Source organism: Salmo salar, chromosome ssa18 (assembly GCF_905237065.1).
Source record: "Salmo salar chromosome ssa18, Ssal_v3.1, whole genome shotgun sequence".
Classification (NCBI taxonomy): domain Eukaryota; kingdom Metazoa; phylum Chordata; class Actinopteri; order Salmoniformes; family Salmonidae; genus Salmo; species Salmo salar.
The window spans coordinates 31,015,925-31,122,189 of record NC_059459.1 but is presented as its reverse complement, the minus strand read 5'-3'; the positions used below and the strand labels follow the sequence as shown (position 1 = coordinate 31,122,189).

Below are 106,265 nucleotides of genomic sequence, written 5' to 3'. Positions count from 1 at the left end.
TCACACAGGGGCTGGGATTGAAGAGAATTGAAGTAGTTGCCTTAATTGAATACGAGTCTGACCATCCACCGATCCAACCACCATACATCATAAAGCACTATGAGTGCTTTAAAAATATTATCTGAAACCCCTGTCCTTTCCTAGTCTGGCATGTGACGTCATCACACCTGAGCCTTCAGAGTAGTTTGGTCAAGGTCAGCTCGTCACATATAGGTGCCAAAGCAAACAAATAAGCCACAAAATGCCACAGCCAAAATCCAAGTGTGTCTGTGTGGAGTCTCCTCGATGTATGGGGGAAAGATGTATTTATCCCCGAGACACACCCGAGCCCAGGTGTGTCCTGGGGATAAATACACCTTTCCCCCATATATTGAGGAGACTCCACGCAGACACACTGTTGGATTTTGGCTGTGGCATTTTGTGGCTTGTTTGTTTGCTTTGGCACCTTTACACACCCTTCATTATCACCATCTATGCACGCAACCGAGCCCAGGAAAACAAGAGCAGAGAAAAAGAATTTGGCAGGCAGAGTGGGAGGGTCGTCACATGTGGCATATTCAGGGGGAAGTAGCCCCAACCAGGACATGAACACAGGACCCTGAGACTGTCAATCCAACACTTAACCTTTACGCCAGGTTTCAACCAGATAGACCAAACAAGGCCCTACATCAGAGGAACTACCAGTGTAATATGCAGTGTAATTATGCTGTTGTTTCCTTATAGTTGCCTACAGGAATAATGACTGTAATACAAGTTCCAGTTGCAGTTTTCTCTTATTTTGACACATGATTAATTGTCAATGTTCGTTTAATCATAAATGTTCTGTGTTTTTCCACCACTTTGAGGAGCAACACCTTCATGTGTTCATATTTTTTTATTGTACCATTATTTTACCAGGTAAATTGACTGAGAACACATTCTCATTTACAGCAACGACCTGGGGAATAGTTACAGGGGAGAGGAGGGAGATGAATGAGCCAATTGAAAGCTGTGGAGGATTAGGTGGCCATGATGCTATGAGGGCCAGATTGGGAATTTAGCCAGGACACCAGAGTTAATACTCCTACTCTTATGATAAGTGCCATGGGATCTTTAGTGACCACAGAGATTCAGGCCCCCTGTTTAACATCCCATCCGAAAGACGCCACCCTACACAGGGCAATGTCCCCAATGGAGCATTGGGATATCTTTTCAGACCTGAGGAAAAAGTGCCTCCTACTGGCACTCCAACACCACTTCCAGCAGCATCTGGTCTCCCATCCAGGGACCAACACTGCTTAGCTTTTCAGAGGCAGATTATTTAGTAATGTAGTTTACGAAAGTTCATTCAGGAAGGCTTGTTTAACTTCATCCAGTAAGTATAATTCACTTTGATTCCTATTGGGAATGAATACAAACTTATCATCATATTCTCTTCTTATTAGCCATATGCAGAATGTCATTCACCTATTCACCCTCTACATAGGGAAGTCAAACTTTTAGCCTGCTGCACAGATCCAGTGGACACTCTACATTTTAGACATTTAGCAGACGCTTTTATCCTGAGCGATTTACAGTAGTGAGTGCATACGTCTTCATACTGGCCCCCCGTGGGAATCGAATCCACATACCTGGCATCGCAAGCACCATGCTCTACCAACTGAGCCACACGGGCTCTAAACTAGGTCCTGGTTAAATTGTGTTTAGGAGCATTTAAAATGTCTCTCCATGGTTAAAATAGGAAGAAATATATGTAATTGTTGTGAAAATGTGTGTGTGTTACATTTATTATAATTTAGAAAATATTGAATTACTACGTTATATTACGGTAACTTCCTTATCGTGGACAGAACGTGTTACTACATTACACAGATTAACGTTTTCACCACACGTGAATTACAGCAAATACACATCGTTTTTACCTCAGATAGGTGATGTTAGTATTAATGTTTATAGTCATCACGCTCTCCCAAAATCAATTGTTTAAAACAGATCATTATCTTTCGTTTAGTACAAGTGTTTTTGTCATACATTTTTACCCCATACATTTATCCTGACACCCAAAGGTACTCGTTACATTTCGAATGCTTAGCAGGACAGGAAAATTGTCCAATTCATGCACTTATCAAGAGAACATCCCTGGTCATCCCTACTGCCTATGATCTGGCATTTGTAAATAATGTATGAGTGTTAGAGTTTGCCCCTGGCTATCTGTTAAAACATTTTTTTAAATTATTTATTATTTTACTTTTGGTACTTACTGTACGTGCTTTCAGTTCGTCCCATTTATTTTCCAGCGATTGAACGTTAGCTAGCAGAATGGAAGGCAAGGGCAGATTAGTCACATCCCAGTTCTGATGTCCAGAAGCTCTTTTCGGTCATAAGAGACGATATCAGCAACATTATGTACAAAACAAGTTACGAACAACGCGAAAAAATAAACAAAATAATATGATTGGTTGAGAGCCGATAAGACCGCAGCCCTAACCTCCGGCGCCATCATCATGCATCTGCATTACTGCTGCGTTTTGCTGAGGGGCTACAAGATCTCCCGCCAGCAGGATTGCCTTTACGATGCCTTTGTATCTACTCCAGCAAGGACAAGGCCTGGGTGATGGAGGAACTGGTGGAGAAACTTGAGAAAGGAGTCCCTCCCATTCAGCTGTGCCTCCATGAGCGGGACTATGAAGTGGGCAAGTCGTTCTCCTCCAACATCATTGACGAGGGCATCATCGGTAGATAGTAATGCCCACATCGTGGTGGTGTCGCACCACTTTATCGAAAGCGCGTGGTGTTGCTTTGAGTTTGAGGTGGCTCAGTCCTGGCTGGTGATGGAGGGCAACCCCAACATCATCATCATCATACTGGAGGACGTGGAGGAGGAGAGGACCAAGAAAGTGCTTGGTCTCCACAAGTACCTAAAGATGAACACTTACCTAAAATGGAGGGACAACCCCATCAGCAGCAAGAGGTTCTGGAATCACCTCAGAAAGGCTGTTATCTCAAAAACACAACGATAAACTGGTTCTGGATGTCATCACTTTGTGTGCTCAGGTTTTTAGAAGTGAGTATTTTATGTTTTTAACCCTTTACTTAGGTTATACATTTAAAATCTTTGCATTTCATAATAACCTTTTTGATCCAAGAGATTATTCCAGGTATACTGCATATCATACTGCAGTACTGCACATGTTTTATTTTATTTATTTCACCTTTATTTATTTATGTGTACCTTAATGTTGTCGTTTGTTGACTTAAATTTGCAGTGCAGTTAAAAATGTGATGTTCTTGTTTTTTTAATGATATTTCCAAATTATAAGGTCGAAATAACACTCTGAAAGTGTGAACATTATAATAATGCTCTGGAATTTGAGCCTGTTCAGATTGGATGGAGTTTTTGGCACAGATCATGACATCACAATCTGATCTGACTATAATAGACCAATGACCATTTATCTGGGTAAGGGAGTGAGCTCTAGACTATTCTATCGCCAACCAGGGTTGTATGTACATATCTTTACATTTGTTTCCTAATGCCCAAGTTACGAACAACGCGTGCCTTAGACTGCTACACCACTCGGGACGCCTTATTTTTTTGTGATTTTCATGAAATAAACACACACAGTAATTTGTTAGACATACAGTGATGATTTAAAAGTAACATTAAAACGCTTCATGGGGGCTTTAAGACAATGATTGTAAAAAGACATGACTGCAGTTTCTTCTCTAAATTACAATCAAACATATTTATGTTGTCCATTTGCCTTATTTCTAATAAACTCATGGGAATTTACACTTTCCCTTTTACACAATCACCTACATAATGGTGTTTTAATTCTCAGAGACTCCCAGAGAAACATGGCATAAATAATATTGGCCAAGTAAAAGAATGTGAGAATAGTGGACCTCATGCGTCTTTCTAGTTCTGTAAATGGCCTGATTGTCCTGGCACTGTAATACAAATTATTTCATTTACAAGACAATGCTTGCTGTGAATGGTTGCAAATACAGGGATGCCCAGGCCATTAACACACTAAGCCTATAGCTATCGAATTTTGTCTCTCAGATTGGTTGTTGCAAGAATTTGGGATGGTCTGAATAGTGAATACTTACATTTCAAAAGTCCATGAACATGATGTCATATTACATATCAGGCATACACAAAATCTGCTTTATTGTTTTGATGTGACCTGCCGACAGACAGCTCGAGCTGCTGATTTAGCCTAACATAGACACACACATCAAGTGTTCGAAAACGAATGTGTGTGTGTGTGTGTGCGTGCGTGCGTGCGTGTGTGTGTGTGTGTGTGTGTGTGTGTGTGTGTGTGTGTGTGTGTGTGTGTGTGTGTGTGTGTGTGTGTGTGTGTGTGTGTGTGTGTGTGTGTGTGTGTATGTGTGTGACACCCTAACTAACAAACAAACCAAAACAAAGGCAAAGTCTTTGACTCAATTTGGCATGAGGGTCTGCTATACAAATTTTCTTGACATGGGATCCTGGGGTGAGACAGGGATGGAGCTTGAGCCCCACCCTCAAAGTGCATTCGGAAAGTATTCAGACACTTTCCCTTTTTCCACATTTTGTTAAGTAACAGCCTTATTCTAAAATTGATTTATAAAAATGTCCCTTATCAATCTACACACAATACCCCATAATGACAAAGAGAAAACTGTTTTTTATAAACGTTTGCAAATGTATTACAAATAAAAAACAAAAATACCTTATTTACATAAGTATTCAGACCCTTTGCTACGAGACTCGAAATTGAGCTCAGGTGCATCCTGTTTCCATTGATCATCATTGAGATGTTTCTACAACTTAATTGGAATCCATCTGTGGTCAAATCAAATGATTGGACATGATTTGGAAAGGCAAACACCTGTCTATATAAGGTCCTACAGTTGACAGTGCATGTCAGAGCAAAAACTAAGCCATGAGGTCGAAGGAATTGTCCTTAGAGCTCTGAGACAAGATTGTGTCTAAGCACAGATCTGGGGTAGGGTACCAAAACATTTCTGCAGCATTGAAGGTCCCCTGGAAGTTTGGAACCACCAAGACTCCTCCTAGAGCTGGCCGCCCACCCAAACAAAGCAATTGGGGGAGATGGGCCTTGGTCAGGGAGGTGACCAAGAACCCGATGGTCACTATGACAGAGCTCCAGAGTTCCTCTGTGAAGATGGGAGAACCTTCCAGAAGGATAACCATCTCTGCAGCACTCCACCAATCAGGCCTTTATGGCAGAGTGGCCAGATGGAAGCCACTGCTCAGTTAAAGGCACATGACAACCCACAAGGAGTTTGCCAAAAGGCACCGAAAGTACTCTCAGACCATGAGAAACAAGATGTTCTAGTCTGATGAAACCAAGATTGAACTTTTTGGCCTGAATGCCAAGTGTCACATCTGGAGGAAACCTGTCAGGATTGAGGGAAAGATGAACGTAGCAAAGCTCAGAGAACTCCTTTATGAAAACCTCCCCCAGAGCCCTCAGGACCTCAGACTTGGGCGACGGTTCACCTTCCAACAGGACAACCACCCTAAGCACACAGCCAAGACAATGCAGGAGTGCCTTTGGGACAAGTTTCTGAATGTCCTTGAGTGGCCCAGCCAGAGCCCGGATTTGAACCAAATCGAACATCTCTGGAGAGACCTGAAATAGCTGTAGAGCAACGTTCCCCATCCAACCTGACTGCTTGAGAGGATCTGCAGAGAAAAATGGGAGAAACTCCCCAAATACAGGTGTGCTAAGCTTGTAGCGTTATAACCAAGAAGACTTGAGTGTGTAATCACTGCCAAAGATGCTTCAACAAAGTATTGAATATTTATGTAGATGTGATACTTCCATTTTGTATTTTTAATAAATGTGCTAAAATGTCTAAAAACTTCCTCCCGAGTGGCGCAGTGGTCTACAGCACTTCATTGCAGTGCTAGAGGCGTCACTACAGACCCGGGTTTGATCCCAGGCTGTGTCACAGCCCGACGCATGAGGCGACGCACAATTGGCCCAGCGTCGTCCGGGTTAGGGGAGGGTTTGGCAGGCCGGGATGTCCTTGTCCTATCGCACTCTAGCGACTCCTTGTGGCGGGCCGGGCGCATGCATGCTGACTTCGGTTGACAGCTGTACGGGTTAAGCGAGCAGTGTGTCAAGAAGCAGTGTGGCTTGGCAGGTTTGTGTTTCGAAGGATGCATGGCTCTCGACCTTCGCCTCTCCCGAGTCCATATGGGAGTTGCAGCGATGGGACAAGACTGTAACTACCAAATGGATATCACAAAATTGGAGCGAAAAAGGGGGTAAAAAGTACCAAAAAATCTCAATTCTATGGGGTATTGTGTGTAGATTGATGAAGGGGAAAAAAATATTTAATCAATTTTAGAATAAGACTGTAACGTAACAAAATGTGGGAAAAGTGAAGGGGTCTGAATACTTTCCGAATGCACTGTATATATCAACAAATTGGTGAGGGCACTAGAACGGTCTGCAGCACCCGGCCTCACCCTACTAGAATCTGAAGTCAAATGTCTACTGTTTGCTGATAAGCTGGTGCTTCTGTCCCCAACCACGGAGGGCCTACAGCAGCACCTAGATCTTCTGCACAAATTCTGGCAGACCTGGGCCCTGTAAAGACAGTAAAGACAAAAATAATGGTGTTCCAAAAAAGGTCCAGTTGCCAGGACCACAAATTCCATCTAGACATCGTTGGCCTAGAGCACACAAAAAACTATACCTACCTCGGCCTAAACATCAGCACCACAGGTAACTTCCACAAAGCTGTGAACGATCTGAGAGACAAGGCAAGAAGGGCCTTCTATGCCATCAAAAGGAACATAAAATTTTACATCCCAGTTAGGATCTGACTAAAAATACTTGAATAAGTTATAGACTGCACTTTGTGGTTGTGCGGTCTGGGGTTAGCTCACCAACTTAGAATTCACAAAATGGGACAAATACCAAATTGAGACTCTGCATGCAGAATTCTGCAAAAATATCCTCCGTGTACAATGTAAAAAACACAAAATAATGAATGCAGAGCAGAATTAGGATGATACCCACTAATTCTCAAAATCCAGAAAAGAGACATTAAATTCTACAACCACCTAAAAGGAAGCGACACAAGATAATTACTTGACACATTGAATAGAATTAACCAAAAAACAGAGCAAACTGGAAAGCTATTTGGCCCTAAACAGAGAGGACACAGTGGCAGAATACATGACTACAGTGACTGACCCAAAATGAAGGAAAGCTTTGACTATGTACAGACTCAGTGAGCATAGCCTTGCTATTGACAGAGGCCACAGTAGGCAGACTTGGCTTTCAAGAGAATACATGCTATGTGCACACTGCCCACAAAATGAAGTGGAAACTGAGCTGCACTTCCTAACCTCCTGCCAAATGTATGACCATATTAGAGATACATATTTGCCTCAGATTACACAGATCCACAAAAATGTGAAAACAAATCCAATTGTGATAAACTTCCATATCTATTGGGTGAAATACCACAGTTTGCCATCACAGCAGCAAGATTTGTGACCTGATGCCGCAATAAACCAGTAAGGAACAAACACCATTGTAAATACAACCCATATTTATGTGTATTTATTTTCCCTTTTGTACTTTAACTACACTGAACAAAACTATTACCACAACATGTTCATTTTTGGTCCCATGTTTCATGAGACGAAATAAAACGGGGCAAAATTTTTCCATATGCACAAAAATATTGTTTCTCTCATATTTTTTGCACAAATTTCTTTACATCCTTGTTAACGAGCATTTCTCCTTTGCCAAGATAATCCATCCACCTGACAGGCAATGTTCCCTCTAAACTGTTCGTGTCACGCCCTGGCCATAGAGAGGGTTTTATTCTCTATTTTGGTTAGGCCAGGGTGTGACTAGGGTGGGCATTCTATGTCCTTTTTTCTATGTTTTGTATTTCTTTGTTTTGTTTTGGTATGGTTCTCAATCAGGGACAGCTGTATATCGTTGTCTCTGATTGGAAGCCATACTTAGGCAGCCTGTTTTCCTTTGGGTTTTGTGGGTGGTTAATTTCTGTTTAGTGTTGCTAACCTGACAGAACTGTTTGGCTGTCGGTTCTTTGTTTATGTGTTCTCAGTACAATAAATACATGATGAGCACTCAACATGCTGCACCTTGGTCTACTCCCTGCAACAGCCGTTACAGTTCGCTTATAAAACCCTCTTAGTCCTTACTCCCCCCTATCTGCAGCCCTCATCCTCCACATACAACACCCATTCTGACAGTCACATTCTGTTAAAGATCCCCAAATCACACATAGGTCTGGGTCACTCCTCTTTTTCATTCGCTGCAGCTAGCGACTGAAACGAGCTGCAAAAAACACTCAAACTGGACAGTTTTATCTTCATCTCTTCATTCAAAGACTCAATCAAATTCAAAGACTCTTACTGACAAATGTGGCTTCTTCATGTGATGTATTGTTGTCTCTACCTTCTTGCCCTTTGTGCTGTTGTCTGTGCCCAATAATGTTTGTACCATGTTGTGCTGCTGCCATGTTGTGTTGCTACCATGCTGTGTTGTCATGTGTTGCTGCCATGCTATGTTGTTGTCTTAGGTCTCTCTTTATGTAGTGTTATAGTGTCTCTTTTGTCTTGATGTGTGTTCTGTCCTATATTTAAATGTTTTATCCCAGCCCCCATACCTGTAGGAGGCCTTTTGCCTTTTGGTAGGCCGTCATTGTAAATAAGAATTTGTTCTTAACTGACTTGCCTAGTTAAATAAAGGTTAAATATATATTTTTTAATAAAATAGCCCGCAGGACTGCCTTGCAGAAGACATTTCAGCCCACAGAGAGATGCACCAGATTAAACTTCACTCAACTTTCTAGACTTTTCCCTGTTAGTTAACAATATGACATTTCCCTGTACTGTGACAATTGTGATCGAATCAAAGCAACATTAGCCACTTTTAATGCAACATACCAAAACAAAACTAACTATGCCAGACTTAGTATCCAAGACGAACTATGCAAGATATTTTGCTGTAGGCAGAACACATCGGAGTAGGATTCTATTGCATTGACACACACAACTCAACCTGCACTCCACACAGACCAGACCATGCGGCATAACCAATCAGAGCTGCAGTTGGCCACCGACATTTTCAACCTCTCCCTGACTGAGTCTGTAATACCAACATGTTTCAAGCAGACCACCATAGTCCCTGTGCCCAAGGAAGCGAAGGTAACCTGTCTAAATGATTACCGCCCCGTGGCACTCACGTCGATAGTCATTGAGTGCTTTGAAAAGCTGGTCATGGCTCACATCAACAGCATCCTCCCGGACCCCCTAGACCCCCCCAATTTGCATACCACCCCAACAGATCCACATATGACGCAATCTCAATCGCACTCCACACCGCCCTTTCTCACCTGGACAAAAGGAACACAATCAACAGCCTGATCAACTCTATGTGAAGAAGATGAGTCACATTGCATGAGGTAAATGGTGGGCACAATAGATATAGACTGGTATTGTGATCCAGGCCCCTACCTTTTTTTTAAGGTATCTGTGACCAACAGATGCATATCTGTATTTCCAGTCATGTGAAATCCATAGATTAGGGCCTAATGAATGTATTTCAATTTACTGATTTCCTTATATGAACTGTAACTCAGTAAAATCTTTGAAATGTTTGCATGTTGCATTTATATTTTTGTTCAGTATATTTGCACATCATTACAACACTGTACATAGCCATAATATGACATGTGAAATGTCTATATTATTTTAAACCTTTTGTGAGTGTAATGTTCAATGTTCACTGTTTACTGATTGTTTATTTCACTTTGTTTATTATGTATTTCACTTGCTTTGGCAATGTACACATTCAGAGAGGGACTTTCACTTGCTTTGGCAATGTAAACATATGTTTCCCATGCCAATAAAACCCTTTGAATTGAATTGAGAGAGAGAGTTAAAGAATAGGGAGGGATAGAAGAGAGGAGGGTAGTGAAGGCGACTTTGTACAGTAGAGACAGTCGGCCTAAACCTCGGTGGCCTGAATCGATGTATTACTCCGGGGCTATAGAGGGCAGTCTTGATTGCATGTGCCAGTGACAAGCTACAATGCGTTGTTGGCGCCAGAAGATCAGTGGCGCAAGCTCTACAGAAAGCGAGAGAGGAAGACCTTGCAGACAGTCGCAAGCAAGCATCCAGGAGAAATCGGTTGTGCAGAGCCCTTAAACTTTTTGTTTCATCATAACCCGAATACAAAGAGGTGGGTACCCTGCGGACCTACACTAATTAATATCCCAATCAGCTGTCTATTTTGATTGTTTTGTCTGTTTAGGTTGCCTATTAACAGGTTATAGGATTAGTTGATAATTGTGTACACGTTTTTTAAAATCAGATATCTAGTTAAGTTATATATTCCTAAATATTGCACAAATTGAAAATATTTCACTATCAAATGTTATTTTACTTCTGTGACTCATTTTCACCTAGTGACGGTCCCAAGAAAATGGACCTCGGGCCCCGTATGTGCTTGCTGGCTAGGAATATAGCCAGCTAGTTAGCTTGATATCTAGGCTAGGTAGCCTGCTAGCAAAGTACGCTAGCGCAGTAGCTCGCGAGGCTAGGCCATATTGAATGTGGGCTGAAAATATGGTCACGGAATGCTGTCGCATCTCAAGGATATTTGGGTAGCTTGGTGCTCGAACGTTCTCAATCTTGCAATACATTGGTACATTTCATTAACTAATATTATAAGTCATTCGTCTTGTGTGTATTGTATGATTTCGAAGGCATTTGAGCCGTGCTTTGTTATGCATTGTTATATAAGATGGGGTCGCCTTTCCCGGGCTTTTTAGCGAGGCGAAAACTCCTCGCCCGGATAATGTTAGCCATCTTTGTTTCAGGCTGATTTATCGGATTATGGCGAAAAACTACCCGCCTGCACCTCGGTGTTGTATATTTGGGTTGTATACAAATGTATTTTCTGCCTTTGTGGCTCAACCTACCGTTACTTAAATATGGATTTTGTAATACATTGGAAACTCCCTCGTAGATCTGAAATGCGTTATGAAGGGCGGAAGCTAGCGTAGCGGCAGCCATCTTATGTTTCCTGGCTAGCTGGAAAGTGGTGGTGTGGCATAGACAAGATGGCCTGTTAAAACTGCGCACAAGCTGTGTCAGAGTTTCCGCATTCGTTATTGTATTCGTAACCGTGGAAAAATGAGTTTGGTGAATGTGAGGTTTGTTGTACATATGAGGGGGGAACTCTTGATTAGTTGATCAGCCATGCGGCTAACTAACTAGCCAGCTAGTTATCAGCTACAAAGCTAGTTAGCGCGCTAACTTGATAAACATTAGCCGCTAACAATGCTGTATCGTCGTTAAGTTGTTTTCCCCTCCCCTAGCCAGCTAACTAGCGGGCTAATGTTGGCTATGTAGCCAAGGTGGTTAATGTTATCTGTTGGTCTACCTAGTTAAAGAGTGTGTTTAGACTATTTTCATGCCATTTCAAATGTTTAGTCAACTTAAGGCGTCTGTGAAACCCTCGTCCATCTTTTATATCGGTTAGTCAGTAATTGCATGTTATCCATTCTGCATCTGCCTAGATGGCCAGGTAGCCTCAGCTCTTGCTCATAACTTTGGTGCTAAATAACATTTAGCCCGCTAGATAGCAATTTATAGCCAGCTAACAAAGTATTAATATGTATTTCAACTGTTTCAAATCATTTCTAAATTCGTGAAATGTTTGCCCTTTGTTAGATTACGGAAAACACCCTTTTGTCTCTGCAGAATTAATACAAGTATTTGGTAATTTTACTTTGTTCTGTGTATTGTTGGCACTGGTACTCCTGTCACTTGGCTAGTTAGCCTTAAATTATTGCTAGCTGGGGGTCTTGGCTGGCTAGTTATCTGGCTAATAACAAGTGTGTCAGTGCAGAAGCTATGGCTCCTTATTACTGGCTAGTTATCTGGCTAATAACAAGTGTGTCAGTGCAGAAGCTATGGCTCCTTATTAAGTTTCAGATGTTTTCTTGATTTGTATTGCACAAACTGAACAGTATTCTGCCTACTTTTTTCACCCCCTTTTCTGCCAGGATAAATACCTATATTTGAATCTATTACTGTTACACCAGCAGCTCTGGGCTTTAGTATCAGTAGCATTCTACAGTACTACTGTTCACTTCATTAGCATGGAAACACTTTGTTGAGATGTATATGATAGCTCAATGTCACATCACTTAATCTGTATCTTATATTTCTTTCACCTGACAGGTCTCTGACTGAGAATCTAAGCACTACTACCAACCCTGTTGTGCTAGCCATACTAAGTGGATCTCTTTCTACCCCAAGTCCCTCGAAGCTTCCCGTCCGGCTCTAAAACGGAGGTCGTCGGGCTGGAGTGTGTTCTCATGGCCGAGTCAGAGACTGAGTGTGACACACCCGGCCTTGACACGCTGGGGTCGGAGTGTGTCATTGCCCACAGCCAGGTTGACCTGCATTATGCGGCCGAGACAGAGATCATGACGGAGGAGAAACGTGGCCTGGAGCTGGAGATCCACGGGGCCGACCTGGCCAAGATCCAAGGGCTCACTGCCGTAGCCTGTGTGGACGCCATCGTCACAGAGACTGACCATGACTACGTGACCAAGCCGGACCACCACGGGGAGATCCAGTGCTTCACCATGGGGGGCGAGGGCAAGGGGGAGGCGCTGCTGGGAGAGGTGCTGCTAAAAACCGAGACTGAACATGTGGTTAAGGTGGAGTCGGACCACGTGGGCGGCGAGCTGACGGTGGAGTCCGAGAATGGCGTGGTTATCCACGAGGCCCACGGCCTGCAGTGCAACGAGTGCGGCGAGATCTTCGGCAGCATGGCCGACCTGCACCAGCACTTCGAGATCCACAAGGCCACCAACCCTTACATCTGCGTGCACTGTGGCGATAGCTTCGCTGTGGAGTCAAGCCTCAAGCAGCACATGAAGATCCACATGAAAGAGAAAGCGTACGCCACCACAGGCGTGGAGATGGTGGGAAAGGGGGTGATCGACGCTTTCAACCTCAAGTCTCACCAGATGATCCACAGCCCGGAGAAGCCCCACCGTTGCTCGGAATGCGGCAAGAGCTTCGCGGCGGCCATCACCCTGCGGGAGCACATGAAGATGCACTCGGAGGATAAGCCATACAAGTGTACCCAGTGCAGGAAGAGTTTCATCCGCCGGCGCCACCTCAAGAAGCACCAGGAGCTCCACGCCAGGGAGAAGCCCTTCACCTGTTCCCAGTGCGGAAAGGGCTTCACCACGGCCTCTAGCCTGAAGCAGCACCAGAAAACCCACGCAGGGGACAAGCCTCACCGCTGCACACAGTGTGGGAAGTGCTTCGCCGCAGCCGCAACCCTGCGGGAGCACCAACGCATCCACTCTGGGGAGAAGCCCTACAAGTGCAACCAGTGCAGGAAGAGCTTTGTCCGCAAGCGCCACCTTAAGAAGCACCAACTGGTCCACTCTGGTGGGAAACCCTACTCCTGCGCCCAGTGCGACAAGAGCTTCAACCACTCCTCCTCGCTCTCCCGGCACCACAAGGTCCACCTGGAGGCACGCATCTACTCCTCCCCTCCCCAGGGCAAGGCCTTCTCCTACGGGTCCACTATGAAGCAGCAGTCAAGGATGCACCAGGGGGGAGGCGCAGGAGACAAACCGTACACCTGCAACCACTGCGACAAGAGCTTCAATCATTCCTCTTCCCTGTCCCGCCACCAAAGAGTCCACTCGGAGGGGAAGAGCTACACCTGCGGCCACTGTGGGAAGAGGTTCAACCACTCCTCTTCCCTGTCCAGGCACCAGCGTGTTCACCAGGAGGAGAAGCAGCAGCAGCAACAGGTAGTGGTGCAGCAACAGTACAGTGCCGTTCCCTCGACGAAGGGATTCCCCCACACCACCATCCTCAAACAGCGCATCCTGGCCAGCGAGAAGCCATACAGGTGCTCCCAGTGTGGAAAAGGCTTCAACCATTCATCCTCTCTCTCCAGGCATCATAGAATCCACATTGACCAGTGAGATCCCGACACACACCTACTCTGTCTCTCACTCACACACAGCCCTGACAGACACCCACCCCTGTGATGTTTCTGTTCTACCAATCGGTCCCGAGCTCCAGACGACAAGGACTACAGCCAATAAAACCCGGCCTGCTCTCCCAGTAACAGTGTAGTGGTCAGGGGCAGAGTTTAATTTGTCTCTGTGTGGAGCAGTCGATACAAATGGACAATGACACAACCAAAATATCCTTTTCAAAAGGAGAAAAAGAAAAATACAAGTTCTAGCCTGAACTTATAATAACCCTTTACAGATGAGCTGTTGAAGTTGGGTTGCTTGACAAGTTCCTAGGACTTTCAGATCAGTTAGTTTTGAATAAATTGTGTGATAGACATTTTGAATGAGCCTGTATTTCTCCTTTGTGATTGTGATTTTCGCTCCAGAACCCCCTCTTTTTGATTGCTTTTAAAGAAAAGATTTGATAATCTAGATAAATGTTACCTGACTAACGGAGAGAAATACTTGTGCATAATTCTCCCCCTACTATATGGAGTGCTTTTCCGATCTAACCCTCGTTGAGGTCAATCTCCCACTCTTGGCTACTGATGCAACTTGCGATCAAGTCATACTGTCTTGATGGCATAAATTAGCAATCTTTCAAATGTGCATTTTTTTTTAACCCATCTTACCAATGTAAACTCATGGGGGGAGACAAATCCTATGTAAATAATTGTTGATTTATCCTTTTTTATATCAGTATAGGTGACTACTGTGCAGTTTTGTTCCAGAAATTAGATGTATTTTTTTTTTTATAGTAACATCCATGTAATCTCTTACCTCCCTTCTCCAGTTTCCTTTTCATTAATTGTTTTTGTTACAGAGCTACCAGGAAATGTTGCTACTGCTCTCGTATGTACATACTGTCATATCTGGGTTTCCATCCAGTGAGATGCAGCGCCATGTGGATGGGTCTGTACCCAGTGATGTGGTCTGTACTGTGCAGGTAAAGTGTGTAGAGCAATAGTGCCTCAAGCCTCTGTATTTTGGGATGCAATTAACAGTTATGAAAAGGAGAAATGGACAAAATGCATCGTTAAAAAAATAAATAAACGATCTGGTAGCATTATCTGAAGTTGACTTGCGTCTGTTTTTAATTGATGATTCCCTATCCAGTTCTGTTTTAGCACCAAATGTAACATTATTAGCTAGACGATGGACTCGGCTGTTCAAGAGTTATTTCTTGCTATTTCTTTACTCATTCAATTAGTGTATAGAATTATAGTTGATTTCACTGAATGGTTTTGGGAGTAGAAGTGATCAAATTTGACAGTGTAATAATAGATTGTGTTTACTACCTATCTAGATGACTATAGGTTGCTTTTAGTGACACCACCCTTGATTTTGAACTTCCAGGTTTTCCAAATTCCATGGGATTACGCTTTTTATTTACTGTTCTGTGTATATATAAAAAAAAAAACTTTTTAATATGGTTTGGGTCATCTTGAAAGGGAAGAATAGCTATTATACTGGGTTTTCTTATTTTATGGGAAGGACTTTTTATTTTGAGCAGCCTTTATTCTTTTACCCCTTTTTGAATAACAATTGTGCTTCAAACGGTAGCATAGGCTTATTTCTTGTGTTAGATAGGTGCCTTACTGCATGCTGTAGAAATGTATGCCGAACTGTCATAAAACAAAAACAAAACAAAAAAACTTGTATGGTTTTGGCAACTCCTTTATTCTTAACTTACACCCAGCATTTTAAGTTGTCATGACTTTATTATTTTTGGGCTTCTATGTACATTGTTTGCACACTGTTACATCTTCATTGTCATTTAATTTTCTCTCCTGTCTTTGTTGATTGGCCTCCAATGTAGATTTTCTTCAAGGTTGAATTAAGGAAATGAGTTAGAATGTTTTGATCCCTATATGGCTCTGCTTACTGTAGAGGTCCCACCCAGCTCCACCTCTCTCCCCACATTTCTGACTGCTACATATGGATAAATAAAAGTTGACTGTCAACATTGCATCAATGATTTCTTTTTGTCTGATTTGTTATTTTGATCTAAGTCTGGTAATGACACCCACATGCTTCTTGTTACATGTTGACTCAGTTTGGGATGCCCTAAAAATACAATAGTGTGCAGGGCCAATGTAGAAGTTTAATGTTCATTAATCCATGTGATTTGAAAACTTCTTTCCACTTAAATGTTTGAGAATTTCTGAATTATGTAAGTGACCATGCTTTTACCTCCCCCACAGACTACTGTAACCATCAGCCCATTGGCTCATTTTAGTTTTCAAACATACCTCCATTTCTTCTTTTACTGTGTCCAATTGGGGGCAGCCTTGTCTAAGGTTTGCTTACCTCATTCCCAACAAAAATTATAGCCCTCCCTTCTAGTTGTAAAAGTCCCACTGTTTAACTTCATATTTTATTTTTAAATCAGGTCATTGCTAAACAACCTGACATTCCTAACCCGAGCTCCCCCAGAGCCATGTTGATGTGGCTGGGATTTCTCTCCATGTACACCTTGTCCCTGGAGCCTCTACCTACACCCAGGACTTAGCTTATCTCCTCTGTCTGCCAGTTTCTGGTTTGTATCGGCCGTTACTGAGCGACGTCAATGAACTTGTTTACTTACAACAGGAATTTCTGTGAAAGGGTAGGTAGGAACTACTATTAAATACAAATGCGCCTGGCAGATGTAGCTGAAAAGCTAAGCCCTAGGTGCTGGAAGAGTGACATGGAGAAGCGAAAGGTACTAATTTTCTTATGAGTGTACGGTATAAGTGTCAACAAAACATTCAGTGAGGTGGTGGCTTGTGTGGTACATAAATATTTATGTGTTACACATGGCTACAAGGAAAGGTATGAAAATTCAATTTCGGGCCTAGTAGAAGGACCATGCAAACTCATAGTACTACCTCCTACATCCACACCACCTATCGATTGATCATGCATTCATTGCAGCAGATTCACTAGTCGTTAGCCGAATACTTCTCAGGATATTCCTGTTAAATGTTATATACAGAAAGGGGAGGAATAAAATATACAAGGACTTCCTCTGGGACAGGTCTGGGTTGAGCACCCACAAGTTGCTCCTATACGCTATCCGTGGAGGACTGGATAACTGACCGGCATAGACAATGAGGAAAAGCTAGGTGTTCACAGCAGGTTTATGACAGCAGTGAAACAAACAGATAGGCTGTGAACCCCATATCTGATTGCACATTCTTCTTAACTTCCCACGCTTTCTGATGGCGGAACAGACGGAGCTGCATTAGAGGACTCATGGGCCCTCACACGGAGCTGCGTCAGGGAGCTCATTGTCCCTCCCTCGGAGGTGCATCTGGGGGCCTATGGTTTCTATACGTTCATGACTGGTGTGAGCTGTAGCAACGAGCTCTGTGGTCTCATGGCGGAGCTCTTGGAGTGCAGTTTCTCCAGGTTCTGTAGGAAACCTCTCCTCTTTAGACCCTCCAGAATCACTGTGTTGTTGGTCGCCAGAGTCACACGGGTGCTGTAGGGAAAAACAGAAGAACCGGTGTAAATGCATAGTATAAATTATAAAACACACACAAAAAACTCCTGTGGGGAGATGAACCATATCAGTAGGAAAGAAATACAATATGCAATACACTGATCGACACACACTCACATTCAGGGGAAGGGGATACCTAGTCAGTTGTACACTAACTATACTGTGAAATTCAGGGTGAAAAAAACTACTCTTCACCACAAAAGGAAAAAAGCCAAGTTCTTATAAAGTTCATGCAAAACTTTTCCCCTCTTCAATGTTAAACGTGAGGGTTTACCCATTCATTATTCACAGTAATCATCCCCCTCTGTATAAATACTGCCTGGTCTAATTGGCTACGGGGTGTTTGTTCAGCTTTATATCCATTTACATGAAAAGGGAAGAGAGGGAAGGCACACCTCCGACCAGGGCCATGGGTCATCTAACTACCTCCAGCCTCAGCTTATTTTCACTGCAGCTCCACATTCCTCCACCCTCCCTGGGCCAGCGCTATAGGCAGCTGGCTCTGTAGGCCCTGTTGCCTCTACCTCAGCCACAGAGAGAGGCTAGGTTTACAGCTGGAGAAAGGGGTCTAGGTCGCAGGTGAGAAGACAAATAAACGGGATTTAAGGGCCAAATTCCTCTATGTGTTTCTGGCAGACTGGGACTTTAAGGACAGGACAGGAGAGGAGAGTATGGGAGGAGGATAGGTCCTGCTGCCTGGAACAGTTCCATTTCTGGGGCATATTCATTAAGGGAGAAGAGAAGATATAAGAGTATTTTGTCTTTCATAAAAAAAGACTAATACTGGTGAATATCATGGTCATTTAATAATACCTAGCTAGTGCAAATTGTCACAATCATTTCACAAAATATAATGAGACCTTTTGTTAAAAATGTTATAACTGCAGTCCATTAATGTTCGATGATGATTAATACAAAGAAACTCACCGTGGCGAGTCTATCCCGCTGTCTCCCGTGTTGCTCTGACTCTCCCCTGCCCCCCCCCATCATCTTTCCCCCTCCGGCTCCACTGGACATGCCCAGACTGATACTTGAGCTCTGAAGGCCTCCTCTCTCCCTCAGGGTCTCAAAGCCCCCCTTTTGCTCCCCGTCTTCCTCTACTCCGCAACCCCAGTGAGCCGACTCCCCGTCCCCCTCGTCTGCTGACTTATGGAGGGTCTCAGCGTCAGACTCCACCTCGCTGGTCTGGCAGTAGTCAAATATGCTGCTGTCTGCCTCCCCAGCATGCTCCAAACCCTCCAGAGAGGGTTTGGAGCTCCTCGCCTGGGGCTGGATCGGGGCTCCTCGCCTGGGGCTGGGATCGCAGTGGGTCCCTGGTGACGGCTGGCTGAGGTGGCTATGGGTAGAGCGGCTCACCCTGACGCACCTCTCCTCCTCCTGTCCATGGGGGCTGTGAGGGGACAGAGAGGGGTATTGGTGGATGGTAGAAGAGTGCTCCTCTGCATAAGTGCTATCCCAGTCTCCTTGGAGAGAATGGGGGTCGGGGAAGTGGGGTTGGGGCTCGTGGTAAGAGGAGTGAGGTCGGTCGTGGTAGTGGGTAGGGTCTTGGTGGTCGAAGTGAGTGTCTTGGTATATGGTCTGAGGATCATGGTAGAGGGACTGAGAATCATGATAGTGAGACATTCGTGTTTGATAGATCTCTCTGTTGTCAATGACTCCCTCCTCACTCAGATACAGAGAACTACAGGCATCCTCATCTTCTTCCTCTGCTCTCTGGTAAAGCCTGTGATCATTTTCTATAAACTCATCACTCTCTATCATAAAGCCATTACTCTCCACCATTAACCCATCAATGTCCCCATGCTCATGACCTGGACTCCTGTGCTCTCTACTGTCACCACTGCTGTGTACCAGACCATGCTGGTTGGGTGTGGTACTGCAGGCCTGTTGGTGAGAGGAGAGCAGGTCAGGCCTGTGGGTTAGGTCTCCCTGTGTGTCTGTGTGTTTGAAGGAGTGCCTGCGATGCACAGCAGGCTTTGACCAGGGCACGGCCGGGTCGCACGGATGGGCAGGGACTGGGTCATAGAGGTGGGTACTAGGGAGGTTGGCATCAGAGTCTAGGGTTTGGCTTGTTACTGCTGCGTGTCTATGGTCCTTTGCACTGCCATATTCTGCTTGCTGTGTCGTTCTATGCTTTCCCTCCTTCTCCTTCCCTCCCTCCCTGCTGTCCCTTCCTCTGTTCTTTCTCTCCCTCTGATATCTAACCTTGTCGTCTATCCTTAGGGTGCTGCTCTGGGGGTATGCCGAGCTGTAGTCTGACGGTAACTCTCTGGGGGGTTTGGTGTCAGAGGGGTGCAGGAGGAGGGGGTCGCTGGTGAACCCCCTCTCGTGGAGACGGTCACATGACCTGTCCTCGGTTGTACGAGACTTTCCAACATGTTCTGTGTCATCGGTGGTCGCTTTGGCTTTGTGCGGGTCCCAGGATTTGGAACGGTGTCCCACTCGTTCTCTCCTGCCTCCTCCTGAAGTCTTCCTCTCTTTCCCCTCCTTCGCTTCCTTTCCCTCTCTCCTCCTCTGTTCTTTGTGGGTCATGCTAGGGGCCACAGTCTGGGTTGTGGTTGTATCTTTCCCCGGTGGTTGACCCTCAAAGGGGTTGTCAATGCGTTTCTTATAGAGGCTTTTCCCCTCCACCGCTCCTGGATCCTCTCTATGGTTTGGTTCATGGATAGGGAGCTCAGGTCTGAGGCGAGAGGGGACCAGGTCATCCCTGTCTGGGTCCACATCCACACACACTGGGGCCTTAGTCTTCAACCTGTCTTTCTGTTTCTCCCCAGAGGAATGCGTTCTCTTGCTGCGAGAGGCCTTGGAAGTAGATCTCCTGCCCCCAGCCCCTGCTCCGAGTACGGGCCGGGAGGAGTGTTGATGTCTGGGCTTGGAGCTGGTCAGGATCTCAGTGGACATGCCCTTGTCCACCACCTTGTCCCCTCTGTCTACTCTGTCTCCCTTGTCTAACCCTTTATCCCTTTCCACCCCTCTTTCCCCTCGTCCTTCTGTTTCCGTCCCTCTCTCCCCTCCTCTCTCCCCCAGTTTCTTCATTAGTACAGTGTGGCGTGTCAGGTTGTCCACAGTGAGCTCAGGGTTGATGCGTCTGATGATGGCGTGCTCCAGGTCTCTGGGCAGATTGTTCAGATCCTCCTCATCCCTCACCGGCCACTCCTCCGGAGGGAACTGACCCGAGAACGAGGCATATTCTTTCTTCACTTTCTCCTTCTTCCCTCCATTCCTCCTGAAGAGGCTGAGGCCAAACCTCCTCCCCGGTTTGTCCTTGCGGCTGGCGGCGGTAGCCGTAGTGGTCTTGCTGACCTCGCTAGCCTGGTAGTCTGCGGCTGTCGAGGTCGACTGGTGCTGGACTTGAGGCTTGTGGTCCCGGGACCACTTCAGACTCTTCCCTGTGCACTCGCTAATAGAAACAGAAACCGAGTGCTGGTCTGGGAGGGATGGAGGAACCGTGGTGGCTGTAGTGGCAGTAGTATCAGGATTGGTCACGTTCTGGGCAGGGGCAAAGCAGCTGCAGGACTTGCAGTGGGCCACCAGAGGGGGCTGTGAGTGGCTCTCCAGGGTGTCATTACTGAGCAGGTAGGTGATGGGGGGAGGGGATGGCAGCTCGTTGTCTCCAGACCCTGAGGTCCACCAGCTCTTCTCTCTCACCAGGCTGTTGGTGATAAAGTAGGTCTGAGGAGTGACAATGAAATAGCCCTCTCCTGTGTGGTAGATCTTCCTCTCTTTGATCAACGAGCCCAGAGCGTTGTACAGGATGTCCTGAGTAGGGATGGTCATACCTGGCAGGAAGAGAGAGAGAAGATCAGCCTCATTAGTTAATACAGTTTATCTCCTATAAATCTCATAAAAGTTACTGTATATTGGCAGATGGACTCAACTAGTTTGCAGTCAGACTTAAAACTGCACGTTAAGCATTAGTACACTAGATATAATTCTCCCCTTTTTGACACCTAGAATTACTCTATTGCAAGAGCACCTGTGGTTGAATGTATGTAGGGATATGAAGCTCTCCCTATACATCTGTATAAGTTACCTGGGTGAGCCTTGGTCATGTGACTGATGAGGGCTTCCTGGTTGACGGTGATATTGGAGGAGTTCATGTCAGAGATGACACAGCAGAGGACCTCGGCTAGAGGGAGGAACTGAGACTGGGCCACTGGAGACATCTGCACTGGGGACAGGTCACCTGGAACACACACGCACACGCGCACACATTGTTAGACTGATGTAAAACACACACCTTAATTAGGCAGATCACCAGCAACACACACCTGGTTACACCAACATCTTTTTGCAACTTTTACTTTGTGGTCTATATCCTTTTTCCAGTAAAAATATTAATGTCATGCCCACGATGAATTAGTTGATAATGCGGGTGTTCCAGTGAATAATGTAGACCTGACTTCCATTGGAATTCCATTAATACTGGGATGGACCACAGCATTCCATTAATACTGGGATAGACTACAGCATTCCATTAATACTGGGATGGACCACAGCATTCCATTAATACTGGGATGGACCACAGCATTCCATTAATACTGAGATGTACTACAGTATTCCATTAATACTGGGATGGACTACAGTATTCCATTAATACTGGGATGGACTATAGCATTCCATTAATACTGGGATGGACTACAGCATTCCATTAATACTGGGATGGACTACAGCATTCCATTAATACTGGGATGGACCACAGCATTCCATTAATACTGGGATGGACCACAGCATTCCATTAATACTGGGATGGACTACAGTATTCCATTAATACTGGGATGGACTACAGCATTCCATTAATACTGGGATGGACTACAGTATTCCATTAATACTGGGATGGACCACAGCATTCCATTAATACTGGGATGGACTATAGCATTCCATTAATACTGGGATGGACTACAGCATTCCATTAATACTGGGATGGACTACAGTATTCCATTAATACTGGGATGGACTATAGCATTCCATTAATACTGGGATGGACTACAGCATTCCATTAATACTGGGATAGACTACAGCATTCCATTAATACTGGGATGGACCACAGCATTCCATTAATACTGGGATGGACCACAGCATTCCATTAATACTGGGATGGACTACAGTATTCCATTAATACTGGGATGGACTACAGTATTCCATTAATACTGGGATGGACTACAGTATTCCATTAATACTGGGATGGACTACAGTATTCCATTAATACTGAGATGTACTACAGTATTCCATTAATACTGACATGTACTACAGTATTCCATTAATACTGGGATGGACTACAGTATTCCATTAATACTGGGATGGACCACAGCATTCCATTAATACTGGGATGGACTACAGTATTCCATTAATACTGGGATGGACCACAGCATTCCATTAATACTGGGATGGACTACAGCATTCCATTAATACTGGGATGGACCACAGCATTCCATTAATACTGGGATGGACTATAGCATTCCATTAATACTGGGATGGACCATAGCATTCCATTAATACTGGGATGGACCACAGCATTCCATTAATACTGGGATGGACCACAGCATTCCATTAATACTGAGATGTACTACAGTATTCCATTAATACTGGGATGGACCACAGCATTCCATTAATACTGGGATGGACTATAGCATTCCATTAATACTGGGATGGACTATAGCATTCCATTAATACTGGGATGGACTATAGCATTCTATTAATACTGGGATGGACTACAGCATTCCATTAATACTGGGATGGACCACAGCATTCCATTAATACTGGGATGGACCACAGCATTCCATTAATACTGGGATGGACCACAGCATTCCATTAATACTGGGATGGACCACAGCATTCCATTAATACTGGGATGGACCACAGCATTCCATTAATACTGGGATGGACCACAGCATTCCATTAATACTGGGATGGACCACAGCATTCCATTAATACTGGGATGGACCACAGCATTCCATTAATACTGGGATGGACCACAGCATTCCATTAATACTGGGATGGACCACAGCATTCCATTAATACTGGGATGGACCACAGCATTCCATTAATACTGGGATGGACTACAGCATTCCATTAATACTGGGATGGACCACAGCATTCCATTAATACTGGGATGGACTACAGCATTCCATTAATACTGGGATGGACTACAGCATTCCAGTAATACTGAGATATACTACAGCATTCCATTAATACTGGGATGGACCACAGCATTCCATTAATACTGGGATGGACCACAGCATTCCATTAATACTGGGATGGACTACAGCATTCCATTAATACTGGGATGGACCACAGCATTCCATTAATACTGGGATGGACCACAGCATTCCATTAATACTGGGATGGACTACAGCATTCCATTAATACTGGGATGGACTACAGCATTCCATTAATACTGGGATGGACCACAGTATTCCATTAATACTGGGATGGACTACAGCATTCCATTAATACTGGGATGGACTATAGCATTCCATTAATACTGGGATGGACTACAGCATTCCATTAATACTGGGATGGACCACAGTATTCCATTAATACTGGGATGGACTACAGCATTCCATTAATACTGGGATGGACTACAGCATTCCATTAATACTGGGATGGACTACAGCATTCCATTAATACTGGGATGGACCACAGTATTCCATTAATACTGGGATGGACCACAGCATTCCATTAATACTGGGATGGACCACAGCATTCCATTAATACTGGGAAGGAACACAGTATTTCATATATATCATTAGTCCCACAGAAGCGACCACAGGTTCTGCCTGTCAGGCTATCACATATCACCTCTACTGTGTCTTCAGCTAAGAGAGAGGCGCGAGGGGAGGGGGGGGGGGGGGGTACACCTTGGGTACACCTTGATTCAAGTCCACAGTTAATAGTTATTTTTTCTGTTGATCTTGAATGGTTTAATGTACCCACTACACTGCCTGGTGGAAACTACCACAGTTCTTAATATTTAACCTATTATAATGTAACCTAGAGTTAAGTACTCACAATCTTGGATGGCCACTTTAGTGCTCTCCCACCCTAAGATGTTAAATGATTAGCCTAACCACAAGCCTGGTAGGCCTAGTCTACTCTCCGTACTATCCAACCCCAGACACAGAACCAGTCGCTACCAGACATGACCATGACCTCAATAAGACCTGGGATATTGGTTTTCATTCACAACAACACATGCTGTTTCAACAAATTCTTGGTGTTAAACCATATGGTGTGTTTGTGTGATTCTCCCACTGCTCCTTGGGCCAAAAAACAGTGTCTGGCAAACACATCTCTCCCTGCAGAGTAAACATTCACCTCCTTCACACACTGAAACCACTCTTGTCAGGGAAAATAAACCACTAATCAGATGGTTGGATGAGACACACACACCTGAGGCAGTCTGCAGAGGAGCTAAACCGCAAATAAAATGCACTCAATGCATTCTATACATCCTGTAAGAAACACAACGTGAAATGTGAAAACAATGACTTCTTCACACTGATATCCCATGCAAAAATGCCATTCATTTTGCCAAGCTTTAAATACCAAGAAGACCTCAGTCTGAGAAGCTTTGGCTTTGTGCAGGTCTTTGTGCGAGAAGATTTATTAAATGACAACAACAAGGCTATTTTGGCCTCACCACAGACAACAGACCGTTAAAACTCAGTCTGATCCCAACCCCCCTACACCATCACCACAGACAACAGACTGTTAAAACTCAGTCTGATCCCAACCCCCCTACACCATCACCACAGACAACAGACCGTTAAAACTCAGTCTGATCCCAACCCCCCTACACCATCACCACAGACAACAGACCGTTAAAACTCAGTCTGATCCCAACCCCCCTACACCATCACCACAGACAACAGACCGTTAAAACTCAGTCTGATCCCAACCCCCCTACACCATCACCACAGACAACAGACCGTTAAAACTCAGTCTGATCCCAACCCCCCTACACCATCACCACAGACAACAGACCGTTAAAACTCAGTCTAATCCCAACCCCCTACACCATCACCACAGACAACAGACCGTTAAAACTCAGTCTGATCCCAACCCCCCTACACCATCACCACAGACAACAGACCGTTAAAACTCAGTCTGATCCCAACCCCCCTACACCATCACCACAGACAACAGACCGTTAAAACTCAGTCTAATCCCAACCCCCCTACACCATCACCACAGACAACAGACCGTTAAAACTCAGTCTGATCCCAACCCCCCTACACCATCACCACAGACAACAGACCGTTAAAACTCAGTCTAATCCCAACCCCCCTACACCATCACCACAGACAACAGGCCGTTAAAACTCAGTCTGATCCCAACCCCCCTACACCATCACCACAGACAACAGACCGTTAAAACTCAGTCTAATCCCAACCCCCCTACACCATCACCACAGACAACAGACTGCTAAAACTCAGTCTAATCCCAACCCCCCTACACCATCACCACAGACAACAGACCGTTAAAACTCAGTCTAATCCCAACCCCCCTACACCATCACCACAGACAACAGACTGCTAAAACTCAGTCTAATCCTCAGAGCTGGTGTTTCACTGAGTATTCCTTCCCTTTGGTTTTAGCTCTCTATTGTGTTCACTTCCTACGGCAATGGCTGCCAGGCTGGATGCATAGCATCAGGTAATGGCTAGGACTGACAGTCTTGTGGGGGGAGATGGAGGAAACATTCATGATGAGGAAGGTGTTAGTGTGGCATCTTGAGCAGGGCTGGGTGCACTATCTTCTGCGCCACAAAGGTCCAGACCTCCTGGCAGGCGTTGTAATGTAGCCTACTTAGAAAGGGAGCCTCCATTAGCCTCACTGTTCCTGATAGATTAGGATATCCTGTCTGAGACGGTCTCATGGTCGGTCTTCTATAGAGACATCAACAGAGAAAAGGAAGGATCGCCATAGGCTGCAGAAATTAGGTCCCCTAGCAACACAACCCCTTCCCTGGGGAGAGGGAGAGAGAAGAGAGTGAGAGAGAGACAGAGAGAGAGAGATAGAAATAGAGAGAGAGAGACAGAGACCGAGAAAGAGAGACAGATAGAGAGAGATACACACACAGAGAGAGAGTGACAGACAGAGAGAGAGGGACAGAGAGAGAGAAACAGGGGTTAAGGCAGAAGACAAAGGATGAATAGAAGAGTGTCCTAATGCTTCAGGGATATCTTCCTCCTTTATCTCCCTCACTTTCTATTCATTTCTCCCACTCTCCATTTCCTTTCTTCTCTCAGTCTTGAGGCCTATAAACACTGTTGTCTAGAAGATCACACCCTACCTAAAAAGTCTATTACTGAGTTGAACATCAACAGGTTGGGGAAAAAAAGGATGTCTATAGTACAGTAACAGACTGGACCAGGATGTCTATAGTACAGTAACAGACTGGACCAGGATGTCTATAGTACGGTATCAGACTGGACCTGGATGTCTGTAGCACAGCAACAGACTGGACCAGGATGTCTATAGTACAGTAACAGACTGGACCAGGATGTCTATAGAACAGTAACAGACTGGACCAGGATGTCTATAGTACAGTAACAGACTGGACCTGGATGTTTGTAGCACAGCAACAGACTGGACCAGGATGTCTATAGTACAGTAACAGACTAGACCAGGATGTCTATAGTACGGTATCAGACTGGACCTGGATGTCTGTAGCACAGCAACAGACTGGACCAGGATGTCTATAGTACAGTAACAGACTGGACCAGGATGTCTATAGTACAGTAACAGACTGGACCTGGATGTCGATAGAACAGTAACAGACTGGACCAGGATGTCTATAGTACAGTAACAGACTGGACCAGGATGTCTATAGTCCAGTAACAGACTGGACCAGGATGTCTATAGTCCAGTAACAGACTGGACCAGGATGTCTATAGTCCAGTAACAGACTGGACCAGGATGTCTATAGTCCAGTAACAAACTGGACCAGGATGTCTATAGTACAGTAACAGACTGGACCAGGATGTCTATAGTACAGTAACAGACTGGACCAGGATGTCTATAGTACAGTAACAGACTGGACCAGGATGTCTATAGTACAGAATCAAAATGGACCAAGATGTCTATAGTACAGTAACAGACTGGACCAGGATGTCTATAGTACAGTATCAGACTGGACCTGGATGTCTATAGTACAGTAACAGACTGGACCAGGATGTCTATAGTACAGTAACAGACTGGACCAGGATATCTATAGAACAGTATCAGACTGGACCAGGATGTCTATAGTACAGTATCAGACTGGACCTGGATGTCTATAGTACAGTAACAGACTGGACCAGGATGTCTATAGTACAGTAACAGACTGGACCAGGATGTCTATAGTACAGTATCAGACTGGACCAGGATGTCTATAGTTACAGTATCAGACTGGACCAGGATGTCTATAGTACAGTAACAGACTGGACCAAGATGTCTATAGTACAGTATCAGACTGGACCGGGATGTCTATAGTTACAGTATCAGACTGGACCAGGATGTCTGTAGCACAGCAACAGACTGGACCGGGATGTCTATAGTACAGTAAAAGACTGGACCAGGATGTCTATTGTACAGTATCAGACTGGACCAGGATGTCTATAGTACAGTAACAGACTGGACCAGGATGTCTATAGTCCAGTAACAGACTGGACCAGGATGTCTATAGTCCAGTAACAGACTGGACCAGGATGTCTATAGAACAGTAACAGACTGGACCAGGATGTCTATAGTACAGTAACAGACTGGACCTGGATGTCTGTAGCACAGCAACAGACTGGACCAGGATGTCTATAGTACAGTAACAGACTGGACCAGGATGTCTATAGTACGGTATCAGACTGGACCTGGATGTCTGTAGCACAGCAACAGACTGGACCAGGATGTCTATAGTACAGTAACAGACTGGACCAGGATGTCTATAGTACAGTAACAGACTGGACCAGGATGTCTATAGAACAGTAACAGACTGGACCAGGATGTCTATAGTACAGTAACAGACTGGACCAGGATGTCTATAGTACAGTAACAGACTGGACCAGGATGTCTATAGTACAGTAACAGACTGGACCGGGATGTCTATAGTACAGTACCAGACTGGACCAGGATGTCTATAGTACAGTAACAGACTGGACCAGGATGTCTATAGTACAGTAACAGACTGGACCAGGATGTCTATAGTCCAGTAACAGACTGGACCAGGATGTCTATAGTCCAGTAACAGACTGGACCAGGATGTCTATAGTCCAGTAACAAACTGGACCAGGATGTCTATAGTACAGTAACAGACTGGACCAGGATGTCTATAGTACAGTAACAGACTGGACCAGGATGTCTATAGTACAGTAACAGACTGGACCAGGATGTCTATAGTACAGAATCAAAATGGACCAAGATGTCTACAGTACAGTAACAGACTGGACCAGGATGTCTATAGTACAGTATCAGACTGGACCTGGATGTCTATAGTACAGTAACAGACTGGACCAGGATATCTATAGAACAGTATCAGACTGGACCAGGATGTCTATAGTACAGTATCAGACTGGACCGGGATGTCTATAGAACAGTAACAGACTGGACCGGGATGTCTATAGTTACAGTATCAGACTGGACCAGGATGTCTATAGTACAGTAACAGACTGGACCAAGATGTCTATAGTACAGTATCAGACTGGACCGGGATGTCTATAGTTACAGTATCAGACTGGACCAGGATGTCTGTAGCACAGCAACAGACTGGACCAGGATGTCTACAGTACAGTAAAAGACTGGACCAGGATGTCTATTGTACAGTATCAGACTGGACCAGGATGTCTATAGTCCAGTAAAAGACTGGACCAGGATGTCTATAGTCCAGTAACAGACTGGACCGGGATGTCTATAGAACAGTAACAGACTGGACCGGGATGTCTATAGTTACAGTATCAGACTGGACCAGGATGTCTATAGTACAGTAACAGACTGGACCAAGATGTCTATAGTACAGTATCAGACTGGACCGGGATGTCTATAGTTACAGTATCAGACTGGACCAGGATGTCTGTAGCACAGCAACAGACTGGACCAGGATGTCTACAGTACAGTAAAAGACTGGACCAGGATGTCTATTGTACAGTATCAGACTGGACCAGGATGTCTATAGTCCAGTAAAAGACTGGACCAGGATGTCTATAGTCCAGTAACAGACTGGACCAGGATGTCTATAGAACAGTAACAGACTGGACCAGGATGTCTATAGTACAGTAACAGACTGGACCTGGATGTCTGTAGCACAGCAACAGACTGGACCAGGATGTCTATAGTACAGTAACAGACTGGACCAGGATGTCTATAGTACGGTATCAGACTGGACCTGGATGTCTGTAGCACAGCAACAGACTGGACCAGGATGTCTATAGTACAGTAACAGACTGGACCAGGATGTCTATAGTACAGTAACAGACTGGACCAGGATGTCTATAGTACAGTATCAGACTGGACCGGGATGTCTATAGTACAGAATCAAAATGGACCAAGATGTCTATAGTACAGTAACAGACTGGACCAGGATGTCTATAGTACAGTATCAGACTGGACCTGGATGTCTATAGTACAGTAACAGACTGGACCAGGATGTCTATAGTACAGTAACAGACTGGACCAGGATATCTATAGAACAGTATCAGACTGGACCAGGATGTCTATAGTAAAGTATCAGACTGGACCTGGATGTCTATAGAACAGTAACAGACTGGACCGGGATGTCTATAGTTACAGTATCAGACTGGACCAGGATGTCTATAGTACAGTAACAGACTGGACCAAGATGTCTATAGTACAGTATCAGACTGGACCGGGATGTCTATAGTTACAGTATCAGACTGGACCAGGATGTCTGTAGCACAGCAACAGACTGGACCTGGATGTCTGTAGCACAGCAACAGACTGGACCAGGATGTCTATAGTACAGTAACAGACTGGACCAGGATGTCTATAGTACAGTAACAGACTGGACCAGGATGTCTAGAGTACAGAATCAGACTGGACCGGGATGTCTAAAGTACAGAATCAAAATGGACCAAGATGTCTATAGTACAGTAACAGACTGGACCAGGATGTCTATAGTACAGTATCAGACTGGACCTGGATGTCTATAGTACAGTAACAGACTGGACCAGGATGTCTATAGTACAGTAACAGACTGGACCAGGATATCTATAGAACAGTATCAGACTGGACCAGGATGTCTATAGTACAGTATCAGACTGGACCGGGATGTCTATAGAACAGTAACAGACTGGACCGGGATGTCTATAGTTACAGTATCAGACTGGACCAGGATGTCTGTAGCACATCAACAGACTGGACCTGGATGTCTGTAGCACAGCAACAGACTGGACCAGGATGTCTATAGTACAGTAACAGACTGGACCAGGATGTCTATAGTACAGTAACAGACTGGACCAGGATGTCTATAGTACAGTATCAGACTGGACCGGGATGTCTATAGTACAGAATCAAAATGGACCAAGATGTCTATAGTACAGTAACAGACTGGACCAGGATGTCTATAGTACAGTATCAGACTGGACCTGGATGTCTATAGTACAGTAACAGACTGGACCAGGATGTCTATAGTACAGTAACAGACTGGACCAGGATATCTATAGAACAGTATCAGACTGGACCAGGATGTCTATAGTACAGTATCAGACTGGACCGGGATGTCTATAGAACAGTAACAGACTGGACCGGGATGTCTATAGTTACAGTATCAGACTGGACCAGGATGTCTATAGTACAGTAACAGACTGGACCAAGATGTCTATAGTACAGTATCAGACTGGACCGGGATGTCTATAGTTACAGTATCAGACTAGACCAGGATGTCTGTAGCACAGCAACAGACTGGACCAGGATGTCTATAATACAGTATCAGACTGGACCGGGATGTCTATAGAACAGTAACAGACTGGACCGGGATGTCTATAGTACAGTAACAGACTGGACCAGGATGTCTATAGTACAGTAACAGACTGGACCAGGATGTCTATAGTACAGTAACAGACTGGACCGAGATGTCTATAGTACAGTAACAGACAGGACTGAGATGTCTATAGTACAGTATCAGACTGGACCAGGATGTCTATAGTACAGTAACAGACTGGACCAGGATGTCTATAGTACAGTATCAGACTGGACCGGGATGTCTATAGAACAGTAACAGACTGGACCGGGATGTCTATAGTACAGTAACAGACTGGACTGAGATGTCTATAGTACAGTATCAGACTGGACCAGGATGTCTATAGTACAGTAACAGACTGGACCAGGATGTCTATAGTACAGTATCAGACTGGACCGGGATGTCTATAGAACAGTAACAGACTGGACCGGGATGTCTATAGTACAGTAACAGACTGGACCGGGATGTCTATAGTACAGTAACAGACTGGACCAGGATGTCTATAGTACAGTATCAGACTGGACCAGGATGTCTATAGTACAGTTACAAACTGGACCAGGATGTCTATAGTACAGTAACAGACTGGACCTGGATGTCTATAGTACAGTATCAGACTGGACCTGGATGTCTATAGTACAGTAACAGACTGGACCTGGATGTCTATAGTACAGTAACAGACTGGACCAGGATGTCTATAGTACAGTAACAAACTGGACCGGGATGTCTATAGTACAGTAACAGACTGGACCAGGATGTCTATAGTACAGTATCAGACTGGACCAGGATGTCTATAGTACAGTAACAAACTGGACCGGGATGTCTATAGTACAGTAATAAACTGGACCGGGATGTCTATAGTACAGTAACAGACTGGACCGGGATGTCTATAGTACAGTAACAGACTGGACCGGGATGTCTATAGTACAGTAACAGACTGGACCGGGATGTCTATAGTACAGTAACAGACTGGACCGGGATGTCTATAGTTACAGTATCAGACTGGACCAGGATGTCTGTAGCACAGCAACAGACTGGACCAGGATGTCTATAGTCCAGTAACAGACTGGACCAGGATGTCTATAGTACAGTAACAGACTGGACCAGGATGTCTATAGTACAGTATCAGACTGGACCTGGATGTCTATAGTACAGTATCAGACTGGACCGGGATATCTATAGAACAGTATCAGACTGGACCGGAATGTCTATAGTACAGTACCAAAATTGACTGGGATGTCTATAAAAGAGAAACAGACTGGACCAAGATGTCTATAGTACAGTATCAGACTGGACCGGGATGTCTATAGTTATAGTATCAGACTGGACCAGGATGTCTGTAGCACAGCAACAGACTGGACCAGGATGTCTATAGTACAGTAAAAGACTGGACCGGGATGTCTATTGTACAGTATCAGACTTGACCGGGATGTCCATAGTACAGTATCAGACTGGACCTGGATGTCTATAGTACAGTAACAGACTTGACCGGGATTTCCATAGTACAGTATCAGACTGGACCGGGATGTCTATAGTACAGTATCAGACTGGACCTGGATGTCTATAGTACAGTAACAGACTGGACCTGGATGTCTATAGTACAGTATCAGACTGGACCGGGATGTCTATAGTACAGTAATAGACTGGACCAGGATGTCTATAGTACAGTATCAGACTGGACCGGGATGTCTATAGTACAGTAATAGACTGGACCAGGATGTCTATAGTACAGTATCAGACTGGACCAGGATGTCTGTAGTAGAGTATCAGACTGGACAAGGATGTCTATAGTACAGTATCAGACTGGATCAGGATGTCTATAGTACAGTACCAGACTGGACCGGGATGTCTATAGTACAGTACCAGACTGGACCGGGATGTCTATAGTACAGTAACAGACTGGACCGGGATGTCTATAGTACAATAACAGACTGGACCGGAATGTCTATAGTACAGTACCAGACTGGACCGGGATGTCTATAGTACAGTACCAGACTGGACCAGGATGTTTATAGTACAGTATCAGACTGGACCGGGATGTCTATAGTACAGTAACAGACAGGACCGGGATGTCTATAGTACAGTAACAGACTGGACCAGGATGTCTATAATACAGTATCAGACTGGACCGGGATGTCTATAGAACAGTAACAGACTGGACCGGGATGTCTATAGTACAGTAACAGACTGGAACGGGATGTCTATAGTACAGTAACAGACTGGACCAGGATGTCTATAGTACAGTAACAGACTGGACCAGGATGTCTATAGTACAGTAACAGACTGGACCGAGATGTCTATAGTACAGTAACAGACTGGACTGAGATGTCTATAGTACAGTATCAGACTGGACCAGGATGTCTATAGTACAGTAACAGACTGGACCAGGATGTCTATAGTACAGTATCAGACTGGACCGGGATGTCTATAGAACAGTAACAGACTGGACCGGGATGTCTATAGTACAGTAACAGACTGGACCGGGATGTCTATAGTACAGTAACAGACTGGACCAGGATGTCTATAGTACAGTATCAGACTGGACCAGGATGTCTATAGTACAGTTACAAACTGGACCGGGATGTCTATAGTACAGTAACAGACTGGACCTGGATGTCTATAGTACAGTATCAGACTGGACCTGGATGTCTATAGTACAGTAACAGACTGGACCTGGATGTCTATAGTACAGTAACAGACTGGACCAGGATGTCTATAGTACAGTAACAAACTGCACCGGGATGTCTATAGTACAGTAACAGACTGGACCAGGATGTCTATAGTACAGTATCAGACTGGACCAGGATGTCTATAGTACAGTAACAAACTGGACCGGGATGTCTATAGTACAGTAACAAACTGGACCGGGATGTCTATAGTACAGTAACAGACTGGACCGGGATGTCTATAGTACAGTAACAGACTGGACCGGGATGTCTATAGTACAGTAACAGACTGGACCGGGATGTCTATAGTACAGTAACAGACTGGACCGGGATGTCTATAGTACAGTAACAGACTGGACCAGGATGTCTATAGTACAGTAACAGACTGGACCAGGATGTCTATATTACAGTAACAGACTGGACGCGGCTCTCTTCTTCTCTATGCCTTTTCCATTATCTCTCTCTCTCTGGATTGTCCCTTTCTCCACAGCATTTCTCTATGTACATTTATTGTGGAACACCAACAGGTGTGAAACCACCAAGCTGCCTGTACAGTACAGCAGCAGATGGACCTGGTTGTTATTATTTAGTCTAACATTAGAAAGTGTGACCAGCCCTCTAATAGAGCTCAGTGCTCCAGCTCTCTTTTCTTCAGGGGAAAGGAAGGGACTCTATGTTCCTGGAACATTACACCGGGACACGGACATTAAACCCTTTGTCAAACGCCACATCAATACCCCTCTGGGTACCATGGCAACAGCACCCCGTACCACGAGGAGGGGAGACAGTATTCTAGTGAGTAGAACAGGAGATGGAAGAAACAGGAATATTAACATTCTAGACTACCTTAGAATGTTCATTGGTGTTAGTTTTGAACTAGGCCTATGTCAGGTGTACTTGTAATGGTATTAATGTAATTACTGTACAAAATCACTTATCAAAACAAGCAATGTACTGTATGAAATCACTTATCAAGACAAGCAATGTACTGTATGAAATCACTTATCAAAACAAGCAATGCACTGTAAGAAATCACTTATCAAAACAAGCAATGTACTGTATGAAATCGCTTATCAAAACAAGCAATGTCTACAATCTTCTGATCTAGGATATATTTCTTCTCATACATTAAATAGTTTCTCATAGAATAAACATGGACAGAAAAATCTAATCTCACACATAACAAGCTATAAATAAAGTTTATTTAAATCATACAGTACTCCTGTGCTTTTGAAAGAGATTGACAGACGGACAGATACTCTAGCCAAGGGGTTCTTAAACTGGGGTCTGAGGATGTACTGAGGAGGTACTGAGAATCCCTGGTGAGGAGGGACTGCAGGGGGTTCACGGTCAGATCTTATTATTATATATTTTTTTAATTAATATTACTAACAACAGATTTAACGAATTTGGGCCAAGGGATCAGTGGAATAAGTTTAGAGGGTGTAATACAATAGAATCTAATATTATTCATCTACAATGTATGTTCTTAACCTTGGGCAACATGGGCCTGGGAGGCTCGTAATACTTCTTGTATTCCCCCAAAAAGTTTGTATTTACATTTTTTATAAATGCACTGTACATTAAGCTTTAAAACGGCAAACTGTTCTCTCTGTCTTATGGCAAAATGTGTAGAATTGCAGGATATTACCTTTAAAGCTGCAAAATTCGGTCAGATGCCAAGAGGTGGGCCTTTAAAATGTTCCTTCCCAGGGCGCAAGACTTGGTTCGTCCGGCCATACACTGAAGTCATAGTAAAACTCCTTGTATGCTATTTTTATCTCACTCGAGTTGTGATCTGATTACGCGGGGGTCCCTGATGAATTTGCTATCACAAAGGGGATATAGGGGAAACACTGTTCTCTCCTATCTCTTTTCTGCCTGAAAATGAGGTTGATAAATGCCACATGTATTCTATTCACATGGCTGTGCTTCTGCTACTTTAGCCCCGTCGGTTCAGTCACATGAGTCCCACTAGACTAGACATGTGATTACATTACAGCCTAAAGGCCTAAAAACATATCTTACAGCCAGGCCCCTTCTGACTGCCTATACAACATGAGATAACACGGGTATAGTCAGTAGTAACTACTACACTACAACAACACCACTAAGGAATGTATACTGGATTAGAGACATCTATTCAAAATGAAGATGTCTGGAGTCAAATCAAATCAAATTATATTTGTCACATTCTCCGAATACAACAGGTGTAGACCTTACAGTGAAATGCTTACTTACAAGCCCTTAACCAACAATGAAGTAAAAAATAAATAAATTACTAAATAATAAACATTTAAAAAAAGTTATATACAGGGGTACCGGTACCGAGTCAATGTGCCGGGGTACAGGTTAGTCGAGGTAATTGAGGTAATATGTAAATGTAGGTACTGTAGGGGTAAAGTGACTAGCCCTGTTGCCTGTGTGGGCTTCATACTCAAACCACTGGAGCCATTATCTTCCATACGCTCTATTGGTTTCACTCTCTCTTACATACACAGACACCAGACACGTACGCACACACAAACATGCGCAGTCGTGCACACACATGCATGCACGCACACAGTCCCCCCCTTCTAATCTCCAGATCCTAATGATGTGGTCCTCATTCCACATTCTCACCAGCTACTGAGGCAGGAGACTCTTCTGCAGACACCGTTCCCTCTGGTTCGGCATTGATCGTCCTCTACATAGACCAACGGTTCCCAAACTTCGGGTCGCAATCCCTTGTAGGGTCGACTGATATAAAGATGGGGTCGTGGGAGAATTTGCAAACTCCTGAAAAAAACTAATTTTGTTAGGTTACAGCCTCATTCTAATATTGATTTTTAAAAATTCCAGCAATCTACACACAATACCCCATAAAGACAAAGCGAAAACAGGTTTTTAGACATGCACATTTATTAAAAATAAAAAACAGAAATACCTTACATAAGTATTCAGACCATTTGCTATGAAACTCAAAATTGAGCTCAGGTGCATCCTGTTTCCATTGATCATCCTTGAGATGTTTCTACAACTTGATTGGAGTGGTAAATTCAATTGAAAACCAAGCCATGAGGTTGAAGGAAGAGGCACAGATCTAAGGAAGGGTACCAACAAATGTATGCAGCATTGAAGGTCCCCAAGAACACAGTGGCCTCCATCATTCTAAAATGGAAGAAGTTTGGAGCCACCAAGACTCTTCCTAGAGCTGGCCCCCCGGTCAAATTGAGCAATCGGGGGAGAAGGGCTTTGGTCAGGGAGGTGACCAAGAACCCAATGGTCACTCTGACAGAGCTCCAGAGTTCATCTGTGGAGATTCCAGAAGGACAATCATCTCTGCAGCACTCCACCAATCAGGCCTTTATGGTAAAGTGGCCAGACGGAAGCCACTCCTCAGTTAAAGGCACATGACAGCCCGCTTGGAGTTTTCCAAAAGGCCCCTAAAGACTCTCAGACCATGAGAAACAAGATTCTCTGGTCTGATGAAACCAAGATTAAAATCTTTGGCCTGAATGCCAAACCACACATCTGGAGGAAACCTGGCACCATTCCTACGGTGAAGCATGGTGGTGGCAGCATCATGCTGTGAGGATGTTTTTCAGCGGCAGGAACTGGGAGACTATTCAGGAATGAGGCAAAGATGAACGGAGCAAAGTACAGAGAGATTCTTGATGAAATCCTGCTCAGAGCTCTCAGGAACTTAGACTGTGGAAATGGTTCAGCCAGAGCGCGGACTTAAAACCGATCGAACATCTCTGGAGAGACCTGAAAATATCTGTACAGCAACACTCCCCATCCAACCAGACAGAGCTTGCAAGGATCTGCAGAGAAGAATGGGAGAAACTCCCCAAATACCAGTGTGCCAAGCTTGTAGTGTCATACCGAAGAAGACTCAATGCTGTAATCCCTGCCAAAGGTGCTTGAACAAAGTACTGAGTAAAGAGTCTGAATACTTCTGTAAATGTTATATTTCAGTTTTTATTTTTGATAACTTAGCAAAAATTTCTACAAACCTGTTTTTGCTTTGCCGTTATGGGGTATTGTGTGTAGATTTAATCAATTTTAAAATAAGACTGTAACGTAACTAAATGTGGAAAAAGTCAAGGGGTCTGAATACTTTCCGAAGGCACTGTATACATATATGATATTGTCTTTGTATCTCAAAATCATTATAATGTGGTTAACCTTAAAAAAATTTAATGAAAATTGTTCAAATCTAAAAGATAATATTCAACAAGAGAGCACCCTTAGATCATGGGAAAAGGCTGCACTTGACCGTTGCACTTGAATCATTCCCACGGTGAATGGGTAAGCCTGCTACACTATGAAACCACACACTATTGCAGAGACTTTGACATTACCAGCTGCAATTGATATGGTGAAAACAATGTGTGGGGAGGCAGAGGCAAAGAAATTCACATCAATACCTTTGTCAGATAACACTGTTAAAGAATTTATGCTCTTACTGAACGACTCAAAAAGTCCCCAGCTTATGCTCTCCAATTGGATGTTAGCTGTGAGGGCCGACATGACCATGCATTGACTTACATGTCAGGGGATGCTATTCACGAGAACATATTGTTCTGTCTCACGATTCCCGAGCATGAAACGGCATATTGTGCCGCGTGGCTATATTGACGAAAAACAGATTCCATATGGGATTGAATGGTGGGATTTTGCACAGATGGGGCTCCATCTATGGTGGGACGGCAGGCAGGCCTCTGCACTTTAGTTATGAATGTGTCTCCCTCTGCCATATGGACGCGGCAAAATAGCGGAGCACAGAACTCATAGATATACTGCAGCAGGTATCTTAAAGTAGGTAAACTAACCACATCCACTGCGCGCACGCCTGTTCGCGAAACTATGTGGAGATATGGGATCAGAGCATGACAATGTTCTATTTCACACCGAGGCTTGGTGGTTATCGAGGGGGATTGTTGGAAAGAGTTTTGCAATTGAGAGAGTAACTGTTGTCATTCACAATGGATGTAAAGAAAAACAGTCTTGGATGACTTTCTGTGTAATGACTCCATATCGGTTTCTTTATTTTAACACAACATTAGAAAACGGACACTCACCGGACAGTTTATTAGGTACACCACCCCGTTCACAAAAATTGATCGCTCCTACAGACAGTGAGTCACGTGGAGAAAATAATCTCGGAACGCACATCTCATCGACCATTGTCACGGACGGGCTATTGCAGCAGACGACCACACCGGGTTCCACTCTTATCAGCTAAAAACAAGAAGAAGCGTCTCCAGTGGGCACACGATCACCAACACTGGACAATTGAGGAGAGGAAAAACATCGCCTGGAACATGACAGCTAGTTCAGTTTACTTGAGTGGCCTGCTCAGTCCCCAGCCCTCAACCCTACAGAGCATCTTTGGGATGAGACGGAACGGGTTGTTCAGAGCATGAACATACAACTGTCCAATCTGCAGCAACTGTGTGATGCCATCGCGTCAGCATGGACCAACATCCCTGTGGAATGTTTTCCCGACACCTTGCAGAATGCCCAAAGAATTCAGTAACTACTACTGTTATTACTACTGCTGCTACTACTACTACTACTACAACCACTACCACTACTACTATTATTACCGTAATTTCCGGACTATTAAATGCACCTTTCCGGACTATTATAAGCCGCACCTACTGAATTTAAAAATATATATTATTTTGAACATAAATAAGTCGCACATGTCTATAAGCCGCAGGTGCCTACCCGTACATTGAAACAAATGAACTTTACACAGGCTTTAACGAAACACGGCTTGTAACAAAAATAAATAGGCTTTAACGAAACACGGCTTGTAACAAAAATAAATAGGCTTTAACGAAACACGGCTTGTAACAAAAAATAAAAAATTAGCAGTAAGCTTTAGTTGTCTTTTTGCACTGAGTCAATTCCTCACACTGCTGTTTCCAAGGTCTTATCATCAACTCATTAAGACCAAGCTCCCGTGCTGCAGCTCTATTTCCTTTTCCAACAGCCAAATCAATCGCCTTCAACCTGAAAGCTGCATTATATGCATTTCTCCGTGTCTTTGCCATGATGAGGGTGACAAAATGACTACCGTAATCAGAATGATGGGAGGTTTGAGAGCGCTCGATTTAATCTAAACAGTAAACAAAAAAGTTGTTTGACCTTAACCCGTTCGGCAATTTCATTGGTCTAATGAAAGCTTCATGCCGCCAAAAAACTGAGCACGTCACAGAATGTGTTTTTTTTTTGAGAAAAAAAAATGAAAGCGGGAAAAATCCAAATATTAGCCGCGTCATTGTTTAAGCCGCGGGGTTCAAAGCGTGGGAAAAAAGTTGCGGCTTATAGTCCGGAATTTACGGTACTACTACTACCACCACTACTATTACTAATACAACTATTACCACTACTACTACTACTATTACAACTACCACTACTACCACTACTACCACCACTACTACTACTACCATTACTACTACTATTACTACTACTACCACTAATACCACCATTACTATTATACCACTACTATTGCTACTACTACTGCTACTACTAATACTACTATTACCACTACTACTACTATTACTACTATTATGACTACTACTAATACTATCACCAGTACCAATATTACTACTACTGCCACTACTACTACTACTAATGCTACAACTACTATTACCACTACTACCACCACTACCACTACTACTATTTAAACACTTATCTCCCTCACTAGCTTTAAGAACCAGCTATCAGAGCAGCTCCCAGATCACTGCACCTGTACATAGCCCATCTATAATTTAGCCCAAACTACTACCTCTTCCCCTACTGTATTTATTTATTTTTGCTCCTTTGCACCATATTATTTAGATTTTAACTTTGAACTTTCTTCAAACTACAAATCTACCATTCCAGTGTTTTACTTGCTATACTTTATTTACTTTGCCACCATGGCCTTTTTTGCCTTTACCTCCCTTATCTCACATCATTTGCTCACATTGTATATAGTCTTATTTTTTTCTACTGCATCATTGATTGTATGTTGTTTTACTCCATGTGTAACTCTGTGTTTTTGTATGTTGTCGAACTGCTTTGCTTTATCTTGGCCAGGTCGCAATTGTAAATGAGAACTTGTTCTCAACTTGCCTACCTGGTTAAATAAAGGTGAAATAAATAAATAAATAAATAAAAAATTGCTACTACTACTACTGCTACTACGAATACTACTATTAAAACAACTACTACTACTACCACTACTACTACTACTACTACTGCTACTCTACTACTACTACTATCACCACTACCACTATTACTACTACTGCCACTACTACTACTACTGCTACTACTACTACTATAACTACTAATACTACCATTACCACTACTACTACTATTACTATTACTATTGCTACTACCACTACTACTGCTACTACTACTAATACAACCACTTCTACTACTACTACTACCTTTACCACTACTACTACTATTACCACTAATACTATTACTACTATTACCACGACTACTACTATTACAACTATTACCACTACTACTACAATTACTACTACTATTACTACTACTGCTACTACTAATACTACTATTACCACTACTACTACGACTACTACTATCACCACAACCACTAATACTACTACTGCCACTATTACTACTACTGCTACTACTATTACAACTACTCCTACTATTGCTACTACTACTACTGCTACTACTACTGTTACTACTACTGCTACTACTACTATTACTACCATTACCACTACTACTAATATTACTACAATTACCACTACTACTACTACTACTACTACTACTACTACTACTGCTACTACTATTACCACTACTACTACTATTACTACCATTACCACTACTACTAATATTACTACAATTACCACTACTACTACTACTACTACTACTACTACCACTACTATTACGACTACTACCACTACTACTACTACTATTACCGCTACTACTACTACTACTACTACTACTACTACTACTATTATGACTACTGCTATTACTACTACTACTATTACTACTACTACTACTACTACTACTACTACTATTACTGCTATTACCACTACTACTACTTTTACCATTACTACTACTACTACTATTACATTACTACTACTACTACCACCACTACTACTATTACCACTACTACTACAATTACTACTACTACTGCTACTATTACTACTACTGCTACTACTACCACTACTACTACTACTACCACCACTACTACTACTATTATGACTACTACTATCACCACTACCACTATTACTACTACTGCTACTACTACTACTGCTACTACTACTACTATTACCACTACTACTACCACTACTACTACAGCTACTACTACAGCTACTACTATTACTACTATTACCACTACTACTACTACTATTACCACTACTACTATTACTACTATTACCACTACTACTATTACTACTACTGCAACTACTATTACCACTACTACTACTATTGCTACTACTACTACTGCTACTACTATTACCACTACTACTACTATTACTACCATTACCACTACTACTAATATTACTACAATTACCGCTACTACTACTATTACCACTACTACTACTACTATTACTACTATTACCACTACTACTACTATTATGCCTACTGCTACTACTACTAATATTACCACTACTACTACTATTATTACTACTACTACTACTACTACTACTGCTACTACTACTACTGCTACTACTACTACTATTACCACTACTACTACTATTACTACTACTACTACTACTACCTCCACTACTACTACCACTACTACTACAGCTACTACTATTACTACTATTACCACTACTACTACTACTATTACCACTACTACTATTACTAATATTACCACTACTACTATTACTACTACTGCAACTACTATTACCACTACTACTACTATTACCACTACTACTACTATTGCTACTACTACTACTGCTACTACTATTACCACTACTACTACTATTACTACCATTACCACTACTACTAATATTACTACAATTACCACTACTACTACTACTACTACTACTACTATTACTACCACTACTACTACTATTACTACTACTACCACTACTACTACTACTACCACTACTACTACTATTACTACAATTACCGCTACTACTACTATTACCACTACTACTACTATTACTACTATTACCACTACTACTACTATTATGCCTACTGCTACTACTACTACTACTACTACTATTACCACTACTATTACTACTACTACTACTACTACCACCACTACTACTATTACCACTACTACTACTATTACTACTACTATTACTACAATTAACGCTACTACTACTATTACCACTACTACTACTACTACTACTACTACTACTATTACCACTACCACTACTACTACTATTACCACTACTACTACTACTAATATTACTACTATTACCACTACTACTACTATTATTACTACTGCTATTACCACTACTACTACTATTACTATTGCTACTACTACTGCTACTACCACTACTATTATTACTACTGCTATTACTATTACTACTATTACCACTACCACTATTACTACTACTGCTACTACAAGTATGACCACTACTACCACCACTACTACTACTATAACCACTACTACTTTTACTACTACTACTACTACTATTACTACTGCTACTACTACTACCACTGTTCCAGTTGGAAACGCTTCAAAACCAAGGCAATGACTGAACACCACTCCCTATAACAAAAACAGTAGGTAACTGTGATACAGTTCCCCAGCATGGTTGACAAGACCCTGTTTATGTTCCCCCTGCATACCTCCATACTATCACATTCTAGATCTAATGGAAACTTAGGCTAAATCCCCCATGATCCTTCACTCTGTGGACTTTGTGATACACACCGAACACACTGAGTACATGCATTGCATTCACGCACGCACGCACATATGCATGCACACACACATGCATGCATACACACGCACTGAACTCACACACATTTCAACCCCCTCCATGTTTGTAAGTGTAGACTCTTTCCTTATCTCGTCTCTAATCTTTTCTGTTCCAATAACCAAACAGGCTAATCTGTTCCTCGGCTAATTTAGGACAGACAGAGGCGGAGTCACAAATTACACCCTATTTCATATAGTGCACTACTGTTGACCAGAGTACTATGGGCCCTCGTCCAACGTAGTGCTTTACATAGGAAATAGGGTGCCATTTAAGAAAACTGATCTTCCGACCAGACCCTCCCTCCTTTTTTGAGAGACCCAGTCAGACAGACCCTCCCTCCCTCTCACAGAGATCCTGACATTCCCTCCCTCTCACAGACACCCTGACATACCCTCCCTCTCACAGACACCCTGACAGACAGACTCTCCCTCCCTCCCTCCCTCTCACAGACACCCTGACATACCCTCCCTCTCACAGACACCCTGACAGACAGACTCTCCCTCCCTCCCCCCTCCCTCTCACAGACACCCTGACATACCCTCCCTCTCACAGACACCCTGACAGACAGACTCTCCCTCCCTCTCACAGACACCCTGACATACCCTCCCTCTCACAGACACCCTGACAGACAGACTCTCCCTCCCTCCCTCTCACAGACACCCTGACATACCCTCCCTCTCACAGACACCCTGACAGGCAGACTCTCCCTCCCTCCCTCTCACAGACACCCTGACAGACAGACTCTCCCTCCCTCCCTCTCACAGACACCCTGACAGACAGACTCACTCTCCCTCCCTCCCTCCCTCCCCTCTCACAGACATCCTGACAGATCCTCCCTCTCACTGACACCCTGACAGACAGACAAGACCCTCCCTCCCTCTCACAGACACCCTGACATACCCTCCCTCCCTCTCACAGACACACCCTCCCTCCCTTTCACAGACACCCAGACATACCCTCCCACCCTTTCACAGACACCCTGACATACCCTCCCTCCCTCTCACAGAGACCCAGACATACCCTCCCTCCCTTTCACAGACACCCTGACATACCCTCCCTCCCTTTCACAGACACCCTGACATACCCTCCCTCCCTCTCACAGACACCCTGACATACCCTCCCTCCCTCTCACAGACACCCAGACATACCCTCCCTCCCTTTCACAGACACCCTGACATACCCTCCCTCCCTCTCACAGAGACCCAGACAGACCCTCCCTCCCTCTCACAGAGACCCAGACAGATCCTCCCTCCCGCTGTCTCACAGAGACCCAGACAGACCCTCCCTCCCTCTCACAGAGACCCAGACAGATCCTCCCTCCCGCCGTCTCACAGAGACACAGACAGACTCTCCCTCCCTCCGTCTCACAGACACCCAGACAGAGGGACCATCACCCTCTCACAGAGACCCACTGCCTTCAGTGAATCAACAGATTAACCTGTTGACTGAATACAAATCTACATATAAATCTCTCCAATGTCTCTCCAATGTAACCCCTCTTGCTCTCTCTCAATTCAATTCAATTCAGTTCAATTCAAAGAGCTTTATTGTCTTGGGAAACATATGTTTACATTGCCAAAGCAAATAGAATAGACAATAAACAAAAGGGAAGTAAACAAGGGAAATAAACAATCAGTAAACCTTACACTCACCTTACAAAAGTTTTAAAAGAATATAGACATTTCAAATGTTATATTATTGGCTATGTACAGTGTTGTAACACACACACACACACACACACACACACACACACACACACACACACACACACACACACACACACACACACACACACACACACACACACACACACACACACACACACACACACACAGTTGTAAATGGTGAAGGAAGTCTGTTGTGATTTATATTACCACACCCTCCCAGGGCCTCTTCTTCTTTGCCTTTGTGTCGTTGCTGGGCTTACAGGGCTCCCTGCCACACCCTTTTGTGTGTGTGTGTGTGTGTGTGTGTGTGTGTGTGTGTGTGTGTGTGTGTGTGTGTGTGTGTGTGTGTGTGTGTGTGTGTTTACGAGCAGAGTGTCTGTGTCTGCCATGGAGAACACAGATGTGGAGCCAGCAACAGTAGAAACAGACCCATAAAAACACTGAAAAGAGTCCTTCTACCAGCCCAGAACACACCAATGTCACCCCATCTCAGCCTGGCTCTCTGTGGGGTAGGCCCTTGGGTTCTTCTTATCTCAAAGACTAAAGGCATCTCAAAAATCTGAGTGACTTCCTTTCCTTTACTTCTTTACTGATGTGAAAGAGCTGGATAGCTGAAAGCAAAATGGCAGTAGACATCATCCACCATACTGTTTTCACTAACCCTGTGTTTGCAGATCACATTGATACAGTATTTCTTATTAAGAGGTTTTAAGTGCCATTTTTTTTTTTACATTTTCTTAAGGACTGTGAAACAGTAGGAACCATTGCTGGAATGTCCATCTACAACAGGGATGGGCAACTGGCACCTTTTGAAGGCCCGCAGATCAATATATATAATTGATCTGTTGACAGGTAGAATAATAGAATACACAAGGTGACATTTCTAAATTTGGTTGTGCATCAGCGGTTTTTCTCTTGTTACAGTATGTCAGTCACTGACAGTCACTTAATTAGCCCATGGAGAGCTTGGGACTATAAGGTTCCATCTGGATTTTTGTCCATTTGTTACTGACATAGTCTTGTTCTGTTCAATGTTCACTACCTTCAGAAAGTATTCAGACACCTTGACTTTTTCCACATTTTGTTACTTTACAACTTTATTCTAAAATTTTTTTTTTTTAATCCTCAGCAATCTACACACAATACCCCATAACGACAAAGCGAAAATAGGTTTGTAGATTTTTTTTGCACATTTATTTAAAATAAAAAACAGAAATACCTTATTTACATAAGTATTCAGTATTTGCTATGAGACTCGAAATTGAGCTCAGGTGAATCCTGTTTCCATTGATCGTCCTTGAGGTGTTTCTATAACTTGATTGGAGTCCACCTGTGGTAAATTCAATTGATTGGACATGATTTGGAAAGGCACACACCTATCTATATAAGGTCCCACAGTTGACAGTGCATGTCAGTGCAAAAACCAAGCCATGAGGTCGAAGGAATTGTCCATAGAGCGCCGAGTCAGGACTGTGTCGAGGCACAGATCTGGAGAAGGGTACCAAAACATTTCTTCAGCATTGAAGGTCTCCAAGAACACAGTGGCCTCCATCATTCTTGGAAGCCAGCTCACCAGCTCACCACCTCTCACCAGCTCACCACCTCTCACCAGCTCACCACCTCTCACCAGCTCACCACCTCTCACCAGCTCACTACCTCTCACCAGCTCACTACCTCTCACCAACTCACTACCTCTCACCAGCTCACTACCTCTGTTAAATAAGACACAGACTACACAGTGGCCTCCATCATTCTTGGAAGCCAGCTCCCCAGCTCACTACCTCTCACCAGCTCACCACCTCTCACCAGCTCACCACCTCTCACCAGCTCACCACCTCTCACCAGCTCACTACCTCTCACCAGCTCACCACCTCTCACCAGCTCACCACCTCTCATCAGCTCACTACCTCTCACTAGCTCACTACCTCTCACCAGCTCACTACCTCTCATCAGCTCACCACCTCTCACCAGCTCACCACCTCTCACCAGCTCACTACCTCTCACCAGCTCACTACCTCTCACCACCTCTCACCAGCTCACTACCTCTCACCACCTCACCACCTCTCACCACCTCTCACCTCTCACCAGCTCACTACCTCTCACCACCTCTCACCAGCTCACCAGCTCACCACCTCTCACCAGCTCACCAGCGCACTACCTCTCACCAGCTCACCAGCTCACCACCTCTCACCAGCTCACCACCTCTCACCAGCTCACCAGCTCACCACCTCTCACCAGCTCACCACCTCTCACCAGCTCACCACCTCTCACCAGCTCACCAGCTCACTACCTCTCACCAGCTCACCAGCTCACCACCTCTCACCACCTCTCACCAGCTCACCACCTCTCACCAGCTCACCACCTCTCACCAGCTCACTACCTCTCACCAGCTCACTACCTCTCACAAGCTCACCACCTCTCACAAGCTCACCACCTCTCACCAGCTCACTACCTCTCACCAGCTCACCACCTCTCACCAGCTCACCACCTCTCACCAGCTCACTACCTCTCACCAGCTCACCACCTCTCACCAGCTCACCACCTCTCACCAGCTCACTACCTCTCACCAGCTCACTACCTCTCACCAGCTCACTACGTCTCACCAGTTCACCACCTCTCACCAGCTCACCACCTCTCACCAGCTCACTACCTCTCACCAGCTCACTACCTCTCACCACCTCTCACCAGCTCACTACCTCTCACCACCTCACCACCTCTCACCACCTCTCACCTCTCACCAGCTCACTACCTCTCACCAGCTCACCACCTCTCACCAGCTCACCAGCTCACCACCTCTCACCAGCTCACCACCTCTCACCAGCTCACCAGCGCACTACCTCTCACCAGCTCACCAGCTCACCACCTCTCACCAGCTCACCACCTCTCACCAGCTCACCAGCGCACTACCTCTCACCAGCTCACCAGCTCACCACCTCTCACCAGCTCACCACCTCCCACCAGCTCACCACCTCTCACCAGCTCACCAGCTCACTACCTCTCACCAGCTCACCAGCTCACCACCTCTCACCACCTCTCACCAGCTCACCACCTCTCACCAGCTCACTACCTCTCACCAGCTCACCACCTCTCACCAGCTCACCACCTCTCACCAGCTCACCACCTCTCACCAGCTCACTACCTCTCACCAGCTCACTACCTCTCACCAGCTCACCACCTCTCACCAGCTCACCACCTCTCACCAGCTCACCACCTCTCACCAGCTCACTACCTCTCACCAGCTCACCACCTCTCACCAGCTCACTACCTCTCACCAGCTCACCACCTCTCACCAGCTCACTACCTCTCACCAGCTCACTACCTCTCACCAGCTCACTACCTCTGTTAAAAAAGACACAGACTACATAGTGAGATCAGATGAACCTTCACCACAGGAGGGAAAGGAGAAAGGTCATTAAAACAGCATACAGGGGCACTGGGGAGGGTGAGAGCCACCCAGATTGAATCCTAAGAAGGCCTTGCTGTCATGGAGAACACCAACAGACAGACAATGGGAGCTTGGGCATAGCCTATCTGTCAAACTGACAGAGACACCCACGGACAGCTTTGGCTATCTGAGAAAATAGTGAATAAACCAGACTAAAAGATTAGAAACCAGACTAAAAGATTAGAAACCTGACTATTTCTATGGACGCCTGACTCATACTCTACATCCCTTTCAGATTCAAAACATCACTGAATCAAAGGAACATTTTAACTTTTGCCAAAAGTTAGGTAATTTTCTTTAGCAGCAGCTATTGGCTAGTGGCTAGTGGGAGAGAGCTAAAAAGAAAAATTAGAATTACATTTCCTGGGGAAACCACCATCACTATTTTTCTGAATGTGCCACTCTTGGCTGCAATGACATCACAGAAGTTGGTACATTTCACACAAGAGTTCTGAGTCGGAACAGAGGCACGCTTTGTTAGGAGTTCCATCACCATAGAAACACATATAGAACTACGCCACACACTCTGACTTCAGGTCAGATATCAGAAAAAAAATAAAATACAAACTACAAAGTCCCAAAACCAATACATTACTTTCATGTTTTGAAGTTTAAAAGAAAGGAGTTATGAGTCTGTGAAGTGAAGTGAACATCTAACCACGTTTGATGACCAAAGACCCAGACAAACAGACCCACTGTTGTATTGGGATGCCAAGGTTGCTTTACGGAATAAATAAAAACATTGTAAGAGAACAGAAAACAAAATGCATAATCATGACATGGACACTCCCACACCTTCATGATAAGAGCTGTGAAGATGCTGACCTTCTAGTTAGACACCAACACGCTGAGGGATAAGAGCTGTGAAGATGCTGACCTTCTAGTTAGACACCAACACGCTGAGGGATAAGAGCTGTGAAGATGCTGACCTTCTAGTTAGACACCAACACGCTGAGGGATAAGAGCTGTGAAGATGCTGACCTTCTAGTTAGACACCAACACGCTGAGGGATAAGAGCTGTGAAGATGCTGACCTTCTAGTTAGACACCAACACGCTGAGGGATAAGAGCTGTGAAGATGCTGACCTTCTAGTTAGACACCAACACGCTGAGGGATAAGAGCTGTGAAGATGCTGACCTTCTAGTTAGACACCAACACGCTGAGGGATGGTTCCCTGGACCTGGATTAAGTTACTGGCCATTCGTTTACTCCAATTAGGTGACAGGTAATAGGGTTAGGGGAAAATAATAAAGAAAAATATATTAAAATATATACAGTAACAGTCAAAAGTTTGGACACACCTACTCATTCAAAATCAACTGTTCAGAGGCGACTGTGTGAATCAGGCCTTCATGGTCGAATTGCTGCAAAGAAACTAATACTAAAGGACACCAATAAGAAGAAGAGACTTGCTTGAGCCAAAAAACACGAGCAATAGACATTAGACCGGTGGAAATCTGTCCTGATTTTTGGTTCCAACCGCCGTATCTTTGTGCGACGCAGAGTAGGTGAACGGATGATCTCCGCATGTGTGGTTCCCACCGTGAAGCATGGATGAGGTGGTGTGATGGTGTGGGTGTGCTTTGCTGCTGACACCGTCTGTGATCTATTTAGAATTCAAGGCACACTTAAACAGCATGACTACCACAGCATTCTGCAGTGATACGCCATCCCATCTGGTTTGGGCTTAGTGGGACCATCATTTGTTTTTCAACAGGACAATGACCCAACACACCTCCAGGCTGTGTAAGGGCTATTTGACCAAGAAGGAGAGTGATGGAGTGCTGCATCAGATGACCTGGCCTCCACAATCAACCAACCTCAACCCAAATGAGATAATTTTAGATTAGTTAGACTACAGAGTGAAGGAAAAGCAGCCAACAAGTGCTCAGCATATGTGGGAACTCCTTCAAGACTGTTGGAAAAGCATTCCAAGTGAAGCTGGTTGAGAGAATGCCAAGAGTGTGCAAAGCTGTTATCAAGCCAAAGAGTGGCTACTTTGAAGAATATAAAATAAATTTAGATTTGTTTAACACTTTTTTGGTTAGTACATGATTCCATACGTGCTATTTCATAGTTTTGATGTCTTCACTATTATTATACAATGTAGAAAATAGTAAAAATGAAGGAAAACCCTTGTATGAGTAGTGTGTCCAAACTTTTGACTGGTACTGTATATATTTACAAAAAATGTATATGGGGGATTGGAAATGACACAGACATTGATGGAAGCCACAATCTATCTGCAATATTAAAGCTGATCTACCCACAAAAAAAAAGATAAACAGTATATTAAAAAAATATATATATATATATAAAATGTTTAGGCCTTCTCCTGCACTAGAACGTATCCTCATTCCTCACTGCATGGAGAGTTTCAGAAAATGGGCCAATAGTGACCAAAATCCTGACACTTCATTCCCCAAGCAATGAACCCTGTTATGTTCCTAGGAAGATGGAACCAGACACAGTAACCAGGTGTTAGACTGAAAACTGTTAGTAATGTAACAAAGATTAAAACCCCATTTTGTCCCAGTTCCCAAAGCGCTCACTATAACCCGATACTCAGACAACGTTTAGATACCTCATCACTCTGATCCACTGACCATGGAGGCAGGTAGCAAATAAAAACATTTTGACTACATTCTGACGTTTTCGGAATTAAATAGTGGGAGGAAGGTTGGCATTTGTTTACAAGCTATTATGCGATATGATAAGGGGTGGAGCATGGGTTAGGCCTAGTTGTTAAAATGGCATGTTATGGTTCTAAAGCACAGTGCCTCTGTCCTCTCTAGCATGGCCTCCTAGTGACCACCAAGCACTGAGGAATGCACAAGTCTTCCCTTCCCTGGGAAATGTCGAAGTTCCATGTGTTTCCAGCACGCTCCACCCAAAGAGCCTTAACCCCACTGAGAATGAGTGATGGTTCACACGCACACACAGGCACCCAGACGTGCGTGCATGCGCACACACACAAACGCATGCAATCACTCACACCACACATGCTTGCACACACATACACGATCATGCTCGCACAAACAGGCACGCAGACACACACACAAACATAAACGCATGTACGCATGCACACACACACACAGTCCTAACCTTACCCCTGGGAGAGATGGATGGTTTACAGTACTCCCACCCCCTCTAATCAAGAGTGAGCTAGGTTGGCGGGTGGGTCATTGAGCCCAGATGAAACCCATTTCCTCTCTAGTCTAACCCAACGTGAGCTACGGCAGATTCCTGGTCTTGTTACTGTGTGTATATGTAGGCTAGCAGACAGCCCTCTAATGCTCCAACCAACTGAGCCATTTTTTTTTGCTCCAACCAACCAAGCTGTGTTTTTATCTCTGTGATCAGTGTTTTATGAAGCTAAGACAACCTCCCATCAGGAAGTTGACGCTTCAATAATACCAGAAATACTGCAATATTACATCACCTGAGGACCTGTCTTTAGTGCTCAGTGATTCGTGCTTTTTGAGGTCAGTTCGGTTTCGGTTTGATTATTAAAAAATAATAACGGTTTCTATTTTGATGATTTTTTTTTACATTAAACGCACAATGCATTATGTGCATCTGCTTATCATTTATCAATACAGATGCACCAATATGACATTTTTGTCCGATACCGAGATCCAATATTTTCCTTGCCAAAAAACCTGATACCGATAACCAATATTTAACATTTGTACCTAGCATCGAGTCCTTGTACCTAGCATCGAGCATGGTGGTGACACAGTAAAGATGCTCAGGGAGAATGCCACCGAATCGCTTGTTCACAGCCTCTAGTAGAGTACTTTTGCAAGTTTTAACCCCACGGTCTGTCTGCAGTTTTGTAGAGCAGGTGTTTCAATGCCATGACAGAGGGTATCACATCTGCTGCAGACGCAGTTGATGAGCTTATTTCTCCAGTCAGTTGTTTGAATGGAGCTAGGAGTGTGTTCATATTTCCAAGTTTAAAACATGTTCTCAAATGCCATTGAAATGGCAGCAGCGGTATGAGAACCAGCACATTCTTGAGCATGCAATATGGCTTTCTTCAGTACGAAATCCTCGTCGACCCACTGTGCTGTCAGACTCAGCATGCTCATTGGGCTGACATCGCTGGTCCAAATGTCAGTCATGAAGCTAATAGCAGTGACGCCCATAGCAAGTAGCTCATGGATGTGCGTTTCAACAATACTGTGTAACTCTGGTAGCACAACATCTGAAAAAGAGTGCCTACTTGGTAGTGTGTACCGGGGCTCGAGGTGCTCGACCAGTCGGCGAAAGCCAACATCATCCACGACAGAGAACGGTTGATTGTCAAGGGCAATGAATTCCATTATCTTGGCGTTAATGGATTTCGCCTTTGATTGTCTCGCTGAAATTTTCTTACTCTTTCAAATGACTGCTCGACTTAAACTTGTTTAGTTGTTGGAAGTATGCGCTTAGTTTTTTTCTAGTCGCTGAACGTCTGGGGGTGATGCACTTTCAAATGAGTAATTAGGTTTGTGGTATTGAAAGATTTCACTTTCTCCCCTCCTCGGGAAATAATAGCAACACAAACATTGCATTTGGCCATTTTGTTATCTTCCTTTGAAACTTCCAAATAGATTCACACAGCAGACATTGTGGGCTAGGTTAGGAATGCTGTGTTGCACGTGTAGCGCAATATTTTTCGTGAGGTCATTACGTCATCTACCTACGTTATATAGGTATGCACGTCAGCTTTGACATCGGTTTTGTACATTGTGGTTAAACTAGACATCAGGCCGATGCCGGCATTTTTAGCTAATATTGGTCCGATTCCGATATGCTTACCGATATATTGTGCATCCCTACTTATTAACCATCATTTATTCACATTACTTTACTTAATAAAATATTTCATTTGTTGTGTACATTTAATTTGTTTTTTGACTTTATTATTATTATTTCATTCCAAGTCATCATCTCATCTCTATAGAGCTGCTGCCTGACAAAATCAATATTTTAGTAGTTCTTCAAAGTAAATAAGACATACATTTATAACTGCTGAATACCAACTATCAATCACTTAGATCATGTATTTTCAGGTAGAGATACCTCGCGAAGCAACTGCCCTCTACATCTATTTTCTGTCTCTTCTGTCCCACACTAACCCAACATAGCAGGCGTAATAGAAACACACAGACCGGACAAGTAGGCACGCAATGGATTATGGTCATTGTAGTTAATTACCGTATGACACTAAACTATGTAGAGTATCTGCCTGTTGGAAACAACTCCCTACTACACCGCATAGTTCGGGCTTGATCTGATTTATCTCTAGAGAAACTGCACATTGAGCTCACAGAAAATAACAAAATGGAATTCAAATAATTGAACCGACGTTGGTCAATTAGTTGTTTAAAAAATGAAAAATAAGCAGAATATCGGTTGATAGCAGTACCTGTCCTCTATCTCTGACCAGCAGTGAGAGAATAATGTTAAAATCGAATAAAAGCATTCGACACACACATGCATTAACACAGGTATGCACACGCACGCACACACACTCTTATGCACACATGCACACACCCGCCAGTGTGAATAAGCTGAGGGATGCAAGGTTGATGTGTTAGGGTTGGCTGTGATCCAGTGCTGTGGGTAAATTCTACAGGTCAATAAATGGGCCAGTCTGTGTGATTCCCACCTAGGGAGAGTTTCCTGTTGAATGGGAAGAGGATATAGCTAACAAACGATCAGGGACAAAGACAGAAGCATGCACACACAGCTAGAGAGTCTCACAGCGAGGGGTCATGTTAGAGAATGGAGGGCGAGGTTGTCTCCTCCTCTCTGGACTAATAATAAGCAACTGAGGAAATAGCAATCAAGACACCACACACACTGTCACGCACACACCCTGTTTCCTTTCTCCAAGTCAGAGAGAGAGAGAGAGAGAGAGAGAGAGAGAGAGAGAGAGCGAGAGAGACAGACTGACATGTTTACAGACATTTTCAATCAATCCCTATCCTAGTCTGCTGTCCCCACATGCTTCAAGATGGCCACCATTGTTCCTGTTCCCAAGAAAGCTAAGGTAACTGAGCTAAATGACTATCGCCCCGTAGCACTCACTTCTGTCATCATGAAGTGCTTTGAGAGACTAGTCAAGGATCATATCACCTCCACCCTACCTGTCACCCTAGACCCACTTTAATTTGCTTACCGCCCCAATAGGTCCACAGACGAGGCAATCGCCATCACACTGCACACTGCCCTATCCCATCTGGACAAGAGGAATACCTATGTAAGAATGCTGTTCATTGACTACAGCTCAGCATTTAACACCGTAGTACCCTCCAAACTCATCAATAAGCTTGAGACCCCGGGTCTCGACCCCGCCCTGTGCAACTGGGTCCTGGACTTTCTGACGGGCCGCCCCCAGGTGGTGAGGGTAGGAAACAACATCTCCACTCCGCTGATCCTCAACACTGAGGCCCCACAAGGGAGCGTTCTCAGCCCCCTCCTGTACTCCCTATTTACCCACAACTGCGTGGCCATGCACGCCTCCAACTCAATCATCAAGTTTGCAGATGACACTACAGTGGTAGGCCTGATTACCAACAACAACGAGACGGCCTACAGGGAGGAGGTGAGGGCCCTTGGAGTGTGGTGTCAGGAAAATAACCTCACACTCAATGTCAGCAAAACAAAGGAGATGATCGTGGACTTCAGGAAACAGCAGAGGGAGCACCCCCCTATCCACATCGACTGGACTGTAGTGAGGAAGGTGGAAAGTTTTAAATTCCTCTGTGTACATGTCACCGACAAACTGAAATGGTCCACGCACACAGACAGTGTGGTGAAGAAGGCAAAACAGCGCCTCTTCAACCTCAGGTGGCTGAATAAATCTGGCTTGTCACCGAAAACCCTCACTAACTTTTACAGGTGCACAATTGAGAGCATCCTGTCGGGCTGTATCACCGCCTGGTACGGCAACTGCAACTGCACCACCCACAACAGCAAGGCTTTCCAGAGGGTGGTGCGGTCTGCACAGCGCATCACCGGGGGCAAACTACCCGCCCTCCAGAACACCTACAACACATGATGTCACAGGAACGCAAAAAAGATCATCAAGAACAACAACAAACCAAGCCACTGCCTGTTCACACCGCTATCATCCAGATGGCAAGGTCAGTACAGGTGCATCAAAGCTGGGACAGAGAGATTGAAAAACAGCTTCTATCTCAAGGCTATCAGAATGTTAAACAGCCACCACCAGCACAGAGAGGCGGCTGCCTACCTACAGACTTGATATCATTGGCCACTTAAATAAATGGAACACTAGTCACTTTAATAATGCCACTTTAAAAATGTTTACATAACTCACATTACTCATCTCATATGTATATAATGTATACTGTATCCTTCACTATCTATTCTTTACTATCTATTGCATCTTAGCCGCTCTGTCACTGCTCATCCATATATTTTATACTTACAGTTGAAGTCGGAAGTTGACATACACTTAGGTTGGAGTCATTAAAACTCGTTTTTCAACCACTCCACAAATTTCTTGTTAACAAACTATAGTTTTGGCAAGTCGGTTAGGACATCTACTTTGTGCATGACAGTAATTTTTCCAACAATTGTTTACAGACATATTATTTCACTTATAATTCATTCTAACACAATTCCAGTGGGTCAGAAGTTTACATTCACTAAGTTGACTGTGCCTTTAAACAGCTTGGAGAATTTCAGAAAATTATGTCATGGCTTTAGAAGCTTCTGATAGGCTAATTGACATCATTTGAGTCAATTGGAGGTGTACCTGTGGATGTATTTCAAGGCCTACCTTCAAACTCAGTGCCTCTTTGCTTGACATCACGGGAAAATCAAAAGAAATCAGCCAAAAACAATTGTAGACCTCCACAAGTCTGGTTCAGACTTGGGAGCAATTTCCAAACGCCTGAAGGTACCACGTTCATCTGTACAAACAATAGTACGCAAGTATAAACACCATGGGACCACACAGCCGTCATACCGCTGAGGAAGGAGACGCGTTCTGTCCTCTAGAGATGAATGTACTTTGGTGAGAAAAGTGCAAATCAATCCCAGAACAACAATAAAGGACCTTGTGAAGGAAACAGGTACAAAAGTATCTATATTCACAGTAAAACCAGTCCTATATCGACATAACCTGAAAGGCCGCTCAGTAAGGAAGAAGCCACTGCTCCAAAAGACTACGGTTTGCAACTGCACATGGGGACAAAGATCATACTTTTTTGAGAAATGTCGTCTGGTCTGATGAAACAAAAATAGAACTGTTTGGCCATAATGACCATCGTTATGTGTGGAGGAAAAAGGGGGAGGCTTGCAAGCTGAAGAACACCGTGAAGCACGGGGGTGGCAGCATCATGTTGTGGGGGTGCTTTGCTGCAGGAGGGACTGGTGCACTTCACAAAATAGATGGCATCATGAGGAAAGAAAATTATGTGGATATATTGAAGCAACATCTCAAGACATCAGTCAGGAAGTTAAAGCTTGGTCGCAAATGGGTCTTCCAAATGGACAATGACCCGAAGCATACTTCCAAAGTTGTGGCAAAATGGTCTAAGGACAACAAAGTCAAGGTATTGGAGTGGCCATCACATAGCCCTGACCTCAATCCCATACAAAATCTGTGGGCAGAACTGAAAAAGCATGAGCGAACAAGGAGGTCAGGAGGAATAGGCCAAAATTCACCCAATTTATTGTGGAAAGCTTGTGGAAGGCTACCCAAAATGTTTGACCCAAGTTAAACAATTTAAAGGCAATGCTACCAAATACTAATTGAGTGTATGTAAACTTCTGACCCACTGGGAATGTGATGAAAGAAATAAAAGCTGAAATAAATCATTCTCTCTACTATTATTCTGACATTTCACATTTTTTAAATAAAGTGGTGATCCTAACTGACCAGGGGTGAAAATCTGATATCAACTTTGGAGGGGACAATTACATGAAATTTTCTCAAGAGCAATTCCTGAGGGGGACACCAAAAGTAGTGCTGTAAAACATAGCCTACATTGTAATATGGTAAATGTATATTGAGGAACCAAAAAAATAAGGTGTTTGCCGTACTCCTAACTACCGGTACCCAAAACTACACAACTAATCACAACAGCAATACCATTGCCTTTAACAAATCTTAGTTCAGTCACCAGTTTAAGTTGAGAGTGGGGGTATCCATGGCATTTTCCAATTATGTTCCTATTTTACAAGTAAAAAAAATGGAGAACCTTTCATAATGTTGCCAAACAAAGACTCAACAAACTTACCCGAGACTCCCTGTCTCTGCCAGTCTGTCCCTGCATATCTGTCCCCAACTCTGCTGTCTGTGTGCCATCTGTTGCCTGCTCTGCCTAATGACATCATTGTGAAACATTTCCATTAGAATTTCATTTCTTTCTTATGAACATTTTATCAACTAGTCTTTGAGATATTAGGCTACTAGGGTTCTTACTTTGCGTTTTGGTGTACTGAAAAATACTCTGATGTCCGTCTTTTATTTTTCTGCCATTTTTCTACCTGGCTGGCTGGCTACACACACACACACAGTGTGTAGGTTATTTACAGTAGGAGATGGGCTTCTATCATCTTATCTTTTATCATTCTATTTGGGCTTCGATCTAAAAGGTAGCTAGCAAATGTGAAACGGATTAAAATGACAAGAGTTGACAGCTGTATGAGTTCACCATTTACACAACATATGCTGCAACCTTTTGTAATTTTAACCTGTTTAGGATAGGGGGCAGTATTGACACGGCTGGATAAAAAACATACCCGATTTAATCTGGTTACCACTCCTACCCAGTAACTAGAATATGCATATACTTATTACATATGGATAGAAAACACCCTAAATTTTCTAAAACTGTTTGAATGGTGTCTGTGAGTATAACAGAACTCAAATGGCAGGTCAAAACCTGAGAGATTCCTTTACAGGAAGTGGCCTGTCTGACCATTTCTTGAACTTCTTTTCCATCTCTATCATTTACTAAGGATCTCTGCTCTAACGTGACACTTCCCACGTCGTCCATAGGCGCTCAGAGCCCGGGAAAAAACAGAATGTCGTCATTCCAGCCCCAGGCTGAAACACATTATCGCCTTTCTCAAGTGGCCGATCAAGGGACACTGGGTTTATGCGCGTGACCCCGACCGCCCCCGCCTTTGGGATTTTTTCCTCTGTTTGCCGAAAAGGAGATTCCCTGTCGGAATATTATCGCTTTTCTACGAGAAAAATGTCGTAAAAATTGATTTTAAACAGCGGTTGACATGCTTCGAAGTACGGTAATGGAATACTTAGAATTTTATTGTCACGAATTGCGCCATGCGCGCGACACTTCTTTACTATTTCGGATAGTGTCTGGAACGCACAAACAAAACGCCGCTATTCGGATATAACGATGGATTATTTTGGACCAAACCAACATTTGTTATTGAAGTAGCAGTCCTGGGTGTGCATTCTGACGAAGACAACAAAAGGTAATCAAACTTTTATAATAGTAAATATGATTATGGTGAGTGCTAAACTTGCCGGGTGTCTAAATAGCGAGCCCGTGATGCCTGGGCTATGTACTTAGAATATTGCAAAATGTGCTTTCACCAAAAGCTATTTTAAAATCGGACATATCGAGTGCATAGAGGAGGTCTGTATCTATAATTCTTAAAATAATTGTTATGCTTTTTGTGAACGTTTATCGTGAGTAATTTAGTAAAATGTTAGCGAATTCCCCGGAAGTTTGCGGGGGGTATGCTAGTTCTGAACGTCACATGCTAATGTAAAAGCTGGTTTTTGATATAAATATGAACTTGATTGAACAAAACATGCATGTATTGTATAACATAATGTCCTAGGGTTGTCATCTGATGAAGATCATCAAAGGTGAGTGCTGCATTTAGCTGTCTTCTGGGTTTTGGTGACATTATATGCTGGCTTGAAAAATGGGTGTCTGATTATTTCTGGCTTGGTACTCTGCTGACATAATCTAATGTTTTGCTTTCGTTGTAAAGCCTTTTTGAAATCGGACAGTGTGGTTAGATTAACGAGAGTCTTGTCTTTAAATGGCTGTAAAATAGTCATATGTTTGAGAAATTGAAGTAATAGGATTTTTAAGGTTTTGAAAATCGCGCCACAGGCTGGCAGTGGCTGTTACGTAGGTGGGACGAATTCGTCCCGCCTAGCCTAGAGAGGTTAATAGTTTGTTTCATATTGGCTGGCTTCCAACAATAGCTGAATTTGCAAAGCTAGCGAGCACCAATTCCATTTCAGTGGTGTTTGCTATAATCTTTGCTACCCGGGTTAAATAAAGGTGAAATAAAATAAATAAATAAAAGTTCCCTTGCGACAATTTAGCTTTTGTACCGAGACCATTAAATATATTTAAGACAATGGTAGAAGAGAGTGTAGTTCTGTTCAGTTTGGACTTCAGTTTATCGCTAACCTTATCACAGGGACTTTGAAGCACTAATTTACATCATCTGCATGCTGATCTTGGAATAAATTGACGATAGCAAAGATTCCATCTTTGACGAGGCCACATAAATGGAATAGGTACTAGCTAGCTTAATAGTTAATATTTGCGCGCTAGCTCTGCATATTCAGCTAGTGTGTGTGCGCGATTGACTGGATTAACCTCACGTCAGTTACGTTCATTGAGTGCCTTTCAGACAGTAGACACGACCCCTCTGTTACCTTGCCAACTAAGGAACTGGCAGTGGATCAAACCATTGTGAGGCAAATTGTGGGGGGGGTCGCAATCTTTTGAAACTTAAAAACGCGCTATTAAGTGTCTATAATCAGCACAATTGCTTTCATTGCGTATTATTAATATTATTTAAATTACATAGTTATGTTTCAGTGATATATTTGGGGGGACAAATCATATTTTTCCCAGGATGGGGGGGTCGTGTCCCCCCCGCCCCCCCCGGGATTTCCGCCCCTGTAACTGACCTAAGACAGGGAATTTTTACAAGGATTAAATGTCAGAAATTTTGAAAAACTTAATTTAAATGTATTTGGCTAAGGTGTATGTAAACTTCCGACTTCAACTGTATATATTTTCATCCCATTCCTTTACTAGATTGTGTATATTAGGTTTTGTTGTGGAATTTGTTAGATATTAGGGTTTGTTGTGAAATTGTTAGATACTACCTGTTAGATACTGATGCACTGTCGGATCTAGAAGCATAAGCATTTCACTACACTCACAATAACATCTGCTAACCATGTGTATGTGACCAATAAAATTTGATTTGATTTGACACAGACAGACAGACAGACAGACAGACAGACAGACAGACAGACAGACAGACAGACAGACAGACAGACAGACAGTGTGTTTGGTTACCTCTAAAAAACATTCCTCTGGTGTTATTGGTGGGAATCAGATCCAGGTCTACTCCATGAGAGACATAGATCCAGCCATACAAACCTCAGGGTGCCTCTGGGTTCAAATGTCAAACAGCATCCATATACTGTCACACTGGACCGGTTGCATGAAAGATGAAGCTTCATAACAAGGCCTATATTCATTGTCAGAACTCCACTGACCCAGCCAGTCTGGCTGAATCTGTATGGAACAACAGGGAATAGCTAGGTTAGTTCTGACAACTCCTGGAGGAAAATGGTATGTGCTACTTCATTCACATTTCAACATTAAAAATCGTCCTCAGGGTGCTTGAACGTTAGAGAAGCCAAGCCAAGCTAAGCCCGACTGGCCTTGTGTTGCATGATGTGTTGAATGCACAGCCCCGGCCACTTGAAATAACATGTAGTTTGAAGCTCATCAACCCTCATCTCCAGTCAGGAACACTCCCTCTGCACTGTACTAATGAGAGAGAGAGTGCTCTGCTACAGGCATTTATGGTGGCTGAAATGGGCCTCCTCTGTGTGCAAAAAAACCCCTAGAAACAAAGCTTGTGCAGAGACACAGAGCGCTTCCTCGGTATATGAGGAAACCCTAGAAACAAAGCTTGTGCAGAGACACAGAGCGCTTCCTCGGTATATGAGGAAACCCTAGAAACAAAGCTTGTGCAGAGACACAGAGCGCTTCCTCGGTATATGAGGAAACCCTAGAAACAAAGCTTGTGCAGAGACACAGAGCGCTTCCTCGGTATATGAGGAAACCCTAGAAACAAAGCTTGTGCAGAGACACAGAGCGCTTCCTCGGTATATGAGGAAACCCTAGAAACAAAGCTTGTGCAGAGACACAGAGCGCTTCCTCGGTATATGAGGAAACCCTAGAAACAAAGCTTGTGCAGAGACACAGAGCGCTTCCTCGGTATATGAGGAAACCCTAGAAACAAAGCTTGTGCAGAGACACAGAGCGCTTCCTCGGTATATGAGGAAACCCTAGAAACAAAGCTTGTGCAGAGACACAGAGCGCTTCCTCGGTATATGAGGAAACCCTAGAAACAAAGCTTGTGCAGAGACACAGAGCGCTTCCTCGGTATATGAGGAAACCCTAGAAACAAAGCTTGTGCAGAGACACAGAGCGCTTCCTCGGTATATGAGGAAACCCTAGAAACAAAGCTTGTGCAGAGACACAGAGCGCTTCCTCGGTATATGAGGAAACCCTAGAAACAAAGCTTGTGCAGAGACACAGAGCGCTTCCTCGGTATATGAGGAAACCCTAGAAACAAAGCTTGTGCAGAGACACAGAGCGCTTCCTCGGTATATGAGGAAACCCTAGAAACAAAGCTTGTGCAGAGACACAGAGCGCTTCCTCGGTATATGAGGAAACCCTAGAAACAAAGCTTGTGCAGAGACACAGAGCGCTTCCTCGGTATATGAGGAAACCCTAGAAACAAAGCTTGTGCAGAGACACAGAGCGCTTCCTCGGTATATGAGGAAACCCTAGAAACAAAGCTTGTGCAGAGACACAGAGCGCTTCCTCGGTATATGAGGAAACCTAGAAACAAAGCTTGTGCAGAGACACAGAGCGCTTCCTCGGTATATGAGGAAACCCTAGAAACAAAGCTTGTGCAGAGACACAGAGCGCTTCCTCGGTATATGAGGAAACCCTAGAAATAAAGCACACACACACACACACACACACACACACACACACACAGAAGTGTAAGGATGGAACACCTGGAGACGCTGAGATTATGTGAGCCGGTTGCCTTAACAACGACCCCTGTGAAGCCCGGTGATCCCGCGGGGGCTAGTTAGCCCAGAGGTCACAACCTTTGACCTTAGCCAGTTGATCATGACAAGCTGGCTGTTTAACACCCCACCGCACACACACTTTCTCTCTCTCTCACACACACACACACACCAGAACAACAGGGTGGACCGTTTAACCCCAGTAAGTCCCAGCGAGGGGATGTCATGGCTAATAAGCTAACATCTGGGAGAGTTACGACCATTAGTTGAGCTCTGAGTCTCAGACCAAACAACCCAATGAAATCAGACTCCCTATGTCTTAAAGTATACAAACACTTTCATCTCCAAGATGTGAAGGAGGAAAACACGTTGTCTGTGTTGAGATCAGGGTTCAAGAGGGAAGCATTTGAGAAATGAGCTGGAAGCAATGCATACAGCTGTGTTGCACGAATACCCTCTCACCATATCAAGATATAGGTCTAACACAATATTTCTCCAACTACATTTTCTTGATTTATTTTTATTTTAAGAAGGTATCATTTCTAATTTGTTGAGAAGAGATTCATTAAAACAAATGCTTCAATTGAAAGCTCCACATTTAAAATCAATACCACATCACTGACAGTGACAACATCCAGTCTCTTGTTGCCCATGATCGTGGAAGAGGAGGGTTCAATTGTGTAGGAGGGCACAGGATACCTCATTACACCACAGGGCGGCTCAGCATAAATGTTTTACCCTGCGTATCCCTCCGCCTGGCTTAGCCTCATACCAGGAACTATATCCAGAGCGAGTGTGCATCCCAAATGGCACCCTATTCCCTACATAGTGCCCTACTTTTGACAAGAGACCTATGAGCCCTGAACAAAAGTACCGCACTATAGGGAATAGAGTGCCATTTAGGATGAATGTTAGCCTTCTCAATTATGCAAAGGCCGCTAACAGACATTTTGATGGTTGTGTGAAGCCTCCTATTTCACCTGTGGAGAAGAGTGGAACAACAACTATATCTTTCCACAGTGGTGACCCATCATTCAGACAGAGCCCCACCTGTTTTGAGCCCCACATTTTTTGGGTGGGAGGATTTCCTGTTTTGCATGTTATTTTGGCATTAATAATACGTGTCACATATCAGTTTGCAAACAATGTAAAACAAATATATCATTGAATTAATAAAGCCGCATACAAACATGGTCTCTTTTTTGTTTTCTTGAGTAAGTCAGCTCCAAAATGCAGGTGTTTCAGCCTATCTCAGTTCTTTCTGTGGTGGTGGGGCAAGCCGGCAGAAAATATGGAGCATTGCGCCGTGATTGGCTCAGTGTTCTGTCACTCATGGGGACACTACATCACCGCCAAGGGTAGAGCTAGAAATTTCAAGCCCCTTGGGTGCTGCCATAGAGTTACATTAGAAGTGCGCATCCAAGAAGGCTCAAGGTCATTGGCCACAGATAAAATTATGTCAAATCATGTTATATGTACAGTAGCTTGGACATCATACTTTCAAAATCTTAGCTATCAGTCATCATCATGAATGAAGTCGACAATCTACTGGCAAATCCTTTTAAATCCTTGTCATATGAAGAGAAATAATGAAGAGAAATTGGAAGATAGATAAAAACGTATTGGTGCTCATCGGCCATTGGACAAACATTGCACAACAACTTGGAAATCGTAAATTCAACAATGAGTGGTTTGAAAGGAATCAGTGGCTAACTGCAAGCATTGAAAAGCAATCATTAGCCTGCTATTCAGTGGACTGTCTGTATGGTCGCAAGTCCAAGATTAAGGGTCTCTTTTCCTAGTTAATAATTATAAACATTCAACATTGGCCATGCTGTCAATGAAGCATGACTTGTGTTGCGCTCAAAACAACTGTTAACTCGGAACTGAAAAACCTGACTTTAGTGAGTTCAAGACAACTGGGAACTCGGGGAAAACGAGCTACGACTGAGAAAATACGTTTTGAACTTTCATCCAACTCGGAATTGTAAATCTGGAACTCTGGCCTCTTTCTAGAACTACGGCCTGAAGATCACTGACGTCATCATGATTCAGCCTTGTTTTTTTCAGAGTGCCCAAATCCAGAGAATGCCACTTTGATGACAAAGTTTAATGACACAATTTGCTCACGAAGGACCGCCGCGCCCCCTTCCTGTTCAAGTGAACACAGTACAACAAGGTGAGTGCAAAATGTATTGTATGCTGCTACATAAATTATGTAATATGCTAGGGAGATATGTATACTGTAGCTAAGAAAGTAATACTAAGGGTATGTTGTGTAGTAAGCTGTTTGTATCACATGTGCCTCACCCTAATAATTTGGTCTATTTTCACCTCTTAATTTCGTCTACTGTTCTGACTTGGTGGGGCACATGTGGCCTATAACCTGTTTTTGAGAAATGTAATCATCGAATATTGTAAGAGCTTTCATTGTCTGCTTATATGCCCCCTTTATTTATCCTAAAGTTCTGACTTGGTGTAGAGGGAGAACATTGTAAGAATGGCCCATGTTCTGAATTCTGTCACTGTACACTTCAAAAGTGCTTAACAAATAGTTATATTGACTACGTCCGTCCTAGCTCGCTCATTAATGTCTTAATTGAAATTACGGATTGCCTCTTATCTGCTTGTCGTCCCCTTATGCCATAGGTTTGTACATCTCAATTGTCAGTAGAAACCACATTTGTTTAAGCCAGTCAGCCATATCAGCTATGTTTTTTTAAAAGCAGTAACTGAGGCTGAATGAACTGTTTCTCTGCCAGACAAGGCTCCGCTAATAGCCAAGTGTAGCAGTGGTAAGATGTTGAGACTGCTGTTGGGACAGCTTTATGTAGGCCCTAACAATTTGTCACCGTTATAGTGCAATTAATGTATTGTTTAGTGTTGTGTTGTGGAATGGCTTTGCTGGCATGCATCCCATATATTTTTCTGCCCCACCAAGATGTACATGCTAAAATCGCCCCTGTCCTTCCATGACAAGGCTATTACGACATAAGACTCTGATTAACAGTATAGTTACACCATATTCTATTTATATGGTGTACTGACACCATTCTCTCAAAATACCTTCTTCCATACAACTTCATATATTAACTTTAATACAGTTTAGGATCCCTGAGGTCTAGCTAACACCAGTTCTAGCCACTCTTCAGCACGCTCAGAAAGTTCTGTTCTGATGAATATAGATGTCCATTACATCAATCATTCACCAGAATGATCTAGACTAGTGTTGTTCTTTAACGCATCAAACACTGCAGACTAGCCTATATCTCATCCTCATCCAATTTCAAATGTTTTAACAATCTTTCTTCAACAACTCTATTAAAACCTTCTACAGATTTTGTACCCCTTGGAAAGGAAAACCTCCTCATGATTTCATACGCCTCTAGCCTGAAACTATGAAAGAGAGAAAGACAGAGAGAGACAGAGAGGCAGAAAGAGAGAGAGAGAGCGAGAGGGAGAGAAAGGGAGAGGGGTAGAGACAAACAGACAGACAGAGAAAGAGATATGACATTTGAAATGTCTTTCTTCTTTTGGAACTTTTGTGAGTGTAATGTTTACTGTACATTTTTTATTGTTTATTTCACTTTTGTTAATTATCTATTTCACTTGCTTTGGCAATGTAAACATATGTTTCACATGCCAATAAAGCCCCATAAATTGAATTGGGTGGGAGAGAGAGAGATTCCAGTGTGAGAGGTCAACTCCAGTACCAGGGGGGCCCATTCCCAGAAAGGCATAACAACAGAGCCTGTTCATCCTCCTAGTCTCACAATCCACCCCTTCTCCTCATCATTCCTTCACCCAGTGTCTCCCTCACCTCATCCCCTCTAAACCCCCCACCTCCTCAATTCCGCTCCGCTCCACTGCAACCAGCCACCCCAAGCCCCTTATCTCCTCACCCATTCCCGTTCATCGTCCTCCTCTCCCCTCACTCTCTTCCTCTCCTCCTCTCTCCCCTCATCCAAAGAGTGTCGGCCCCATGAACCATCAGTCTTCTCCCTCCATTAGCACTGACACCGTGATAATCAGACAGACAGAATGAGGAAACTAACGCAGTCTTATAAATGACTGTGCTCATAGTCTCTATCTCTCAATTCAAAAGGCTTTATTGGCATGGGAAACATATGTTTACATTGCCAAAGCAACTGAAATTAACAATAAACAAAAGGAAAATGAACAGTAAATGAACAGTAAACATTACACTCATAAAAGTTTTAAAAGACATTTCAAATGTTATATTATTGGCTATGTAACAGTGTTGTAACAGGGTGAAAGTAGTTGAAGTATGAAAGGGAAATAATAAAGAGATGGTGTTTGTGCTCCCTGTTTGGGTTGTCTCTCTCTCTGACAGTTCGGCATATCAATTTCTACCTCTCCCTCCTTCCCTCTCCACCTCCCCCCTCCCTCCCCACGACCTCCGTCCTTCCCTCTCACCTTCACCTCTCTCCACCTCCGTCCTTTCCTCTCCACCTCTCCTTCACTCCTCCCTACCCTTCCCTCTTCCCTTCCCTCTCCCTACCCTTCCCTCCTTCCTTCTCACCTTTCCCTCCCCTCTCCACTTCTCCCTCCTTCCCTTCCCCTCCCTTCTTCCCTCTCTACCTCTCCCTCCATCTCCCCTTGTGTGGTTTTCTCTCCCTTTTCCTAATTCCTGTCCTCTACCTCTCTCCACACAGTGCACCTTGACATACAGACTGAAATGGGGAACAGCTCTGAAGCACACACACACTGCTGACCTGTGACCTGCCACCTGACCATGTGTCCAAGGCCAACAAAGCAGGCTGTATTGAAAGTGACTATACTTTTGTGTGTGGGTGTGTATTTTGGACCTGCATGCTGCATAAACCTTGTTTCAAATCTCTCAATTCAATTCAAGGGCTTTATTGGCATGGGAAACATATGTTTTCTCTCTCTCTCTCTCTCTCTCTAGTATCTTCTGAGCTTAACGTAATTAGGTGTAAAACCCACACAGAGCTGTCATTTACACCTACTCGAACCAGTCTTCTCTGACATTGTACAAGCCATGAGATCATGTTGTCATAGATACGGTATGGATGTTCAACACCATGCACAATATAGCTGCCTAAAAAGGATCAAATGATAGCTTTCTGAAACGTATATAAGGGCTTTTTGAATATTGACAAATTGCAAATAAGTACAAAATTAGATTTCAACACCTGTTGTTCATTTAATTTGGCTACCTAGTTAGTTTTTACACCAATGTGCACACTGTCCACAAAATGAGGTGGAGACTGAGCTGCACTTCCTGACCTCCTGCGAAATGTATGACCATATTAGAGACACATTTTTCCCTCAGATCACACAGTCTCACGAAGAATTCGAAAACAAGTCCAATTTTGATAAACTCCCATATCTATTAGGTGAAATACCACAGTGTGCCATCACAGCAGCAATATTTGTGACCTGTTGCCACAAGAAAAGGTCAACCAGTGAAGCACAAACACCATTGTAAATACAACCCATATTTATGTATTTTCTCTTTTGTACTTATTATTACAACACTGTATATAGCCATAACATGACATTTGAAATGTCTCTATTCTTTTGAAACTTTTGTGAGTGTAATGTTTACTGTTAATTTCTGAATGTTTATTTCACTTTTGTTTATTATCTATTTCCCTTGCTTTGGCAATGTAAACATGTGTTTTCCATGCCAATAAAGCCCCTTTGAATTGAGCAGAAGAAGAAGAGAGAGAGGTCTAATTGTGGTTGTACAGAGGTTTGTAAACAGGCTTTGCCAAACAGACAGAACATGTCAACATGAAAGACAACACTGACTGGTCAGTCAAAAATATGTGTGAGACCACCAGGCAAATGTTTGAGCAAGCCGATGTTTATTGCACATCGCCTCTGAAGCTTTGTGACAGAGCCAATAGATAGTTTACCAAGGCCTGCATTTCAAAGCTTTGACTTCTACACAAATCACCACATGAATGAAACAGGCAGGGTATAGTAGGCCTAGACTTGAACATCCTCTAGCACTGAAGACAACGTTCTCTTTTTGTTGGATAATGTTATATCACAACAACAAAATGGTATGGTAGGCCAGGCCTATTTCTTATCATGTTAATAGACCTACTGAGTAATATACCTCTAAATACAGTATTGAGGACCAATAGCCTAACTGCATCATATAATATAGAATATAATAAAATAACCTTAGGCTATCTTTTCTACAGGGACTATGAGCAATACATGCTCAATCTCAATGTTGCTCTTCAAGTGTCCAATGCAATAAGCCTTAAAAAAAGTATAAATTCTTCAGGAACATCGCAACAAAAAAAAGCTGACCCGAAGACAGGATCAGATCACATGTCATTGACATATTCTCAGGCTTTTATTTTCATTATCTTCCACATTTTCTCTCTCGAGGCTGCTAAGTGCTGTGTAAACAAAGCATTTCCCAAAGAGTCCCTAGAATTCTGGTGAATGGGGACTCAAGTCCATACTTAACAATACTTAAACCCATTATGGGGTTTGATCATTTCTCATGAAATAAAATCCTAATTTATTGTGCGCCAAGATGGCAATGGGCATTCCATTTTTTATTGTTGCACGGGTAGCATGTTTTCTCAGACATGTCAATAAAAATAAACACATTAAAACAACTATAAATGGTGACGTTAGAATAATAATTCGTGTACATACCGACCGCTTTGATGACAAACCCTTTGGGTGACCTCAGCGCTCGGCGCATCCAAGCTTCCCTCAGCACCTCTAGGTTGTTGGCATTCCCATGGACGAACAACACCAAATTCTCCATCCATCCTTGAAAGTAAACTTCAGCTATAGCTTTCACAAGTCTTTTATTCCAAAAACTGCGCAGATTTTGCGCTTTAAAATCGGCAAAAATCTCCTGCCCGCGTGCAGCCTTGTATTTCTCTCCACCCGTGGCTCTCGAGCTCTCCTCGTCCTTGCCGAAGACCAGCGCGAGCGAGGCTGTCGACAGTTGGACTACCCGTTGTTGTGACATTTTCGTTATGTCGGATTTGCGCGATTCCAGGTGAGAAATATCATGCTACAGACACTATCAAAGATTGAAGCTCTTCTTCCAACTCGTAAAGTGATGCTATTCCCCCATACTCTCATTGGAACGCTAGAATCTGTAAAACATTCCGACAGTGGCTGTGAGCTGTGCCTGTAATTTAGCGGAGCGCAGACTGGGGTAGTTTCTCCTGCTTCCAAGGTAACCAGTGGCGACATTGGCAGAGGAGGCGGAGGGATGCTGATAATCAGCTAGTTGTGACAGGGCCAGTGGCGACCCGTCATTCAAGGCATTAATATTTTGGCATTAATAGGTGTCGCATATCAGTTTGCTAACAATGTTAAAAATAATATATAGCACTGAATTAATAAAGCCGCATACAAACATTGTCTCTTTTTTGTTTTCTTGAGAAAGGCAGCTCCAAAATGCAGGTGTTTCAGCTTAGCTCAGTGCTTTCTGTGGCGGTGGGGCAAGCCAGCAGAAAAAAACGGAGCGTTGCGCTGTGATTGGCTCAGTGTTCTGTCACTCACGGGGACACTACGTCACCGCCAAGTCTAAGGGTAGAGGTAGAAAATTCTAGACCCTTGGTTACTGCTATAGAGTTACATTAGAAGTGCCCATCCAAGAAGGCTCAAGGTCACTGTCCACAGATAAAATGACTTCAAAACACATATCTACAGTAGCTTTGATTGGACATCATACTTTCAAAATCTTAGCTAGCAGTCATCATCATGAATCAAGTGGACAATATACTGGCAAATCCTTTTTAATCCTTGTCATATGAATAGAAATGATAGATAAAACATATCGGTGCTCATCGGCCATTGGACATAAACATTGCACAACAACTTGGAAATCGCAAATTCAACAATGAGTGGTTTGGAAGGAATCAGTGACAGTGGCTAACTGCAAGCATTGCAAAGCAATCACTAGCCTGCTATTCAGTGGAGTGGCTGTGTGGTCCCAACTCTGGGATTAAGGGGCTCCTTTCCAAGTTTAAAATGATAAACATTCAACATTAGCCATGCTGTCAATGAAGCATGATTTGTGCCGCGCTCAAAACATCTTAACTCGGAACTGCAAAATCTGACTTCAGTGAGTTCAAGACAACTGGGACGTTTTGAACGGTCATCCAACTCGGAATTGTAAATCCGGCCTCTTTCTAGAGCTACAACCTGAAGATCAATGACGTCATCATGATTCAACTTTGTTTTTTTTCTGAGTTCCCAGTTGTTTTGAAAGCACCATAAATCCAAAGAATGCCAGACTTTGATGACAAAATGTGCCCACGAAGTACCGCCGCACCAACTTCCTGTTCAAGTGAGCACAACAAGGTGAGTCTTGTATGTAATATGCCAGGGAGATATGTATACTGTGGCTAAGAAAGTAATACTAACTGTATGTTGTGTAGTAAGCTGTTAGTAGCCCATGTGCATCACCCTAATAATATTGTCTATTACCCCTCTTCATTTCACCTACTGTTCTGACTTGGTGGTGCACATGAAGCCTAGAGAAATGTAATCATCGAATATTGTAAGAGCTTTCATTGTCTGCTTATATGCCCCCTTTATTTATCCTAAAGATCTGACTTGATGTACAGGGAGAACACTGTAAGAACGGTCCATGTTCTGAATTCTGTCGCTGTACACTTCAAAAGTGCTGAACAAATAGTTATATTGACTACGTCCGTCCTAGCTCGCTCATTAATGTCTTAATCGAATTTACGGATTATTATCTGCTTGTCGTCCCCTTATGCCATAGTTTGTACATCTCAATTGTCATTAGAAACCACATTTGTTTAAGCAAGTCAGCCATATCAGCTATGTTTTTTTAAAAGCAGTAACTGAGGCTGAATGAACTGTTTCTCTGCCAGACAAGGCTCCGCTAATAGCCAAGTGTAGCATTGGTAAGATGTTGGGACTGCTGTTGGGACAGCTTTATGTAGGCCCTAACAATTTGTTGGCACAGTTTGTCACCGTTATAGTGCAATTAATGTATTGTTTAGTGTTGTGGCATGCATCCCACTTTTTCTTTTGCCCCACCAAGATGTACATGCTAAAATCGCCAATGGACAGGGCCAATAAAATGACTCTCAGATTGCATAGGCCCTTGCTATCCAGGATCCTTGGGAGTTGGGACGTCCCTACCTCATTGAAGTTAAAATGGTTAAAGTAAGGGTTAGGGTAGGGTTTAGGGGCAAGGACGTCCCAAGGATCGACTATATCACTATCCACTATCCTTACTTTAACCATTTTAACTTCAATGAGGTAGGGACGTCCCAACTCCCAGGTTCAACTGGAACCTGACAGACAGGTGCGAATCTCAACTGTTACCTATAGGCCTAATACGGTCACATTGCCATTCAAGCATAATAATGTGCGTATAATGCGTGGCTATTCTTATATGCCAACAGCACTCAAACCCAATTAAACTTGCCATGTTGTATATAATAAATAAACCATTTAATTATTTAACACGTATTACATAATAACACATGTAGACTATGTCTATTTAAATAGGGCTGGAATCAACATGATATTCTGGGTGACATTGAAATACACATGGGCCAACCAAGGGGCTTTTCTGAAGTCAATAATATCCAACAGTTCTTAGTTGGTATGTAGAAATTAGACAGGCCCAGCCATTTCATTCTGCAGACTCCATAATTATATCATGAATGTAAGACTTTATGCAAGAAAAAATATGTGCAAATGCCCTTGCTCACAGAAAACACAAGACAGATATTGTTTGTTCAGTATACATCAGTAGTAGCAGGTTAGGGTTTGGAATCAGACCAGCTCCAAGGTTCCTGTTCAAGGTTTCTCTTATAAATGCTTCCTACGTCAGAAAAGCACACGGGATAGCTCATAGAGCCAGGTTTGAATGCAACTTTTGTTGAGGGCTAGGTCTTTTAAATGAGGGCACCTCTTTCCTCTCTCACTAGACTGTGTTGCTCTGGGTTACTTCTTCGAAACAGCCAAATAACTTGATGCCAATAAGAACATTTTAGCAAAAGGGTGCCATAGGTCTCTAGTTGTGGTACATGGAATTGACATACAATGCCACAGGGCACAGGAAAACATACACTCGCTCACTGGCTCTAAAGGTTTGGTAACCAGTAACCACTGCCCTTTATAGATAGATAGCTACAACGAGAACCATTCCCTCCCATATGCTTTTACTACAGACATCTCATTACACCAGGCTTTTTCTCCAGCCTTAACAGTCAGAGCCACAGACAGACAGACAGACAGACAGACAGCTCATATATCATCGTCTCAGAGAGCCCTTCAGGTCTATAGTTTGAGGGGCACTCAGAGCCCTGTACAAGTCGAGGGGCCACCCTGACTCCTTGTGGTATTAAGCCCAGTGCTTGAACAGGATATTGCGTTTCCTCTGTACATGAAAATAATACATCACCCAGACTCCATCATGAATTATGTGCTGTGTTTAACCGGTGGTGGAGGAAGGGGAGGGGAGAGGGGAGAGAGGAGGGGAAGTCTGTTATTCACTTGGTATTGACATGGTTAGATGTAATTACAAAGTAATTACCTAATGAGAAGTGGAGGGGTCTGTTATTCATTTGGTATTGACATGGTTAGATGTAATTACAAAGTAATTACCTAATGAGAAGTGGAGGGGTCTGTTATTCATTTGGTATTGACATGGTTAGATGTAATTACAAAGTAATTACCTAATGAGAAGTGGAGGGGTCTGTTATTCATTTGGTATTGACATGGTTAGATGTAATTACAAAGTAATTACCTAATGATTACCCTTTTTATTTCTATTGGGACTTGATTTTCTTAGTTTTTTACAAAAATACCACCAATGTCCATCCAATTCAATAGAATCCCTGATGGACAATTATTGTGTAGTGTGAAAAATATGTTGACGTTGAATTCCCTGATAAAGATAGTTGGCAGACTGTGGGTAACTTTGTAGGAAGGTAACAATGGTAGTTGGAAGCCCCTCCTGGTTCTTATTTACAAGTACCGGTGGAACTGATTATCAACGCATACTTCAAGTTACTATAATTATATGAAATACTACGTGGGTGCGTGCGTCATTGAGTGTGCGCATGTGCGTGCGTCATTGAGTGTGCGCATGTGCGTGCGTCAGTGTGTGTGCGCGCGCCAGTGTGTGTGTGTGTGTGTGAGAATCTGAAACAATTTCGCCTGAGGCAGTGCCAGTTGTCTCTCCAGGTTTGTGCATGTCAGATATCCCAGATTATATTATAGCCTACTGTATGTTTTCAACCAGATATGTCAATGAAGTGAATGTTTAACCACAATGTCTGAATTTCCCCCTGCATGCCAATACATCGGTTACCACTACAGCTGCTCTGGCTTTGGGAAAGATTCGGACTAAACCCCAGACAGGCTTTCCCGAATCCCCTATCCCTCCCTGACCCGATTCATTCCAAAACCACAGCAGGACTCAACACATATGGAACTACCTCCCACATAACCATAGCAATATGGAGACACTCAATTGCGAGTTAAGCTGAAATGGTACCCAGAGCATTCATTTTGGCCAGAGTTACTTGAGTCCATAGAAAAATAGAGCACTACATAGGAAATAGGGAGCCATTTGGCACACTGTCAACCTATTTATTGTTAATTGGACTCCTTCATTCCAAATCTCTTCATTGCTGGTTGGGTTGTCTCAATATGAATCTGGATTGACCAAGCCCTTGTCGTGGGCAGTGACCTGGATGGAAGGGAGCTGTCAGAATCGGAATGTTGGAGTTAATTGGAAGGGGCCATAGAAGAGAGGGGTCAGGCCAGAAGAGGTCAGGGTGAGGATTAGAATGTCTGGTGTGAGCAATCCATTCTCCTGCCTGCCGGAGACCACGATAGACAGCAGGATATGTCTGTCTGTGGGGCTGGAGTTTTTCCTGGTCAGGACACATGGTCAGTGTCCCTTGACTCCGTCTTTCCCTTCACAACCAGTCAGAATAGAAATTCCAAATGCATTTAATACACCTAGATATTTACAGAACATTATTGACATGAGACCACAGGCATATACCTTTGTAATAGTGACCAGATAATAACACCCTATAGTGGCCTATATCCTTCCAGATGGGTTCTATACATGTGTTGATGGACTCTCTGTGGAGAAAATGACCTGGAATTCATGGTCTTTAGAGGCTGGACACAACACTGCAAGGCTGGTGGGGGATCAGTAATGTATACAGTTTGTTTTAATGAAAGAAACGTTGTTAGTCATCACCACATCAGACAGGGTTGACTGGATTATTACGTAGAATCGTCCCTCAATTAGTATAGAAAAGTCTTTCACATTCACGTCATACTAAAGTCATTTCATTACGCCTTTGCATTTCCAGTCTTCTTCATATAGAATATTGGATTCCATATTTCAGTGTTTAGACTGTTGTCTGATGTATCAGCATGAGGAGAGGTGGTCTCCCAACCCCCAGGCATTCTCTATTCTTATTACTGTTCTATTCTAATTACTGTTCTATTCTTATTTCTTATGAAAGGTTACTCCTCCAGCCCACTCCCTCTGCTACCAAGATCAAAGCAGCCTGGACCTGGTTCCTATTCAATCCTAATGGTGTGTATTGATGTTCATAAGACAGAAACAAGAGCATGCCCGAGTGATTTAGCAGGGAAAAAATCTATGCACTTCCAAATTCAATATATCAAGTCTGGATGAGGCTTTGTTTCATTTTATCACACACACACAAGGTGCAGACAGCCACAGACAGGTCGTAAAACTTGATTGCTGAAGTCAGAACCTAAATTGGGTCTTGTTTTAATAACTTGTGGATAGGTTTCCAAAACAGCACTTAACTTTCAGAGCATTATGTTCTCCCTGCTTTTAGATTCTCCAGGGTGGTTTTTACACATCAAAGAAAATACATGGGGATATATGGCCCATTGAGGAAATCAATCCCACAGAAAAATCTATTTCAGTCAAAACTCATTAAGAAAAGGAATGTGATGGTCGTGTCGATGCATAGATCTATGATGTGTGTTGAGGGATTTGTGTGTGTGTGTGTGTGCGTGAGAAAGGAAGATTTAGGAAGGTCCATACTGAGCAGAAGGCAAGAAGCCAGGAATTCTCTTAGAACTGTTGAGTTGTCAACATTCCCTGAGGAAAGCTACAAACTTCCAGTCAGATTCCCGTCAGTATTCCCATCAGATTCCTGTCATTATTCCCATCAGATTCCCAACGATCTGTACTTTCACTCACCTAAAGGGCCATACCATCTCCGACTCCTATACACACAGCTCACACACAGCTCAGAGCCTAGAGCGAGGTTTCCACAGCTCAGAGCCTAGTGCGAGGTGTCCAGAGCTCAGAGCCTAGTGCGAGGTGTCCAGAGCTCAGAGCCTAGTGCGAGGTGTCCACATCTCAGAGCCTAGTGCGAGGTGTCCACAGCTCAGAGCCTAGTGCGAGGTGTCCACAGCTCAGAGCCTAGTGCGAGGTGTCCACAGCTCAGAGCCTAGTGCGAGGTGTCCACAGTTCAGAGCCTAGTGCGAGGTGTCCACAGGTGAGTGGATCTCCTTTCTCTCATTGCCATGGGCAGCAGTGTGCACTGAAACCATCAACGTGGACAGAAACCACCACTATGGAGCTCACAGCACAGGTCCACTGTCAGGTGGTGCAGTGCAGACAATAACATGTGATTTCACAATGTCTAGTTACTCAGCGTTATCAAGTTGTCCTCTGGTAGTCAGTACTGTGCTACAGTACTCAAATTTATTTCATAACGCACTTTTTACAAGCTGTTTATACGAAAACCCAGCCTAAAACCCCAAACAGCAAGCAATGCAGATAAAGAAACACAGGGGGTAGGAAAAACTCCCTAGAAAGGCAGGAACCTAGGAAGAAACCTAGAGAGGAACCAGGCTCCGAGGAGCCTGGGTTTGAACGATACACTGATTCTTTGGATTAGTGACATAAAGCAGAACAGGAGGATTCAATATGTGGAATCAGTGATATGGCAACATTCACATTTGGTCCTTCTGACAATGTGTACTGGGAAAGAAAACGTTTTATACATTTTTTTATAAATATACATCCATCTCAGTATGACTGAAACCTGAAGACATCTGAGTGATTGGCTAACGACACAAACATGAGCTGGGAATCAGCCCTGATTAGATCTGTTCTCCATTACCTGCCATCTGCATCACCTGTCACCATGTTTACACAGGGCTGACTGCAGAGCCTTAACTACATTACAGCCCAGGTCTAAATGACTGTTACAGGCTTTTGGTTTTTCCATTTATATTTCAAGGTTGGACTTTTAGCACGTTAGCAGAGTAGGGTGCACCGACTGGTGTCACCTCATTAGTCAGTATGTGTTACACCTCTGCTGGCTTGTCCATCTCGTTAGTCGGAAGGTGTTTTACCTGTGCTGGCCCAGGTGATATTTAAGAGTGGCTGGCCCAGTGCTTCAATTGTCTTGAGAGATGTGGAGGGCCAACAGTTTTAGTTGGCTCTTCCTATTTGATTTCTAGAAAAACGTCCATCTCATCTTCCCGTTTTGCTCTGCCTTTTTGGTTTGCTTCCTGTCTAAGTTTGGTGTGGGTTTTTCTTTTGTCTGCGCTCATGGCGGGTGTCTTTCAGGGTACAGTTATTGTTTTTAGTCAACTTTCAGTAGACACCCACATGAGTGTCTTTCAGAACCCCTCCTAAAACCCCACCTGTTTCACTTTAGTTGTTGTCAGTGACACTTTGTTAGTTCCCCTTTCTGTTTGAGCGACATTTTTCTTGCTGGGGAACGTAACAATGACCAAGGCTTTGTACAACCGGAGCCTGAAAACTGCTGTGGCAGAGCGACATCAAACATCAGCCACATGACGTTCATTAAGGGACAAACACACACACACGTCCTGACACACACCATAATCGGCAGAGAAGAGAACCTTCCCACTTTTCCCAGTGACCCCTGCACCAAGGTGAACTGAAGCATACAGGAAATACCTCGCTGCGGCTTTCTGGTTTGGGTTTAGAGCCTTACACTTCAATGTCGGAGACAGGGAGGAACAGGGGGCGAGAAGGCGAGAGACAGGAGAGAGAGAGAGCTGTATTTGCATTATTATACCAGCTGATAGAATGATAGAAGACAAGTGAAATCTGAAAAGATGACTGAGCTTCGGGTTGTTTTTAATCTGTAGAGGCTAGTGGCAAGATGATGCGGTTTTAAGATTTGTGAATGACTAACAACTGGCGTGAACGGAAATGTGTTTTCCTGCGTTCTCGTAAATGTTGCTTGCTGTATGTTTTGACCCGTTTGCATGCAAACCACAACTAAGACAAAGCCAGCTATGTAGTTTCACATTGCAGGCTAGTACTGGCTCACTGTATGATTATGTTATTGACTGAAACGCTTTCCTTCAGGCCAGCTTACTGCAGCGCAATTAAACCATCTGCTTTTGCCCCAAAGTGTCAAACACAGATGAATGCTAAGCTTTATGTGCATATTGTCTGTGAAATCTGAAACACACTATTAAATCCACTACTAGTGCTTTATGTCAGGTTTGACTTGGAGTTCTTTTTGAAGATTATAACATTTGAATTGTGGATAAGAAATGTTTTGCCACCTCACTGTCTATGTTTAGTAAATGGTCAATATCTATAGCAATGCAGGCACACAGAGAATGAAGTCACTCCTGTGTAGACTGCTTGTTATTTATGGAGAGGTCGCCCAGACGACAACTCAGGGGTGTTCCCGACATTCCCAGTGGGATTCTACGCCCCCAGAGGGAATGTTGTCAAAAGCAGCCGTGAAACGTTCTCACACTGTAACCCAGTATTGCCAGGTCCTCCAGGCCAGGAAAGAGCATCATTTCCTCAACAACCACACCACTCTACCCCGCTCAGGAGAAACCAGGGGTGCCAGATCGGCTACGGAGGCCCTGAACATAAAGCCCTTATACATAAGGGTGCGTGCATGTGTGCAGGGGGCCGTGGGTGTCGATAGGACAGGGAGAGGCCAGGGAGGACTAAATCAATGGGACCACTCATGTATCAATTACCTAAAGTATCAAACAGCACTGAAGTGGACGGTTCACCTGTTTGACAGGCATCTTCAGGTGTGTGTGTGTGTGTGTGTGTGAGAGAGAGTGAGTGAGAGTGAGAGGGGTAGAGGGAGAGATAGAGAACAAGAGAGAGAACCTAGAACCAAGAGAATCCCTCCAGTTCCACCATAGGAAATATGCTCCAACAAAATTCTGTGCGAATATGGTTTCGATTTCCTAAAGCAGGCAATTTAAGGTGCGAATTTGAACTATACAGGGCTGTTACAAGTGTTCTGAGGAACAAACATCCCTCCTAATCTTGCATGCCAGCTTTAACATGAAATATTCACACACTCGTTTGGTTCAGCAAGATGACTTCCCCAACACTGTCATGCCATAACTACTGGCAAGAAATCAAGATGACAACCCAAAGTAAACAGACAGGAAGTTGGGGCGAGTTATGAAAAGCAGACATCAGGCCACTAACAGCTGTGAGCGAAGCTGAGGGGGATGGGGGGGGGCAGACTTTGTCATGATAATCACCACACTGAACCTTTGACAGACAGAATGAGATGCTTTGGGAGTCAGTGGGAGAAATCAAGAGTTGAGAGGGAAACCTCCTACAACTGTTGCATTATGTGTCTGCGCGCACATCAATACTCTCCCTGAGATGGGGGATGTGTTTGACTCCCAGACTGACACAGAGGGGACAATGGACCCCCATCAGGCCATACAACTCTACACAGCATAGCTGGAGGACGGCCATCAAGCCCAATAGACAACCAGCTAGTTACCATACACATCAATAAGAACTCTGACTGAGCTGAACACAGGAGACAAAAGAAAGGGTAATGATAGGCAGATCAGATGTCAATACCAGCAAAGTGAGATGTCAAACTTTATAAACGCATGTTCTGACTATATCCAACCATCAATGGAACCAGTGTAGCACCATACCGAGATCAACATGTTTATCCCCTAGAACTCTAAAGTCCTCCATATTCACAACAAACATCAAGGGAGAAGAAAATGCAACTTGTTCTGTAAAAAAGGCCTGCTCCCCTATCCCAATTTACCCTCACAACTTGATCTGTAAAAAAGGCCTGCTCCCCTCTCCCAATTTACCCTCACAACTTGTTCTGTAAAAAAGGCCTGCTCCCCTCTCCCAATTTACCCTCACAACTTGATCTGTAAAAAAGGCCTGCTCCCCTCTCCCAATTTACCCTCACAACTTGTTCTGTAAAAAAGGCCTGCTCCCCTCTCCCAATTTACCCTCACAACTTGATCTTAAAAAGGCCTGCTCCCCTCTCCCAATTTACCCTCACAATTGTTCTGTAAAAAGGCCTGCTCCCCTCTCCCAATTTACCCTCACAACTTGTTCTGTAAAAAAGGCCTGCTCCCCTCTCCCAATTTACCCTCACAACTTGATCTGTAAAAAGGCCTGCTCCCCTCCTCTCCCAATTTACCCTCACAACTTGATCTGTAAAAAAGGCCTGCTCCCCTCCTCTCCCAATTTACCCTCACAGTCCACTTAGTTCCTCCACAGGTAAAGCCTACGGGGGAGGCAGAGAATTTTAAACTTGACCCTACCAGAAAGGAGGGGAACTCTGACCCTACCGGAAGGAAGGGAACTCTGACCCTGCAGGCAGGGAAGAGAACTCTACCCTACCGCAATGCAAGTTAGGCTTTGTATTGTTGGGGATTTATTATGCTGGTAAGTGAACTAATTACATTGCTACTGGTTGCTATTTTGCTACATTTGTAACGTATTGGTAATGCCATTAGCTTGTAGCCTTGTTGACCTGTTAAATTCAGACATGTCATCTCCTAATTACTGGATTGCCAACCACTGTAACATGTTGTAGCTATAAACTCTCCCTTTATAAACGCAACCTGGCTCCACCCGAAAAACACCAAACCCCGCATTGAAATGGACTGATTGTCCACAGACTAGCTTGTGTGTGTGGCCCTTTGATACAGGGGGTTAAAGAGGGGAGAGGGGCAGAGGCCACAAAAGGTACTCTGTCTGAGTCCGGGAGTGTGGTTACCTGCATCACTCTGTGGCAGGGGTCTGATTTCACAACACGCACACATACATGCACGCACAGAAGCTGGATGTGATGGGGGTGTCCCTAGGGGGAATGGGGTTTGTGTGCTACCCATTCAGACCAGGACAGAAGGGACAAAAGCCCTGACAGGCAGTCACATAATATACTGATGGATTTAGGATAGTCATTGTTCCTCTGACTGTTCCCTAGGAAATTACATAGAGCTGTCGAATAAATGGCAACACAATGTAGAGACATTTCCTGCTAAGTCATAAGTTCACACAAACAGATCTATCTTCTTGTTAAAATAAATAAAAATGTCTATCTTCTTGTGACCCACCATGTAAGAAATACAACTGTTCTAGCCAGGATCCAGTCTGTGACTAAAAAGGAATCAGCTGCAACCCACCACCAGTGGTCTCTCCCCACCATTTGGATGAAATCCTTCATACAATATGAGCTTATGCAGTAGAGAATTTTCTGAAATCCTGAGCATCTGAAAAGTTTTCTATGCTTAAATATCTGCGAGACGAAACAAAAGGTCATAGTTTCAGTTAACAGTGGACCCCTGAAATGTTAAATACCTGTTAGGTTTGAGGTGACCTTCGTGAATGGCGGACAGAGAGAAGTTCAGAAATGTCTCACTGGCTTCCCAGAGAGCTGACCGCTGGCCACAACAACAGGAAGACAGGAAACAATCCTACACGTGCCACTGTATTGTCTATTCCCAGAGGTAGACGTTACCATAGACCAGGGTTTCCCAAACTTGACCCTGGAGCCCCTCTCCCTGGGTGCCCATTCTGGTTTTTGCCCTAGCACTACACAGCTGATTCAAATAATCAACCTTATTATTTGAATCAACAGTGTATTTTTATTTATTTAACTAGGCAACAGTGTAGTGCCTGGGCAAAAACTAAGAAAGTGCACCCCTGAAGTTTGGGGTTACTCTGCCATAAACAATGAAGCTGAAACCAATGTCTTGTTATGTGTTCTCGGTTACACCTGGAGTCCTGACCTCGAACCTCCAGGACACCATTTCTGATTGATTCGTCTAAGGACATGCCTGACACGCAAACCGATATTTCATTTCAGAATGTATTAAAATGAGGTTAAGGTAACGGTTGGTTTAAACGTCAGCTGTGTCCTTGTAGTCTTTCCTTTCTAAAGCAGTGCTATAGGATGGGTCAGGGTGAGCCACTGCAAACTTGCTCACAGGGATCAAAAGGGGAAAAACATTATGATTATCTACTGTTGCCTCCTGGTGGTTTATTCAGTCTATTACATCTTTCGAAATTCTAAATCTCTAACACAGACATCGCATGCAGAATTATACACGTATATAATAGTTTAAATACACTTCTAGCCAATTAGCATTTTCCATACGTTTCTACCTTTCATTGCAATATTAATAAGCATTTGTAAACGCAACCTGGCCCAATGTTAATCAAAATATCTAGTACACGTTTTTGATTTTACACACAAAAAGGCTCTAAAGATACAGGACAAAAAGGCAATAAAATCAACCAGTTTAATTCTGCACAGGACAACCATAGTCAATTTTCAATAGAAAAATGAAATGCACTAGGCTGCTTTGGGCTCATTTCTCAAGTTTTGCTCTCATCTAGGAATTCATCACCATCATCATCATCCCTGTTGCACAACCTTCATCTGAGAAGAGGGACAGAATCATAGCTCCTCACAGTTCTACAACAACCCAATAACAGAAAACAGCACTTCTAGAACATCCAGAATTTTACAACAGAACTCCAGCAGTATTCTCATATGGATTTAGTCTAGAATCACAACCATTATATCTGTGGTCAAAGGGCAGGACCAGACCTGAGGCTGCATTTCTTTATGTTAGTGGAGACAGTCAGTTTATGATTTGGCTATGCATTTACTTCCCTTTACAATAAACAAAAACACTAAACAATCCCAACATGGACATAACACTTACTACCATGGTCTCACAACTCCTGGGATAAAACAAGCTTGTTACTGGAATAGGCCTCAGAGACTGAGGTTTCACATAAAGAGCTGCATGCAAAACTATGGTCGTATTTATTGGGCACCAAACGGAAGCAACCGGGCCGAAACGGAGAGATACTATCTGAACATGTACAATAAGAAACTCATTCTCGTGTTCCGTTTCAAAACGCTTAGCTACGTTGTTCCCTAATGAATACGACTCATGTCTTAGAACAATGGCAGCCAGTCAGTTACAAAGAATAACAGTAGAAAATACAGAATAAGTAATGAGTTTTATGATCAGCCGTCAGTAGAACAGAGTTAAGAGAGAAGAGGAACATGTGATAAAGCAATTCTGTTGACTCATCAAAAACAGTTTCTTCAAGGTCATAATCCCTGATTCCTCCCCTTCAAATATCATTGTATATTTTTATGAATCCACTTGAACATAAATAACACCATTATTGCTAATTAGAAGTACGTACAACCAGGGTTCTCCCCTAAGAATGTAAGAGGGGTGATGTGCCACCTTGTGGACTGGTTGCGCCATTATGTAAACGATCTTTATTTGTTATAATTTAAGCCAATTTTTTCTCTCTTGATTACAGAAAATGGCAGTTCGAAGGTGTTAAGAAAAAGCAACAATCTGCCCCTCGCCGCCATACTCAGCAGTACAACCTTGTTAAAAAATCCTGGAGAGAACCCTGGGATCAACGTTGTGGTACTATTTGGGCAAGGCAATGAACGGGCAATACAGAATAAAACAAAACATTCAAATGATCATCATCAATTGAGGAAGCTACTGAAATCTAAAACTAATACCGTAAACAAAGAAGCACTTCACAATGCCATGCACACAATTCCTAACAAAAATCATTTTTTAAATATCACTTTTAGAATGCATTATAATTACAGAGAATCAAACTGTAATTGATATCAAACCAATTAAACATATTTCTTCTTTTCAGGTGAAAGCAGTGAGGTTACATGAAAACATTAGAACCAATTAAGTGAATGCCTGTCCCAAATGGAACTATATTCCCTATATAGTACACTACTTTGACTAGAGCCCTATAGGTTCCAATCAAAAGCAATGAAATACATAGGGAATAGAGTGCCATTTAGAATTCAAACAATGAGAATCTATACATGGTCCTGGTGGGGGAAAACAACAACCATGGGTCCAAATGAAACTCAATCAAATGATGCTTGTATTTAGCGCATATTTACAAGGTTGGTAAGAAACGTGTCCGATTAGATGACTCACTCACTGTCCAACTCCTTCATTAATTCGTCTGAACCATTGGTTGTTTGGGATATTTGGTCAGGGGTGGCTGCTGTGGGAACCTCCTGGAATGAGAGAAACAAGAATTCCTCAGTTCATTTCAAAACAGAACAACCTTTGGCGGTATTGGACAAGCTAATGATTTCTTTATGAAAAGTCCACATTATAGCTGTACTGCTTATCAATGCATTATGTAACAGTGAAGCTTCGAACTTGTATGACGAGTACTTTTGTCTCATCACACAGCTGATTATATCGCAAATCCTTTATCACAAAAACTTTACCATAGAGGACCACTTTGGAAACAAGTGTTTTAATTAATATGTTTAAGTGCCATTCTCTGGATATACAAACTACACTGAACAAAAATATTAATGCAACATGTAGTGCTGGTCCCATGTTTCATGAGCTGAAATAAAAGATCCCAGACATTTTCCACACATAAAAAGGCTTATTTCGCTCAAATTATGTGCACAAATTTGTTTACATCCCTGTTAGTAAGCATTTCTCCTTTGCCAAAATGATCCATCCACCTGACAGGTGTGGCATATCAAGAAGCTGATTAAACAGCATGATCATTACACAGCTGCACCTTGTGCTAGGGACAATAAATGGCCACTAAAATGTGCTATTTTGTCACAACACAATGCCACAGATGTCTCAAGTTGATGGAACGTGCAATTAGAATGCTGACTGCAGGAATGTCCACCAGAGCTGTTGCCAGAGAATTGAATGTCCATTTCTCTACTATAAGCCACCTCCAACATTGTTTTAGAGTATTTGGCAAAATGTTCAGGCCTCACAACCGTAGACCACATGTATGGTGTCGTGTGGGCAAGCGGTTTGCTGATGTCAATGTTGTGAACAGAGTGCCCCATGGTAGCGGTGGGGTTATGGTATGGGCAGGCATAAGCTACAGAACAACGAACACAAATGCATTTTATTGATGGCAATTTGAATGCACAGAGATACCGTGATGAGATCCTGAGGCCCATTTTTTTTTTTTTAAGGTTTCTGTTACCAACAGATGCATATCTGTATTCCCAGTCAGGGCCTTATGAATTCATTTCAATTGACTGATTTCCTTATATGAACTGTAACTCTGTAAAAGCTTTGCTCTGGATAAGAGCGTCTGCTAAATGACGTAAATGTAAATTTTTGTATGTTGCGTTTATATTTTTGTTCAGTATACATCTTGCTGTATATGTTTTTACCCAAATAAATGTAATTCAAGATCCGCAAACGTAACTCGAAATGTAATGCAAATCTCCCATTAACAACTAACCAAATGCAGCAACTGTAAGGTTCTTTCTTTCTTTTATGTAACGAATAATTACCATTTAAAACCAAATCAAACTTTATTTGCCACATGCGCCGAATACAACAAGTGTAGACTTTACTGTGAAATGCTTACTTACAAACCCTTAACCAACAGTGCAGTTCAAGAAGAAGAAAATATTTAGCAAGTAAGCTAAAATGAAAAGAAATAATAAAAAGTCAGAAATAAGAATAACAAGGCTATATACAGGGGGAACCTGTACCGAGTAAGTGTGCAGGGGTACAGGCTAGTTGAGGTAATCTGTACATGTAGGTGGGGGCGAAGTGACTATGCATAGGTAACAAACAGCGAGTTTGAACAGGCAATACAGAATAACAGCGAGTAGCAGCAGTGTACAAGAGGGGGGGGTCAGTGTAAATTGTCCGGTGGCGATTTTTATGAATTGTTCAGCAGTCTAATAGCTTGGGGGTAGAAGCTGTTGAGGAGCCTTTTGGTCCTAAATATAAGTTGGGTGACTGGAGTCTCAGCCAATTTTATGGGCTTTCCTCTGACACCACCTATTATATAGGTCCTGGATGGCAGGAAGCTTGGCCCCAGTGATGTACTGGGTCGTTCGCACAACTCTCTGTAACACCTTACGGTCAGATGCCGAGCAGTTGCCATACCAGGCGGTGATGCAACTGGTCAGGATGCTCTCAATGGTGCAGCTGTAGAACCTTTTGAGGATCTGGGGACCCATGCCAAATCTTTTCAGTCTCCTGATGGGGAAAAGGTTTTGTCGTGCCCTCTTCACGACTGTCTTGGTATGTTTGGACCATGATAGTTGGTGATGCGGACTCCAAGGAACTTGAAACTCTCGACCCTGCTCCACTACAGCCCCGTCGATGTTAATGGGGGCCTGTTCGGCCTGCATTTTCCTGTAGTCCATAATCAGCTCCTTTGTCTTGCACACATTGAGGGAGAGGTTGTTGTCCTGGCACCACCCTGCCAGTTCTCTGACCTCCTCCCTATAGGCCATATCATCGTTGTCAGTGATCAGGCCTAACACTGTTGTCGTCAGCAAACTTGATGGCGTTGGAGTCTATTTGTCACCCAGTCGTGACTGAACAGGGAATACAGGAGGGGACTAAGTACACACCCCAGTGTTAAGGATCAGCGTGGCAGACGTGTTGTTGCCTACCCTTACCACCTGATGGCTGGATCCAGTTGCAGAGGGAGGTGTTTAGTCCCAGAGTCCTTAGCTTAGTGATGAGCTTCATGGGCAATATGGTGTTGAACGCTGAGCTGTAGTCGATGAACAGCATTCTCACATAGGTGTTCCTTTTGTCCAGGTGAGAAAGGGTGGTGTGGAGTGGGATTGAGATTGTGTCATCTGTGGATCTGTTGGGGCAGTATGCGAATTGGAGTGGGTCTAGGGTGTCCGGGAGAATGCTGTTGTGAGCCATCGCCAGCCTTTCAAAGCACTTCACGGCTACCGACGTGAGTGCCACAGGGCGGTAATCATTTAGGCAGGTTACCTTTGGGCACAGGGACTATGGTGGTCTGCTTGAAACATGTAAGTATTACAGATTCAGTCAGGGAGAGGTTGAAAATATCAGTCTAGACACTTGACAGTTGGTCCGCGCATGCTTTGAGTACACGTCCTGGTAATCCGTCTGGACCAGCGGCTTTGTGAATGTTGACCTGTTTAAAGGTTTTGTTCACATCGGCTATCGAGAGCGTTATCACACAGTTATCCAGAACAGCTTGTGCTCTCGTGCATGCTTCAGTGTTGCTTGCCTCGAAGCGAGCATAAAAAGGCATTTCACTCGTCTGGTAGGCCCGCGTCACTGGGCAGCTCGCATCTGGGTTTCCCTTTGTAGTCAGTAATAGTTTTCAAGCCCTGTCACATCTGACGAGCGTCAGAGCCGGTGTAGTAGGATACAATCTTAATCCTGTATTGACGCTTTGCTTGTTTGATGGTTCGTCTGAGGGCATAGAGGGATTTCTTATAAGCGTCCGGATTAGTCTCCCGCTCCTTGAAAGTGGCAGCTCTAGCCTTTAGCTCGATGCGGATGTTGCCTGTAATCCATGGCTTCTGGTTATGTACGTACAGTTACTGGGGGGGGGGGGCGTCATCGATGCACTTATTAATGAAGCAAAACAGTCCTGTAGTGTAGCATCCGCGTCATCTGACCACTTCCGTATTGAGCAAGTCACTGGTACTTCCTGCTTTAGTTTTTACTTGTAAGAATTGTGGTCAGATTTGCCAAATGAAGGGCGAGGGAGAGCTTTGTATGCATCTCTGTGTGTGGAGTAAAAGTGGTCTAGGATTTATTTTTCCCAGGTTGTACATGTGACATGCTGGTAAAAATTAGCTAAAACTGATTTAAGTTTGCCTCCATTAAAGTCCCTGGCCACTAGAAGCGCCGCTCATGTCTACGAATAAATCAGTAAACCAGTCAATCAATCGTACCTTCTTGAGGACTCCCTGAAGTTCATTCATGGCATTGCCCAGGTTGTTAAGTGTCTTGCTAAGCTGGTTGTGGTAGACCGTGTTCTGTTCCTCTGTGGTCCTGAGGTTGTTCTCTGTCTGGCCCAGGGTTCCCTTCACCTCCTCCAGATCTTTAGACAGGACTCTATTAGCAGATACCAGTTGGAGGATCTGCTTGGTGTCCTCGACTAGAACACACACACACACACACACACACACACACACACACACACACACACACACACACACACAGACACAAATGAATGAGAAAATGTATTTAAAATCTCAACGTCTAGGCTTACTTCAAATTCAAGAACCTTATGCATTGTCAATGTTGATTTAAATTTCAAGACATTTCTACAATAAGTTTTTTTCCGAGAGCGAGTGAGCAAGCGAGAGAAAGGACTAGTATTGCCACCACCTTGAATAAAGGAACAAAATGCTGTACTTCTAGTTGAACTACTACAAATATCAGGTCTGAATCCTAACTTGAGACACACTATTGACGTCAATAGGGGAGTTGATTAAAGTTTGAATTTGGTGTTTTTAAGTTAAGATTGTGTTGGCGATAAGTGGATTGTCCTACCCATTTTGGAGTCCTGCACCATTAGTTTCTGCTCAATCTCCTCCCTGGCCTTCTCACTCTTGTCCAGTTTCTGCATCATGCTGCCAACATCCACCATGGCTCCATTATACACTATCAGACTACTGCCTCCTCCTGACTCACTAGCCTCCGCTAGCGCTGTCTGGCCACGAGACACAAACATGGGCAGCAACGCACGGTTACCTGAGGGGGGGAGAAATAGGGAAAACAAGGGGAGAGGTAGAAAGGAAGAGAGGTGGAGGGAAAGAGTCGAAAGTGTAGGACTCAAAATAAACCACACTACGTCAGTTCTTACTATGTTAGATATTCACCTAAATCACTGGTGAAGGAATAGATTCTGTTCAACATTAGTGAAGCTTTAAAATGCTTTGAGATGCGTCATAAAGAGAACTATTAACCCACTCCAGAATCTCCTTCACTCACCTAGCAGGTTGTCCAGCAGGCCTTCACTGAAGGAAGGAGCAGCCTCGTCTTTAGCTGCGTCCGTCAGTTTACGGTAGTAACATGACTCTCTTACCACCGGCTTGTTCAACAACTTCTTTACCTGAAAATTAATTAACATTATAAGAAGGGCTAACTAATTATCACTCACATATATTGTGACCAAAAAATTTTTTCAAGGGTAAGACTGGCGTGTGTAACCTTCAGCTCTAGACAGGTATAAGCCCCTGTGTGTGTGTATATACATGGGCTCTGGACAGATGTAACCCCAGTGTGTGTGTGTGTGTGTGTGTGTGTGTGTGTGTGTGTGTGTGTGTGTGTATACATGGGCTCTGGACAGATGTAACCCCAGTGTGTGTGTGTGTGTGTGTGTGTGTGTGTGTGTGTGTGTGTGTGTGTGTGTGTGTGTGTGTGTGTGTGTGTGTGTGTGTGTGATATACACCTGGGCTCTGGACAGATGTAACCCCAGTGTGTGTATATACCTGGGCTGTGGACAGATGTAACCCCAGTGTGTGTATATACCTGGGCTCTGGACAGATGTAACCCCAGTGTGTGTGTGTGTGTGTGTGTGTGTGTGTGTGTGTGTGTGTGTGTGTGTGTGTGTGTATATACACCTGGGCTGTGGACAGATGTAACCCCAGTGTGTGTATATACCTGAGCTGTGGACAGATGTAACCCCAGTGTGTGTATATACCTGGGCTGTGGACAGATGTAACCCCAGTGTGTGTATATACCTGGGCTGTGGACAGATGTAACCCCAGTGTGTGTATATACCTGGGCTCTGGACAGATGTAACCCCAGTGTGTGTATATACCTGGGCTGTGGACAGATGTAACCCCAGTGTGTGTATATACCTGGGCTCTGGACAGATGTAACCCCAGTGTGTGTATATACCTGGGCTGTGGACAGATGTAACCCCAGTGTGTGTATATACCTGGGCTGTGGACAGATGTAACCCCAGTGTGTGTATATACCTGGGCTGTGGACAGATGTAACCCCAGTGTGTGTATATACCTGGGCTGTGGACAGATGTAACCCCAGTGTGTGTATATACCTGGGCTCTGGACAGATGTAACCCCAGTGTGTGTATATACCTGGGCTGTGGACAGATGTAACCCCAGTGTGTGTATATACCTGGGCTCTGGACAGATGTAACCCCAGTGTGTGTATATACCTGGGCTGTGGACAGATGTAACCCCAGTGTGTGTATATACCTGGGCTGTGGACAGATGTAACCCCAGTGTGTGTATATACCTGGGCTGTGGACAGATGTAACCCCAGTGTGTGTATATACCTGGGCTGTGGACAGATGTAACCCCAGTGTGTGTATATACCTGGGCTCTGGACAGATGTAACCCCAGTGTGTGTATATACCTGGGCTCTGGACAGATGTAACCCCAGTGTGTGTATATACCTGGGCTGTGGACAGATGTAACCCCAGTGTGTGTATATACCTGGGCTCTGGACAGATGTAACCCCAGTGTGTGTATATACCTGGGCTGTGGACAGATGTAACCCCAGTGTGTGTATATACCTGGGCTGTGGACAGATGTAACCCCAGTGTGTGTATATACCTGAGCTGTGGACAGATGTAACCCCAGTGTGTGTATATACCTGGGCTCTGGACAGATGTAACCCCAGTGTGTGTATATACCTGGGCTCTGGACAGATGTAACCCCAGTGTGTGTATATACCTGAGCTGTGGACAGATGTAACCCCAGTGTGTGTATATACCTGGGCTGTGGACAGATGTAACCCCAGTGTGTGTATATACCTGGGCTGTGGACAGATGTAACCCCAGTGTGTGTATATACCTGAGCTGTGGACAGATGTAACCCCAGTGTGTGTATATACCTGGGCTGTGGACAGATGTAACCCCAGTGTGTGTATATACCTGGGCTGTGGACAGATGTAACCCCAGTGTGTGTATATACCTGGGCTCTGGACAGATGTAACCCCAGTGTGTGTATATATACCTGGGCTCTGGACAGATGTAACCCCAGTGTGTGTATATACCTGGGCTGTGGACAGATGTAACCCCAGTGTGTGTATATACCTGAGCTGTGGACAGATGTAACCCCCAGTGTGTGTATATACCTGGGCTGTGGACAGATGTAACCCCAGTGTGTGTATATACCTGGGCTGTGGACAGATGTAACCCCAGTGTGTGTATATACCTGGGCTCTGGACAGATGTAACCCCAGTGTGTGTATATACCTGGGCTCTGGACAGATGTAACCCCAGTGTGTGTATATACCTGGGCTGTGGACAGATGTAACCCCAGTGTGTGTATATACCTGGGCTCTGGACAGATGTAACCCCAGTGTGTGTATATACCTGGGCTCTGGACAGATGTAACCCCAGTGTGTGTATATACCTGGGCTGTGGACAGATGTAACCCCAGTGTGTGTATATACCTGGGCTCTGGACAGATGTAACCCCAGTGTGTGTATATACCTGAGCTGTGGACAGATGTAACCCCAGTGTGTGTATATACCTGAGCTGTGGACAGATGTAACCCCAGTGTGTGTATATACCTGGGCTGTGGACAGATGTAACCCCAGTGTGTGTATATACCTGGGCTCTGGACAGATGTAACCCCAGTGTGTGTATATACCTGGGCTGTGGACAGATGTAACCCCAGTGTGTGTATATACCTGGGCTGTGGACAGATGTAACCCCAGTGTGTGTATATACCTGGGCTGTGGACAGATGTAACCCCAGTGTGTGTATATACCTGGGCTGTGGACAGATGTAACCCCAGTGTGTGTATATACCTGGGCTCTGGACAGATGTAACCCCAGTGTGTGTATATACCTGGGCTGTGGACAGATGTAACCCCAGTGTGTGTATATACCTGGGCTCTGGACAGATGTAACCCCAGTGTGTGTATATACCTGGGCTCTGGACAGATGTAACCCCAGTGTGTGTATATACCTGAGCTGTGGACAGATGTAACCCCAGTGTGTGTATATACCTGGGCTCTGGACAGATGTAACCCCAGTGTGTGTATATACCTGGGCTCTGGACAGATGTAACCCCAGTGTGTGTATATACCTGGGCTCTGGACAGATGTAACCCCAGTGTGTGTATATACCTGGGCTGTGGACAGATGTAACCCCAGTGTGTGTATATACCTGGGCTGTGGACAGATGTAACCCCAGTGTGTGTATATACCTGGGCTGTGGACAGATGTAACCCCAGTGTGTGTATATACCTGGGCTGTGGACAGATGTAACCCCAGTGTGTGTATATACCTGGGCTCTGGACAGATGTAACCCCAGTGTGTGTATATACCTGAGCTGTGGACAGATGTAACCCCAGTGTGTGTATATACCTGGGCTGTGGACAGATGTAACCCCAGTGTGTGTATATACCTGAGCTGTGGACAGATGTAACCCCAGTGTGTGTATATACCTGGGCTCTGGACAGATGTAACCCCAGTGTGTGTATATACCTGAGCTCTGGACAGATGTAACCCCAGTGTGTGTATATACCTGAGCTGTGGACAGATGTAACCCCAGTGTGTGTATATACCTGGGCTCTGGACAGATGTAACCCCAGTGTGTACATGATGTCCTCCAGGTCTTTCTCCAGCAGGTAGCCACAGTGGCTCTGGTCAAAGTAGACAAAGGCCATGAGCAGGTCCCTGTTGTAGGTCACCATCTGCTTCTTCTCCTTGTCTTTAGAGGACCCCTCTTTGGACTTCCTGTCGTCTCTCCTGTCCCTGCCGTTAGAGTCCTCATCGTCTTTATCTGAGAGAGGGCAGGAGAGGAGCGCATCAGTGCAGAATGAGAGGACAGGAAAGGAAAGTGTCAGTGCAGAATGAGAGGACAGGAGAGGAGCGTGTCAGTGCAGAATGAGAGGACAGGAAAGGAAAGTGTCAGTGCAGAATGAGAGGACAGGAGAGGAGCGTGTCAGTGCAGAATGAGAGGACAGGATTATCATGTGTACCATCTTCATCGTCGTCGTCTTCGGCCTCCAGAGGGTCGTACTCCTCAGCATTTGTGTTGTTGCTCTCATCCTCCTCCTTCTCCTCTATAGACTCCTCCTTTTTCAGCACCTTCTCCTTCTCACCCCCCTCCTCGCCCTCCTTCTCACCCCCCTCCTCGCCCTCCTTCACACCCCCCTCCTCGCCCTCCTCCTGGGTTAGGAAAAGACATGACAGGCACAAGTTAGAACTAGCAGGCCGTTTGAAAATCCAAGCATTTGAATCATGGCGTAAGCTTGTATTTTAAGTAAGCTACAATGTAAACTGCTTCATGATCTAGTAAAACTGTCAATATGAATACAATTCACCTTCAAGAGCCATGAGCCACCCACCTTCCTCTCCTGTTCCTCTTCCTTTGCCTTCTTCATCGCCGGCTCTCCATTCTCCTCCTCGCCTTTCTTCACCTCCCCCGCCTCTTTCTGCCCCGCCTCTTTCTGCCCCGCCTCTTTCTGCCCCGCCTCTTTCTGCCCCGCCTCTTTCTGCCCCGCCTCTTTCTGCCCCGCCTCTTTCTTGGCCTTCACCTTCTTGTCTTTCTTGTCATCCTTGCAGGGCACAGAGGCCAGGGCCTTAAAAATCCTGTAGCCAAAGTCTCTCTGTAGCATCTCATTAAACAGCTCCGCAAACAGAGACACCTGGAGAGAAGACAGCGATATTTGATGCAAATCTGTACTTCTAGGCATCTAAATTAGTATTCAAGTGTGTATGTTCTGAATGTGTATGTTGTCTCACCTCGAAGGAGTGTTCCTTGTTGTCCTCCAGTCTGTAGTCCAGCAGCACGCTCAGAGACATGACGCTGCAGTCAAACTTCCCGCTCTTGGCCGCCCAGTTGGGGTGAACGATGATGGTGGGCTCGTCTGGCAGGACGTACCGCTTCTCTCTGCGCTGGCGCTCCAACTCCTCCTGCTTCTTCCTCTCCTCCTCCTAATGGACAGACAGAGGGAAGGGATGGAGAATCAGAAACAAGTAATCAGTGGATCCATTCTAGTAAACCATCCATAGTGATGCTGTTGGTAAGTGTGTTAACTGTAGCTAAGTGCATTAAAAGCATACCTCTGTCCAGCTTTGGTGCTTCTGTCTATAAGTACATACACTAGCTGTAAGTTTCTTAGTCTTAAGTGCCCCAACCTCCTGTACCTCTCTGTCCTCCTCCATGAGTTGAGGCGCCTCCTCCTCCGGGGCCTGGCTCTCCGGTAACTCGGGCTCCTTGGCCTCCTCCACCTGCTCCTCCACCTTCAACTGCTTGGTGAGACGGGCAATCAGCTGGGACTTTAACCCCTTTGAGCTCAGGGAGCGGGACTCTAACTCCTTACGAAGGTCATTCACCTACAGAGGAGAGAGGTGGATGGTCAGTTCAACATTAAGCATTATGACACATTTTGAAAAGTCACGAACTTGCTCATTTACAATGTCTCTTGCATATGGATTGGATATACAATGTGATACAAACTATTTTGTGCTGAACAAACGTTGCAAGTGAGCAGTATGCAGATTGCGGAAGCTGCTTCTTTTGTATCACTTTACGACGCAGCAACAAGTCAATCAACACGTCAGTCAACACATTACTACATCAACAGAGAAATGAGCCACACAATACATAAGTGCATAACAAAAAAATATGCACACCAGGAAACTCCTTGTGGAGAAGCTAATTATAGACAGGAATGCACTGTCATGACTTGTGATTAGTCTATTGTTAAGATGGTTGTGGGTCCTGCCTCTGACTCGCTAGCAGTGCCAAGGTTATGGTATTTCCTGCAGTGATCATCACCATATACATATAAAAAACATATAGACTATGTACTCACTGTACTGTAAATCTCTTTGAATAAAAATATCTGCTAGGTGTCTTTGAAAGTCAAAGTAATTCACTTTGTACTGACTGAGTAATATTCAGTCATTTCTCAAGTATAGGCTATTCAACAATCAAATACTTGAGAACCCTACCTTCATTGATTTCGGATCAAGCTTAGCCCAGTGTGTCGGAGTGGTCACCTCCTTCGAATCTTCTTCATCCTTCTCCTCTTCCTCCTTTGAGAAAGAACCATCCAACCGAGACAGACAGAAAGAAAGAAAGAGAGGGACAGCAAACCATTAAATCACCACTTCTTCTGTCGTTTTAACTAGTAAGAAAAAAAAAAAGTTGATCCGTGCAAGAAGCAAGGTTCACATCCTGTGTCTCTGATAGTTTCTCTGGTCCTAGTGAGTAGCTCTGGGATGATAAAGTAGTCCTCTGCTACTGCAGGGTGGGTAGGTAGTTAACACAGGGATACCACCCGCTAGTTCTATATAATAAAACCTTTATCAAACCCACGGAAAACCAATGCCCCCGCCCCCCAGCGGCCAATCAATCACGTTCTGTGGAACACAAAAAGGTAAATCAATAACAGTGGGTTCCAAAGGGGGTGTGGTCTCTGTAGTGGAAGCTTCATCAGGTTCAACTCAAAGCTGGTGCCCCCAAACTCAGTGTGTAGCTTAACTGTCTGTTTGGGGTTCCCTAGCTAGCCATCCTAATCTAACATGGATTCTGATTAGGGATAGTTCTGGATTCGGCATTCTTTTGGTTCAGTTTAGGTTCTAGAACATCATAGAAAACCTTATGTCAAACCAACTGCCCTGGAACAAACCAAGCTCTAGATACAATCCAATCAAAAACAGGGACAGACAAGAGACAGAACTTAGGGGAGGGGCTTTTCTCTCCTTTCGAATTCAGCAGATATTGAAGTAAACAAATGATTATAAAAAGGAAACAAAATCTAGAACACACACACGTCAACGCAACTGGCTCTGCAGGTTCCAGTAGAATCCTCAGTGGTTCCAAGCAAAGAATCAAATGTCATTTTATCCACCACACTTGCAAGTAGACAATTCCAAGCAGGGTCATTTTTGGTTAAATGTGATAATAACACAAGCAAATTAAGTAAATTAAAACTTAAGCTATATCCAGTTTGGTACCCAATTATGAGTCATTTCTAGAGCTGGAAGCTGATTGGCCAGTTGCGGCAGTACGACCTAGTCTCCTTCCACTGTGCGTCTGCCGAGTGTGAGGGCAGGTGGGGGTGTAGGGCGGGGAGGGTGGGGGTAGGAGCAGGTAGCAGGACGGTAGGAGAGGAACTGAACCTAAAGGGGGTCTGGTAGTTCAGGATTCTGCCTGCATTGTGTGTATTTAGGTGTGTATAACATATGTAGTGTGTGTATCTGGGGTTGTTGTGTCTAGTGAATATCCTGTGCCTGTGTTGGTCCTGTGAGAAGCAGGGGAAATGAGAAGAAAGGGATTAGCGGTTCAGTGCCTGTTCTCCATCAGCCTCCTTCCTCTCGGCGGACAGCTTCTCAGCCAGCTGCTCCCGGAGTCCCCGCGACAGCCCCTCCCACTCTGAGCGGGTAGGAAGACAATGCCAAACATCCGGGAGAAACAAAACCACTGTCTCCACATGTGCGGGCACTGTCCGCCCCTTGTGAGTCTCCTCAGGGCGATGATAGCGAATCTCTGCAAAACGATACCTGTCGCAAAGGAAGAAGGCGCATTGGAAAGAAACATTCCAGTCAGGGACACACATCTCTTAAAAACAGGGCTAGGGCTAGCCTAGGCTACATTCCCCCAAATGACTTTTGAACTTGTTACAATATCCCCCCAACACACAGAACACACAATTAGCATAACAGAACCCAGTCCACAGCTCTCCATTGGTTGTTAGGGGTAACGGTGGCCATTTTGGTAAATTTGACAGAAAAACATCACCCCCGGTAACACCCCCAAAACCGCCCCAACCCTCGCCTTCAGCCAATTAAAGCTCAGTATTTCTCTGTTATGACTTCGCGGAGGGGAGAGTTTTTGAGAGAAGACACAGAATCATAGGACAGGACAGTGAAAGCAAGAAGTTAAATATGTAAGATATTTAACAGAATGAAATCAACACAAAAAGGTTATTGTGGTGTCTTCTGGTCCGGGAGACTGCTCTTTGAGCCACAGAATCAATCACTCATTCATCCGCCCACATAGATATACAAAGATGGAGAAAAGCAGGACGTCATCATATGGTAGCCAACGGGACATATTGCGAAACAAAAAATTATTAAGAGGCAAATCAAATGACAGAATCATAGTCATTAACGTCCAAAAAACAAACCAACAAAAAAAGCACCCATCCAAAGAGTCAGATATCGATATTAAGCGTTGGAAGGTAAGATAACCATCACGGACCGTCACCATTTGTATTTTTATGGTAATAATATTACCACAGGTCTAGTTATATAGAGAAAAACCACAGAGACAGAAAAGAGAGAAGGGAGGTTGAGGAGAAGAGCAGGACTTACCACTGAGTGCAGAGACTCAGGTCTATGCCTGTGAGGGCCTTACAACAGCGTATGGCTGTCTTTATGAGCACAGCCGGGTCCTTCTCAGGGTCCACTCCATCCAGGGAGGGGGACCAGTGGCCCCCAATGGCCATAGCCTCGTCCTTACCCCGCATCCCCACCAGGAACTGAGAGAGAAATAGAAAAACAGAAGGACAGAGAAATTGAAAAGAGAAACAAGAGAAGTCAAAAAACAAGCCTAAGCCATGCAACTAACTCATAACTACTACGTACTGTACGAACCAATGGTTGACACCTAACTGACCTTGATGAGGCGGGCGGGGTGCTGGAAAGAGTCTCTAAGTTCTTGGGGATCCTCAGCCAGAGCACAGGACTTATGGTAGAGCTCCTCTAGACTGGGGTTGGCCAGCAACATCACCTATTCAACACAAGACAACAGACAGGACAAGTCTAGGTGTGAACGTTTGTGTGTGTGTACTACCTTATTGCTGTAAGTGGTATTAGGTGTGTGTGTGTATCACAACATAGCGCTGAAGAGGTGTGTGTGTCGGGGTTTCTGTTAGCCAGTTGTTTTGAACGTGGCATCAAATGGCAACGGAAGGCAAGCTTCAGCAAGCTTCACACACCACTTTGCAATGAGCTGGAGGCAGTATGCATTTAGAAAACCTTTAATACATATTATGAGGCATGTCTTACCTTGCTTCAAAGTAGCCTATTAGAGCTCCTCTCAAATCAAATCAAATTTTATTGGTCACATACACATGGTGAGCGGATGTTAATGCAAGTGTAGCGAAATTCTTGTGCTTCTAGTTCTGACCGTGCAGTAATATCTAACAAGTAATCTAACAATTTCACAACAACTACCTTACACACGTGTGAAAAGGAATGAATGAGAATATGTACATATAAATATATGGATGACCGAGGGCCGTGCGGCATAGGCAAGATGCAGTAGATGGTATAGAGTACAGTATACACAGTTGAAGTCGGAAGTTTACATACACAGAGAGATAGAAGCTGTTTTTCAATCTCAAGGCTATCAGAATGTTAAACAGCCACCACCAGCACAGAGAGGTGGCTGCCTACCTACAGACTTGATATCATTGGCCACTTTAACAAATGGAACACTAGTCACTTTAATAATGCCACTTTAAGAATGTTTACATAACTCGCATTACTCATCTCATATGTATATAATGTATACTGTATCCTTCACTATCTATTCTTTACTATCTATTGCATCTTAGCCGCTCTGTCACTGCTCATCCATATATTCGATACTTACATTTGAAGTCGGAAGTTGACATACACTTAGGCTGGAGTCATTAAAACTTGTTTTTCAACCACTCCACAAATTTCTTGTTAACAATCTATAGTTTTGGCAAGTCAGTCAGGACATCTAAGTCCTTTTTCCAACAATTGTTTACAGATTGTTTCACTTATAATTCACTGTATCACAATTCTAGTGGGTCAGAAGTTAACATGCACTAAGTTGACTGTGCCTTTAAACAGCTTAAATTCCAGAAAATGATGTCATGGCTTTAGAAGCTTCTGATAGGTTAATTGACATAATTTGAGTCAATTGGAGGTGTACCTGTGGTTGTATTTCAAGGCCTACCTTCAAACTCAGTGACTCTTTGCTTGACATCACGGGAAAATCAAAAGAAATCATCCAAGACCTCAGAAAAAGTCTGGTTCATCCTTGGGAGCAATTTCCTAGTGCCTGAATGTATCACGTTCATCTGTACAAACAATAATAAGCAAGTATAACCACCATGGGACCACGCGGTCAAACCGCTCATGAAGGAGAAGCGTTCTGTCTCCTAGAGATGAATGTACTCTGGTGCGAAAAGTGCAAATCAATCCCAGGACCACAGCAAAGGACCTTGTGAAGATGCTGGAGGCAACAGGTACAAAAGTATCTATATCCACATTAAAACAAGTCCTATATCGACATAACCCGAAAGGCCGCTCAGCAAGGAAGAAGCCACTGCTCCAAAACCGCCATAAAAAAGCCAGACTACGGTTTGCAACTGCACATGGGGACAAAGATCGTACTTTTAGGAGATATGTCCTCGTCTGATGAAACAAAAATATAACTGTTTGGCCATAATGACCATCGTTATGTCTGGAGGAAAAAGGGGGAAGCTTGCAAGCCGAAGAACACCATCCCAACCGTGAAGCACGGGGGTGGCAGCATCATGTTGTGGGGGTGCTTTGCTGCACGAGGGATTGGTGCACTTCACAAAACAGATGGCATCATGAGGAAAGAAAATTATGTGGTTATATTGAAGCAACATCTCAAGACATCAGTCAGGAAGTTAAAGCTTGGTCGCAAATGGGTCTTCCAAATGGACAATGACCCCAAGCATACTTCCAAAGTTGTGGCAAAATGTCTTAGGGACAACAAAGTCAAGGTATTGGAGTGGCCATCACAAAGCCCTGACCTCAATCCTATAGAAAATCTGTGAGCAGAACTGAAAAAATGTGAGCGAGCAAGGAGGGCTACAAACCTGACTCAGTTACACCAGCTGTGTCAAGATGAACGGGCCAAAATTCACCCAACTTATTGTGAGAAGCTTGTGGAAGGCTACCTGAAATGTTTGACCCAAGTTAAATAATTTAAAGGCAATGCTACCAAATATTAATCGAGTGTATGTAAACTTCTGACCCACTGGGAATGTGATGAAAGAAATAAAAGCTGAAATAAATCATTCTCTACTATTATTCTAACATTTCACATTCTTAAAATAAAGTGGTGATCCTAACTGACCTAACAGGGAATTTTTACTGGGATTAAATGTCAGGAATTGTAATGTATTTGGCTAAGGTGTATGTAAACTTCCGACTTCAACTGTACATATGAGATGAGTAATGTAGGGTATGTAAACATTATATAAAGTGCCATTGTTTAAAGTGAGTAGTGATACATTTATTACATCCAATTTTTAATTATTAAAGTGGCTAGAGATTTGAGTCTATGTTGGCAGCAGCCACTCAATGTTAATGATGGCTGTTTAATAGTCTGATGGCCTTGAGATAGAAGCTGTTGTTCATTTGTTTCCAACTGGTATATTTTGAAATTCGTCACATGAAACCGCTCGCATGTGCAGTGCCCTTTTGACATTGACGTTTTCCCGCTAATTGCATTATTGAACGAACATTCACGCTTATGTGTAGAAATAATAGTTTGAGCTAAATGTTGTGATCTGTTGCATCAGACTCATTGCTTTTTAATGTTTACTTTTTTAATGTAGCCTAGGCATCATGGTTGGATGAATTTGGGATCTATCATCCCATAACTGTCCCAGAGTCTGTTTGGAATAGGCTATTTCTTCCTCGACAAGCTGACAAATAGAATAGGTAGACTAAACATTTCTACTATAGTAGATTGACATAGGCTAGTGATGCATGTGTGTCCGTTAAATTGTGCCGGTCAAATGTCTTCTTAACCTGTTGGGGCTAGGGGGCAGTATTTTCACGGCTGGATAAAAAAACATACCCGATTTAACCTGGTTACTAATCCTACCCAGTAACTAGAATATGCATATACTTATTATATATGGATAGAAAACACCCTAAAGTTTCTAAAACTGTTTGAATGGTGTCTGTGAGTATAACAGAACTCATTTGGCAGGCAAAACCCTGAGACATTTTCTGACAGGAAGTGGATACCTGATGTGTTGAATTACCTTTAAGCCTATGCCATTGAAACACACAGGGGTTGATTAATGTTTTGGCACTTCCTATTGCTTCCACTAGATGTCACCAGCCTTTACAAAGTGTTTTGAGTCTTTTACTGTGAGATCTGACCGAACAAGAGCCTTGGAACGGTGATGGCCGATTAGACTCTGGCGCGCGAGTTCATGTTGGGTACCCTCGTTCCAATACGTTATAAAAGAGAATGCATTCGTCCACCTTGAATATTATTCATGTTCTGGTTAAAAAAGGCACTAATGATTTATGCTATACAACGTTTGAACGAACGTAAATATATTTTTTCCCCTCGTTCATGACGAGAAGTCCGGCTGGCTTAGAGCATGTGCTAACAACACAGAGCTTTTTGGACATAAATGATGAGCTTTTTTGAACAAAACTACATTCGTTATGGACCTGGGATTCCTGGAAGTGACATCTGATGAAGAGAATCAAAGGTAATGGATTATTTACATAGTATTTTCGATTTTAGATCTCTCCAACATGGCCGTTTGTCTGTATAGCAAAGCGTATTTTTCTGGGCGCAGTGCTCAGATTATTGCAAAGTGTGATTTCCCAGTAAGGTTATTTTTAAATCTGGCAAGTTGATTGCGTTCAAGAGATGTAAATCTATAATTCTTTAAATGACAATATAATATTTTACCAATGTTTTCTAATTTAATTATTTAATTTGTGGTGCTGACTTGACTGCCGGTTATTGGAGGGAAACGATTTCCTGAACATCAACGCCATAGTAAACCGCTGTTTTTGGATATAAATATGAACTTGATAGAACTAAAAATGCATTTATTGTCTAACATAATGTCCTAGGAGTGTCATCTGATGGAGATTGTTAAAGGTTAGTGCATCATTTTAGCTGGTTTTATGGTTTTGGTGACGCCTGTCTTTGAATTGACAAAACATTACACACAGCTATTGTCAATGTACTCTCCTAACATAATCTAACTTTATGCTTTCACCGTAAACCCTTTTTGAAATCGGACAACGTGGTTAGATTAAGGAGATGTTTATCTTTCAAAGGGTGTAAGATAGTTGTATGTTTGAAAAATTTGAATTTTGACATTTATTTGGTTTCAAATTTGCCGCTCTTGAAATGCACCTGCTGTTGATAGGGTGCACCACGGGTGGCACGCTAGCGTCCCACATAGCCCCAAGAAGTTAACGGAAACCCTGGTGTGTGTACACTTGCATGCAGCCCGTCTGTGTGTATACCCCACCTTAGCGCTGTATGTGTGGTTGGCATCGGGTGGGTCTAGGACAGCAGTGTTCTTGACCAGAGAGTCCACCTCCTTGTGCATGATGTGGAAGTTACAGTAGTTGCCAAACTGGAAGGGTCGTTGCAGGGGGAAGCCATCCACCCAGGTGAACACAGCATTAAAGAAGTCACTGGGGATGTACAGGCTCTGGTAGCGTCTCCTCAGCTCCATCATGTCACAGTTAGAACTGGAGGGGAGAGAAAATGTTCTGTCAGAACAGGGAGAGAAAATAGTACCTTTCTCCCTAATGTACAGTCACTGCAAATGGTTCTAGAATGGACGAAGAGCACCTGGGATCCGCTTCCATGCAGCTACAACACACATAGTTTTTTTGTTCAATTACCAAACATTTTACACAAACTCAATTGACCTCATATGCACTTTCTTTATAACTATCAGAAACAGGGACAGAATGAAAGCTGTATGAAAACTGTAAGAAAGGCCCAGAGAGGGTTCCAATACCCCATGAATATATACAGTTCACTAGACACAAAGTTCTGAAGTAAACTGACCCCTGACTGAGAGATAGTATCAAATCAAAAGCTGAAAGTGATCAATCATCATAATGAATGGCTGACCCACCCGTCCAGGCTGAACTTGGAGAACTGGACAGTATAGCGAGGCACTACCCTGCGAGGGCGGCGGGGGGAGCGGTCACGTCTCGGAGAACGATCCCTGGAGCGTTTACGTGTGGGAGAGCGCTCTCTGGACCTCCTGCGCTCACGGTCTCTTTCACGACTGCGTTCATCCTTGGTCCTGAGGATGAGTTCAGGGCGGTCGTTGCGGTTGGGGAAGCGGGGGGAGGGGTCCAGACGCCTGACTGGCTGAGGCATCATCCTCCTTGGGGGCTGGAGCAGGCCTCCTGAGAACACATCTAGAGGGAGGGGCAAACACACATTAAAAATCCTAATTTCTTTATTTTCTGCAGAAGTAGCAAGGTAGCAACTCAAAGCAAACTCCTCGGAGAAACACTAATCACCATCATAGAGCCCCCTACCTTTGGGTGGTGGCTGTGACAGCAGGGGCGGAGGGGGGTTCTGGAGGAGCGGGGCCAGGGAGGCAGCAGAGAGCTGGGCCTGGAGCAGGGGAGGGGGGCCCTGGGCCTGTACACTGAAAGTGTTGGGGGGAGGCAGAGACTGGAGCATGTTGGGGCCCGGCTTCATCATGTTGGGGGCTCCAGGCTGACTCTGGAGAGGGGGGGAGGAGGTGTTAGCATTATCCCAGGGCTGTTCCATGAAGTATGCTGTTATCAGAGTAAGGTTTTTTTGTTTTGATTTCTTGTCCCATATAAGAGCTTTTAGTTTAAGAAATGTGCTTCATTATGCATAGAGGACATGCACCAAATGAACCAGAGGTTTGTGCCGCTCCCAACAGGTAACCGGGTGCTAAAGCAAAACAGAACTAGAGGAGTGAGGTTTGGTTAGACGTCAGTAAGGTACAATGACTTAATTCTGTCAACAAACAAGAAAACTTCTGCCAAAGTAGCATATATTCGGTCAGCATTATCGACAAGGACAAGTTCCATGAAGAAACAAGGCAACAGTAAACAGTGGCCCCCACAAATGACGCAGCGCCCTACCCTCCCTTGGGCAAATTAATGTTATTTTCTAAATGGCGGATATCTACGGCAAGACTCATCATTCACGTTTTGTAAAAATCGGGGCAGTGGTGTCAGATATAGCGTGGGTTAGCAACACTCATCTCCCTGAGCATGTGTGCCAAATTTTAGCACTCCGAGTCAAACAGATTAAGAGATATAATCATGTGCCCTTTATAGTGCCACCAGGTGGTTGATATGAATATTCTTGCATATGTTGAGTCTTGACAACATGTGTACCAAATTGTGTTACAATACGAATACCCTTGACTGATTTATATGCCAGACCACACCCACGTGAATGTTTATTGGTTAATAGCGGCCTTCTTGTTTTAGGTACAAGTCTGGAAAATATTGCGTTGAGAGATCTTCGTACATAGACGCCACATATCAAGTTTTGAGTAGATCGGTCATTCAGTGTCAAAAGCGTAGCGTTTTAAGTGTATTTCGCAAAATACTAAATGGTGGAAAATCCTGAGGCAAATTTGTTTCTTGTGAGGAAAGGTACCTACAGTGAGGGGGAAAAAGTATTTGATCGCCTGCTGATTTTGTACATTTGCCCACTGACAAAGAAATGATCAGTCTATAATTTTAATGGTAGGTTTATTTGAACAGTGAGAGACAGAAACATGTCAAAAATGTTATAAAATGATTTGCATTTTAATGAGGGAAATAAGTATTTCACCCCTCTACAAAACATGACTTAGTACTTGGTGGCAAAACCCTTGTTGGCAATCACAGAGGTCAGACGTTTCTTGTAGTTGGCCACCAGGTTTGCACACATCTCAGGAGGGATTTTGTCCCACTCCTCTTTGCAGATCTTCTCCAAGTCATTAAGGTTTCGAGGCTGACGTTTGGCAACTCGAACCTTCAGCTCCCTCCACAGATTTTCTATGGGATTAAGGTCTGGAGACTGGCTAGGCCACTCCAGGACCTTAATGTGCTTCTTCTTGAGCCACTCCTTTGTTGCCTTGGCCGTGTGTTTTGGGTCATTGTCATACTGGAATACCCATCCACGACCCATTTTCAATGCCCTGGCTGAGGGAAGGAGGTTCTCACCCAAGATTTGACGGTACATGGCCCCGTCCATCGTCCCTTTGATGCGGTGAAGTTGTCCTGTCCCCTTAGCAGAAAAACACCCCCAAAGCATAATGTTTCAACCTCCATGTTTGACAGTGGGGATGATATTCTTGGGGTCATAGGCAGCATTCCTACTCCTCCAAACACAGCGAGTTGAGTTGATGCCAAAGAGCTCCAGTTTGGTCTCATCTGACCACAACACTTTCACCCAGTTGTCCTCTGAATCATTCAGATGTTCTTTGGCAAACTTCAGACGGGCATGTATATGTGCTTTCTTGAGCAGGGGGACCTTGCGGGCGCTGCAGGATTTCAGTCCTTCACGGCATAGTGTGTTACCAATTGTTTTCTTGGTGACTATGGTCCCAGCTGCCTTGAGATCATTGACAAGATCCTCCCGTGTAGTTCTGGGCTGATTCCTCACCGTTCTCATGATCATTGCAACTCCACGAGGTGAGATCTTGCATGGAGCCCCAAGCTGAGGGATATTGACAGTTCTTTTGTGTTTCTTCCATTTGCGAATAATCACACCAACTGTTGTCACCTTCTCACCAAGCTGCTTGGCGATGGTCTTGTAGCCCATTCCAGCCTTGTGTAGGTCTACAATCTTGTCCCTGACATCCTTGGAGAGCTCTTTGGTCTTGGCCATGGTGGAGAGTTTGGAATCTGATTGATTGCTTCTGTGGACAGGTGTCTTTTATACAGGTAACAAACTGAGATTAGGAGCACTCCCTTTAAGAGTGTGCTCCTAATCTCAGCTCGTTACCTGTATAAAAGACACCTGGGAGCCAGAACTCTTTCTGATTGAGAGGGGGTCAAATACTTATTTCCCTCATTAAAATGCAAATCAATTTATAACATTTTTGACATGCCTTTTTCAGGATTTTTTTGTTGTTATTCTGTCTCTCACTGTTCAAATAAACCTACCATTAAAATTATAGACTG

At 43.8% G+C, this 106,265-nt stretch overlaps 3 protein-coding genes and 1 pseudogene across 10 annotated transcripts in view; 2 read left to right on the top strand and 2 right to left on the bottom strand.

Moving 5' to 3' along the window:
- The first annotated feature begins 2,483 nt into the window (after window positions 1-2,483).
- Window positions 2,484-4,270, top strand: LOC123728795 (toll-like receptor 4; annotated as a pseudogene).
- A 5,808-nt stretch (window positions 4,271-10,078) lies between these two features.
- Window positions 10,079-16,030, top strand: LOC106577248 (zinc finger protein 883). Of its 3 annotated transcripts, none has more exons than XM_014155174.2 (2): window positions 10,079-10,232; window positions 12,242-16,030. In XM_014155174.2, the coding sequence occupies exon 2, from the start codon at window positions 12,379-12,381 to the stop codon at window positions 14,017-14,019; it is 1,641 nt and encodes a 546-aa protein (XP_014010649.1). In that variant the 5' UTR covers window positions 10,079-10,232; window positions 12,242-12,378; the 3' UTR covers window positions 14,020-16,030. The 3 variants fall into 3 exon arrangements, with proteins under 3 accessions (XP_014010649.1, XP_014010650.1, XP_014010652.1); XM_014155175.2 differs by lacking the exon at window positions 10,079-10,232 and adding an exon at window positions 10,578-10,697; XM_014155177.2 differs by lacking the exon at window positions 10,079-10,232 and adding an exon at window positions 11,059-11,208.
- Window positions 16,031-16,821: 791 nt separating this feature from the next.
- On the bottom strand, window positions 16,822-70,686 carry LOC106577247 (storkhead-box protein 1). Its single transcript, XM_014155173.2, has 4 exons — window positions 69,935-70,686; window positions 21,576-21,728; window positions 18,470-21,321; window positions 16,822-17,521 (listed from the first exon to the last, which is right to left on the bottom strand). Exons 1-4 carry the CDS (start codon window positions 70,257-70,259, stop codon window positions 17,291-17,293), a joined length of 3,561 nt encoding a protein of 1,186 aa, XP_014010648.2. The 5' UTR covers window positions 70,260-70,686; the 3' UTR covers window positions 16,822-17,290.
- Window positions 70,687-82,835: 12,149 nt separating this feature from the next.
- LOC106577249 (cell division cycle and apoptosis regulator protein 1) overlaps window positions 82,836-106,265 on the bottom strand; it is a 42,786-nt gene continuing 19,356 nt past the window's right edge. For 4 of the 6 annotated variants that reach the window (XM_014155178.2, XM_014155180.2, XM_014155181.2 and 1 more), the window contains 16 exons: window positions 103,644-103,833; window positions 103,229-103,520; window positions 102,608-102,833; window positions 97,978-98,091; window positions 97,674-97,840; window positions 96,650-96,860; window positions 95,307-95,390; window positions 94,488-94,685; window positions 94,092-94,283; window positions 93,695-93,994; window positions 93,326-93,515; window positions 92,909-93,126; window positions 89,354-89,474; window positions 88,913-89,113; window positions 88,309-88,514; window positions 82,836-84,639 (listed from right to left, as the gene is read on the bottom strand). In XM_014155178.2, coding sequence (XP_014010653.2) covers window positions 84,553-84,639; window positions 88,309-88,514; window positions 88,913-89,113; window positions 89,354-89,474; window positions 92,909-93,126; window positions 93,326-93,515; window positions 93,695-93,994; window positions 94,092-94,283; window positions 94,488-94,685; window positions 95,307-95,390; window positions 96,650-96,860; window positions 97,674-97,840; window positions 97,978-98,091; window positions 102,608-102,833; window positions 103,229-103,520; window positions 103,644-103,833 — 2,997 coding nt within the window. In that variant the 3' untranslated portion in view covers window positions 82,836-84,552. The remainder of the gene's footprint in view (window positions 84,640-88,308; window positions 88,515-88,912; window positions 89,114-89,353; window positions 89,475-92,908; window positions 93,127-93,325; window positions 93,516-93,694; window positions 93,995-94,091; window positions 94,284-94,487; window positions 94,686-95,306; window positions 95,391-96,649; window positions 96,861-97,673; window positions 97,841-97,977; window positions 98,092-102,607; window positions 102,834-103,228; window positions 103,521-103,643; window positions 103,834-106,265) is intronic. The other 2 variants (XM_014155179.2, XM_014155183.2) reach the window with 1 other exon arrangement.

Coding starts and splice junctions, on each gene's coding strand:
- LOC106577248 (XM_014155174.2), top strand. CDS start 12,379: ATGGCCGAGTCAGAGACTGAGTGTGACACACCCGGCCTTGACACGCTG.
- LOC106577247 (XM_014155173.2), bottom strand. CDS start 70,259: ATGTCACAACAACGGGTAGTCCAACTGTCGACAGCCTCGCTCGCGCTG. Junction 21,729..69,934: donor GTTTGTCATCAAAGCGGTCG/GTATGTACACGA, acceptor TGTGTGTTCCAG/GTGACCTGTCCCCAGTGCAG. Junction 17,522..18,469: donor AGCGGGATAGACTCGCCACG/GTGAGTTTCTTT, acceptor TTTTCCCTACAG/CACCCGTGTGACTCTGGCGA.